General features: G+C 45.6%; 2 protein-coding genes, 3 long non-coding RNA genes and 2 pseudogenes across 18 annotated transcripts; 2 read left to right on the top strand and 5 right to left on the bottom strand.

The window, feature by feature from the left end:
• Positions 1–21,582: 21,582 nt before the first annotated feature.
• LOC141027164 (uncharacterized) lies at positions 21,583–32,891 on the bottom strand. 2 transcript variants are annotated; one of them, XR_012189151.1, is made up of 4 exons: positions 32,093–32,891; positions 24,235–29,704; positions 23,185–23,259; positions 21,583–21,862 (listed from the first exon to the last, which is right to left on the bottom strand). It is a non-coding gene; the product is annotated as an uncharacterized lncRNA (long non-coding RNA). The 2 variants fall into 2 exon arrangements; XR_012189150.1 differs by lacking the exon at positions 23,185–23,259.
• Positions 32,892–62,979: 30,088 nt separating this feature from the next.
• On the bottom strand, positions 62,980–63,769 carry LOC109740870 (peroxidase 2-like; annotated as a pseudogene).
• A 314-nt stretch (positions 63,770–64,083) lies between these two features.
• LOC109740872 (uncharacterized) lies at positions 64,084–68,665 on the top strand. 11 transcript variants are annotated; one of them, XR_012189146.1, is made up of 6 exons: positions 64,084–64,414; positions 64,798–64,873; positions 64,968–66,457; positions 66,545–66,870; positions 66,958–66,996; positions 67,136–67,507. It is a non-coding gene; the product is annotated as an uncharacterized lncRNA (long non-coding RNA). The 11 variants fall into 11 exon arrangements; XR_005764725.3 differs by lacking the exon at positions 64,798–64,873 and having other exon boundaries at positions 64,111–64,414; positions 66,281–66,457; positions 66,545–66,583; positions 66,702–66,870; XR_005764728.3 differs by lacking the exon at positions 64,084–64,414 and having other exon boundaries at positions 64,427–64,873; positions 64,968–65,059; positions 66,281–66,457.
• A 29,868-nt stretch (positions 68,666–98,533) lies between these two features.
• On the bottom strand, positions 98,534–99,826 carry LOC109740864 (peroxidase P7-like). Its single transcript, XM_073504226.1, has 3 exons — positions 99,736–99,826; positions 99,389–99,615; positions 98,534–99,300 (listed from the first exon to the last, which is right to left on the bottom strand). The coding sequence occupies exons 1-3, from the start codon at positions 99,824–99,826 to the stop codon at positions 98,548–98,550; spliced, it is 1,071 nt and encodes a 356-aa protein (XP_073360327.1). The 3' UTR covers positions 98,534–98,547.
• A 13,112-nt stretch (positions 99,827–112,938) lies between these two features.
• LOC109740874 (uncharacterized) lies at positions 112,939–115,361 on the top strand. Of its 3 annotated transcripts, none has more exons than XR_002227444.4 (6): positions 112,939–113,326; positions 114,141–114,302; positions 114,402–114,510; positions 114,714–114,874; positions 114,962–115,019; positions 115,118–115,361. It is a non-coding gene; the product is annotated as an uncharacterized lncRNA (long non-coding RNA). The 3 variants fall into 3 exon arrangements; XR_002227445.4 differs by having other exon boundaries at positions 114,650–114,874; XR_005764721.3 differs by having other exon boundaries at positions 114,402–114,874.
• A 3,938-nt stretch (positions 115,362–119,299) lies between these two features.
• Positions 119,300–120,615, bottom strand: LOC109740876 (peroxidase 22.3-like). The gene has a single exon (XM_073506003.1). It carries the CDS (start codon positions 120,378–120,380, stop codon positions 119,940–119,942), a length of 441 nt encoding a protein of 146 aa, XP_073362104.1. The 5' UTR covers positions 120,381–120,615; the 3' UTR covers positions 119,300–119,939.
• A 7,518-nt stretch (positions 120,616–128,133) lies between these two features.
• LOC109740865 (peroxidase P7-like) lies at positions 128,134–133,651 on the bottom strand (annotated as a pseudogene).
• Between the last annotated feature and the right edge of the window lie 10,528 nt (positions 133,652–144,179).

Genomic DNA, 144,179 nt, shown 5'->3' with positions numbered 1-144,179 from the left:
GGATCAGAAGAAACACTCTTAGTAGCAAATAATTTCATAAGTTCATCCATCTTTCCACTCAAAACATTAATTTCTTCTATCGCATGCACTTTTTTATTAGTAGATCTTTCGGTGTGCCATTGAGAATAATTAACCATAATATTATCTAGGAGTTTAGTAGCTTCTCCTAAAGTGATTTCCATAAAAGTGCCTCCCGCGGCCGAATCTAAAAGATTTCTTGAAGCAAAATTCAATCCGGCATAAATTTTTTGTATAATCATCCACAAATTCAAACCATGCGTAGGGCAATTACGTATCATTAATTTCATCCTCTCCCAAGCTTGTGCAACATGTTCATGATCAAGTTGCTTAAAATTCATAATATCGTTTCTAAGAGAGATGATCTTAGCGGGAGGGAAATACTTAGAGATAAAAGCATCTTCGCACTTATTCCAAGAATCAATACTATTTTTAGGCAAAGACGAAAACCAAGCTTTAGCACGATCTCCAAGCAAAAAAGGAAATAGCTTTAATTTAACAATATCATTGTCCACATCTTTCTTCTTTTGCATATCACACAAATCAATGAAGCTATTTAGACGGGTAGCGGCATCTTCACTAGGAAGGCCAGCGAATTGATCTTTCATGACAAGATTCAACAAAGCAGCATTGATTTCACAATATTCAGTATCGGTAAGAGGACCAATCGGAGTGCTAAGGAAATCATTATTGTTGGTATTGGTAAAGTCACACAATTTAGTATTATCTTGAGCCATCGTGACAAGCAAGCAATCCAACACACGAGCAAACAAGAAGCAAGCGAAAAAGAGGCGAACGGAAAAGAGAGGGCGAATAAAATGGCAAGGGTGAAGTGGGGGAGAGGAAAACGAGAGGAAAATGGCAAATAATGTAATGCGAGAGATAAGGGTTTGTGATGGGCACTTGGTATGTTGACTTCTGCGTAGACTCCCCGGCAACGGCGCCAGAAATCCTTCTTGCTACCTCTTGAGCACCGCGTTGGTTTTCCCTTGAAGAGGAAATGGTGATGCAGCAAAGTAGCGTAAGTATTTCCCTCAGTTTTTGAGAACCAAGGTATCAATCCAGTAGGAGGCCACGCACGAGTCCCTCGCACCTACACAAACAAATAAATCCTCGCAACCAACGCGATAAGGGGTTGTCAATCCCTACACGGTCACTTACAAGAGTGAGATCTGATAGATATGATAAGATAATATTTTTGGTATTTTTATGATAAAGATGCAAAGTAAAGAAGACAAAATAAAAACGGCGCCAGAAATAGCTTGTTGTCGTGAGATTAATATGATGGAAAATAGACCCGGGGGCCATAGGTTTCACTAGTGGCTTCTCTCATGAGCATAAATGTTACGGTGGGTGAACAAATTACTGTTGAGCAATTGACAGAATTGAGCATAGTTATGAGAATATCTAGGTATGATCATGTATATAGGCATCATGTCCGAGACAAGTAGACCGACTCCTGCCTGCATCTACTACTATTACTCCACACATCGACCGCTATCCAGCATGCATCTAGAGTATTAAGTTCATAAGAACAGAGTAACGCTTGAAGTAAGATGACATGATGTAGATGGATAAACTCATGCAATATGATATAAACCCCATCTTGTTATCCTCGATGGCAACAATACAATACGTGCCTTGCTGCCCCTACTGTCACTGGGAAAGGACACCACAAGATTGAACCAAAGCTAAGCAATTCTCCCATTGCAAGAAAGATCAATCTAGTAGGCCAAACCAAACTGATAATTCGAAGAGACTTGCAAAGATAACCAATCATACATAAAAGAATTCGGAGAAGATTCAAATATTGTTCATAGATAAACTTGATCATAAACCCACAATTCATCGGTCTCAACAAACACACCGCAAAAGAAGATTACATCGAATAGATCTCCACGAGAGAGGGGAGAACATTGTATTGAGATCCAAAAAGAGAGAAGAAGCCATCTAGCTAATAAGTATGGACCCGAAGGTCTGAGGTAAACTACTCACACATCATTGGAGAGGCTATGCTGTTGATGTAGAAGCCCTCCATGATCGATGCCCCCTCCGGCGGAGCTCCGGAACAGGCCCCAAGATGGGATCTCACGGGTACAGAAGGTTGCGGCGGTGGAATTAGGTTTTTGGCTCCGTATCTGGTAGTTTGGGGGTACGTAGGTATATATAGGAGGAAGGAGTATGTCGGTGGAGCAACAGGGGGCCCACGAGGGTGGAGGGCGCGCCCTGGGGGGTAGGCGCGCCCCCCTACCTCGTGCCCTCCTGGTTGATGTCTTGACGTAGGGTCCAAGTCCTCTGGATCACATTCGTTTCGAAAATCACGTTCCCGAAGGTTTCATTCCGTTTGGACTCCGTTTGATATTCTTTTTCTGCGAAACTCTGAAATAGGCAAAAAACAGCAATTCTGGGCTGGGCCTCCCGTTAATAGGTTAGTCCCAAAAATAATATAAAAGAGTATAATAAAGCCCAATAATGTCCAAAACAGAATATAATATAGCATTGAACAATAAAAAATTATAGATACGTTGGAGACGTATCAACCATCATCACCGTCCCCTGCAACAAGAAGAACGCGCTGATCTGCGCCGACCTACTCTACCGGCAAGCAGTTGCAGCAGCTGCCGCCAAGGCACTTGCTGCTGAAGCCACGGGAGGGAAGAAGAATACCGGCAGGACCTCCCGCACCCACTCCGGCAAGCGCACCTCTTCGGAGTGTTGCGCTACCGTCGAGGATGTGCCAGAGAGCTCCACCGGCAAGAGCAAGAAATCCAGGGCTGCACCGCCAGAGACCAAGAAGGTGTCCGTCAAGGAGCATGGCACGGGAGGGGCTTTCACCATAAGCTCCACCCTCGACAGCAAATAGGAAGGCGCGCTCGTCACCTTCCTGCGGACGAATGTCGATGTGTTTGCATGGCAAGCATCCGACATCCCCGGCGTTCCCAGGGAGGTGATTGAGCACCACCTTGCTGTCTGTCCTCATGCGCGGCCCGTCAAGAAGAAGGTCAGGAAGAAGGCTTTGGAAAGGCAAGAGTTCATCACAGAGGAGATCAGGAAGTTGGAAGCGGCAGGCTTGGTGAGAGGAGTACTCCATCCGACGTGGTTGGCCAATCTGGTGGTGGTGCGCAAGGCAAATGGGAAGTGGAGGTTGTGTATTGACTACACAGATATCAATAAGGCTTGTCCCAAGGACCCTTTCCCGTTGCCGCGCATCGACCAGATTGTTGACTTCGTGGTCGGGTGTGATCTATTATCGTTCCTTGACGCCTACTCAGGATACCACCAGATCTTCATGACTAGAGAAGACGAAGAGAAGACATCATTCATCACCCCATGTGGTACGTATTGCTTTTTACGGATGCCTTTCGGGTTGAAGAGTGCTGGCTCAACGTTTGCAAGAGCAGTCCAAATTGGTTTTGAGCCCCAGCTACATAGAAATATGGAAGCATATATGGATGACATAGTGGTCAAAACGAAGGACAGGGCAAAACTTGTGCAAGATCTGGAGGAGACGTTTGCAAATTTGCGCAAGATCAACCTCAAGTTGAACCCTGAGAAGTGTGTCTTCGGAGTTCGTCCGGCAAACTTCTCGGGTTCTTTGTGTCACAGCGTGGGATCGAGGCAAACCCAGACAAGATCAAGGCTATCGAGCAGATTGAGGCGCCCAAGCGGATCAAGGATGTGCGTTGGCTCACTGGCTGCATTGCCGCCATGAGCCGATTCATCTCCAAGTCTGCCGAGCGCGCCCTTCCCTTTTTCAAGATTTTGAAAAAGGCGGGCCCAATGGAGTGGACCCTGGAGGCCGAAGCGGCGCTGCAGGATCTGAAGAAATACCTCTCCTCTACACCAGTACTGGTGGCGCCTAAATCACAAGAGCCATTGCTGCTGTATCTGGCGGCGACGAATCAAGTGGTTAGCGGCGCGCTGGTGGCGCAGAGGGAGGTCGACGAAGAGGCAGTGGCAACGGCAGGACCAGCGGATGGCGAGTCAGAGATTCCCCCGGCAGGGCCTGGTGCCGGTAAGGCAAGGCCCTCGACAGAGTCTGACGCCATCGGGACAGGGCCCGCGCAGCCAAATGAAGTGGTGCAGAAGAAGAAGATGATGCAGCACTCGATTTACTTTGTCAGCTCCCTCTTGCAGGGGGCTAGGTCAAGGTACTCCGGTGTGCAGAAATTGCTCTTTGGCCTCCTTATGGCCTCTAGGAAGCTGCGTTATTACTTCCAAGCCCACGAGATCACTGTCGTCACCCGCCTCCCGTTGCAACGGATATTGCATAACCCAGACGCAACCGGAGGATTGTGGAGTGGGCCTTGGAGCTGTCGAGCTTTGGTTTGAAGTTTGAAAGTACTTCGACAATCCAGAGCAGAGTCCTAGCGGAGTTCGTTGCAGAATGGACTTCAACGCCGGACGAAGAGATCCAGGAGACCACTCTCCCCGGCAAGGAAGCAAGTCACGACTGGATCATGTACTTTGACGGGGCTTTCTCCCTGCAAGGCGTCGGTGCTGGTGTGCTGCTTGTCGCACCCACCGGAGAGCACCTCAAGTATGTAATCCAGATGCACTTTCCCAGAGAGATGTCCACAAATAACACTTCCGAGTACGAGGGGTTGCTTGCCGGTCTCAGGATCGTAGCAGACCTCGGGGTTAAGAAGCTCATCGTCAGGGGTGATTCACACCTTGTCGCCAGGCAAGTCAACAAGGATTATCAGAGTTCGTTGATGGAGGCCTACGTAGATGAGGTGAGGAAGCTGGAAGAGCGCTTTGACGGTATACAAGCAGAGCACGTTCCCCGAGCGGAGAACGACATCGCCGATTACCTGTCAAAGCGTGCTGCCTTCAAGCTACCTGTGGAACCAGGTACTTTTGTGCTTCGGCTAACTCAACCATCCGTCGAACCATCAATGGAGCAGAACAAGCGGAGGAAGTCAGGCCCCGGCAAGTACTTTCCCGCTGAGCCCCCTGGGGCCACCGGCAAGGGTAATACCGTGGGTACTGAGCCTGCCGAGGGGCAGCTGGCTCCAGCAGGGCGCCAAGCCCGGGCCGTAGAGACGTCCGCTCCCATGGCAGAAGAAATGCCTTTGGTCCTTGCTGTTGAGCCCCAGGCTCCGGCATGGGCACAGCATACCGTCCGTTTCCTCCAGACAGGGGAACTTCCTGAGGAGCAGGAAGAAGCGGAAAAAGTAGCCTGTCGGTCTGCCTTGTACCAGTTCATGGAGGACGTCCTGTACAGAAAAAGACCGAACGGTGTGAAATTGAAGTGCATCCCCCGGGAGGAAGGACTGGAGCTGTTGACAGAGATACATGGAGGCATATGTGGCTCCCACATAGGGTCGAGGGCCCTTGCCGGCAAGGCTTCTTCTGGCCCACTGCCCTCCAGGATGCGACGACACTAGTAACCAGGTGTGAAGCATGCCAGTTCCATTCAAAGAAGCTTCATCAACCAGCTCAAGCCCTTCAAACAATCCCTCTCTCCTGGCCGTTTTGGGTCTGGGGGCTCGACATACTGGGCCCTTTCCCTCGCGCTGTCGGGGGCTTTGAGTACTTGTATGTTGCGATTGACAAGTTCACAAAGTGGCCGGAGTTGGAGGCAGTGAGGAAGGTTACTGCACAGTCAGCCGTCAAGTTCTTCAAAGGGCTAGTCTGCCGTTTCGGTGTGCCAAACAGGGTCATCACCGAGAATGACACATAGTTCACAAGCCACATCTTCATGCAATACATCGAAGACCTTGGCGACAAGGTCTGTTTCTCTTCCGTGGCACACCCGCGGAGCAACAGCCAGGCGAAGAGGGCAAATGCTGAAGTACTGCGAGGCCTGAGAACAAAGACTTTTGACAAACTGCACAAGAGTGGAAGGCGCTGGATTGATGAGTTGCCGGCAGTTCTTTGGTCGATCAGAACGACACCAAATCGAGCCACCGGCCGGACACCCTTTGCCCTGGTATACGGGGCAGAAGCAGTTCTCCCCACGGAACTCACATACGGGTCACCTCGAGTGCTCACTGATGACCCACAAGTGTAGGGGATCTATCGTAGTCCTTTCGATAAGTAAGAGTGTCGAACCCAACGAGGAGGAGAAGGAAATGATAAGCGGTTTTCAGTAAGGTATTCTCTGCAAGCACTGAAATTATCGGTAACAGATAGTTTTGTGATAAGGTAATTTGTAATGGGTAACAAGTAATGAAAGTAATTAAGGTGCATCAAGGTGGCCCAATCCTTTTTGTAGCAAAGGACAAGCCTGGACAAACTCTTATATAGAGAAAAGCGCTCCCGAGGACACATGGGAATTATCGTCAAGCTAGTTTTCATCACGCTCATATGATTCGCGTTCGTTACTTTGATAATTTGGTATGTGGGTGGACCGGTGCTTGGGTGCTATCCTTACTTAGACAAGCATCCCACTTATGATTAACCTCTATTGCAAGCATCTGTAACTACAAAAGAAGTATTAAGGTAAAACTAACCATAGCATGAAACATATGGATCCAAATCAGCCCCTTACGAAGCAACTCGTAAACTAGGGTTTAAGCTTCTGTCACTCTAGCAACCCATCATCTACTTATTACTTCCCAATGCCTTCTTCTAGGCCCAAACAATGGTGAAGTGTCATGTAGTCGACGTTCACATAACACCACTAGAGGAAAGACAACATACATCTCATCAAAATATCGAACGAATACCAAATTCACATGACTACTTATAGCAAGACTTCTCCCATGTCCTCAGGAACAAACGTAACTACTCACAAATCATATTCATGTTCATAATCAGAGGGGTATTAATATGCATAAAGGATCTGAACATATGATCTTCCACCAAATAAACCAACTAGCATCAACTACAAGGAGTAATCAACACTACTAGCAACCCACAGGTACCAATCTGAGGCTTTGGGAGAAAGATTGGATACAAGAGTTGAACTAGGGTTTGAGAGGAGATGGTGCTGGTGAAGATGTTGATGGAGATTGACTCCCTCCCGATGAGAGGATCATTGGTGATGGCGATGATTTCCCCCTCCCAGAGGGAAGTTTCCCCGGCAGAACAGCTCTGCCGGAGCCCTAGATTGGTTCCACCAAGGTTCCGCCTCGTGGCGGCGGAGTTTCTTCCCGAAAGCTTGCTTATGATTTTTTTCTCGGATGAAAGACTTCATATAGCAGAAGATGGGCACTGGAGGCCTTCCAGGGGGTCCACGAGGCAGGGGGCGCGCCCCCCACCCTCGTGGCCAGGGTGTGGGCCCCCTCTGGTATTTTCTTCGCTCAGTATTTTTTATTAATTCCAAAAATAACTTCCGTGAAGATTCAGGACTTTTGGAGCTGTGCAGAATAGGTCTCTAATATTTGCTCCTTTTCCAGCCCAGAATTCCAGCTGCCGGCATTCTCCCTCTTTATGTAAACCTTGTAAAATAAGAGAGAATAGGCATAAGTATTGTGACATAACGTGTAATAACAGCCCATAATGCAATAAATATCGATATAAAAGCATGATGCAAAATGGACGTATCAACACCCCCTAGCTTAGACCTCGCTTGTCCTCAAGCGGAAGCCGATAATGATAAATATGTCCACATGTTTAGAGATAGAGGTGTTGACAAAATAAAATACGGACATGAGGGCATCATGATCATTCTTATAACAGCAACATGTATATATTGTCATATGATTTCTTATGCTTAAGTAATAATCTATTCACAATGTCAAGTATGAATCAGAAACTTCATTGAAAACCAACAAACTATAATCTCAGTCATTGAAGCAATTGCAAATTATCATAACATTGGAAAAAGTCAATATAAGAGCTTTTCAGCAAGTCCACATACTCAACTATCATTTAGTCTTTCACAATTGCTAACACTCACTCAATACTTATGGCTATGGAGTTTTAATCGGACACAGAGAAAGATAGGGGCTTATAGTGTTGCCTCCCAACCTTTTACCTCAAGGGTAATGTCAACAATAATAATTCATGTTAACTTACATCCAATTGGATATATATATATATATATATATATATATATATATATATATCAGGATCTTTCCAACACAATGTGCTTGCCAAAGGATAAAATGTAAAAAGGAAAGGTGAAGATCACCATGACTCTTGCATAATGAATAAGACAAATGTAAAAGATAGGCCCTTCGCAGAGGGAAGCAGAGGTTGTCATGCGCTTTCATGGTTGGATGCACGAAATCTTAATGTAAAAGAACGTCACTTTATATTGCCACTTGTGATATGGACCTTTATTATGCAGTCCGTCGCTTTTATTTCTTCCACATCACAAGATCGTATAAAGCTTATTTTCTCCACACTAATAAATCATACATATTTAGAGAGAAATTTTTATTGCTTGCACCGATGACAACTTACTTGAAGGATCTTACTCAATCCATAGGTAGATATGGTGGACACTCATGGCAAAACTGGTTTTGAGGGTATTCGGAAGCACAAGTAGTATCTCTACTTGGTGCAAAGAATTTGGCTAGCATGAGAGGGAAAGACAAGCTCAACATTTTTGATGATCCATGACAATATACTTTATTTCAGATATAAGAAAACATAACCCATTACGCTGTATTCCTTGTCCAACATCCACTCTTTAGCATGTCATATTTTAATGAGTGCTCACAATCATAAAAGATGTCCAAGATAGTGTATTTATATGTGAAAATCTCTCTTTCTTTATTACTTCCTATTAATTGCAATGATGACCAAAACTGGGTTTGTCAACTCTCAACAACTTTTATTCATCATACTCTTTGTATGTGAAGTCATTACTCTCAATAAGATTAATATGATCTCTTTTATTTCTTTTTTATTCTTTCTCTTTTCTTTTATTCCCTCGAGATCATAGTACGATAATCAAGCCCTTGACTCAACACTAATCTTTATTTTATATAACTCACGGACTCGATTACATAGAAGGATCATAAAGCAAAACTCAAAACTAAATCACACTAAAACTTTATTCTACTAGATCAAGATATTACTAAAAGGATCGAACTAAGAAAAACGGTAAAAATAGGAGTGTGATGGTGATACGATACCGGGGCACCTCCCCGAAGCTTGGCAGTTGCCAAGGGGAGTGCCCATACCCATGTGATTATGTCTCCTTCTTCGGAGGTGATGAAGGTGGTGATGATGATGGGGATAATTGTGCCTTCAGCTTTTTCATATTGTACTTGAGAAGAGCAATTTCCTCCTTTAGGTCATCGACTTCCGTTTCCATCTTCAAGATCTTGTCACATAAATCTCCTTTGCTTTTCTGCCGAAAACGAGAAGGAATAGATCGGTTGTTAGACAGTTTAGCCCTCTTAGGAAGACTAGACTTCTTGAACTTCACATGCATATCCCCAGGTTGAGGTAGAGGGACATCCTCCTCCTTCGAACTTGAATCATTGATCCTCATCAAATGAGCAGCCTCCATCATCCGTAGTTCGACCACAAGGAGATAGATCCCCATAGATCTTTGGATCACCAACGAGATGTGAGACATAGCTCTCTCCGTCGGAATCCTGAGATGACATCTTGCTCCAAACCTGCGGCAGAAACAGCTCGAAACAAAAACAGAGGATATTTGCGTGATACGGTGGTATAAACCTTCAGGAGATTATATAATGAATTTTTACCGACCAAAAGAAGTATTGTGCAAGAAAACGGAGTCCGGAGGGCACACGAGGTGCCCACGAGGCAGGGGGCGTGCCCAGGGGGGTAGGGCGCGCCTCCCACCCTCGTGGAAACCTCGTGTCCTTCCCGGACTACTTCTTATTTTCCTATTTTCTTAAATATTCCAAAACGGAGAAAAATTGCCATTAGAACTGTTTTGGAATCGGTATACTTACCGTACCACATACCTATTCCTTTTCGGAATCTAAAGCGTGTTGGAAAGTGTCTCTTATGTATTCCTCCGGGGTTACGGTTTCAATAACATTAGTTTCAACATTTATAGGATTACCTGAGATATAATGTTTGATTCTTTGACCGTTCACCACCTTTGGATTTGTGCCTTCGAAGTTGTTGATTTTTATGGCACTGGAACGATGGACCTCCTCGATAACATAGGGACCTTCCCATTTAGAGAGAAGTTTTCATGCAAAAAATCTTAAACGAGAGTTGAATAGCAACACATAATCACCTACATTAAACTCACTCTTTTGTATCCTTTTGTCATGCCATCTTTTAACTTTTTCTTTAAACAACTTGGCATTCTCGTAGGCCTGGGTTCTCCATTCATCAAGTAAGCTAATGTCAAATAGCCTCTTCTCACCAGCAAGTTTGAAATCATAGTTGAGCTCTTTAATGGCCCAATATGCCTTATGTTCTAGTTCAAGTGGTAAGTGACATGCTTTTCCATAAACCATTTTTTATGGAGACATACCCATTGGATTTTTATATGCAGTTCTATAGGCCCATAGTGCATCATCAAGGTTCTTGGACCAATTCTTTCTAGATCTATTAACAGTCTTTTGCAAAATTAATTTGAGCTCTCTATTACTCAATTCTACTTGACCACTAGACTGCGGGTGATATGGAGATGCAATTCTATGATTAACATCATACTTGGCGAGCATTTTACGAAAAGCACCATGAATAAAATGTGAACCACCATCAGTCATTAAATATCTAGGGACTCCAAACCTCGGAAAAATGACTTCTTTAAGCATCTTAATAGAGGTGTTATGATCAGCACTACTAGTTGGAATAGCTTCTACCCACTTAGTAACGTAATCAACAGCAACTAAAATATGTGTATACCCATTGGAGGAAGGAAACAGTCCCATGTAATCAAAGGCCCAAACATCAAATGGTTCAATAACAAGTGAATAATTCATAGGCATTTCTTGACGTCTACTAATATTACCAATTCTTTGACATTCATCACAAGATAAGACAAACTTACGGGCATCTTTGAAGAGAGTAGGCCAATAAAAACCGGATTGCAATACCTTATGTGCAGTTCTATCTCCAGCGTGGTGTCCTCCATAAGCTTCGGAGTGACACTTGCGTAGGATCTGTTCCTGTTCATGCTTAGGTATACAACGTCTAATAACACCATTTACTCCTTCTTTATAAAGGTGTGGGTCTTCCCAGAAGTAATGTCTTAAATCATAGAAAAACTTTTTCTTTTGCTGGTATGTGAAACTAGGTGGTATAAATTTAGCAACAATGTAATTAGCATAATCAGCATACCATGGAGCAGTACGAGAAGCATTTATGACCGCTAATTGTTCATCAGGAAAGCTATCATCAATAGGTAGTGGGTCATCAAGAACATTCTCTAACCTAGACAAATTGTCTGCAACGGGGTTCTCAGCTCCCTTTCTATCAATAATATGCAAATCAAATTCTTGTAGCAAGAGAACCCATCTACTAAGTCTAGGCTTAGCATCTTTCTTTTCCATAAGGTATTTAATAGCAGCATGATCAGTGTGAATAGTTACTTTAGAATCAACAATATAAGGTCTGAACTTATCACAAGCAAAAACAACTGCTAAAAATTCTTTTTCGGTAGTAGCATAATTTCTCTGAGCATTGTCTAGAGTTTTACTAGCATATTGAATAACATTTAATTTCTTATCAACTCTTTTTCCTAGAACAGCACCTACAGCATAATCACTAGCATCACACATAATTTCAAAAGGTAAATTCCAATCAGGTGCCTGAACAATAGGTGCAGAAATCAAAGCTTTCTTAAGTATTTCAAATGCCTCTACACAATCATCATCAAAGACAAAAGGAATATCTTTTTGTAATAGATTAGTCAGAGGCCGAGAAAATTTTGAGAAGTCCTTAATGAACCTCCTATAAAAACCGGCATGACCAAGAAAACTTCTTATACCTTCGATGTCCTTAGGACACGGCATCTTTTCAATAGCATCAACTTTAGCTTTATCAACTTCAATGCCTGTTTCAGAAATTTTGTGCCGCAAGACAACGCCTTCATTAACCATAAAGTGGCATTTCTCCCAATTCAAGACAAGATTAGTTTCTTCACATCTCTGCAAAACTCGATCAAGGTTGCTCAAGCAATCATCAAAAGAGGATCCATAAGCGGAGAAATCATCCATGAAAACCTCACAAATCTTTTCACAAAAGTCAGAGAATATAGCCATCATGCATCTTTGAAAGGTAGCAGATGCATTACATAAACCAAAAGGCATACGTCTATAAGCAAAAGTACCGAAAGGGCAAGTAAAAGTGGTCTTTTCTTGATCCTCAGCTGACACAAGTATTTGAGAAAAACCAGAGTAACCATCTAGAAAGCAAAAATGTGTGTGTTTGGATAATCTTTCTAGCATTTGATCAATAAAAGGCAAAGGGTAATCATCTTTTTAGTAGCTTTATTTAATTTGCGGAAATCAATTACCATCCTATAACCTGTAATAATTCTTTGCGGGATCAATTCATCTTTATCATTAGGAATGACAGTAATACCTCCCTTCTTAGGGACACAATGGACATGACTTACCCACTGACTATCAGCAACGGGATAAATTATACCTGCCTCAAGGAGCTTTAATATTTCCTTTCTTACCACTTCTTTCATCTTAGGGTTTAGCCGCCGTCGATGATCAATAACTGGCTTGGCGTCTTTCTCCAAGTTTATTTTGTGTTGACATAGAGTGGGACTAATGCCCTTAAGATCATCAAGAGTATATCCAATAGCAGCACGGTGCTTCTTCAGAGTTTTCAATAATTTCTCTTCTTCATGCTCTGAAAGGTTAGCACTTATAATAACAAGATATATCTTCTTTTCATCAAGATACGCATATTTGAGAGTATCAGGTAACGATTTAAGCTCAAACACTGGATCACCCTTGGGTGGAGGAGGATCCCCTAGAATTTCAACAGGCAAGTTGTGTTTCAGAATAGGTCCCTATTTAAAGAATACTTCATCTATTTCCCTTCTTTCATTCATAAACGTATCATTTTCATGGTCTAGCAAATATTGTTCTAAAGGATCACTAGGAGTCATGGCAATAGAAGCAAGACCAATAATTTCATCTTTACTAGGAAATTCCTCATCACGGGGTTGTCTACTAAATTTAGCAAAATTAAACTCATGAGACATATCACCCAAACCAATAGTAACGACATCCTTTTCGCAGTCTATCCTAGCATTAACAGTGTTCAAGAAGGGTCTACCAAATATAATGGGACAAAAGCTATCTTGTGGGGAACCAAGAACAAGAAAACCAGCAAGATATTTAACCTTCCCACACAAGACTTCAACATCTCTAACAATCCCAATCGGTGAAATAGTATCTCTATTGGCAAGCTTAATGGTAACATCGATATCTTATATCTCAGCAGGTGCAATATCATGCATAATTTCTTCGTATAAAGAATGAGGTATTGCACTAGCACTAGCACCCATATCACACAAGCCATGATAACAATGATCTCCTATTTTAACAGAAATAACAGGCATGCCTACCACAGGTCTATGTTTATCTTTAGCACCAGGTTTAGCAATTCTAGCAGTCTCATCACAGAAGTAAATAACATGCCCATCGATATTATCAGCCAATAGATCTTTAACCATAGCAATTTTAGGTTCAACTTTAACTTGCTCAGGGGTTTTGTGTGCCCTAATATTACTTTTGTTGACTACAGTTGAAGCTTTAGCATGATCCTTTATTCTAACAGGGAAAGGTGGTTTCTCAACATAAGCAGTAGGAACAATAGGATCATTATAAGTGATAGTCTTTTCTTCAACTTTAATAGGTGCAACTACATTTACTTCAATGGGAGGATTATATTTAAACCACTTCTCCTTAGGGAGATCAACATGAGTAGCAAATGATTCACAGACAGAAGCTACTATCTCAGAGTCAAGTCCATATTTAGTGCTAAATTCACGGAAAGCATCGGTATCCATAAAAGATTTAACACAGTCAAACTTAGGTGTTATACCTGAATCCTTACCTTCGTCGAGGTCCCAGTCGTCAGAGTTACGTTTAATTCTTTCCAATAAATCCCATTTGAATTCAATAGTCTTCATCATAAAAGAGCCAGTACAAGAAGTATCGAGCATGGAGCAATTGTTGAGAGAAAGCCGAGCATAAAATTTTTGAATAATCATTTCTCTCGAGAGCTCATGATTGGGGCATGAATATAACATTGACTTAAGCCTCCCCCAAGCTTGAGCGATGCTTTCTCCTTCGCGAGGCCAAAAATTATATATATAATTACGATCACGATGAACAAGATGCATAGGATAAAACTTCTGATGAAATTCCAATTTCAATCGTTTGTAGTTCCATGATCCCATATCATCACATAGCCTAAACCATGTCAATGCATCTCCCTTCAAAGATAAAGGGAAAACCTTCTTCTTGATAACATCCTTGGGCATACCTGCAATCTTAAATAATGCACAAACTTCATCCACATAGATTAAGTGTAAATCGGGATGCAATGTTCCATCTCCTGCAAAAGGATTAGCTAGCAGTTTCTCTATCATACCCGAAGGAATTTCAAAGTAAACATTTTTAGTAGGTTCAGTAGGTTGAGGGGTAGCTAATTGTGGTTCCGGACGGGGTGAAGATACCCCGAACAAACACCTCAAAGGATTGTTTTCCATAGTAACAAGTGACAGTAAATTTCAGCACACTATATAAATTTTTCCTTACCAAATTCCACCTACCAAAGGCGCTTCACTCCCGGCAACGGTGCCAGAAAAGAGTCTTGATGACCCACAAGTGTAGGGGATCTATCATAGTCCTTTCGATAAGTAAGAGTGTCGAACCCAACAAGGAGTAGAAGGAAATGATAAGCGGTTTTCAGTAAGGTATTCTCTGCAAGCACCGAAATTATTGGTAACAGATAGTTTGTGATAAGGTAATTTGTAATGGGTAACAAGTAATGAAAGTAACTAAGGTGTAGCAAGATGGCCCAATCCTTTTTGTAGCAAAGGAAAAGCCTGGACAAACTCTTATATAGAGAAAAGCGCTCCCGAGGACACATGGGAATTATCGTCAAGCTAGTTTTCATCACGCTCATATGATTCGCGTTCGTTACTTTGATAATTTGGTATGTGGGTGGACCGGTGCTTGGGTGCTGTCCTTACTTAGACAAGCATCCCACTTATGATTAACCTCTATTGCAAGCATCCGCAACTACAAAAGAAGTATTAAGGTAAACCTAACCATAGCATGAAACATATGGATCCAAATCAGCCCCTTATGAAGCAACTCATAAACTAGGGTTTAAGCTTCTGTCACTCTAGCAACCCATCATCTAGTTATTACTTCCCAATGCCTTCCTCTAGGCCCAAACAATGGTGAAGTGTCATGTAGTCGACGTTCACATAACACCACTAGAGGAAAGACAACATACATCTCATCAAAATATCGAACGAATACCAAATTCACATGACTACTTATAGCAAGACTTCTCCCATGTCCTCAGGAACAAACGTAACTACTCACAAATCATATTCATGTTCATAATCAGAGGGGTATTAATATGCATAAAGGATCTGAACATATGATCTTCCACCAAATAAACCAACTAGCATCAACTACAAGGAGTAATCAACACTACTAGCAACCCACAGGTACCAATCTGAGGCTTTGGGACAAAGATTGGATACAAGAGATGAACTAGGGTTTGAGAGGAGATGGTGCTGGTGAAGATGTTGATGGAGATTGACCCCCTCCCGATGAGAGGATCGTTGGTGATGATGATGGCGATGATTTCCCCCTCCCGGAGGGAAGTTTCCCCAGCAGAACAGCTCTGCCGGAGCCCTAGATTGGTTCCGCCAAGGTTCCGCCTCGTGGCGGCGGAGTTTCTTCCCGAAAGCTTTCTTATGATTTTTTTTCTCGGACGAAAGACTTCATATAGCAGAAGATGGGCACCGGAGGCCTGCCAGGGGCCCACGAGGCAGGGGGCGCGCCCAGGGGGGTAGGGCGCGCCCCCCACCCTCGTGGCCAGGGTGTGGGCCCCCTCTGGTATTTTCTTCGCTCAGTATTTTTTATTAATTCCAAAAATAACTTCCGTGATGTTTTAGGACTTTTGGAGCTGTGCAGAATAGGTCTCTAATATTTGCTCCTTTTCCAGCCCAGAATTCCAGCTGCCGGCATTCTCCCTCTTTATGTAAACCTTGTAAAATAAGAGAGAATAGGCATAAGTATTGTGACATAACGTGTAATAACAGCCCATAATGCAATAAATATCGATATAAAAGCATGATGCAAAATGGACGTATCACTCACTTATGATGAGCTTGAGCAAGAGCAATTGCGGCAAGATGACGCAACGCTCCTTGAGGAAGATCGTCTTCGGGCGGCTGTGAGAGCAGCACGCTACCAGCAAGCCTTGCGCACCTACCATAGCCGCAAGGTTCATGCCCGAAGCTTTGAGGAAGGCGACCTTGTTCTTCGGCGCGTTCAATCGGCCAAGAATCCCAACAAGTTGATGCCAAAGTGGGAAGGCCCTTATCGGGTAATACGAGCCACCAGGCCTGGCGCAGTCCGCCTGGAGACCGAAGATGCTATTCCAGTGAGCAAATCCTGGAACATTGAACATCTTCGCAAGTTTTACCCATAAGGCGCGGTTGCCGGGCCCTCCGGCAAACCACCTTTTGTACAAGCCTTGCCGACAAGGCATGTAACCCTCTGTACAAAGCCAGGCGCAGACCCTGAGCATAAATAAATGAAGCGCTGGCACCCTAAGTTATAGCATGCATGCTAGGTTGAGTCTCTCCCTCGGTTAGGGTTGATAGTGCTTAGCGGCGACTAACCCCTAGCATAGAGGTCGAGTTTGCGTTGCTCTGTTCCTTTCCGTCTTCTTGTGTTCACATGGTACACATACGCTCTTGCTGGGCTGTTTGGAAGAAAGAGAACGAGCCGGTGCTCCGGCCTTGGCAAGCCAAGGTTGCTAGGGCTACAGATACAAGAATCCAACCACGGCAAGCCAAGGCTGCCGGGGGATGCAGATTCAGATAAGTCTTTCATCCTCTGTCATGCATTTCCGTATGAAGTTGGGGTGTATGAAGCCTCGTTTTGCTCCTAGGCCATCGTGCTCCCCCTTTTTCCTGTACCCAAGTCCCTGGGTCGGAACCGGGTCATAGTCGCATTGGCAAGGAAATAAACAGGGGGCCTAACTCTACTTCGCCCTTGCCTCCGCCAAGAGCATGAGAATGGTAGGCTGAAGTAAGGGGACGACAAGGCCTGTTGCCGGGTGACAATGTTTATCTTGAAAAATAACAAGGATTCACTCCTTGGCGTGGGCCTCGCCCACGAACAAAGAACCCAGCAAGCACCATTTTTCATTAAAAACATCCCATCCAGGTACAGTTCATGCGGAATGAAAAACATGAGCAAGGGGATTACAAGTTTTAAATCTAACAAGTGCCCACAGGCTTATAAACTAAGAAGAGATAAGATGCCTGTAATCCCTTTCTTGTCCCTCTCCTCAGAAGGTGGAACAAGATAGCGGGAGGGCGAAAAGAGCGCCTAGGCGAGGTGCGAGGAGGAGAAGGCACCAAGAGAGCATCCCGGTGTTGGGAGGGGAGCTGGAAGATGAGGCAGCGGGCCGACAATACGCGACGAAGGCGTCGGTGCCCGCGTACTCCGACTTGACGGCCGCCACCCGCCTTCTTCGCCTTCTCCGGCCCTCCTACGCCAGCCGCCCAAGGAGACGACGGGGAGCGCGCCGATGGAGAGCTTGACGAGGAAGGCCCTCGGTAGGGCGCGTGGCCAAGCTAGGGAGGGGCAACGCGGTCAGTCGGAGTCGGGGTCGGCATCCTGATACGTCTCCAACGTATCTATAATTTTTGATTGCTCCATGTTATATTATGTACTGTTTTGGACATTATTGGGCTTTATTATCCACTTTTATTTTATTTTTGGGACTAACCTAATAACCGGAGGCCCAGCCCAGAATTGCTGTTTTTTGCCTATTTCAGAGTTTCGCAGAAAGGGAATATCAAACGGAGTCCAAACGGAATGAAACCTTAGGGAACGTGATTTTTAGGAAGATTATGATCCGGGAGACTTGGACCCTACGTCAAGAAACAAAAGAGGAGACCACGAGGTAGGGGGCGCGCCCACCCCCCCAGGGCGCGCCCTCCACCCTCCTAGGCCCCATGTTGCTCCACCGACGTACTCCTTCCTCCTATATATACCTACGTACCCCCAAACGATCAGATACGGAGCCAAAATCCTAATTCCACCGCCGCAACCTTCTGTACCCACGAGATCCCATCTTGGGGCCTGTTCCGGAGCTCCGCCGGAGAGGGCATCCATCATGGAGGGCTTCTACATCAACACCATAGCCTCTCCGATGAAGTGTGAGTAGTTTCCTTCAGACCTTTGGGTCCATAGTTAGTAGCTAGATGGCTTCTTCTCTCTTTTTGGATCTCAATATAATGTTCTCCCCCTCTCTCGTGGAGATCTATTCGATGTAACCTTCTTTTTGCGGTGTGTTTGTTGAGACCGATGAATTGTGAGTTTATGATCAAGATTATCTATAAGCAATATTTGAATCTTCTCTGAATTCTTTTATGTATGATTGGTTATCTTTGCAAGTCTCTTCAAATTATCAGTTTGGTTTGGCCTACTAGATTGATCTTTCTTGCAATGGGAGAAGTGCTTAGCTTTGGGTTCAATCTTGCGGTGTCCTTTCCCAGTGACAGTAGGGGCAGCAAGGCACGTATTGTATTGTTGCCATCGAGGATAACAAGATGGGGTTTTTATCATATTGCATGAATTTATCCCTCTACATCATGTCATCTTGCTTAAGGCGTTACTATGTTTTCATGAACTTAATACTCTAGATGCATGCTGGATAGCGGCCGATGAGTGGAGTAATAGTAGTAGATGCACGCAGGAGTTGGTCTACTTGTCTCGGACGTGATGCCTATATACATGATCTTACCTAGTTATTCTCATAACTATGCTCAATTCTGTCAATTGCTCAACAGTAATTCGTTCACCCACCGTAAAATACTTATGCTCTTGAGAGAAGCCACTGGTGAAACCTATGGCCCCCGGGTCTATCTTCATCATATTAATCTTCCAACACTTAGTTATTGCCTTTGCTTTTTACTTTGCTTTTATTTTACTTTGCATCTTTATCATAAAAATACCAAAAATAGTATCATATCATATCTATCAGATCTCACTCTCGTAAGTGAGCGTGAAGGGATTGACAACCCCTTATCGCGTTGGTTGCGAGGATTTATTTGTTTTGTGTAGGTGCGAGGGACTCGCGCGTAGCCTCCTACTGGATTGATACATTGGTTCTCAAAACTGAGGGAAATACTTACGCTACTTTGCTGCATCACCCTTTCCTCTTCAAGGGAAAACCAATGCAGTGCTCAAGAGGTAGCAAGAAGGATTTCTGGCGTCGTTGCCGGGGAGGTCTACGCAAAAGTCAACATACCAAGTACCCATCACAAACCCTTATCTCCTGCATTACATTATTTGCCATTTGCCTCTCGTTTTCCTCTCCCCCACTTCACCCTTGCCATTTTATTCGCCCTCTCTTTTCCGTTGGTCTTTTTGTTTGCCTTGATGTCTTACTTGGCTCGTTTGTACGTTTGGTTGAAATAGTTGAGTATTTATTCCTAAACAGAGAAGCTAATATCTATGGATCCTCATCCGCATGCCAATCTTTTTAAGAGATCCAATTATGTTGAACCAATTCCTAGTGATTTGGATGCACTAGATTATCTTTATAAGGTTTTGCTTGAGATCCGTGAATCTGAAAATTGTGATGAAGTGCTTTATGAAGTGATTCACGATAGATCTTTGAATAAAAAGCATGATTGCAATGATTTTATTATAAATTCTATTGATGTAAATTATGCAAATAATATGCAAAACCCTAAGCTTGGGGATGCTAGTTTTGCTATGTCCACTACCTGTTGCAATAATCATGATTGGGTAGATTCTTCTTATGATCTTGAAAATTTATTTAAGCCCCATGATGAATATAAGATTGATAATAGTGTTTGCAATAATATTTAAAGTGGGTTTGGAAGAGTGTCAACTTTAGATCCCACATATTTGGATAATATTCAATCTTATGAAATTTTTGATAAAAGTGGGCTTGGAGAAATCATGACTTTAGTTAATGATAATCCCACTATTTTGGAAGAGTGTGAACTTCGCATGCATGTGGATTGTGTTGAGAATATGTTATGTGATAGCTATATTGTTGAATTTTCTTATGATCCTACATGTAATTATTATGAGGAAAATATGGTTATAGAAATTTTCATGTTACTAAATTACCTCTCGTTATGTTGAGATTGCTATTGTTCCTTTCCGTTTCCTTGCATATGCTGGTTTTTGCTTGCTATGATAATTTGTTTTTCTATAAGATGCCTATGCATAGGAAGTATGTTAGACTTAGATGTGTTTGTCACGTGTTTTATGATGCTCTCTTTGTGCTTCAATTCTTGTCTTTCATGTGAGCATCATCAAAATTATCAATGCCTAGCTAAAAGGCTTTAAAGAAAAGCGCTTGTTGGGAGACAACCCAATATTTTTCCTTGCTGTTATTCAATAAATATTTGTTCTAGCCTCTGGTTAGATGTGTTTTTATGTTTCAATTAGTTTTTGTGCCAAGTTAAACCTATAGGATCTTCTTGGATGATAGTTATTTGATCTTGCAGAAATTTCCAGAAACTTTCTGTTTACGAAAATAATTGTTAAAAATCACCAGAACGTGATAAAATACTGATTCCAATTGCTGCTGATCAATAAACAAATTTTCTAGGTCGTCTTATTTTGTCTGATTTTTTGGAGTTCCAGAAGTTTGCGTTAGTTACAGATTACTACAGACTGTTCTGTTTTTGACAGATTCTGTTTTTTGTGTGTTGTTTGCTTATTTTGATGAATCTACGGTTAGTAAAATAGTTTATAAACCATAGAAAAGTTGGAATACAGTAGGTTTAACACCAATATAAATAAATAATAAGTTCATTACAGTACCTTGAAGTGGTCTTTCGTTTTCTTTCACTAACGGAGTTCACGAGATTCTCTGTTAAGTTTTGTGTTGTGAAGTTTTCAAGTTTTGGGTGAAAGATTTTGATGGATTATGGAACAAGGAGTGGCAAGAGCCTAAGCTTGGGGATACCCATGGCACCCCCAAGATAATCTAAGGACACCAAAAAGCCAAAGCTTGGGGATGCCCCGGAAGGCATCCCCTCTTTCGTCTACTTCCATCGGTAACTTTACTTGGAGCTATATTTTTATTCACCACATGATATGTGTTTTGCTTGGAGCGTCTTGTATGATTTGAGTGTTTGCTTTTTAGTTTACCATAATCATCCTTGCTGTACACACCTTTTGAGAGAGCCATACATGATTTGGAATTTGTTAGAATACTCTATGTGCTTCGCTTATATCTTTTGAGCTATATAGTTTTGCTCTAGTGCTTCACTTATATGTTTTAGAGCACGGTGGTGGATTTGTTTTATAGAAACTATTGACCTCTCATGCCTCACTTAGATTATTTTGAGAGTCTTAAATAGCATGGTAATTGTGACGCCCCCGTTTTGACCGTACACTAATCATACACGCAAACGTGTACGATCAAGATCAGGGACTCACGGGAAGATATCACAACATAACTCTAAAAAAATAAGTCATACAAGAATCATAATACAAGCCATGGGCCTCGAGGGCTCGAATACAAGTGCTCGATCATAGACGAGTCAGCGGAAGCAACAATATCTTAGTACAGACATAAGTTAAACAAGATTGCCTTAAGAAGGCTAGCACAAAAGTAGCAACTATCGAAAAGGCAAGGCCTCCTGCCTGGGACCTCCTAACTACTCCTCGAAGCCGAACTCCACGTAGAATCATCCTCGGGATCTCTAGCTCCTGGACTCCAGCATCTGGTTGCGACAACCAGGTATAGAAAGGGGAAAAGAGGGACAAAAGCAACCGTGAGTACTCATCCAAAGTACTCGGAAGCAAGGAGCTACACTACATATGCATGGGTATATGTGTAAAGGGCCATATCGATGGACTGAACTGCAGAATGCCAGAATAAGAGGGGGATAGCTAATCCTGTCGAAGACTACGCTTCAGGCCACCTCCATCTTGCAGCATGTAGAAGAGAATAGATGGTAAGTTCACCAAGTAGCATCGCATAGCATAATCCTACCGGGCGATCCCCTCCTCCTTGCCCTGTTAGAGAGCGATCACCGGGTTATATCTGGCACTTGGAAGGGTGTGTTTTATTAAGTATCTAGTTCTAGTTGTCATAAGGTCAAGGTACAACTCCGGGTCGTCCTTTTACCGAGGGACACGACTATTCGAATAGATAGACTTCCCTGCAGGGGTGCACCACATAACCCAACACGCTCGATCCCATTTGGCCGGACACACTTTTCTGGGTCATGCCCTGCCTCGGAAGATCAACACGTCGCAGCCCCACCTAGGCACAACAGAGAGGTCACCACGCCGGTCTAAATCCTATGGCACAGGGGTCTGGGCCCATCGCCCATTGCACACCTGTACGTTGCGAACGCGGCCGAAAGCAGACCTAGCCTAGCAGGCGTTCCAGTCCAATCCGGCGCGCGCCACTCAGTCGCTGACGTCACGAAGGCTTCGGCTGATACCACGACGTCGAGTGCCCATAACTGTTCCCGCGTAGTTGGTTAGTGCGTATAGACCAAATGGCCAAACTCAGATCAAATACCAAGATCTCGTTAAGCGTGTTAAGTATCCGCGAACGCCGACCAGGGCCAGGCCCACCTCTCTCCTAGGTGGTCTCAACCTGCCCTGTCACTCCGCCATAAAGTAACAGTCGGGGGCCGTCAGGAACCCAGGCCCACCTCTACCGGGATGGAGCCACCTGTCCTTTCAGCCCCCTCATCAGAATCACTTGCGGGTACTCAACGAACCGACCCGACTTTAGTCACCACATGTGTCATGTATATAAAGTATATAGTATATACCCGTGATCACCTCCCGAAGTGATCATGGCCCATTAGTATAGCATGGCAGACGGACAAGAGTGTAGGGCCACTGATGGAACACTAGCATCCTATACTAAGCAGTAGGATAGCAGGTAAGGGTAACAACTGTAGCAACAATGATAGGCTATGCAGCAGAATAGGATTAACCGAAAGCAGTAACATGCTACACTCTTCTAATGCAAGCAGTTTAGAGAAGAATAGGCGATATCTGGTGATCAAGGGGGGGGGCTTGCCTGGAAGCTCAGCCGAGAAGGAGGGGTTGTCAACACCGTAGTCATACTGGGTAGCAGCGGCGGCGGTCTCGGTGGCTAACGAGAGAAGAGGGAGAAGAACAATAAATATAATGCAAACATAAGCATGACGGTGCATGACAAGACAATTCGCGGTGCTAGGTGTGCCCTAACGCGGTAGGAGGTGATACCGACAAAGGGGGGTAACATCCGGAAAGTATTCCCGGTGTTTCGCGTTTTCGGACAGATGAACCGGAGGAGGATTGTTGCACGTTTGCTATGCTAGGGATATGTGGCGGACGAACGGGCTGCGTATTCGGATTCGTCTCGTCGTTCTGAGCAACTTTCATGTAGAAAACATTTTCATCCGAGTTACGGATTATTTTACATTAATTTTCTAATATTTAAACATTTTGGAATTTGTTTAATTCGAGAATAAAACAGCAAAACCTTTTGTTACCTAGTGTTACTCTAGCCTATGTGTATGACAATGGGACTCGGGGGGCTGGTCAACCATTTCACTTTGACTGGTAAAAAGGTAAGGTAGGGTCCACATGTCATGGCCTTAGATATTTTAAATCTAAATTTATCTTTTAACTATTAGTGAGGGTCCACATGTTATTTGCATTAAACCTAACCACTAACTAGTCTAACTAGTAGGAGCACTAATTAGCTGACTAAGAAGCCGGCCTCATCCAGAGAGCCGGCGGCCACCATGCACACACTTACACACACACGCTGGATGCACACAACACACACACACATGCATAGAGAACAGGGGCGCTCGACCATGGCAACGGCCACAGCCAAGGCCAGCGCATGAGCAGCCAGCAGCAGAGAGCGGTAGCAGGGAGCATCAGTAGGTAGCAGTAACAGCGGGCAGGGGGCCGTGGGCTCACCCCAGGACCGGGTGGCCGGCAAGGGCGCGGCCATGAGCTAAAGAGCTCGTACGCGGATGCAAAGCTACGGCCATGGCGACTACAGCGAGCACAAGGCGAAGGCTACGGCTACGGATCGAAGGGGAAAACGAGGGGAATCGGTCGAGGAGCTCACCCCGGGGCTTGTGGACACCTCGGTTGCCGCGGGGACGGATCGGAGCAGCGGCAACCGTCGACGATAAGTGGCGGCCGTGGGCGAAGACGACGGCGATGGCGAGCGTACGGAGCGTCCCGACTCGGGTTCCTCGGTGGAGAGGAAGGAGACGACCGCGAGGAGGCTGCTGGATGTCTCCTTAGGTGCCGGGGAGGTCGGTGGCCACCGGATCGACGAGGTGGCGGCGGGCGGCTTCTGTAACGGGAGAGCGAGAGCGGGGAAAGGGGGAGAATAAGCTAGGGTTCGAGGAGGGGAACGGGGCGACGCCTTATCATCCCAGGAAGCCGTGGGATCGCCGACACGTCGCCCAGGGGCGCGGCCATGGCGTGGATGCCCGCCACGATCCCCCCGCCTCTCTGTAGCAGGAGGTTGGGGATGAGTACGGGGGGTTGTGTGGGATGGGCCTTGCCTAGTCCACACTTGGGCCTTCCTTCTTCTGTCTTAACATTTCCTATTGTTTTATTTCCTGTTTTTGTATTTCTCCAATGTTTTGCAATTTATTTGGCCTCACTTGCTTTTTGTTAAAAGTGGAACTAAGCCACATAAATACTATGCAATAAACTGCACTGCCACAAAAAGTTTGAGGATTATTTGAATCCATTTAAAATTTGTTTAATTAAGAATGATTTAATTTGGGAATGTTTTGCTACTGTTTTAAATAGGTTAGAGGCAATTTAATATTTCATATAATGTTGGATTATTCATGAAAATTAGTGAATGTTTGCAACCCAGCGAACATTTTTGTTTTACCGTTTGAACAAATAATATCTTGACTTTATTAATTTGAATTTGAATTCGGTTTGGAACAAAATGAGGTTTAGAAAAATAATTGCGATGACATGGCACCATTAGGGTGTGATTACTGTAGCCTAATTATTCGGGCGTCATAATTCTCCTCCACTACAAGAAATCTCGTCCTGAGATTTAAGGGGTGGAGTAAGGGGGAAAGACTAGGTTATGAAATTCTAATGATTCTCCTTGGTCTTGGTTGCTCCTCTCGAAGAGGTCGATCCACTATGTTGATGTCTTCATTTCTCTGCTTGAAGTCATCATGATGAAGCCGGCATCCTTTCTTCAGGACCATCATCGTACTTACGGAAAAGGTTAAGGGGGAAGACTCGGGAAGGACGAAGCTCAACACATGCTAGGTACCTGGGGGCTATCTCAGTGAACGAGGCATAGATGCATCTCTTGAGTTGAAATTCAAGAAAGTCATCGAGAGCAAGGTAAGAAGGTGCAATAAGAAGTTTCAAGCGGATAGGCAATCGTTCGATGTCCGAAAAAGTGTGTGAAAGGGGTTCAGAGCATCGAGATTAAGTATTGCATCTGATACCAAAACAGATCACTAGGAAGGTGGCTCATGAATTCCATACGAAGCCAAGCGTAAGGGACAACTTTCAAAATAGGGGTGTACAGGAGAGTCAGGTTTCGATCCTGTGGAACTGTGGGTTATGGGCCCACCATGTGGGTTAAAGTAGAAAGGGTGCTGACATCTTGCATGATCATGTAAGCAAGGCATGTCAGAGGATAGCTTGTCAATTATGTTGGCGACAATATCGATACCAAGGGCGAGGGACGAAGAGAACCATTTTCCTGCTCGTTGAAGGAGGCGGACCAATAGGCAAAGTTCTCGTCCATCGGTGGTTACCGGAATGACATCAACAAAAGCAACAGGGTCTTACTGACACAGTTGTACACCAAGTTGTTTACATAAGCGGAAGAATATTACTGATTAGATCATATGGATCACAAGAAAGGTTAAACAAAACAATGCTAAGGAAAAGGTGATCAACAGATTAAATAGAACAACAGAAAGGAAAATGTGTTTAAACACATATTTCAGGGGTATATCCTTCCCAAGGACAAGCAGAGCATGATATCCATGACAGGATATAATGTAGAAAACTCTTTAGGTAAGGGTAGAGAAATTTCATGAAATCACCCATACAGCGGTGTTTGGATAATTGAGCAAGAAAACATTTAGCATTGGGCTTCAAATGTTCTTGTCGAAAATCGGAGTACCACAGACATGCTTCGAGATAGTATTGCCATGGTCTTCAAGCAAAGGTCGGACTTTGGATACTCAATGGATTCATCAGGAATAACTTGTAGAATAAGTCTTACAATTTCCTCATGGAAGAATGGTTAATCTTGCTAAAAAGGAGGTGTGCTAGGCATGACATCACCTTACCGGGTCGTATAAAGACCAACATTATAACTCTTGGGAATATGTTCCAACCATCATATCTGACCGAGATTCAGATCTGATCGGTGTTAGGATAACTCAGATTCAGGATGCCTGAGAAGAAAGGTGTAACACACATTGACGAGATGATAATGTAAGATTCTTGGAAATGAACTATGGAAGCGAGTTCCAAAACAAGAATTCATTATTTAACCAAGGAGAGGACGAGAAGGTGGCTGATGGACTCAGCGACAATTCCTCGAGATTTCCAAAAGGATGGATTTCCACAACTATGCGAATAAGGAGATAACATTTGTCAGATCAGATGACATAATGAGGTATGCTCGAGGAAAACATACACAATTAAACATTGGTTGAAAGGTGCACCCGAAATATGGGGTTAGGTAGCATGATCAATGTTAGAATGGTGGTTCAGCAACCGATAGGCTAAGAATGAATTATCGATCATTAACTTCAAAGCAATAGGGTTGCTAGAAGTGCAGAATCCAAACAACACCGTTCACTTGTGGGTACCCCGGTTGGAATCAACACGAGGACCAAGAAAGAAAGGTGATGGTGAGAAGTATCATTATAGCAAGAATTCATAAGAGGTGGAGCAATCCTCACAACATTCTTGACATCAAAGATGGTAATACTCCGCGGTAGAACATAACATAAGTTGGATAGCAAGGAACTCAAGGTACAACACAAAACAGGAACAAGTTTTGTGTTGGAGGGAATGCAATAATGTTGTCGATGATAACCCAAATCATCGAGGGCAAAGGATGCTATTTCTCATCAAGAATTCAATAGATATCTTGGAAGACCTCAGAATGTTGATGACGATCACGACACATTTGTCGAGAGGTTTCGAGAAGATGTAACTGATCGGCGATGACATCAAGTCAACGGAATGATGAAACAAAAAGTTATTGGAACCATGGGTACGGCACAAACTCGAAATCAAGCTTGCTGTTCAAGGACAAACGATATGACGAGGAAGATCGATTGTAAGATTAGCTCACCGTCGCAATTTGTGCTCCGGGAAGAAGGACCCGGTAGCACAGTTAAAATTTAGCACGATAATGATATAGCCAATCAAGCTAGGAATGACGTGATCGAGTACAAACTCGCAAGTAAAGAAGATTACTAAGAGTTGTTTAATCGCGACGCGGACTCAATTCAGTTATCGATGTCCTTGAGTGTTTAATAACTTGAAGCCCGTGAAAAACTGTAATCAGTGAGAATGTAGTACTTGATGAAGAACTCATAAGAAGTTATGCAGTTCCGTGATAATCTCGAGATACCAGGGGGGTAATACTCGACGACAAACCAAAGTAGAGGTTGGACTGGGGTATTGCTACGCAGAAGACAAGTGCTTAACTTGTACGAGAAATGGTATTTAAAGGAGAACATGGTCGGAACCACGATTGCAAAAGGCCAGATCCCAGATATAAGATGAACTTATACCAAGGGAATAATTAATTTAAGAGAAGCTTTTAATGATAAGATCTACATCGTGTCCATGGGCATGAACACAAAGTTCAAGGTCGACTCCTACTTCTGCAATGCATAACCTTTCATTTACTGCTCTATTAAAAATAATTTGAGTGCGAAGACCTACCTGGTGAATTACCAGAGGAGTATGAACCATGGAAAACTTTCAGGTTCACACAGATTAAGGAAGGCATAGGTTCAACCCATCAGGGCAACTTAGAAACATATGCCACAAGCTTCGAGAGTAATTATCACCAGCTCAAAAGTAGAGTATGGTTATCAAGCAGAGGATACAAATTACCAAAGGCATTATATATCCATGGAAATGATCACAAGGTTATTGAATATGAAGGACATTGTCGGATAATATCCCAACAAGGGGTCTTGTGGTCTACAACGGAGCTGATGCGAGTATCGGTACTCTATCAGAGGAAGAAGGAATGAAAGGGCATCGGACTATAAAAACAACTGAGTAATTCAAAGCTCAAATGCAAAGGAATTATCATTTCCAAATCAAGGGATCAGAAGCCAATGGTCTGATTAAGAATGGATAAGTTGAATAGACTTAGGGGTACAATCGACGGCAATTTGATTAGTCGATAACCAGTTCACGTTTCAAATGACGTCTGAGCCGGAAGGATGAATTCTAGGCTCTGATTGAGGATTGCGAGCATTCGCAACAAATTGAATCAACGGACTCAAAATGATAATGACAAGAGATGCCAATAAGATTACGAGACTTAAGATTAATCATAATGCAAGTAAGCAAGAATTTCAAGAGCAAAAAGGCTCCTGAGGATTTTCGGAAGATCGAATGGTATTTTGAACACTTTTGTGAAAGAATCAACTGGAGATGAGCGGATACTCGGTAAGTGCGAGAATTATCCGTAGGAGTATTCAGGTGACAAAGCACAGCAAGGCAGTAAGCTCAAAGGATTCTCGGAACAACAGAGAGAATTTCGGGGTATCTTGTAATAACAAGATCAACTGGGTAACATTGTATGAATGGCGAGTATACGTGGTTATCCATAGGAGTTTATCAATGAAAGGGAATTGCAAAAGCGATGAACACAAGTTCTCGGGTTATCAGCGGAGAGTATCTTCAGGGTCTTCACGTGCAGCAGACGATCATTTGGACTGAAGGGGCTCTCCGGGACAAAGTGTTTTCAAGAACCTAAAGTTAGATTTTTAGAAAATCATTTAACCCGAATAGAAGATAGATTAGAATCCCAGAGTATAGATGAGGAATAAAAGATCCTAATACCACCCAAATGGCAACGTGGGCCCATGGGCCGCACAGCCATGTTAGCAAAAGTTTTGTAAAGTCTAGACTCGACTTCGGCCAAGGAGTGTGGAAAGGGGATTCCTACAGGCAGTCGGCTCTGATACCAACTTGTCACGCCCCCGTATTGGCCGTACACTAATCACACACGCAAACGTGTACGATCAAGATCAGGGACTCACGGGAAGATAGCACAACACAACTCTAAAAAAAAGTCATACAAGCATCATAATACAAGCCAAGGGCCTCGAGGGCTCGAATACAAGTGCTCGATCATAGACGAGTCAGCGGAAGCAACAATATCTGAGTACAGACATAAGTTAAACAAGATTGCCTTAAGAAGGCTAGCACAAAAGTAGCAATGATCGAAAAGGAAAGGCCTCCTGCCTGGGACCTCCTAACTACTCCTCGAAGCCGAACTCCACGTAGAATCATCCTCGGGATCTCTAGCTCCTGGACTCTAGCATCTGGTTGCGACAACCAGGTATAGAAAGGGGAAAAGAGGGACAAAAGCAACCGTGAGTACTCATCCAAAGTACTCACAAGCAAGGAGCTACACTACATATGCATGGGTATATGTGTAAAGGGCCATATCGATGGACTGAACTGCAGAATGCCAGAATAAGAGGGGGATAGCTAATCCTGTCGAAGACTACGCTTCAGGCCACCTCCATCTTGCAGCATGTAGAAGAGAATAGATGGTAAGTTCACCAAGTAGCATCACATAGCATAATCCTACCCGGCGATCCCCTCCTCGTCACCCTGTTAGAGAGCGATCACCGGGTTATATCTGGCACTTGGAAGGGTGTGTTTTATTAAGTATCCAGTTCTAGTTGTCATAAGGTCAAGGTACAACTCTGGGTCGTCCTTTTACCGAGGGACACGGCTATTCGAATAGATAAACTTCCCTGCAGGGGTGCACCACATAACCCAACACGCTCAATCCCATTTGGCCGGACACACTTTTCTGGGTCATGCCCGGCCTCGGAAGATCAACACGTCGCAGCCCCACCTAGGCACAACAGAGAGGTCAGCACGCCGGTCTAAATCCTATGGCGCAGGGGTCTGGGCCCATCGCCCATTGCACACCTGCACGTTGCGAACGCGGCCGGAAGCAGACCTAGCCTAGCATGCGTTCCAGTCCAATCCGGCGCGCGCCACTCAGTCGCTGACGTCACGAAGACTTCGGCTGATACCACGACGTCGAGTGCCCATAACTGTTCCCGCGTAGTTGGTTAGTGCGTATAGACCAAATGGCCAGACTCGGATCAAATACCAAGATCTCGTTAAGCATGTTAAGTATCCGCGAACGCCGACCAGGGCCAGGCCCACCTCTCTCCTAGGTGGTCTCAACTTGCCCTGTCACTCCGCCATAAAGTAACAGTCGGGGGTCGTCAGGAACCCAGGCCCACCTCTACCGGGATGGAGCCACCTGTCCTTTCAGCCCCCTCATCAGAATCACTTGCGGGTATTCAACGAGCCGACCCGACTTTAGTCACCACATGTGTCATGTATATAAAGTATATAGTATATACCCATGATCACCTCCCGAAGTGATCACGGCCCAGTAGTATAGCATGGCAGACGGACAAGAGTATAGGGCCACTGATGGAACACTAGCATCCTATACTAAGCAGAAGGATAGCAGGTAAGGGTAACAACTGTAGCAACAATGATAGGCTATGCAGCAGAATAGGACTAACCGAAAGAGTAACATGCTACACTCTTCTAATGCAAGAAGTATAGAGAAGAATAGGCGATATCTGGTGATCGGGGGGGGGGGGGGGGCTTGCCTGGAAGCTCAGCCGAGAAGGAGGGGTTGTCAACACCGTAGTCGTACTGGGTAGCAGCGGCGTCGGTCTCGGTGTCTAACGAGAGAAGAGGGAGAAGAACAATAAATATAATGCAAACATAAGCATGACGGTGCATGACAAGACAATGCGCGGTGCTAGGTGTGCCCTAACGCGGTAGGAGGTGATACCGACGAAGGGTGGTAACATCCGGAAAGTATTCCCGGTGTTTCGCGTTTCCGGACAGATGAACCGGAGGGGGATTGTTGCACGTTTGCTATGCTAGGGATATGTGGCGGACGAATGGGCTGCGTATTCGGATTCGACTCGTCGTTCTGAGCAACTTTCATGTAGAAAACATTTTCATCCGAGTTACGGATTATTTTACATTAAGTTTCTAAGATTTAAACATTTTGGAATTTGTTTAATTCGAGAATAAAACAGCAAAACCTTTTGTTACCTAGTGTTACTCTAGCCTATGTGTATGACAATGGGACCCGGGGGGCTGGTCAACCATTTCACTTTGACTGGTAAAAAGGTGAGGTAGGGTCCACATGTCATGGCCTTAGATATTTTAAATCTAAATTTATCTTTTAACTATTAGTGAGGGTCCACATGTTATTTGCATTAAACCTAACCACTAATTAGTCTAACTAGTAGGAGCACTAATTAGCTGACTAAGAAGCCGGCCTCATCCAGAGAGCCGGCGGCCACCACGCACACACTTACACACACACGCTGGATGCACACAACACACACACATGCATAGAGAACAGGGGCGCTCGGCCATGGCAACGGCCACAGCCAAGGTCAGCGCATGAGCAGCCAGCAGCAAAGAGCGGTAGCAGGGACCATCAGCAGGTAGCAGTAACAGCTGGCAGGGGGCCGTGGGCTCACCCCAGGACCAAGGGCGCGGACGCGGGTGGCCGGCAAGGGCGCGGCCATGAGCTAAAGAGCTCGTACGCGGACGCAAAGCTACGGCCATGGCGACTACAGCGAGCACAAGGCGAAGGCTACGGCTACGGATCGAAGGGGAAAACGAGGGGAATCGGTCGAGGAGCTCACCCCGGGGCTTGTGGACACCTCGGTTGCCGCGGGGACGGATCGGAGCAGCGGCAACCGTCGACGAGATGTGGCGGCCGTGGGCGAAGACGACGGCGATGGCGAGCGTACGGAGCGTCCCGACTCGGGTTCCTCGGTGGAGAGGAAGGAGACGACCGCGAGGAGGTTGCTGGATGTCTCCTTAGGTGGCGGGGTGGTCGGTGGCCACCAGATCGACGAGGTGGCGGCGGGCGGCTTCTGTAACGGGAGAGCGAGAGCGGGGAAAGGGGGAGAAGAAGCTAGGGTTCGAGGAGGGGCACGGGGCGACGCCTTATCGTCCCAGGAAGCCGTGAGATTGCCGACACGACGCCCAGGGGCGCGGCCATGGCGTGGATGCCCGCCACGACCCCCCGCCTCTCTGTAGCAGGAGGTTGGGGATGAGTGTGGGGGGTTGTGTGGGATGGGCCTTGCCTAGTCCACACTTGGGCCTTCCTTCTTCTGTCTTAACATTTCCTATTGTTTTATTTCCTGTTTTTGTATTTCTCCAATGTTTTGCAATTTATTTGGCTTCACTTGCTTTTTGTTAAAAGTGGAACTAAGCCACATAAATACTATGCAATAAACTGCACTGCCACAAAAAGTTTGAGGATTATTTGAATCCATTTAAAATTTGTTTAAATAGGAATGATTTAATTTGGGAATGTTTTGCTACTTTTTTAAATAGGTTAGAGGCAATTTAATATTTCATATAATGTTGGATTATTCATGAAAATTAGTTAGTGAATTTTTGCAACCCAGCGAACATTTTTGTTTTACCGTTTGAACAAATAATATCTTGACTTTATTAATTTGAATTTGAATTCGGTTTGGAACAAGATGAGGTTTAGAAAAATAATTGCGATGACATGGCACCATTAGGGTGTGATTACTGTAGCTAATTATCCGGGCGTCATAGTAATTTGCTTAAATAATCCTAATATGCTAAGCATACAAGATTTGTAAGAATTCTTATGAGTGTGTTGAATACTGTGAAAAGTTTGATGCTTGATAATTGTTTTGAGACATGAAGATGGTGATATTAGAGTCATGCTAGTTGAGTAGTTGTGAATTTGAGAAATACTTGTGTTAAAGTTTGTGATTTCCGTAGCATGCACGTATGGTGAACCGTTATGTGATGAAGTCAGAGCATGATTTATTTATTGATTGTCTTCCTTATGAGTGGCGGTCGGGGACGAGCGATGATCTTTTCCTACCAATCTGTCCCCCTAGGAGCATGCGCGTAATACTCTGCTTTGATAACTTGTTGATTTTTGCAATAAGTATATGAGTTCTTTATGACTAATGTTGAGTCCATGGACTATATGCACCCTTCTTCCTTCCACCATTGCTAGCCTCTCTAATACCGCGCACTTTTCGCCGGTATCATACACCCACCATAAACCTTCCTCAAAATAGCCACCATACCTACCTATCATGGCATTTAGCCATTCCGAGATATATTGCCATGCAACTTTCCACCGTTCCGTTTATTATGACACGCTCCATCATTGTCATATTGCTTTGCATGATCATGTAGTTGACATCGTATTTGTGGCAAAGTCACCATTCATAATTCTTTCATATATGTCACTCTTGATTCATTGCATATCCCGGTACACCGCCGGAGGCATTCATATAGAGTCATATTTTGTTTTAAGTATCGAGTTGTAATTTTTGAGTTGTAAGAAAATAAAAGTGTGATGATCATCATTTTTAGAGCATTGTCCCAAGTGAGGAAAAGGATGATGGAGACTATGATTCCCCCACAAGTCGGGATGAGACTCCGGACGAAAAAAAAGGCCATAAAAAAGAGAAAAGGCCCAAATAAAAAAAATGAGAGAAAAAGAGAGAAGGGACAATGTTACTATCCTTTTACCACACTTGTGCTTCAAAGTAGCACCATGATCTTCATGATAGAGAGTCTCTCATTTTGTCACTTTCATATCCTAGTGGGAATTTTTCATTATAGAACTTGGCTTGTATATTCCAATGATGGGCTTCCTCAAAATGCCCTAGGTCTTCGTGAGCAAGCGAGTTGGATGCACACCCACTTAGTTTCCTTTGTTGAGCTTTCATATACTTATAGCACTAGTGCATCCGTTGCATGGCAATCCCTAGTCACTCACATTGATATCTATTGATGGGCATCTCCATAACCCGTTGATACGCCTAGTTGATGTGAGACTATCTTCTCCCTTTTTGTCTTCTCCACAACCACCATTCTATTCCACATATAGTGTTATGTCCATGGCTCACGCTCATGTATTGCGTGAAGATTGAAAAAAGTTTGAAAATTTCAAAAGTATGAAACAATTGCTTGGCTTGTCATCGGGGTTGTGCATGATTTAAATAATTTGTGTGGTGAAGATAGAGCATAGCCAGACTATATGATTGCTTTGTTAGTATGCTTGAAGTATTATTATTTTTATGTCAATATTAAACTTTTGTCTTGAACCTTTCGGATCTGAATATTCATACCACAATTAAGAAGAATTACATTGAAATTATGCCAAGTATCACTCCACACCAAAAATTCTGTTTTTATCATTTACCTACTCGAGGACGAGCAGGAATTAAGCTTGGGGATGCTTGATACGTCTCCAACGTATCTATAATTTTTTATTGCTCCATGCTATATTATCTATTGTTTTGGACATTATTGGGCTTTATTATCCACTTTTATATTATTTTTGGGACTAACCTATTAACCGGAGGCCCAGCCCAGAATTGTTGTTTTTTGCCTATTTTAGAGTTACGCAGAAAAGGAATATCAAATGGAGTCCAAACGGAATGAAACCTTCGGGAACGTGATTTTTAGGAAGATTATGATCCGGGAGACTTGGACCCTACGTCAAGAAACAAAAGAGGAGGCCACGAGGTAGGGGGGGGCGCCCACCCCCCAGGGCGCGCCCTCCACCCTCGTGGGCCCCCTGTTGCTCCACCGACGTACTCCTTCCTCCTATATATACCTACGTACCCCCAAACGATCAGATACGGAGCCAAAAACCTAATTCCACCGCTGCAACCTTCTATACCCACGAGATGCCATCTTGGGGCCTGTTCTGGAGCTCCGCCGGAGAGGGCATCCATCACGGAGGGCTTCTACATCAACACCATAGCCTCTCCGATGAAGTGTGAGTAGTTTCCTTTAGACCGTTGGGTCCATAGTTAGTAGCTAGATGGCTTCTTCTCCCTTTTTGGATCTCAATATAATGTTCTCCCCCTCTCTCGTGGAGATCTATTCGATGTAACCTTCTTTTTGCGGTGTGTTTGTTGAGACCGATGAATTGTGGGTTTATGATCAAGATTATCTATGAGCAATATTTGAATCTTCTCTGAATTCTTTTATGTATGATTGGTTATCTTTGCAAGTCTCTTCGAATTATCAGTTTGGTTTGGCCTACTAGATTGATCTTTCTTGCAATGGGAGAAGTGCTTAGCTTTGGGTTCAATCGTGCGGTGTCCTTTCCTAGTGATAGTAGGGGCAGCAAGGCACGTATTGTATTGTCGCCATCGAGGATAACAAGATGGGGTTTTTATCATATTGCATGAATTTATCCCTCTACATCATGTCATCTTGCTTAAGGCGTTACTCTGTTTTCATGAACTTAATACTCTAGATGCATGCTGGATAGCGGTCGATGAGTGGAGTAATAGTAGTAGATGCAGGTAGGAGTCGGTCTACTTGTCTCGGACGTGATGCCTATATACATGATCATACATAGATATTCTCATAACTATGCTCAATTCGGTCAATTGCTCAACAGTAATTCGTTCACCCACCTAAAATACTTATGCTCTCGAGAGAAGCCACTAGTGAAACCTATGCCCCCGGGTCTATCTTCATCATATTAATCTTCCAACACTTAGTTATTGCCTTTGCTTTTTTTACTTTGCTTTTATTTTACTTTGCATGTTTATCATAAAAATACCAAAAATATTATCCTATCATATCTATCAGATCTCACTCTCGTAAGTGACCGTGAAGGGATTGACAACCCCTTATCGCATTGGTTGCGAGGATTTATTTGTTTTGTGTAGGTGCGAGGGACTCGCGCGTAGCCTTTACTGGATTGATACCTTGGTTCTCAAAACTGAGGGAAATACTTACGCTACTTTGCTGCATCACCCTTTCCTCTTCAAGGGAAAACCAACGCAGTGCTCAAGAGGTAGCACATCCCGCCGCTCGACTCCCTCGTCGTCGCTGTCGCTGTCCTCCTCGTCACTCCCGCTTGAGGAGGAATCTTCATTGTCGGAGGAGCTCTCCATGCAGCACTTTAGGCGAGTTCCAAGATCTCCAAAGACCTTGACGGAGAGCAGGCCTCCCTCCATTAACTTCAAGTAGAGGATGAGCCCCGCCGCCAGGCTATGGACGCGAGCAAACGTCTTCCATGCGCGACAGAGGTACATGACGTGAGGAGCGGGGAAGTCGACGTCGACCCGCGTGCCGCCATTCCCGCAGGCCCTCATGTGCAACCTGAGGGTCTGGGGCGGATCGAGCTCCATCTCCCAAGCAAATGGGGTAGGGAGACGAAGACGACGACACGGTGGCCGGCGCATTGTGACTCCCCTGATTTGACCGTACACTAATCATGCACGCAAATGTGTACGATCAAGATCAGGGACTCACGGGAAGATATCACAACACAACTCTACAACATAAATAAGTCATTCAAGCATCATAATACAAGCCAGGGGCCACGAGGGCTCGAATACAATTGCTTGATCATAGACGAGTCAGTGGAAGCAACAATATCTGAGTACAGACACAAGTTAAACAAGTTTGCCTTAAGAAGGCTAGCACAAAAGTAGCAACGATCGAAAAGGCAAGGCCTCCTGCCTGGGACCTCCTAACTACTCCTCGAAGCCGAACTCCACGTAGAATCATCCTCGGGATCTCTAGCTCCTGGACTCCAGCATCTGGTTGCGACAATCAGGTATAGAAAGGGGAAAAGAGGGACAAAAGCAACCGTGAGTACTCATCCAAAGTACTCGCAAGCAAGGAGCTACACTACATATGCATGTGTATAAGTGTAAAGGGGCCATATCAGTGGGCTGAACTGCAGAATGCCAGAATAAGAGGGGGATAGCTAATCCTGTCGAAGACTACGCTTCTGGCAGCCTCCATCTTGCAGCATGTAGAAGAGAGTAGATTGAAGTCCTCCAAGTAGCATCGTATAGCATAATCCTACCCGGCGATCCCCTCCTCGTCGCCCTGTTAGAGAGCGATCACCGGGTTGTATCTGGCACTTGGAAGGGTGTATTTTATTCAGTATCCGGTTCTAGTTGTCATAAGGTCAAGGTACAACTCCGGGTCGTCCTTTTACCGAGGGACACGGCTATTCGAATAGATAAACTTCCCTGCAGGGGTGCACCACATAACCCAACACGCTCGATCCCATTTGGCCGGACACACTTTCCTGGGTCATGCCCGGCCTTGGAAGATCAACACGTCGCAGCCCCACCTAAGCACAACAGAGCGGTCAGCACGCCGGTCTAACCCTATGCGCGCAGGGGTCTGGGCCCATCGCCCTATGCACACCTGCACGTTGCGTACGCGGCCGGAAGCAGACCTAGCCTAGTGGCGTTCCAGTCCAATCCGGCGCGCGCCACTCAGTCGCTGACGTCACGAAGGCTTCGGCTGATACCACGACGCCGGGATACCCATAACTACTCCCGCGTAGATGGTTAGTGCGTATGGACCAAATGGCCAGACTCAGATCAAATACCCAGAACTCGTTAAGCGTGTTAAGTATCCGCGAACGCCGACCAGGGCCAGGCCCACCTCTCTCCTGGGTGGTCTCAACCTGCCCTGTCGCTCCGCCACAAAGCAACAGTCGGGGGCCGTCAGGAACCCAGGCCCACCTCTACCGGGGTGGAGCCACCTGTCCTTTCAGCCCCCTCATCAGAATCACTTGCGGATACTCAACGAGCCGACCCGACTTTAGTCACCACATGTGTCATGTATATAATGCATATAGTATATACCCGTGATCACCTCCCAAAGTGATCACGGCCCAGTAGTATAGCATGGCAGACGGACAAGAGTGTAGGGCCACTGATGGAACACTAGCATCCTATACTAAGCAGTAGGATAGCAGGTAAGGGTAATAACTGTAGCAACAATGACAGGCTATGCATCAGGATAGGATTAATGGAAAGCAGTAACATGCTACACTACTCTAATGCAAGCAGTATAGAGAAGAATAGGCGATATCTGGTGATCAAGGGGGGGGGCTTGCCTGGTTGCTCTGGCAAGTAGGGGTCGTCAAATCCGTAGTCGAACTGGGGGTCGCCGGTAGTCTCGGGGTCTACCGGAAAGAAGTAACGGAGGGGGAACACAATAAATAACAGAGCAATCAAAACAACACGAAGCATAACATGACAATACGCGGTGCTAGGTATGCCCTAACGTGGTAGGAGGTGATACCGACGAAGGGGGGAAACATCCGGGAAAGTGTCCCCGGTGTTTCGCGTTTTCGGGCAGAGGTGCCGGAGGTGAAATGTTGCAGGTTCACTATGCTAGGGACGTGTGTTGGATACACGGGCTACGTATTCGGATTCTTCTCATCGTTCTGAGCAACTTTCATGTACAAAGTATTTTCATCCGTGCTACAGATTATTATTTTTTAATTTTCAAAGTTTTAAAACATTTTCTGAATTTCTGGAGTTAATTTAATTTGCAATATATTAAATACTAAATGCTACGGGTACAGATAAGTGTACCCAGAGATGTGACTATTTGACTGACAGGTGGGCCCTGTTGACGGCCTAGTCAGCAGTCAACAGTCAACTTGTTGACTAGTTTGACTGGTCCAACTGACATGTGGGGGCCCACATGTCATAGACTTCTAGTTAAACTATTTAACTAACTAGATTTATTTAGCAGTGGACCCATATGTCAGTGGGACATTTTGTTAAACAGAGTTTTAAACGGTTTTAGTTAATCAAATTGAGTAGTGGGGACTACTGCCAGTGCCTAATTAGTGTTAGGATTAGGGGGCATTAACACGTAAACTATCAGCGGCAGCCGGCCTGTATGCAGAAGTAGCAGCAACCAAAAGCAGAAAGCAGGGGGCGGCAGCCGGCCGCGCGGGGAGTGGAGGCCGGCGGTGGGTGCGGGGTGTGGCACGGGGCGCCTGAGGGCGCAGCGCCGCAGCGCAGCGGCAAGCAGGGGCAGGGGCGGAGCCGAGGCCAGGGGCTCCAGCGGGAGCGCGCACGGGAGGCGATGGCGGGCGCGACGGAGCGCGTGGCCGAGGAAGTGCGGCGACTGCGGGCGAGGCTCACGGGCGCGCGAGCGTGTGTGCGGGACCGATGCAGCCCGAGCGGCCGGGGAGGCAAGCCGGAGCGAGGGGGAAACGGGCACCGTGGGCAAACAGCAGCAGCGGTGGTAGAGAACGGCGGCGTCGGGCGTGCTTGGCCATCGGCGATGCAGGGCACGGGGAGAGGAGGTAGGCATCGCGTTGGAAGACGGAGAAGGCGAGGAGCACAACACCGTGCTCGGACGCGAGCGGTAGTGGCTGTGGCCACGGCTGCGCCATGCCCAGCGGCGAGGAGCTTCGGCTCCGATGGCGTCGGTGGCTACGGGCACGGAATCGAACGGGGCAGAGAGGGGTTTCGAGAGGGAGCTCACAGTGGATGCGTAGAGCAGCTCAGCGGCCTCGGGGATGGCTCGGCCTTGCCGGAATCGCTGGCGACGATTGACAGGGCTGAGGACGACGGAGATGATGCAGGGCTCAATGCAGGGGGGTCCTAGCTCCAATGGGCGGCTTCAAGCAACGTAGAGGATGACGGTGGAGCAGAGGGACTCGAAACCAGGAGTCGGGGAGGAGGGTAGCCACGCCGGCGAGCTTCGCCGTGGCGACGGGTGGTGCGGTGTGGCGGATCTGACGACAGAGAAAGCAAGGGGGAAAGGCAGGAGGGCTCTAGGATTTCATCCGGGGTCGAGGGGGCCTTTTATGCAGCGCGGGCAACAGCGGGATGGCCGGCACGTGGCGGATCCCCTCCATGGACGATGCTCGAGCGGCCACCACGCTCGGGTGAACAGGGGAAGAAGGAGAGGGCGCTAGTGGACTGGGCCATGAACTTTGCTAGATGGTCCGAGTGTGCCAGTAGGTTAGGTTTGTTTTCCATTTTTCTATTTCTCTTTCTTTCTTTCTTTTTGGTTTCTGTCTTTTTTTGTTAAGCTTTGTACTTATTTTAAATAGCAAATAGGTTTAGTAAAATAGAGAACTTGTCCCATAATTCACATTGCAAAATTAGACAATGCCATAAAAAGCTTGGGATTTATTTAAAATAGTTTGGGAATTTTTATAAATTAAAAAGCAATAAAAATATTGTTTTGCCCATGTTTTAATTGTTTAAAGGCACTTAAATATTTTATAAAAAGATGATTTCTCCACAATAATTATCTACGAATTATTTGCCACATTTTGTACATTTTAGTTTTGTCATTTGAAATCTTTAATTATTTGACTTTATTTTAAAGTTGAATTTGAATCGGTTTTGGATCAACGCGGGTTAGCAATAGTAACTGAGGTGACGTGGCGACATTAACGTGGGATTACTGTAGCCTAATTATCCGGGCGTCACACGCATCCTGATGAAGAACTCGCAGGGCTAGTCCCCGACGTGGCTCTCCATCGTGAGAGGCATCGCTGGCGGAGGCAAGGCCATTGCGCCGCCTCGTCCCCCTCTTCCCCGAGCACCACGGCGACCTCGGCCTCGCCCCTCCCCCTTCCTCTCGTGGCTAGCTCCGCCGCCGCGAGCTCTTGGGAAGGAGGAATGCGCTGTCGAGCGGCGACCCTCGCTGCCACCATTGAAGGGTCTGCGCCCCCTCTTGCCATGGCGGGTGGAAGAAAGGGGCGGAGATGGAAGAGGATGGATGCTGGGAGAATGTGGGATGGCATTCCCCTTCCCCTCCTTATCAAGGGGCGAGGTCGAGGCTCGGCCGCCCCACTCAACCAATCCGACCGTCGGGGGCGCAGGGAATCGGGACTGACCCGCTGCCCCAATCAGCGACGGCCCGGTTTCCCACCTCCACCGCCTGCCACCTGCATGGGGCACGTGTGGCGAGCGAGCAGGATCGAGGGGACGGGAGAAGCGACCGTTCCCCACCCCGTGATCATGGGGCGCGAGCGCCTTGAAGACCGCGACCCGAGCCTCTGCGCCTCTCTCTTTTTATGGGGAAGGCGCGAGCCGCCTCTTTACCATGATGTGACGCATGCATGTGGAAACCGTCCCACGCATGACCCCCACGTCACGCACGACCCTCCACGTCGCGTGTTCAACACGGGTCGTGGAGAAGCGCATCGAACGAGAAGTTACCACGGTAAAAATCCGCCCCACCTGCCCGCGCACCGTTCTAGGCCTGGCCCAACAACGCGTCGCGCTTATGTGTGGCCCAGACCCGGGGGCTCCTGTCGGTGTACAAAAGTAGGGGCTCTCCTTTTGACCCCTTTACTTGTGCACGGGCAGTCAGAGCCGCGCGTCGCGGCCGCACTTAGCAGGGCAGAGAAGGGAAGCTGGAGAGAAGCCAAAGCACAAGACAACCAAGGCAACGCCAAGACCAGAAACACAAAGAGCAAGAGGGCGAGGTGGACCCCCTCCGGCAAGACCCCTGCCGGGGCGGCCTCCGCAGCCCCGGCAAGAGCCTTGCTGGGGCAACTTGCCTAACGCCAGTGGAGCGCGCTTTCCTTGAGCCCAAGGGTTCCACCACCAACCAACTACATTGGAACCAAGGCTCGAGAGGCGCCTCTATGGTGGCATGTAGATCTTCGTCAAGATCATGAACACACAAGATCAGATGAGGATCAGAAGACGACGACCCTCGGCGAGATCCTAGCCGAGGAAATCCACGAGACCCCCCGACAAGATGCTTGCCGGGGAAGACCATGGAGCCGCGGCTAGACCCTTGCCGGGGCCCCGGCAAGGCCCTTGCCGAGGGCATTAGCAGGACCACAGCCAGGCCCGCACCAGCCAAGACTCCACCGCCGTCCCCAAGCAGCTGCTAGCTCGACCAGCTGGGCAGGCACCTGCGTGGCGACGGGCGGCCTCTACACTGACTCAGCAAGCACCTGCGTGGTGGCATGCGACCCTTCATGAAGGCTCCACCACCGCGCCAGCCCAGCAGCCAGCCAACGTGGCGCCGCAAGGCCTCGTCAGCTCGGGCGCGTGTCAAAGCCAGACGAGGCGGCGACAGCTGGGACGTGCTCCCTTGCCGTCCCCGATAAAGCAAGGGGGCACGTCGGTAGTGCATTAAATGAGTTTTTCCGATGGTCCCAGAGGATAGGCTTATCGACTGTAGACCTTTCGACCTCCTGTGTGCCACTGTGGCAACCCCTTCTGCCTATAAAAGGAGGCCCGAGGCGACCAGGAGAGGGATTCGGATCTTTTGGGCAAGTTGCACCCCGTAGCTAGCTCAAGAACACAAGAACACTCAAATACATCCACCAAAGCAGGACTAGGGTATTACGCATCTTTGCGGCCCGAACCTGGGTAAACGATCCATGTGCTTCCTGTCAGACCCGCTCTTTGCACAACCACGCGGCCGCCAACCGTAGAAGGGATCCCAGTGATTCCATAGGTGTCGTTCCCACCGAAACACAGTACCCCGAGCCAGGATGGAACGAGCGAGGCCAGGTGGGCCATGCCGCCACCGTGCGAGGCGGACTCCGTTGCCGCTGTCGCTCGCAGGCCGACAGGCCATGCTGCTCGTGGGCCCAGCCTGTGGGCCACGCCGCCACCGCAGCAGGCGGCATCCCTCTGTTGCTGCACGCGCAACAACGATGCAGACGGCGCTGATTCCCGTGCTGACGGCGCTGATTTTCACGGGCGGGAATCTGTGCATATTCGACCGCTTGTGCCAACACTCAGCGGTGCTGGTTGGTTTTGCTTTAGCGGATGCGACCGCATCAGTCACTCATGTCTGCTTTTCCTTTAGAGGGTGTGACAGCATCAATCAGTCAGCAATGTTTTGGATCACGCGTATTTCCCACCTAAAAATTCGTCTGTTCGCGCCTATTTTCTCGCCATCATTTGTCGTCTGAGCCTATAAGAGGAGACATCGAGGCTCTCGTCATCCTCGTCCAGCCATCCTTGAAATCGCCACTGCGCAAAGCGTGTAAGACATTTTTTCAGTCGGTATGAGTTTGCCTTGCTCGGATCAAAGCATTAGGCCGAGGAAAATGAAGAATGCAAGTTTGCCTCCGGGGGTGGCAGTCCTGCGGTGTTGGTGTGGCGATCTTTGCAAGGTGAATGAGGTGACGAATTTTTCAAATTGGTTGGGCATGAAGTTTTTCATGTGCGCCAATTATGAGGAAGATCCACCCGTATATAGTTTTAGAATAAATTAGTGGCATTTTCTTTCCCTCCACTAATTATCGAACATCGTGCAACAACTACAAAATGAAATTAAGATAGAACATAATGTCGTACAATAAGAGAGTACAAACTAATAATGCAAGTATATCTGAATTAAACGGTAGAACTGGAATACAGCTTAAAAACTACATGAAGGCATCATCGTCATCCTCCGTCGATGCAGAACTCTTGCCCTTCGAGGATGCAGAACTCTTACGCTTGGGCGATGCAGAACTCTTGCCCTTCAAGGATGCAGTACTCTTGCCCTTGGACGATGCAGAACTCTTGCCCTTTGACGATGCAGAACCCAGAAGCGGCGGCATGAAGATATCATCTTCGTCCGCGCTCTCCTCAGTCCATAAAAATGGATGCTTTTCTGTAGTCCTTCTGAAAGTTTCACTCTTCGGCTCCACTACCTTCTTCCACCTTGCATGCAACCTAAGAAGTTCTTTACGTACCTCCTCATAGGTCCTTTCAGGCCGCCCAAACCTACGTAATTCGTGAGCCAACTCATTCATTATGGTGTCACTACCGGTGAGTTCGTCCTATGGAACTATCCTATTGTCCATCCTGAAATCGGTAGCTAGCCTCAGAAGAGTCCTGCTCATCCCAGGGTGAAAACTACGATCGAAAGGATAATGGGACATCTCGACTACACTACACTCGAATTCTTATCCACCTCCGGCTGAAGGGGGTTTTATAGGTAGAGAGGAGAAAATGGCGGGAAAGAACGACTGCGGTATGGCGGGAAAGGGTTGGCGGGAACATATGGCAGGAAGGGGTTGGCGGGAAACGGGTGGCGGGAAGATATGGCGGGAAACGGGTGGCGGGAACATATGGAGGGAAAGCGTTGGCGGGAAAATATTGAGGGGAAAGGGTTGCGCGAAAATATATTTTTTCAATGTCTAAGATGGGCAATGGTTGCACAGTATTCATCAGCCAAAATTTAAAAAAAAAATCATTTCGGCCTAACATAAGCCGAAGAGTGAAGTGGGATAGTATGGCGGGAGATATAGGTAGGAAAAATTGTACCTGACTGGTGCATTTTTATTTTAGCATACATAGATGTTAAATCGGAAAGTCTGATACTGACATATGTAGATACAGTGGGTCGCGCACGTGGATAGATGAATCACCCTAGTTTACGACGACCACCTGGCCTTTCCTTACGACCGGAAAGTGACAAGCGATTAGGTGGCCGAGTTACACGAAGACCGCAACCATACTCCAATTCGGCTTCATGTGTCTGCGACTCCTGCGTAGGTGGTGGAGTCGGGAATCCTTGTTGCGAACCTGAAGCGTAATTGTACGCGTATGGTTGTGAGTCCGCGGGGATAAAAGATGGGCCAATAACGTCCCCTCCGAAGAACTCTGTAACTAATGATGTAACCGTGTCGCCATGATCATGTGATGCTCCCCGGACGCGTGTGTTGAGGCCATGTTGGGTGTACTCATCGTCTCAATTAACATCAGGTATGTCCTGCACATAAAAACATTGTAAACAAACTGTTAGAGGATAATATATGATATCATTGTAAATGCATTAAAATGTAAACATGACTACCTGATCAGATCCCTCGCCTGTACTGTCTGGCCATTGTACGTGGTACTGGTTTAAATCCGGTACACGAGTCTCCTCGGGCATGGAGATCCCTCGCGTGGAGAGATACGACTGAGATCCCTCACGTTGGGTGTATGCGTCATATCCTGTGTACACATATGAGTTAGGGGAAAGAGTCTGCTTGAGCATCAAATCCAAGCCCGTGCCATGGTCCTGAGATGTCTGCCCTTGACGAAGCTGCACCTAAGAGGAGCGATGCAGTGGCAGAGATGAGTCATGTCGTGGCAATGTCGTTCTAGTACTCGGACCCTCCCCCCACTGCCCATGGCTCGTGCGCGCCTCGCTCGGTCTGGACGACGGCGCCGCACTCGGTTTGGCTGACCTCGGTACCGGCATGTTGTACGCTCCAGTGACAACGTCGTCGCCTCTACCGCATCTGAACTTTGTTGCCATGTATTCTTGAAAACGTTTCTGGAATGACTTGCGAGTTGGGCCCTGGGCCGACATGCTTTCCGCAGCCATCTGCCCTACTTCGTTGCAACTTTCAAGCCGGACAATATTTGGATGTTATTTGGTTCAAATGATTATGAAATGATGGACCTAATACCATCTGGTCACGATAGTAAGCTGCATGCGGCTCACTATGTCTCTGCGCCTGCTCCTTCTGTGTGAGATGTGTTGGTATAGTAGCTGGCTGACTAGCCAGGCTAGTACGTGTGTTGATGCAATACCACTGCTTGTACGCTTGATCTGTACTTTCATCGTACGGTCTGCAAAATTAAATAATTACATAAACCGTTGTGCTGAAAGCAAAGCATCTTCACACATCGTATGATCATCGTAATAAAATAATGTAAATAAAATATACCTAAGTGGATGCACTATATCTACTAGCGCTTCATTTTCCCACTTGTGTACCCATTGAATGTTGTGTTCCCTCCAATCGTATAAACTCCAACCCCTGCCCATATTGGTTAGCCTGCAAATTATGTAACAAAGTGTGAGTTTAGTAAATTAAAAAAGACACTAACTATTTATGGAGATCACATCTTACTTATGGATTTCCTCATCGATACGTCTTGGAGAAGGTGGTGGAATCTCTTGATAGAGACCGAACTGTCTCATTACACGCTCTGGGTTGTAAGGCTCAACACACCACAGGAACAATAAGTTGCAGCGAGTTAGCCAGAATGCACTATCGCTCCAGATGTCTGCTGTGATGGGTTGAATATCAAAGACCATTTGTATCTGGTCCTGAGTCCACGGGTTCCATGTGATTTCTGCCTCATCAAGTATCTCAAACTGCTGGTGGTACAGGGTAACAATTTTTCGCAATATATGGAGACCAACGTTTCCGTGCCTTTGTCCACCTGGTGGCCATAGTTGCACTGCTGCCCTCGCTAAAGTCGTATGGGTGTACAGGAGTTACTATACGAGGTCGTCCTACAAGGAGGTATTCCCAGGACCACAACTGCAGAAACTCGTAGGCGACATAAAGTAATGGAGCTTTTTGTGCGAAAGAGGTTTTTTGTGTGGCATCACACAAGCCTCTATATGTATGAGATAGCATGGCAGAACCGAAGTTGTATTTTGGCTGCTCGGGTAAAGGTTCATCTACCATATTCTCTGCAATGTAGATGAGACCAGGGAGAACTACGTCCCCGTGTGAATTTGGAAACAGAGTCGCGAGGAGCCACAACAAATACGCAAACAGATGTCTTTTTCTCGTCTCCTCATCGGCGAAGCTAGATAAAATACGAAAGTTATCACGAAGCCAGACGAGTGGGATGGCTCGAGGGCCACCAGAACGTTGTGATTCTGGCATTGCCATCCCAAGACGGGCTGCTATATCTAATGCCCAAGATGGAGACACTCATGGAGAGACTAACGGCTCACCTCTAATTGGTAGAGCAGTGATCATAGAAACATCTTTCAGTGTAGGTGCAACTTCCCCAAAACGAAAGTGAAAGGTGTGGGTTTCAGGTCTCCACCGGTCAATGAGGGATGTCAAAAGGGATGGGTCCGAACGTAATTGGTCGTCGCATGATGTGAGCCTAGCAAAACTTTGTAGTCCATAAGCGTCAAGGTGAGCAAGGAAAGAATTGTGTATTGGCCATGTTTTCTTTATGGTTTGAAGTCTGAAAGGCCGATAATCATGCTTAGTATTTGGGTTCAAAAATAGGTGGCAACGGTGGCCGGCGTCATGGGCCCCTGCAAAAGCACTCGCACTTCAGCCATAACCTGCACACAAACATACACATATAAATTATGAGGAAGACACAAATACAAATGCAAATCAAAATTAACTTGAAAATACAAAGAGATACAATTTACATTAATTATCTAAAGTTAACATCACGAGTACAATAATATAAAGAGATTCAATTTAAATTTAATATAAGTACACATAACGAGTAGAAATATAAATAGACATAGCGAGTACAGATATATCAACATCATGCGGTGTTGTTGGCTCGATACGGGCATTCTCTGCGTGGATGTCCAGGACACCTGCAAACGCGGCATCGCCTTGGTTCTCCCATCTGGCTATGGTCCATGTCATTGCGATGACGCCTAGACTGACGTCGTCCCTTTGCGGTTCTCATCAAGTCGGCGTTCGGAACCCATTTCGGCCCATCTGGCCACGACATTTTGTAGTTCATATCAATGCCCCAAGCCTAGAACTCACCGTTCCAAGTGTTGTACAGATTGTACATGTTGAAGTATGGCGATATGTATGGCTCGACACTGATTTTTTGATCAGCAGCCACCCGAAGAACATGACTGCAAGGGTAGCCCTCAAGCTTGGGCTTGTTACAAGTGCACTCACAGGACGTTGGGCCGAGGGTGACAGCTTGCTTTTTTGATCCTCTGTGGTGATCCTTAACGTACTTGGCTCGCACATTGACCTCCCACTTATTTCTAAGTGCGTCCACTTTCTTGCAGCCATGACTTTGGGACTTCTTTGCTTTCTCGTCCAGATCTCTTTGCATCTTCTCGGACCATGGCTTGTTCAATTCAACTTGTGATTTGGCGACGGTGACCCTGTCTGCAAAGTATGACAGGGTCCTGTTCCAAGTTTCTTCAATTAGGGTTGTGATAGGCAGTGCTCGCACCCCTTTAAGAACACCATTGTACACCCCTGACATGTTGCTGGTCATTATTCCATACCGAGCCGCGGTGTCGTGAGCCTGCGCCCACTTGTCCAAATGAGGGCAATTCTCGCCAATCCACTTGCTCAAATTTATGGGCATCCTACGACCCCTCCGGTCTTCTCTCTGCGGCAAGGCTGTGCGGTCGATCTCACCATTGATACCTGCCCAGATCGCATTCATTTTGGCTTCAATTTTTTGCATGCACATCCTCTTGACTAACTTGAACCAATCCTTGTTTTTGAATTTGGAGTAAAAGTTTGCTGCCAAATGCCTCATGCACCACCTTCCCTCTAGATCGGGCCAGCCCCTCTCTTCTTCCGACGCCTTAATTATGTCAAGAGCGCTTAATAATCCAGTGTTGCGATCAGAGATGATGCAAACACCTTCACACTCTTTCACGACACCCATCTTCACGTAGCTCAGGAACCACAACCAGCTATCTTTGTTCTCGCTCTCGACCAGTGCATATGCAATAGGAAGAAGCTGATTATTTGCATCCGCTGCAATCTCCACCAATAGTGTGCCCTTGTACTTTCAGTGAGAAAGGTACCATCAACTGATAATACCGGGCGACAGTGCCTGAAGGCTTGTATAGTCTGGGCGAATGCCCAGAATAAGCGGTCCAGGATTAGCTCACCCGGGTTCATTGGGTTTGGACGTTCTCTCCGCCAAACTTGAGTCCCCCTATTAGCACTTGCTATCTGATGAAGCATTCTGGGGCATAAGAATAGGTCTCCTCATAGGTACCATACAAGTTCTTGAATATATTTTCCTTCGCACGCCTAGCCTTGTTGTAGCTGACAGAGAAGCCAATTTGATCTTCGGCATCTTTTTGCAGAGCCCTAACACTAATGTTGAGACTTCCCTACACAATCATTTCCATCGTCTGTGCCACATATCTTGCTATCACATTGCAGTGATTTGAAAGAGTCCCAGTTTGCTCACAGGTATGCTCCACTATTTTTGTGATATGCCATGACTGACATACCCCAGGCTTCAGTCTAGCGAGAACTCTTCCGCGGCAACCTTTCGCGGTGTGGATGCATATGACCTTCAACTCTGTTTTATCAGACTGCTTCACTCTATGCTGGCGGTGGATGCCGATTGCATAGCTACCCATTGCCTGGTAAGCAGACTTCTTGTCTGGGAATACTTGCCCAACCTCCAGGCTCCCCGCTCCTAGGCCAGAAGTAGAGTGAAATTCATTGGTGATGCTCATATCCTGTAAAAACCCAGGTTGCAGTGCCGCCGCGACCGCCCTCTGAGGAGGAACATCTTCTTCTTCGCTTGACTCTGAAGAAGCAGAAGAATGATCATCATCATCTAGCGCCTCCAGCAATCTCTCCACGTGTTCGCTCATGTCAACAGCCGTAGACCAATATCCTGTGTCATACACAGGCTGGCCGCCCGTCGGTTCCGATGGGCCGATGCTAGGGACTGATGTGATGGCCAACTCGACCTCACCACCCCTGCCACTGCATCCGGCAACATCAGTGACTGAAATGAACTCCACATACACCATCGGCCGACCATACATTGAGTTATTGGGATTGCTTGCAAACCTCATGTACGACCCCCACGACTGATCACCTGTGACAGGCCGCAAACCCCAACGGGCAACTGTCCCATCATTTCCTCCTTCAACGACGAAGGCCTTCATTGTCATTTTTTCCCTGCATCCCTGGGCCAAAACACCGCTCGGATGCACCTTCTAACTGCTGCGTAACCCACGTTGACCATGTCTCTCACTACAACTGTAGTCGACTCGCAGAAGGACACATCGACCCCGAAAGGACCGTCACGTAAGATGTTCCCATAGTACACTACTAATTTTTCCATAGTACCTAACCAACATACATGTTTACATTTCAAATAATTAGTAACTGAACATTTAGTAACGATGACAATATTTACATATCATACGACTAAAATAATAACCGTATTTTCGTTACAAATATTTGGTTTATTTTTAGAATCATTTTCTTAGACTTTAAGGGGTTGTTTGGTTAACGGGTATTTAAAGATCTATTTTTTCTCAAACTCGTCTACGAGCGTAACAAACTAAAACTCTGTTTGCTTTTCTCTAACTACCCCAAAAATATCCTAAATTGGTTCTCGTAACATGCAAAAACTGAGCTTTTGAAAAAACGACTATTAGTAAAAAATGATTTTCTACAAAATTTTCTTACAACAGGTTATGACAAAACCGAGGGTAATTACTCGCTATCCAAACAACCACTAAACATAATAGTACGATAATAACATTTTAATATCATATGAGTAAAACATTTAATTTCTTCCGGCTTTATATAATGTTTTTCATACCATATGATAAAAATCATTTATTTACAATTAATAATATTTGCGGCGGCATGCACATTATTCACAACAGTACATCAATATAAGAAATATTAACAAAATTACGGCGTCATTTTATACCTTAGCTCCAATATGGATGTGCTTGCGAATGCAATTAAGCGTCTAAATAGTTCAAATAAATATCCGTCACCAGTAATATATGAACGGAGTCAACCTATTATCACATGAACATCAATATTACACACGGATTTTTCTTTCTGCTATCAAAAGTATGAAAATAGCACTTGCATGTATGTGGTCATCACCTCAAAAGGGACAGCGAAGATGGAAACAGAATTTCTCCAATCACGTCATCTCCTCCTTGTTTGCTACTAAGATGAATTATTTTACCTAATTACATACATCATTAAGTACATTAGCACCTAATCTTAACATATAAAATTTAGATTATTGCGGCATAACAAAGTAGACCTACAGTTTCCTAACCATAAACTTATTAATAAACATACCACATGAAATAACATACCACATGCAACGAACAATTACAGTGCAATTTTTTCTTAATTACCGTATTAAGAGCTTTTCGCATGTCAATACTAATGGACGCAGCTAACATTGATACAACATCTTCAACCTACTCTCCTCAAAAAATAGTATAAATGTTGTATCTGTCGTCTGAAATTTTTCCTAACCTCTAAGCACTAACATCGCATAGCTAATGATGAGCTAAATGACTAACTAATTACCACCGTGCATGCAAAAAAAAAATCCATGTATTGCAAAGCTCATACCTCGATTTTCAACTTCGTAGTTCACTTCGCTACGCAAATCCTACCCTGAAGCTCTAAATGACTCCAAATAACTCCTCCAAGTGCTGAAATAATACCTAAAACAACAGACAATACACACTTAGGAACTAATCAAACAGAAAAAAAACATCATGCATGCGAACGAAACCAACAAAAATGGATAGATCTTACCTTAATCTATCTTTTCTTCAACTTCACCATCTTCGAAATCCAACTCTAAATCGGCCAAAATCAAGAGTGAAAGTGGCTACCAAGTTTTTCTTTCTGTGTATTTTTGTAGACTTAGAGAGAGCAGAGAGGCAGAGAAGGCAACCAAAGATATTTGAGAGAGAGTGTATGCGCACGGAGCCACGAATGTGCCTTTAAAAAGAAGAGGAGCATTGTATTGTCGGCAGAACGAGCCAGAACTCACCTACCGCGGCCTCAGATTCCAGCATCGTGGTGTCTCATCACACGCAGCAACAACAACAACACTCTCGAGTGTGCGGCAAGAAAACACGCATAGAAATCAACACGCCTGAGTGCTGCCGCTTCGGCTGCAGCAATAGACGGAAGCGGGAGTCACACACTGCTTTAATCAGTGTCGTCTACGTAGGAATTAGTACTACAAAGTTTAGGCGGGAATCCGATTCCAGATCATCAAAACTTGTGGCAGAAAGAAAAACAACGAATCGTGGGAATCGACGCGTGGGAATCAGCGCCTTCTAGTAACTGTGGCGCGTGGGAAAAAGAGTAGCCGCCTGGTGGGTGGCGGCATGGCCCACCTGCTGGGCCCGCGCGCAGCAGGCCGTGTCGGCCAGGGAGCGGCAGGGCCAGCTCCGGCCGCCTCGCCCGGTGGTGGCAGGGCCCACAGCGCCTCGACCGTTCCGTCCCAACCACGCACTGTGGGGGACGTTATACCCTCGCCGGGCGCTTCCTGTCGTGGCGGCAGGTGCCACGTGTCGCCTGCCGCGCCTGCCGCCACCGCTGAGGTTTTTTTTTTTGTCAAATTGATGCACATGTAGTTCTTTTTGTCGATTCATCTGGTCAGGTGGTCCGTGTGGACAAAAAATCCAGGCCAGAAGGCACGTACCCCCGTCACAAGCATGACCCCCCTCCTCCTCGCTGGCAGGCTCAGCAACGGCTCCGTCGCTATCTGGAACCCGCCGCCGCCATCGCCGCCGTGGCTGCCGCGGCCACCATCACGTCCGAGAGGAGCGGCACGCCAGCTCGCAGCAGGTCTTCCTCGTCTCCATCTCCAAGCCACGCGAGCGCCGGCAGTGGCACAGAGCTGGCAGAGAAGGTGCCGGTGGTGGGATCTGCCGCGCGGGAGACGGCGGCGCGATGCGGCCTTGCCATACTCTTCGGCATCAGTGAAATCTGGTAGAAGCATGTTTTTACTCTACTTTTGGGGCAATTTCTTACTTCCCCTTGTCGCTGGGTCTCTCTACGTCTCTGATAAGAGATGATTGACACTTTGTTTTATCATAATAGTTCTGCAATCTAGGAGCAAGGCCAACTTCAGGAGCTGGTTGAAGTTGCACTAAGTTTAGCCACAAAGTAACATCAGAACAATCCACAAAGTAATATCAGAACAATTGTCGTGGGCAACCTCTTACCGGAAGAAAATTACAGTTTGGATGAGGATTTGTAGTCCATAGGATGATCAGATCCTGATGGATTGAGAAGGTAAAGAAACCTTTATTTCTATTTTGCATCTAGGATTGAGAAAGTAAATGATTTTACAGATGCTAATTTATTTGTGTAAGCTAATTGTGCCTGCTGAAGATAACTAGTATCAGGTCTTTGATTCTTTTGTAGACCAGGTTATACCATCCATGACTACATTCGGTTTGGATCCCAAGAGGAGCACAGTTTCAGAGGAGTGTTTCTTTATTGGAAGAGGTTTTGAATTTTTTTCCCCTGTTAGTATCTCTGTATGATTACCAACTCACTGATCAAATCAAGAATCTGCCCCGCCTAATCGCCCAAGAAAAAGAACAAGAAACAGATAGGAGAAGCACCCGCCTCTGTTCTTGAGTTAAATTCTATTTAGACGAGGAACCATTTTACTTGCTGCTCATGAAAAATAAGTTAGTACTACTACAAGACAACGTACGAACTTTGAGTGTATTTGTCGATAGTTAAATTCAGTTCAAATGAGGAACCTGTAGTGCCACCTTTGTTCTTCAGTTAAATTCAGTATAAAATGAGGAACATGTAGTGCCGCCTCTGTTCTTCAGTTCAATTCAGTTGAGATGAGGAACCATTTTTACATGCTCATGAAAATTAAGTTCGTACTACTATGAGACCGCGTACGAATTTTGAGTGTATCGTCTCTACTGCAGCTCCTCTATAATCATCTCTTAAATGCTAAGTTGACCTTGTTAACTGCCATGATCTGGCCCCCCTTCTCTTCGATCCACATTTTTTTGTCTCAGTTAGTCTCAGAAGTTATGCATTGAAATAGGAAGTTCCAAATTGGTTTCTGTAACAGTTAATATTATATTTTGCAGAAGTTAAAAACCTGAAAAAGTGTGCTAAAAACCGACTGTTACCTAAGAATTTGGAGCAGTTAAACCCTGAATTTGCAGCGGTTAAAACCTGAAGCTATTTTCCTTTTTCCTATGAAGGATCACAAGTTCACAACTACACTGAATACAGCAAACCTTTTCTCATATCGTGTGAAAAACTACTTCATTCTTCTTTATGTGTTTTCTGATGCATGTTTGGTAGTGGGAGTGGGATGTGGAGAGGAAGAGAGAGCAAATTCCAAATGGAATGGTAGGGAACATGATATTTGCATATCTGAGAAAGAAGAGATAGGACCAAGAAAATTAGGTTTCTCCATCCTGTTAAGTTGCCTCGCTTGTTTAGTATTTGCTGAAACATCTATGGGCCAATGCATTTGTGCGGCCAGCCTGCCTGTGTCCAGAATCTATGCTTAAATTTTGTAAAAAATAATCTTTCTTGCTCACGGTTCTTGTGGTGATTTGTGCTGAAAAATCTACGACCTGATGCATTAATGCGATCAGCCTGCCTGTGTGCAGAATCTTTGTTCAGATTTGTCAAAAAAAAGAGTGCAGCGATTCGGTGCCCGGGCTCATCTGCACCCGGCCAGATTTTTTTTTTTACAAAAAATACTAGAAAAATTCAAAAAATTCCACATTTTTTCCGCATGGTAGACAATTTATTGCGTGAGGTTCGCTCCAAATTTTAGCTCATTTGAACATCTGAGTAGCTCTCAGCAAAAAAGACAAATTGGGTCAAAACAGTACGTGAACAGTAAACTGTTTTACATACCCCGAATTTGTCTTTTTTGCCGAGAGTTTCTCAGTTGCTCAAGTGATTTGAAAATTGGGGCGGACCTCACGCATCAAATTGTCTACCATGGGAAAAAAATTGGAATTTTTTGAATGTTTTTAGTAGTTGTTTTGATTTTTTTATTCAACACAGGTGCAGATGAGCTCGGGCTCAGAAAAGGATTTCCGCAAAAAAATTTGCTTTTCTGCTTTTTGTTCTCATGGTGGTTTAATCCCATAGATAAACCGTGTGGGTGTCTATGATTGTTGTGTCAGGTGTCTATCTATGTGGTTATCCGATGCATGTCTATGTAGTTATCTGTATGAGTGGTTTTAAGCAGAGTTTTACAAGTTCTAGCCATTATTCTATGGGCACCACTACCTATTCGTAATCTCTGTCTGGTGCCTTCGGTTATCTCATATGTGCAATAATAAAATTTGCTCGCTTTGTTTTTAGGACAATTTTGGAGGAGCTGGTCATGACTTAGAAACAAAACTCCCCTGAGAAGGCATCGCTAGGTATAGACCTTACAGAATATGCAAGCAAGCAATGACATTACCTTTGCATGCATGTTGTCCTTCTACTGTTAATCTAACGAGCAACAATAATGTGTATAGTAGGATCTATGGACAAGCCACTACCAAGCGAGCATTGTTTGGTGAGGCGCGTAACAACAACCAGGCCAACGACCAGTAGAACTGCGGATCAATAGCTGCAGTGACATAAGACTTTAGAAGTCACTGAAGAATCTTGCTTCCCCTTTTTGTTATGATGGAGTTACTCTAATATAATTCTGTTGAATCCATCACTTATGTCAACTTTCCCCATACTATGTTTCTTTGTACTGATGTGTTTGTTGCTGCAGCAAACTTGTTACAATATCCAGTTCCATTTAAGTTTATTCCGTTTGGGAATGGTAGTCAGAATCCAAGCTATCCAGAGCTTATCAACAATATTCTCATGAATGTAAGTTTACTATCTTAAATCTACACCATTCATAGTTAATGTATCTGTACAAGTGGAATACTAATGATCTTTTATCTCTAGGACTTTGATGTCGTGGTAGGTGTGGCTCTATTTGATATCACACATGCATGCATAGCTTAGAATTTTTTGAATGAATGACAGCCAAATCCATTAGAGCTGAATGTAGATTAAACCAAGAGGAATAGCAGCGAGCTATCTACCTGCTTACACATAGATTTTTGTGACTTGTTTAGTTCATTTCTTGAATTTGTATGTCAAAATTATGCTCTTATTGGATGCATTACCCTCTAAGCTTAGCTACAGGCACTTGTGTCTCTTGAATTTAACCACCTAAATGACCATAACAATAGGAAATTAATAAAGGTAATGAGCTCTTATATGGATCCTAAATGGATAATTCAGTCAAGTATGAGACAAGTTTTTAGCATGGCACGAGCAACAGGTGCAGCATATCACTGAAATTTTCAGAGCATACTATTAGAGCACCTTTTCGTTTGCAAAAGAAATTTTGGCATACAAAATTGTCAGTTTTATGCATGTCAAACAACAAACATTTTTGCAAGGACAACCAAATAGTGAATGTAGTTTGTTTACCAGATTGCGTGCACTTCTATTTGCAAGATGATTGAAGATGCAGAGAAGGGTTTGATCTCCACTACTAGGAAAAGGGCTATAGATAATATGGACACTAATGGCGCACCACACATGTGGGTGCGCCACTACTATATACTAATGGCGCACCATGTGTTGGTACGCCACTACTAACAAATTTTTTTTTATTTTTTTTTTCAAAACTAGTAATGGCGCATCAGGGGATAGTGCGCCATTACTAGTTTAACTAGTAATAGCGCACCACACCCTCGGTGCGCCACTACTAACAATTTTTTTTTCAAAACTAGTAATGGCGCACCGAGGGGACAGTGCGCCATTACTAGTTTTAACTAGTGTGCCATTACTAGTTTTAACTAGTAATGGCGCACCACACCCTCGATGCGCCACTACTAACAATTTTTTTAAAGTTAGTAATGGCGCACCGTGGGTGTGGTGCGCCATTACTAGTTAGGTGCGCCATTAACTAGTAATGGCGCACCACACCCACGGTGCGCCATTACTAACTTTGCCCAAAAATTCCAGCAAATGCACCCCCTGGACCGCCTTTTCAGTTTTAGAAAAAATAAAAGAAAATGATGGAAATGTCAAAAAAATAAAATAAAATAAGTTTCCCATGTGATATGTGGTCTAGTTGTTGGGAAAATTTACAAATATGAATTTTGACTTTATTTGCAAAATCTCTCTGGAATTTGTAAAATGGGCATAACTTTTGCATACGAACTCGGATTAAAAAGTTTTTTATATGAAAAATCATCTACTCGAAAAGTTACATACGATTTGAACAGGGGGATCCCCGTTCAACATCTTCAAAATCCCAAAAAACCTAATAGAACGAAAGATACGGGGCTTTTAAGATCTACTAGAGGGGGGGGGGAATGAAAAAAAATTCAAACTTACTAGTGGCGCACCATTTGCTAGGTGCGCCACTAGTAACAGAAAAAAAAATTGGTTTCAAAAAAACTTTTTTTTTGGATTTTTTTTCAAAATATGATACGTAATATGACCGGGAAGTTTGAAATATTATTTCAAAATTTCATCACACTCATGAACATGAACAAAGTCCTAGACATCAACAAGGTTTAATAGGATTGATATGATAGATATATCAACAAGTGCCTGTGAAGTGAGCTGGTGCTGGGGTTGGATAGAACTGCGAAGTTAAGCGTGCTCGGGCTGGAGTAGTGTGAGGATGGGTGACCTTCCGGAAAGTTTGACCACGGAGTGCGATTTGACTTGAGATTAAGCCATAGTGACCTGAGATTAAGAAAAAAAATGAAAAAAAATTGTGAATTTAAAAAAAAATTGAAAAAAAATTTCTGAATTTTTTTTAAAAAAAAATTGTTAGTAATGGCGCACTTCTATGTGGTGCGCCATTACTAAGTCAGATAGTAATGGCGCACCATGGGATATACTAATGGCGCACTCCCTGGTGCGCCATTAGTATACCAGATACTAATGGCGCACCTGTGGTGCGCCATTAGTAAAAAATTCTAATGGCGTGATGCTAGTGGCGCACCTGTAGTGCGCCATTAGTAGCCAAAACAGGTGCGCCACTAGCAGGCCTTTTCCTAGTAGTGCTCACCTGGTGTAACGACACTAATCAAGATCTAGAAGGACAAGGGCGTCAAGCCCTCTGAATTCGAGGATACTGTCGCGCAGGTGAGTGTCTATCTTGCGTCCCTCACGTCGCTGGCTTTGTGCCATTCATGTGTTTCATTTCTATATCTAGAACTGCTCTTTTGTATGGGTTTGTCAAGGTATGACATGCCTGTGGTGCTTAATATCTCTGTAGGCTTTACTTGACCTGGAAAAAGCAATCAGGAGCTCAAGAGTGACCTCGAGGAATTGTACATCAACACTGCAATGTATGTCGCCTTTCGTTACACCCAGATCCTCTTGATCTATTGTGCCTGCCGATCTATTTGGCATCGGTGTACGAGATAAACCAGATGGATGTTGTTGGAACATGAAGGCCATGGTGATCCATGTGTCGTACCGTCTGCACAAGGCCTCTAAGAAGATCCACGACGGATTCTTTTGCTCTTTTCATTCTCCACTCTTCCTGTTTTAGATCAAATAGATCGGATTCATTGGTAGATTAGTTTTTAGGCATCCGCAGTGTTGTGACATTGATTGATTTCAGTCTACAGTAACCAGTTCCTGCCTCTTGTTAGGTTTTTTGGCATGCAATTTGATATGCCTGTACTAACTACAGGAAAGGCTATGCCTTAGTTTTACCATTATGAATATTCCTGTATGTTAACTTTTAATTCATCAGAATATTGTCATTTTTTTAATTCATTGCAACCCCCTTTTTCGGTTCATGTTAGTCATTTGATGCTTTTGGTTTATGGACAAAACAGGTATGTGTACAAAGTGGCGAATTGCATTTCACAAGGCAAGATAACAAAGAGTAAAATAGAAAACATGGTATTCTCTAACACAACAGCATGATACATTTGGTCTACTGGTGCAGATCAAGAACAAAATACTACTCCCTCCGTCCCATAATATAAGAGCGTTTTTGACACTACACTAGTGTAAAAAACGCTCTTATATTATGGGACGGAGGGAGTACTTATTTGTAATAGTCTCAGTGGAAGTATAGTCAGGTATGTTATGCTGGTTTTTTTACTCTGTTAGCTAATTGGCTTGATATGTACTCTCTTTTGTACCTCTAAATATGGTATTCCTGCAGAAGCTCAACAAAAACTACTTATGTTGTAATAGTTTCAACGTAATATGCATGAACTTCAGTGGCGAAGAGATATACATACCCCTTCAATTTTAAGTGAGCTTCTGTGGGAAGCACCCCTCCCCCCATTGTTTTCTCATTGTGAAGGAAAGGGAGGTGGAAATAAGTTAAGCCCTTAGCCAAAAAAGAGTTCTTTTGGGCTTCTGACTTATTTTCACTATAAGCTGCTAGAAGCCTCAAAAGAACTGGCCCTTAATTATATGTGATATCTGTAAATTGATGTGTCTAACCGTGGTGTTCAACTTGTTTACACAATAGCTTGCTAGGCTGGGACTTGGACCACCATGGCATCTCAAGGAAAACTAGCATTTGGAAAAACCACTTATTGGTGTTAGTTTCACTACTTTCTTCTATTCAAGTCTAGCAGTAGCTTGATTTTTTTAAATTGTTCCAACTCGTATTTATCTATTTTAAAAGAAAATTTAAGCTGACTTGTGTTCTGTCAAGCACTAATAACGTCATTTCTTCCACTGAATCAATCCGCACTTCATTCGGTTTACACATGTTTCCATCTTGCATACAACGTGGACTTAACAAGTGAAGTATTGGCATTTGTTATTACTAAACATTCACTCATCTCCTAACCAAGCTAAGAGGTTCATAATGTAAAAGTCACCAAGACAGAGCTGGACTCCTTGTAGAATTTTTTCCTTGGCAATTCAAGTATTTGCCCTATTTGCCTGGCAAGAATAGTAGGATTATTCCAGGTTTGTTTTATTTCACTTGTCATCCCATGCTTTATCCCACTGTTAAGTGTACTAACGATGTCCTTAGAGATTCTCTTGCTTAGAGCATCTCCAACCGGCCCCCAGAAAAGCCACCCCACGTGATTTTTTCGCGCCGGCGCCGAGAAAACGGCCTAGTCGCGCCCCAGGAGCCCGATTTTCGCCGGCCTGGGCCGAAATCAGCGCCGGCGGACCCAGGCCGAACCCGACGCGCTGGGGAACCCGACGCGCTGGGGGCGCCGGGGCGAGCGGTTTTGGCGCGAAAGAGCCGCGGGCCAGCCGCGTCAACGACACCGCGCCTCGTCTCCCCCCAACGCCTCGGTTTCTCGCGGGGAATCAATGGCAAGGCTGCCGCCGGTCAGCCTTGCCATTGATTCCTCACGGGCGGCGCGTCACGGGACGGCGCGCCGACGCCTCCCCTCCCCCTCCCTCGCACGCGTACACACGGGCGCGGCGCGGCTATACAAGCCGGTGGCCTTGCTCGCCTCTGGCCACACCAGCCCTGCCCTAGCCGCCGAGCTCTACCTCTCCCGAGCGCCGCTGCCGAGCCCTCCCTCTCCCTCTCCCGTGAGCCGCCGCCGAGCCCTCCCTCTCCCTCCCCCTCTCCTCCCGATGGCCGAGCGTTTCCCCGGAGACGAGGCGGCCAACGGCTTCGGCCGTCGCACGCTCCGCAAACAGGAGTCGTGGCTCCTGTTCCAGGCGAACATCCCGGCGCCGCCGGACATGCGCGCCGGGCCGACGGGGTGGAGGCTCAGCAACGGGGGAGTTCCCATTCCCCGTTGCCCGACGCCGTGGCGCGCCCCTCCTACTTCGCCGACGAGGTCGAGGTCGTGCGCGCCTCCCTCACCGACGCCCAGCTCGCCCTCCCCCAGTACGCCGCCGACAACCAGGCGGCTTGGGCGGCGTACTTCGAGTGCCGTTAGCAGCAGTGGCTGGCGTCCACCAACGGCGCGCCGGTGGTCGGCGGCCTGAAGAACAGCGAGGGGCGCCACCTGTGGTGGGGCGTCCCCGGCCGCACACTTGAGGGCGTGCTGACGCACCTCGAGGGTGGCAACAACCCGCCGTTGGCGTACCCCCCGGCGAGGGCGGCCGCCCGGCACACCGCCGACGCGACGGGCAGTGGATGCCAAGGAGGTTCGGCTCCTCCTCTTCTTCCTCCTCGCGCTCTTCCTCCCACTCCTCCGGCTCTCCGGCGCTGCTCGGCGTCAAGGCCGAGCCCGCGGCGGAGACGCTGCTCGGCCGGCGCACTCGCAGTGCCGGCATCGTTATCAACGAGGGTGACCGGCGCTCCTCCTCGTCGGCTCCTCCTCCACGCTTTGTCAAGCCAAAGACGGAGCCAGGGCTCGCGCCGGTGAAGACGGAGCCGGGTCTCCCCGCCGTGAAGACGAAGCACGACGACGTGGAGCTCGACGACGACGCGGCCCTGGAATGGGCACGCCAGGACTCCCTGAAGATGGCGAGGGAGCGCCAGTGCGCCGCCCTGCGGCGCTTCGCGCCGCGCCGCCGGGGCCGCGACGAAGGAGGAGGAGGAGTCATCGACGACAACGATGACGACGACGACGCGCTACCGCCGCCACCAGTCCGCCATGGCGACGCCGGGTCCAGCAGGGGCGCCCGCGTCAAGGAGGAGAAGGCCGACGATGACGACGGCGGCGACGACGGCGACTACTCGGCGTTCAGCCAGTTTCTTTTTTAGATTAGTTATATATTTGCTATGTAATGAAAATCCGCGAACTGTATAATATATGCCCAAGTTTGCCGAAATTTAGTCGTGTTTAGCCGAACTTCGCCGAAATTTGCTATATATTTTTCTTTTTTGAACGCACCTGGGGGCGGCCCTGGGGCCGGCGGCTGGGGACCAACTCGCCCCCAGGCCGATATTTTGCGCCGGCTCACCCCCAGGCGGCGATTTTAGGCGCCCCCTGGGGGGCCAATGGCTGGAGATGCTCTTAGGGGTTTCCTACATGAGTTGCTACTGTTGTTTGTTTCAGATATTTAGTTTAAGATCTAAATTTCACCAATATATGTGTTTTGTTTATGTTCTCTGACGTGTTTAGATGAACCCAATCACTTATGTTTATATGGATGCTATGTTCTTTTACTTATGATATTTTTGAAAGCATTTCTGCGTAAGCAAAATGTGTAAGGGTCAGTATGCTGGAATAAACTCATATAGCTGGTTCATTTTTACCCTCTCTTTGCACATATGATTGGGACTAGCAAATTCACATATACAAATATGTTTCTAGAGCAAGGATGAGAAACACTATACACAACCACAAGGATGATTATTCAAGCGTTTCTAGGATGGTGGAACTTGAGCTCAAACTGCATTTCTGGCATATACTTGCTGAAACATACATAAGTATGTGTTATTTCTTATAGGTTTGCACCAGAATCAAGCATTAGTACAATTGGAATTGGAATGACGAAAACACTTGTCTGAGCACATCTGATCCTCATAATAGCAAGTTTGTAATAAATTCTGGAACTCTTCAGGAGGTTGAAGTCAACAAAGATAGCATGTTCGCATGTGTCAAATCACTTTTGTTGTACATAACTACCTTCAAAGATGAGCCTAGATGCACCGAGGTGCATAAGCTAGATATGTGCGCACATGAACGCTTAGGAGGTTTCCCAATGGCACGCCCCAGCCACTAGTGCCTGGTGAATGGGTCGTGCAATGCTACCAGGCAATTATTCTATTTCCAATGCATACAATCAATGCTCTCAAGCATCTTGGGTCATCCTCTTTGCTTCACTGATTGCTAAAAGCCTATGTCATCGGCATTGGTGCTCAGAAATACCAAGCTTCATGAACTCTAACCACAACATTTGTGAACATTTTGGGCACTTTATGGTTGTATCTTCGAATCATCTGCAATATTTGTAGGAGTGCCATATGCAGTCACCCTAAGTATGTCACAGTTACCTTCCGGAAAAAAACTACCACACCGGTGACATTAATCCTCCAGCTAAAAGAATGATTCATTAGATTTGTTCCATGTTATTGGCAATTCACAGAATAACCGTTTGGACATGCGGAGGCATCGCTGATAATCCCCAAGTATAGAGAACATAACAATCGAAAGCAAGCTCATTATATATTTACCGTTAAAACAAACTTGAGAAACACCATTTATTACACACACATGTATGGGAACATTTGTGTCAAACATTCTGTTGAGACGATATTATATGACCAAAAAATTGAACACAAGCACTGTTACAATTTGTACATTTAAAAACAATCTGTACATTTAAAAATTGAATACGATACAGTCAGGCCGGGTTGCATGAAAGCAATCAATAGTTGGCCATGGAGCACTTGAGCCTCACCTCCACGGGCATTCCCATGGGCGGAGGAACGTTTCCCATTTTCACCATGGCCTTGGCGAAGTCCCTCGTGAACGCCTCACCGTTGGCGCCGTACATCTCCACGAGATTGTCATGCAGGCCTCCACCGCCGTAGAGAGTCTGGTCAGAGGTGAGGAGACCGCGCCGCGCGATAAGGTTGCGGTAGTAAGCGTTGTCGAACCTCATCGGAGTCCGCACGTCAAACAGCGCCTTACCAGAAGGACCCTGGCACGACTGCTGCATGGTTTGTGCAAAGTATCGATCTCCTCATCGCGATCGGCGCCGTAGACGCGGTCGCTGTAGTGCATGCAGTTGGCCATCCCGACGGTGTGGGCACCGGAGAGCGCGGTCATGTCACGCGCGTCGAGGTTGAGCCTTGAAAACATGGTGATGAGCTCGCCGAGGTTGTTGTGCGGGCTCGGGAGGCCCTTCTTGGTGGACTCCGGGTTGGCGGCGAAGCGTGAGTCCTTGCGGCCGAAGGGCACACTCCAGGTGGGACCTCTGAGCAGGGCGACGGCGTCGCGGGACGCCAGGGCGATAACATCAGCGCAAGAGACGGTTGCCGGGCAGTCGTGCTCGAGCGCGGACTTGATGTCGTCGATGACGGTATAGCCGGTGAGGGAGGCGTTCGGCTCCACATCCTTCTCGCTGGGGGAGAAAGGAGTTGCGTCCAGGAGAACAGAAGCATCACATCCCTGTCACGCCATATATGGTTCGTAGCATTAGCAAATGGAACCATAGTCTCTACTCCTAATGTCTCAGTTGGTAGTCCGCGTTCCGGGTTTATTTTCGTCCCACCTATCACGGTTTATTTTCGTCCTCCCTCCCACCTCCCACGTAGTTCCCTCCACGCCAAAAAAATCGAACCAACCAATGTTACGAGGGAGCGATGCCTCCAGGTACTCCCCTCCACGCCAAAAAAACGGACGAAAATAAACCGACGAAAGAAAACCAGCGAAAAAAAACCCGTCTTGGACTGGCAACGTGCGAACGAGCGAGCGACGGGCGAAGCCTCCAGGTGCCCTCGAGCGACACCACACCAGATCCCCTCGCCGTTGCCCTCGCCCTCGCAGCCGCCGCCGATCCCCTCCCCCATCTTCCTCCCTCAAATGCTAACCCGTCTCCGCACCGCGACCGCCACCGCCCGTCATGGCTGCCCCCGCCACCTCCCGCCGCGGCCGCCGCCCCAGCTCTAGCCGTGGCCATCACGCCCAGATCCAGCCGCGGCCGCCGCCCCCACGTCCCACCGCGGCCGCTGCCCTGCGCGCCAACGACCCCTTCCCCCGCCGCCGCGCCACAGGTCCACTTCGCCATGAGCTCCAGCGCCGACCATCCCGCCGCTGCTCGTGATCCCCTCTTCCGTCAGCTCCACTTCACCGGAACCGTAAGTCCATATGAGTATGCGTAGCAGGTTCATCAGATCCTCCTGACATGTTCTTCCTTCTCCAAAAATATTTTCTTTTATGTTTAATTCTTCGTCATATGATCATTTCCTATTACCCCGGTGCCTTTCGCTTGAATTCTTGCTGATGTTGGCTGTAGCTTCAAACGGCTTCGCCTGCGTGCCTACGTAAATTTGTACTGAGCGATGCCATTTTGAAAGAAAAAAAAACTGAATAAACTACAACCCATCAGATGAGAAAAGGCTGATTCTGCCAATTCAAGTTGGATGTCTGGCTAGGTGTCTTGTGCAGACTTGACATAGGCTATGTTGGACACTAGCAAGTGTTCCCAATCACATCTTAAAGAAATTCAAGTTCGATGCAGGAAATGTTTGCTCTTTCAAAATCAATGTATTTGTGAGTACCAAGCTGAATAAGGTTTATTATGCATGCTGAATAAGGTACTGAAATGATCTGAATTTCAAACTCTGTTTTCTTTGCTTGCTTGGTAGTACAGTCTGCAGTACATAACACATCTCATTTCTTCTGTTATAGTTACATTTTTCAGAAGCTTGAGGTTCTAAGGGCTGCTTTATAAAAGCTTTGTACCAAATTTACTGAATTAGAAATAACAGTTGATAGAGCTGGTATGTTAATCTCATAGCCCTGACGTTGAACATTTTCTGCTTTTGTCCTGTATATGCACACTTACCTTCCTGCAACTGTATGTACATCCTCTGTAAGGAAATATAGGAGCGTTTAGAATACTAAAGTAGTGATCTAAATGCTCTTATATTTCTTTACAGAGGGATTATTAACTAGCCAATTGCTTTCATTTAATTATCATTATTCTGGAACATGTTGCTCACTTGATATTAAACATTTTAATTAGAATAAGCTATCCAAGGAGGTTTTATTAGGAAAATTTAGTTTATGTGACTTTTTTTATTTGAACAAGCATACGCATCTCCATTTTTCATTTTTAGTTTTTTATTTGTATAGTTGGAACATTAGTTTGATGTGAGTTTCAGCTACCTGCTTGTTATTGAAACTGCAAGAACTCGCTAGCTTTTGTCAAAAAAAAATTGGAATGTGATGGAAGTAAAAGAAGATAAGGTGTTTTTGTTGATCCTTGTGTTTGATTTTAGGGTGTGTGTGTGTGTGCCTAATCACTGTAAATAGTAAATACTCTACAGTTATGACAGCGAAATCCTTGTGAATATGGACAGATGGAGATGTATGAACGGGAAATTCTTGCAGTTAATTATTGTCAGTTTGCGATTTCAAAATACAATGACCCAGATGTCATCAGAAGATAGCAATTGAATACGGAGACTATTCTGATGAAGTTTTTTTTAATATATTTTTATAGTGTCTTGACTTTTGTTAACTACCGCATTTTAGGCTGTATGTGTATAGGAATACATACATGGCAAGAAGGGATTATACAATACCTAGGACCTGAGCAGGAATGCTTGATGAGATGCTTTATAATATTTTAGCACTATTTTTGGGCAGTCCTTGTGGTAGGAAAGTGATCCATTCTTCAAAAACTCATCTACTACTACTCACCTTGTATAATTTTTTATTCTGCTGCATATTTGGTTTTATCATAAAATGAATGGATTATTCTGAAATACAGTGTAACGCCCCCCCCCCCTATCAAAGATTATTATTTGAGCATTTATTTATTATTATTCTTTTGCCTCTTGCTATTGCTTGCTAAAGGCACATGCATACACGAATCTTTCCTCGTGTCATTGTTTCTTCTGCAAGCACCTAGCAGTGTAATTTCATGAATCAAGTAAGATTCTGCTATTTGGCCCAAAGAATTATCTGATGATACATTTCCCCTTTCCTTGCTATAGTTCCTTTCAGTCAGCTAAACGTCAATATGTTGGATGATGTTGTGGAGAGGGCCACCGAGAGGGGGTTTGCATTGCCAAAGTCGAAGGTGGCCATTGCCTTGACCTGCCTGGACCTCTTGACCTTTAACAACGCTCAAACAGGATACACATGTTGGAGGAGGAGACCACAAGCTAATTGTAAGCATCAACTATTTGTTAGGTATCAATCTTGTCCTTTGAGCATATATACTTTATTTCTTAAACCATTATGCATGAGCTTTTTAGGATGATTTGGATGAGTGGATCAGAGGACGACATAAGCAGGTATTTCCATTTGATCATACCCAAAATGATAATGTATACACTAACTTAAGATGATGGCTCTTCTACTCTGCTAACATAACATGCATGTGCTTGTGTGGAGTGCCTACAAAATTAATAGCTCAAGTCTCTCAACACGCGGATGGATGATGTTGTGGAGAGGGCCACCGAGAGGGGGTTTGCATTGCCAAAGTTGAAGGTGGCCATCGCCTTGACCTGCCTGGACCTCCTGACCTTTCACAACGCTCAAACAGGAAACACATGTTGGAGGAGGAGACCACAAGCTAATTGTAAGCATAAACTATTTGTTAGCTATCAATCTCGTCCTTTGAGCATATATACTTTATTTCTTAAACCATTATGCATGAGCTTTGTAGGATGATTTGGATGAGTGGATCAGAGGACGACATGAGCAGGTATTTCCATTTGATCATACCCAAAATGATAATGTATACCCTAACTTAAGATGATGGCTCTTCTACTCTGCTAACATAACATGCATGTGCTTGTGTGGAGTGCCTGCAAAATTAATATCTCAAGTCTCTCAACACGCAGATGTGGAGAGGGTTCTCCTAGCGGTCATTGCAACTGTGATATGCATTTCCTTGCTCTCGGCTCTGATCAAGTTTGTAGCGTCTGGGATGCATATGAAAATCCACATGTGCGATTTGGTTGTTATATTTTTTCCACACTGGTTTCTAGAGATGTTCAAGTTATCTCATATACTATATCGAATTATAATGGATAAGTTAGTGTACATACTGATTTGAAGATCCTTTTGCTGTCATACACATATTACTGCAGGACCATAGCGGACCATTGCAATGCGGCAAATCAAATTTCAATACTCAACACTCTTCTATGTGGATTAGTAAGTTGTTTATCTACTTTCACTTTTAAATTGCTTGTTGAAGACACTTGATTCACTTTGTGAGTAACAGAAATAAATCATTTCCTGGAATCATACGCTATATTTTCTATGGGAATTCGTTGACACAGTTCCTTACAACACTGAGAATCTTCGAAATGGGCAAACCGCTCTATGTAATTCTATCGTCCATTCTGATTTTGAGACAAGTATATCATTTATCTTTTTCCTTCTAGCAAGGTACCATATACATGTTTTGAAATTCTCCTTTGCCTTCCAGATCAACCAAATAGGCATCTTTTTAACAAATGGAGGGAATTCATTTGTCAATATAAATAGATTTGTCACAGGGGATCTTATCTTATTTCTTCAGTATAAGCAAATGAACAGTGCGATGAAGTTAACAGCTCTCTATCCTTATTCCTCTTATTCATTGTGTATTTCCCCGTTTTATACATGTAACAATGATGAACTTAGACTTGGTGTAAGGAGAGTCATTCTGTTTCCTTGAACAAAACAGCCCTCTATCCTTATTTATCCTAAAGGCTTTCAGACGATACTCACACCATATGATTCGTTGAAGCATAGAAGTATTTTTTTCACATCTGTTACAATCCAATATTTGTTAGTTAATCATATTCTTTATATCCGCAAGTAGTATAAAGTTGCCTCAAAATTGGTAATATGATTTTGGATTATACATTATATGCCGACAAGGAGATTAATGCTGCCCAATAAACTAGCAGTATGAAATAACCCTGCATATATTTGTTGATTTTTAATTTGAGCCTTTCAATTCAACTAAAAAATTTATTTGTACAATATTTACTGACTTTTACCTCTTGTTTTGCAGGCTATCTGGAATGATTGCATGTATTAATGAAGTAGTCCACGTTAGGTGGATTGGCTCAAAATGGAGAAGCATGATTGTATTAAGCATTTAAGATCTAAGCAATTTAGAATGTCAATGTCTTGGGGCTCCCTTGCAATATTTCAGAGAACTATATTTTTTCAGACATTTTATATTGCATCACGATGTTTGGGGGATCTGATTAGGTATTGTTTCTCTATATATCTATCCATCTCTCTATTTTAGTTGCTAATAGAATAATGAACAATTGATAGGACTAATCTTATAGACTTGTTTTCTCCTCAATCCGACTGTATTTTCCAAGTTTTGTGCTAAAACGGGAAAAAACATATGTTTTAAACTTGCGACAACATATTCTCTGTGCAAATTTTAGCCTTGTTGTTCACAATTGATACTGCCTGTGATTCACACTTATATTTGAGCTTAAAGTCTGAGTGTATACCGAATTAGGCTTTCCCTTCGATCGGTTTATGTCAGAGTTCACACTACAACACACATTTCCTTTTGAGTCTTCTGTGAGTTACTTTTGAACCGATACACCAAATCAGGCGTTACACCGCTCAAACAAACTAGAAGAAATTTGTCAATGGATTTATCACAATATTATAAAAATACAAATAAATGTATACACAATTTTTTAACAATAAATGTTATCAAAGATTGATGTATTTACCTCTCCCAAGATAGTAACATGTTCTAGAAGATGTGTTTTGTTGCAGTAGTACCTAAATGGTGAATTGCATGTTCTAGAATATAGGCTTTTGCATATTGCAATCAAGTTCTTTTTTTATGGAATTGAGTTTCTGGTTGTAACTTGTTCGAACATTTGTTTAAAGGGAACAAAATACTCCATGTGTTTGTCTTCAATTAATGGATAATAATAATACACTTGCTTTTGTGAGATGGTATCTTAAGCATAAATAATAAAGGCATTCAAGTGTTATTATCATTTGTAATGCAGAGCACAATAAAGAGTTCAATGTTTTTGTAGCCCCTTCTTTATTTTGTGAATCAGATATGATAGGTTTTTCTATTATACGGTCGATTTTTTATCGAAATACATTGCAAGTGAAGGGGATTTTAAATCATTTTTGTGTGTTATTGGCTATCTTTTCTGTCCATATTAAATTTGACATGCAACCACTACAAATTTTACGAAGCCCGTGGCAACGCACGGGCTGTCAACTAGTGTAGGTAAGAATATACATAGCAGTAGTAGAGATGCTTATATACGTTGATGAAGCAGTCGTGGAAGAAGAGGCGGAGGACGGCGGGCGCCATCCTTGGCTGGGCGGCGACGCTGCTCGCCATCACTGACCGCACGACGTGCTGCACGTTGGGGCACGTCTTCTCATAGTAACTCGCGGAGAGCTCGTCGCCATTGGCGGTGGCAGCCAGAGTGATGAAGAGGAGCCGCGCAAGTATAACCCAAGAAGCGCTCCCGGAGGACGCCATGCCTATAGGTTGGCTGGTGTTGAGAGCGATCGGTGCACAGCGCAGAAGCAAGCAAGAAGAGAGTGTGCGGAAGATGAATGGAAGCATAATCTTATATAGACTTCGACTTGTGTCGCCTTCTTCCTGCGCGCGTACAGTTGCATCCATGCTTCTAATTTACCCGCGTGTGCATGTGCGAACGCTCTGCAATGTTAATTAGCTCGAGTGACAAGGTCTCCGGTCTGTCTGCCTCCTCGTGCATCTTGGCGAGGTCAGGAGGACCGGAAGAAGAGAAAACAAAAGCCAAGGGAATTGACAGGCTAACTAATACACCTACCTAGCTTGAATTTACATAAAATTCAGATGCTCCCGTCGACATGGTTGCTTGCTTGGATGGTGCTGGATCCAATCACTCACTGGAATGAAAGGGTACGGTGTTAGAAAACGGGCTGGGACAAGCCGTTGAAATGCTATGGAATCAAAAACACGCTTGTTGTCCACTTGGACGAATTAGTAGTCGATTTTTGCGGTAAATTTGACAATTTTGACCTATAATCGAAAGCAAATCACAGAATGAACTGGTTGCGAAACTATTTCACACCCCTGACCCTTTTGTGTAGCGCCCGCCACGCCGGCGCCACACCCTACGGTGCAGCGCCTAGCTCCGGGGCGTTGCACCACTGTCCACCGTGGCAGCCCACGGGCCCGCACCCAGCAGTGCAACGCCTCCGAGCTAGGCGCTGCACCTGTAATGTGCAGCGCCTAGCCGCTAGGCGTTGCACGTGTAATGTGCAGCGCTAGCGGCTAGGCGCTGCACTGTGACTTATATGCAAACGCGCCAGCCCTCTCCTCCCCCACCCTCCCCATTGGCAGTTACAGAAAAAAGGGCGGCGGCCATCTGCACTCCCCCTCTCAATCCCCTCTCCCAAATCCTTCCGATCCAACGATTTTGTCCGTGCATTTGTTCACCAATCCATCGTAGAAGGTACTCTCCTCCGATCCCCTTCTTTCTATCCATAGAAAATATTATATTTTGAAGATTTGGGGAACCCTTGTTTGAATCTTGCATGTATTAGATTTGGGCAACTTTTGTTTGAATCTTGCGTATATTAGATTTGGGGAACCCTTGTTAGATTAGAATGTGGTTTGGATAGATAGGTTGACATGTTATTTATATAGTTTGGATACATAGATTGACATGTTATTTGTATGGAGAAGTAGATTGACATGTTATAGTTTGGATACATAGATTGACATGTTATTTGTATGAAGTAGGCCCAAGTAGGGGGAAGCACCATATGCTTTGGATCTTGCATGTAGTAGGCCTACTTTAGTTTTTTTGAATTGAAAAGATAATCGTGTTGACAAGAATGCTTTGTTGAAATTGTTAGGATGGTTTGGCTTCTCGATGATCACTGGGACCATCAACACCGGTCGTACGCTATGTCGGTGCAGCAGCGGGTAATACTGAAAGTGGCCGGTGTTATGAATTTCGTATGTTTGTTCAAACACAAATGCCCCATATGTAATGTTATGATTTGTTTGTTTGTAGGAGCTTGCACCTCTGAAGCTTCGGTCTCACGGGATCAGCCTTGGAGGGATGAGCTATGATGAGCGGTACACACCTTATGTTAGGGAGGCAGGACTTCTCCCTTTCATTGAGTTGGTCCGCCGGTCGACGCCACCCAACAATACTGCAACACTCACCGCGCTTATTGATCATTGGAGGCCGGAGACACACACTTTCCATCTTCGGACCGGGGAGATGACCGTGACGCTGCAGGATATCGCTATGATCACCGGTCTTCCTATCGATGGCAATCCTTTATGTATGAACACCGATTCTGAAGGGTGGCGCGCGCAGATGCAAGCCCTTATCGGTATGGTTCCTCCGGAGCCTCGGGAGCCAGAAAGGGAAGATCATCCACCACCACCTCCGGACCATCACCAAGGCCGAGACCATCACCACGGCCATTACCACCATGACGAGCTCTTCCACCACCACGGCCGAGACCACCACCACCACCTCTACCACCACCACGGCCTCTTGTAAGTCCAAGTTGCCGACCTCTTGGTTGGCTAGGCACTTGTTGGCTACTACTTGGTTGCCTTGGCACTTGTTGGCTACCACTAGGTTGGCTAACACTTGGTTGGCTAGGCACTTGTCGGGTACCACTTGGTTGCCTTGGCACTTGTTGGCTACCACTAGGTTGGCTACCACTTGGTTGGCTTCGCACTTGTTGGCTACCATTTGGTTGGCTACCACTAGGTTGGCGACCACTAGGTTGGCTACCACTTGGTTGGCTCCCTTGTGTAGCTCCATGTTGGCTTGTGCTTGCATCATTTTTCTTGGACCTTTTCCTTGGTTTCGTACATTTTCTTTTGTTGTGGCCATGACCTTTGCACTCCCCACAACGGGAGCTCTCACGAGGCTCTTGGAATTGGTTGTTGCCCGCTTCGCGGCGCCCACCATGGCCCCATCCGTCCATGTCGCCCTTGGTAAAACATCATTTAAAGTTTTAAACACACCCTTGCTGGAACTGGAAAGCCCGCACAGTATATATGCAAGAGATAGGATTTTCAGCACCCGCGGCCCCTACACCCTCTATGAACAGTAAATTCAAAACAAATCAAAAAATCTGAAACTTTGGGACATCGAACATCATGAAACTTTTGATGATCTTGCAAAGTTTTAGCTAAAAATAACATTCGAAGAGCACTCAAATAAAAAAACAAAATCATTGTTCAAAGTTTATGTACATTTTTTAGCAGTGATTTTGTTTTTTTGGATGAGGGCTCCACGAAGGTTATTTGTTTCTGAAACTTTGCATGAACATCAAACCTTTGATAATCTTTGATCCCTGAAAGTTTCAGATTTTTTTTTCAATTTAATATGAATTTACTGTTCATGAGGGTGTAGGGGCACCCGGGAGCTGTTAGACATTTCTCTTACAGCTGTGGCTTTTTATAACTGAAAGATTTAGGACATTGCTCGAGAACCAAAGAATTTGCAACTGATTGTATTTCTTTGCACTGATTCAAAATTTGAGTTCAGCTACAGAAAAAGAACTACAAGTCCATCCCATATTTGTTGAGAACTCTGTTTGACTTTGTCATAATTCCATTTTATGTCTAACTCATGTTTTCATATGCATGCATGACCCTCAAGTCTCAACTTAGCGTGTTGAACGGCATTGGTTGGAGCTGATTCACGCACTTCATAATCAAGTTGATGTATATTATCATTGATGGCTCTAGCGATAATACTATATATATATATAGTAATGTACAGGGTCAGGCTTGTCACCCAGCACTACTGGAATCTGATTTTCTGCTGAGTTGGTTTTATCGGCAACTCAGCAAAGTTAGCATCTGCTGAGTTTGATTCAAAATTGGATTTGGCAGTGATAAGAAATTTGACAAACTTCACATTTTGCTGCTAGTTCCAACGAAAAAGGACTCGGCGAACACAATAAACTTGGAAGAATCTCAAGTTCGCCGACTTGCCGACAGAAACAACCCGACAAAGTCTGGCAGGTGGGCCCTGCGTTTAAGCAGGTGACGGAGCCGTGAAGGGAGTCTATATTTTCCGAGTTTCGGCTAATGGAAACCCTGAAGAATTGTTATTCTTCACCCCTTCTATTTTTATATCACTACATCATATTTTTTACGCCTCGTAATTTTTTTATAATGTCAGAAGTAAAATGAGAACACAAGAAACATATAACAGTCGTAGAAAATATTTTACGTTATGTAAGATTACGAACATAAAATTATAGCATGAAATTTACATAAAAACCTAATTTTATTGTATTATGACTTATATATTTGTTTTCTTACGATAGATTTTGCACAATGAATCAATATGAACGTAACTGTTTGTATACCAAATACAAATTCTTGATGAAATAATGTAAGAAACCTTAGATGCAAAATAATTATGCTGCACCCTGGGCGATGAATAGCATTGCTAAATGTACTTATTGATATATTGTAACTAGTTGGGTTGGTCGCACATTTCCACGCATGCCACCCACGCATTATAGCAAACTTGCATAGTTTTAACACAAAAAACGATAATCCAAAAATGCCAAATGTAATGCATATGCGCAACGTAGTAGAGGTCAAACTACACTTTTACATCTGGACACAGTTGCCACATCCGCCGGCTCCAAACGCATTTGGAGCACACCATAATTTTTGAAAGGTTGTGTAGGCGGCGTTATAAACAGAGTCACCAAAACAACGGGCTCCATAATTTTATTCATGTTTTTTCTATCTACTCTACTAGTTCGATTTGGCGTCGACACTAAACAATTCAGCAATATTATTTGAATCCACTTATCCGAATACATAAATAATCAGAATGCAACAAATATTTCAACGAATCAAATTGTCCAAATAAGAAACAATGAATTAAAGACATGTAAACACACTATCGCCCACGTAGTTGTCATTGATGCTCAAAGATCTTCATGCAACTAATCAAAACTAATCATGGGAGGCCGGGTCTTCATTCTTTTGTCACGCCTTGAAGCATGTTTGAATGTTTTTGTGTGTCTATGAGGCTTGATAGGTATGCTAACATTGTCATACTCTTTGGCCATCTGTGCATCTCTCTCATCTGCGATGACCATGTCATGTAGGAAGACACAACAAGTCATGATCTTTGCCAATGCATCTTTGTCTGAGGAATGAGCAGGACACCATACAATTGCAAATCTAGCTTGCAACATTCCAAATGCCCTATCAATGTCCTCCCTTGCTGCTTCTTACATCTTTGCAAAATGTTTATTTCTGGGGATTTGTCTTCATAATATTGATTAGATGGATAGGTGCCATTGGTTAGATAGTATCCTTGGTCATAATCATGGTCATTCACCTTATACTTGTGTTGGAGATATGCCCTAGAGGCAATCATGTATGATGATATTTCCTATGTGTTTATGAATAAAGATAGTCCTTGGACATTATCAATGATGTGTATCAGCAAGTACGTGACTTGTTTGTGGGACTATGCATTGTATGATGACTGTCCTAAAAAGTCCCTAGTCGAAAGGGTTGTGTGGACGCGCAGCCAACTAGACTAGCATATGACTCGGTCGATGGCTTGGTCTCACTAGCCATGGGGCATTGGATGCTAACCGGATAATATGGACTTGGAAGGATCTGGTCGGGTTCGACGTAGTCGTATCCGAGTCGAGATAAGGTCCGAGTCGGACAGACCCAACTATGAGACGTAGCGATATGTCATCTGTGAGTCTCTAGTACAACATACGTTATATGTCCTAAGACCTGAGCAGGCACATGTACTCGGGATGGTGACAGACTTGCTTTGGGCCGACTAAACGCTACTCCGTGACTGGGTAGTTACAAAGGTAGGTTTCAGACTTGTCCAGACCCATGCTGCGAGACATGGTCGAGCAAGATGGGATTTGCCCCTCCGATCAGGAGAGATATACTCTGGGCCCCTCGTGTGATCCGACCAGGATAAGCATGGCCATGCGACAAGGATTATGAAATAATCTGGTTTGTGGTCGGCATCACTGGAACAAGAAAAAGGTCGGGCTAGCACAAGGATGACAGACTCGCCTTGAGCGCGACAACATATATCGTGTGGCAAAAGGAATGGAAGTATGATGTACAGGTTCGCCTAACCAGCTTCATAGTCTGCTTGGTGTTCGGCATGCCTTGCTAGGGGCCGCTACCAACCGTGCAGTTCGGAGGTGATCCGAACTGCGACCAAGCCGGCTTGAACCTAAGGGATCGCGCGCTTAAGGGAAGGAACCTACGAGGTCGGATCTGGAGACACTGGTCGGATGTGATCCGAGCTGTATTCGGATTGTGGCCGAGTAGACTTATGGGCTTTAGGGTCCGTGCGAGGCCCAAGTGTTGAGCCCGCGACGGACGCCTATATAAAGTGGGGTGCGGCACACTCATGCCGTTGATCGCTTCGGCGCTGTCACTAGGGTTTGCATGTGTTGCGAATAGAAGCTTCCACTCGCCGCCCGTTATGTGATCGGACCTAGCAGTCCGCCGCACGACGTTCCTCCTGTACGCGCGGATATCGTTAGAGGCGGTGCACTTGCGCCGCTCCGGCGAACCTGTACGTGGACCAGCTGATCGAGGGAGATCGGACGAGGAGGAGACGATCCACGCAGACACGCTGCCCCAACTCTTCTTCCGCTTCACGGCACTGCGCGTCTAGTGGTAACGAACTGTGATCCATCTCCCGTAGCATGTTCTTGGTTGTTCTGCGCGTAGGAAATTTTAATTTGCATTCGACGCACCCTACAATAGTACCACATGCTATCCTGATAAAAAATGATATCTCTTTACTTAGAGAAAAGGCTCAAGCCGAGCCCTACTTTGAATAACAAAATCAACCGGCCAGAATCAAGGGCGTCGACCACCATTGGCACCACCAGGGACCCTTCCCAACTACATCCGGAGAGTGGTGAAGAACTGAAAACCAAGATGCGAACCATCGACACTAGAGCCATCACCGCTCACCCAACTCAACTACTATCCTGGCTGGGACGATGCCTCCAAGAAGGAACACGACACTGCAGCGCCGCCATCGCCCAAGAGAGGGGACCAAGGTTTTCAACACTAAGCAGAGGGAAGCTTCAAGGCGAGGGGAACCTCACTGAAGCCTCCATGGAGGATCAATGCCAAGGGCATCGACATCAGTGTGACTGCCATGCCGACCAAGGAATAACTTCAGTTCTCCCTCACACCTACGAGCTCCACCCCATCTGAGCCCAAGGCCATCCATTGAAGACTGGCGACCACTGGAAACAGAAGGGGGGCCAGAAGATCTAGTGATCTAAAACGAATGTTCTCGACAGCGCACTGACAAAGCCCGTGGAAGACTTCCGCACCGCCCCCTGCTACCCTCGTAGCCATGGGAGACGTCCAGCCAACACCCACTGGTAAGGCTTGCCGCATATGGCCATGCTGAGCACACCAACGAGGACGCTGCCCTGACGAGCAAGGTCCTCCACACGACTGGAGCGGCTATATCCCCGCTACCACCTTCATAGGTGTCACACGCATGAGTCGAGGAGCACCTCAGATGGCGGCGGAGGGTAGGTGTAAAGGCATATTTATCCCTAAGATGTTTTGGTGATTGATGACAATGCTTTTGCGGACTAATCGTGTGCATTGAGTTTTTCAGAGATTCACCCTTTGGCACGAGACGATTCCCTCCCCTCGGAGTTTGAAACAAAGACGGTGTAGTACTTTCGAATTAGTTTGGTGGATTAGTTTCGTAGGGATCACCGTACTATCAAGAGGAGGTCCGCTTTGGAAAGGCTAGGGTGGAATCATCACGTACACTTCCTTTGCACACCCTCCGAGCCTTTCCGCTTCGTTGATGAGCTCGTTCCCCTCTCTCAGTGTGCCCTCTCTGGTCCCAGCGGTAGTACCGCGGGCCGGAGCGGTAGTACTGCTTGGGTGCTACAAGCGGCAGTACCGCTCCATAGCGGTAGTACCGCTGTAGCCCCCAGCCGTAGTACCGCTGCGGCTTCGTGCTAATACCGCCTCGATTTGAGGGGTCTTTTTCCGTGTCGGGTTTTACGGTACTTGCCGCGGCAGTGGGGGGGGGGGGGGGTAGTACCGCTCGTGTGCGGTAGTACTGCCCTGACCACCGCGGTAGTACCGCTCTGGGCCCAGCGGCAGTACCGCGAGAGGGAACGGTAGTACCGCTGGCCAAGCGGTAGTACCGCTCTCTGCGGGGCTAAAGTGGGGGGTAATGGTTGGATTGCTTCCCCCACTATAAAAGGGGGTCTTCTTCCCCAAAGTTGACCTACCTCTTCCCCCAAAAGCTCCATTGTTGCTCCAAGCTCCATTTTCGCCCGATCTCTCTCCCTAGCCAATCAAACTTGTTGATTTGCTCGGGATTGGTTGAGAAGGCCCCGATCTACACTTCCACCAAGAGAAATTTCATCCCCCCCACTTATCCCTAGCGGATCTTGTTACTCTTGGGTGTTTGAGCACCCTAGACGGTTGAGGTCACCGCGGAGCCATAGTCCATTGTGGTGAAGCTTTGTGGTGTCGTTGGGAGCCTCCAATTAAGTTGTGGAGATTGCCCCAACCTTGTTTGTAAAGGTCCGGTCGCCGCCTTCAAGGGCACCAATAGTGGAATCACGGCATCTCGCATTGTGTGAGGGCGTGAGGAGAATACGCTGGCCCTAGTGGCTTCTTGGGGAGCATTGTGCCTCCACACCGCTCCAACGGAGACGTACTTCCCCTCAAAAGGAAGGAACTTCGGTAACACATCCTCGTCTTCACCGGCTCCACTCTTGGTTATCTCGTCCCTTTACTTTCGCAAGCTTACTCGTGTTATATCTCTTATTTGCTTCCGTGCTTGTTGTCATTGCATCATATAGGTTGCTCACTTAGTTGCATATCTAGACAACCTATTTTGATGCAAAGTTTAATTTGGTAAAGAAAAGCTAAAAATTGTTAGTTGACTATTCATCCCCCCTCTAGTCAACTATATCGATCATTTCAATTGGTATCAGAGCCTCGTCTCTTTATTAAGGACTTTACCGTCCAAAGAGTATGGTTGACGTCGTAGACGGTGTGGAGGAGCACTCCGGTGTGAATCCGGTCTCGTCTACGGGAGATGGGGCAACCGCGGTCTCTCATGAGGAATTCAATGTGGCGATGGACACATTGAAAACCTCCATGACGACCGAGGTCGAAAGCATGTTTAATAAATTCTTAGAAGGGCTTAAACTTTCCACCGCACCGTTGAAAGTGGGTGATCCCGCTAACAAGGTGACGGATGCTACCTCCGAAAGGGGGAAGCTACTAGCGAGAAAGCTCCTTCTTCTAGTGGTAAAAATGGGACCGACATCTTTGCCCATGTGGAACCTCCACTTGTCTATGGTGGACCGCTCCCTTCCACTCATTTGAATCATGCCGGCCCGGCCCCTAAGATTGAGAAGAATGTAGATTTTGATTCTTGGGTCTATCGTTTTAAGCGTCATTTAAATCATGTGAACACTAACCTTTGGAGAATCATTGAAGAAGGTTTTTATCCGCATGACCGAAGTAACTTCACTCCTAGAGAAGTTGTGGATCATCAATTCAATGAGAATGTTCTCTTCATCATCCAAGAAGCAATCCCACCCGAAGATCTTCCTCATCTCCGGCCTTACACCGTGGCCAAAGATGCTTGGCTCCAAGTTGTTTCCCTCTATCGGGGAAGCGCAAGCATTCAACGCTCCAACTATGAAGTGGTGCAAGATGAAGCTGACGAGTTTGCAATGAAAGAAGATGAAGAACCTCGTGAGCTTTTTCGGAGAGTAACCAAACTCGCGGTCTCTCTCCGAGATCATGGAAGTAAGGACACGGATGACAATTGGATCAAGCGCAAATTCCTCAAGGCAATGATGCCCTACCACAAAGCCATGTCCTCCGTAATTCGTCAAAGGCCGGACTTCCACACCTTGTCATCAAGTGAAGTGTTGGATGAGTTTGTTGCTATGAGCATCTTGGACAAGACCGCCGACAATGCGGTTCTTCGCTCTCAAAGAGTAAAGAAGCCCAACATTGCTCTAAAGGCCAAGGTTAGTATGGAGGAAGAGGATGAAGAGGAAGAAGAGGAGGGCAACCTCGAAGATACGAAGTATGCCTATCATGAACACATGGCTCTTGCTTCAAGGCAATTTTGGAGCAAGAAGAACACAAGGCCAAACTTCAACAAGAGCAATTCAAGTGGCGCAAAGGGCAAGCAACGAGTGAGGACTTGCTTCAATTGTGGCAATGTGAGCCACTTTGTTGCGGAGTGCCCTTACGAGAAGAGGGAAGACAATGGTGGCAAGCTCATTAGAAAGGACAAGGCCAAGTCGTTCCCCAACAAGAGCAACTTCACCAAGAAGACTCCTCCCAAGGCATTGGTGGTACAAGAAGAGTACAATGAGGATGATGACGATGATGAAGATGGTGAGTCGGTTGCCATGGCCTCCGTTGCCATTGCGAAGACTCCACGGGTGTCTCTCTTCGACTCACCCAATGAGAACATCACCGCCAAGTGCCTCATGGCTAAAGCCACCAACAAGGTAACCCCCAACATCAAAACTACCATCATTAATCATCCTTCTTCGACGGATAGCATTGATGGACATGAGGGGACAAATGTGGAGGAAAATGAGTTTGAGACCTTTATGGGTAAACTCAAGGGTAAATCCAAGAAGCACTTCGTTGCTCTCTTGGAACAACTTGGTGAAGCCAATGAAATGATCGAGGCTCACGAAGATACCATCTCTAAGATGGAGGGGCATAGTCGTGACTATGCTGATGAGATTTTGGATCTTTCCAATGCTCTTGATGAAGAGCGTGGTCTTCGTTTAGCTCTTGAGGAGTCATACAATGATGATCATGCTAAGTTAAAGAAAGATCTTGATCATGCTTTTGTTGTGTCTCATGTGCTAAACTCCGAGAAGGCAAAACTTGGGGTTGATCTTGCTAGACTTAAAGAGGAGTTTGACATTCTCGACAAGGCTCACAAAGTCTTGAAGGGTGTTCATGCTAGCCTCAAGGAGTCTCATGATCAACTCCAAGTAAAGCTAACTAAGGAGAAAGCCACCTTTCCTCATATGGTGTTAATTGATAATGCAAATGCTACTAACCCTTGTTGTGAGCATGTGCACCTTGTTGAGGAGAATGCTAAGTTGAAGGAGCAACTTGAGAAAGGCCTTGTGTCATGCATACAAGGTGAGAAGAACCTCAACGACCTTTTGAGAAACCAAAAGGAAGTTGTGGCCAAGGAGGGGATTGGGTTCGCACCCAAGCCCAAGAACAAGAAGAAGAATGACAAGACCAAACGACCTCCTCCTCTCAAGCAAACTTTTGTGAAGGAGGGAGAGGGTGATTCCAAGGAGAAGAAGAACAATGCGAAGGGTGACGGTGTCAAGAAGGGCAATACCACCCCATCCAACAAAGCCGGCGACTTTAATCCTTCTTATGTGTTATGTCGTGCTAGTGATGGGCATGTTTATGCCAAATTTGTTGGTTCTCCTCATGAGTATATTGAATGGTCCATTTGGGTTCCTAAGACCCTTGTTACTAACATCAAAGGACCCATTACAAAATGGGTACCTAAAATCAAGCATTGATCTCTTGTAGGTGTTTGCTTCCGGTGGGGGATCATGGTTGCTCGATAGTGGAGCTACAAATCATATGACCGGAAGCAAGGACCTGGTGGTGGACGTGCACAAGATTCCATCTATGCCCACCAATGTCGAGTGGGTGATGCCTCGTCTTCTAAGGTATTGGGACTCGGCAAAGTTGTCATTTCTCATGATCTCACGATCGAGAAGGTCATGCTAGTTGAGTCCCTTGCATACAATTTACTTTCCGTTCGTCAACTTTCTATCATGGGCTTTGCCACTTTCTTTGATATTGATACCGTGGCCCTCTTGTGGAGCAAGACTCTTAAAGTAGCCTTTGTTGGGCATGTCGAGAACGGTCTCTATGTGATTAACTTTTCGGAGCGACCCACTAAGACCGCGACATGCCTAATGGCTAAAGTTGACGTGGGATGGCTTTGGCATCGCCGTTTAGCCCATGTCAATATGAGATCTTTGCAAAGTCTTCTCAAGGGGGACCATGTCCGTGGACTAACGAACGTTAGTTTTGCTAAAGATCGTGCTTGCAGTGCTTGTATCGAAGGAAAGCTTCATGAGAAGGCTCACCCTCCCACGACTCTCATTTACTCGAAGAGGCCGTTGGAGCTCCTTCATTTGGATCTCTTTGGACCTCCATCCTTTGATAGTCTTGGGGGTAGAAAGTATTGCTTGGTAATTGTGGATGACTAATCAAGATACACTTGGGTGTATTTCTTCAAGAGGAAGGGTGAGACCCAACAAACCGTCATTGACTTTGCAAATGAAGCCCAACGTCAACACAATGCAAAGATCTTGACAATAAGAAGTGACAACGGCACCGAGTTCAAGAACTACACCTTGGATGAGTTTCTTAGTGATGAGGGGATCAAGCATCAATATTCCGCACCTTACACCCCTCAACAAAACGGTGTTGCGGAGAGGAAGAACCGGACGTTGATGGATGCCGCAAGGACCATGATGGCGGAGTTCAAGTCTCCATACAACTTTTGGGCCGAAGCCATCAACACCGCGTGTCATGCATCCAATTGGCTCTACCTCCGCAAAGGCTTGAACAAGACTCCATATGAGATACTCACCGGTAACAAGCCCAACCTCAAGTACTTTCGGGTGTTCGGGTGTAAGTGTTTCATTCTCAAGAAAGGTGTTCGATTGTCTAAATTTGAGGCTAGAGCATATGAGGGCATATTTGTTGGTTATGCTACAAACTCTCATGCTTACCGTGTCCTCAATAAATCCACGGGACTTATTGAGGAGACGTGTAATGTGGAGTTTGATGAGAATAACGGCTCCCAAGTGGAGCAAAGTGGCACTTGTGATGTAGGTGATGAAATTCCTCCTCAAGCCATAAGAAGAATGGGTGTTGGTTTTATCCTACCCATTGAGGAACCCCTTGTGGCCGAAGGAGAAGGACAATGCTCCACTCAAGTGGAGCCATCACCAACCCAAGGCCCACACGCTTTCGAAGAACAAAGTGAAGGCCCTCAACCTCAAGAACAAGACCAAGGGCAAAATCATGATCAAGACGGTGGAGCCACACCAAGTGATGACCAAGGTCAAGTTCTCTCCTCCGAGCAAGTTCAAGATCAAGAACAAGCTCAAGACGGCGCTCAAGATGATCAAGTGACCGCTCCTCAACTCACCTCTGAGGAGGAATTGGAGCGTCGTGCCGCCAAGATTGCTTCCAAGCTCTCCACCAAGGGTCATCTCATGAAGAATTTACTTGGAAGCATTCAAAAGGGGGTAAGCACTCGTAGACAATTGGCAAACTATTGTGAACATCACGCGTTTGTCTCTTGTGTGGAACCCCAAAAGGTATATGAAGCTCTCGAAGATCCGGATTGGCTCAATGCCATGCATGAAGAACTCAACAACTTCGAGTACAACAAGGTGTGGATATTAGTGCCAAGGCCAACGCGGAACCACAATGTCATTGGAACGAAGTGGATATTCAAGAACAAGCAAGATGCTCATGGGACCATCATCCGCAACAAGGCACGATTGGTGGCACAAGGCTACTCCCAAGTCGAGGGTATCGACTACGGTGAAACCTTTGCTCCCGTTGCTCGCCTTGAATCTATTCGTTTGTTGATTGCTTATGCTTCTCATCACAACTTTAAGTTGCAACAAATGGATGTGAAGAGCGCTTTTCTTAATGGACCTATTAATGAGTTGGTGTATGTCAAACAACCCCCCGGGTTCGAGGATCCCTACTTTCCCGATCATGTGTATCAACTCGATAAGGCACTCTATGGCCTTAAACAAGCCCCACGTGCGTGGTATGACCACCTTACCGAGTTGTTACAAGATCGTGGGTTTGAAGTTGGGCTAATCGACCCCACTCTTTTTACTAAGAAGGTCAAAGGGGAGTTGTTTGTGTGCCAACTATATGTTGATGACATTATCTTTGGTTCCCCTAACAAAGCTTTCAATGAGGAATTTGCCGCACTCATGACCTCAAAGTTCAAGATGTCTTCCATGGGAGAGTTGAAGTTCTTTCTCGGTATCGAAGTAAAGCAAAGAAGAGAAGGAACCTTCATCAACCAAGCCAAATACACTCAACACATGCTCAAGAGATTCAAGCTAAGTGATGTCAAGCTGGCGTCCACTCCAATGCCCACCAAGTGCCAACTTGACATCGATCCCAATGGTAAAGCAGTGGATCAAAAGGTATATCGCTCCATGATTGGTTCATTACTTTACCTTTGTGCATCTAGACCAGATATCATGTTGAGTGTGGGAATTTGTGCACGGTTTCAAGCCGCACCTAAGGAAAGCCACTTTGTGGCGGTCAAGCGAATCTTTCGATATTTGGCTCATACCCCAAACTTTGGCTTATGGTACCCAAGAGGAGCAAACTTCAAGCTTGTAGGTTATTCGGACTCCGATTGGGCGGGAGACAAAGTGGATAGGAAGTCCACTTCCGGAGGGTGTCAATTTCTTGGTTGCTCGTTGGTAAGTTGGTCTTCTAAAAAGCAAAGTTGTGTGTCTCTCTCATCCACCGAAGCGGAGTATGTGGCGGCCGGGAGTTGTTGTGCACAACTCTTATGGATGAGGCAAACTTTAAAGGATTATGGTGTCATTTGTGACAAAGTGCCTCTTTGGTGTGACAATGAAAGTGCCATCAAGATTTCTCTCAACCCGGTGCAACACTTCAAGACGAAGCATATTGAGATTCGGTATCACTTCATCCGGGATCATATTAGGCGAGGGGAGATCGAGCTCAACTATGTCAACACTCATGATAACCTTGCAGATATTTTCACGAAGCCATTGGATGAAGCAAGATTTCGCGAGTTAAGGCATGAGCTAAATATCACTGATTCGAGCAATGTTGCTTGAGCACTTGCACTCCCCACCATACTCGACTTGTTATCTTGTTTAGGTGTAGGCATAGACATAGGGGGGAGTGTTGTTCTCTTAATGAACTCTCCCTCCCCTTATTATGCATAAATTGATCAACTCTTTCACATTAGCCATTTTTGATGGTACTTGTGCTTCAAAGACGAGTTTTGGTCATGGGCCCAAGGATAATTCTTCGCGGTGCCATACCAATTGACTCAAACATAGGTGGCCTGGGCCACCGCCCTCTCTTGTAGAGGTGTGTGGTTCTTGTCCTCGTGCTGATGCTTTTGTTGCTGTGTGTTTTGCTCTCTTTTCTTGCCGTTTATTTCTCTCTTCTTTTGAGATAAGCCTCTGTGTCTAGTCTTTGGAGTATTGGCTGGGCGGTACTACCGCTGGTGGTGCGCGGTACTACCGCTTATATGGACAAGCGGTACTACCGCCCACCCGAGCGGTACTACCGCTAGGGGGCGGGATCAGGGGGTTATTTCGGGGCAGGGGGAGGTTTCTCCTCCCCCATACCCATTCACACCACCCCTTCGTCCCTCTCCCTCTCTCCAGCGACTCCTCGCCGCGGGAGGGCTCCGGTGGGCCACCGTCTTCGGGCCATCCCTCTCCATTCCCTTCGGTGGAGTCGATCCCCACCTCGTCCTCTTGCCATGGATGCCGGTATTTCCCTCGTTCTTTCTCTCTTTTTGTCTAGTTCTCAGATCTAGTGTTTTTGGGGCAATAGTGGTTGCATATCTAGATTTTTGGCTAAATCTCGGCTTGAGTAGTTTGGAGAAGGCGTCTAGACTATGTGGATTAAGTTTTGGTAGGATTATTTTTGAATTTGGCAGTCCGGTAGTGCCGGATCTGACCACGGCAGTAGGAACCGCCGGTTCCCCATCTTGCGCGGTACTACCGCTCCCGCTGGGGCGGTACTACCGCTTGGGCGGTACTGCCGCCTATGGCCAGCGGTACTACCGCTGTCTGCCAAATTCCTGTTGGGAATCGTAGCATAATTTAAAATTTTCCTACGCTCACCAAGATGCATCTATGGAGTCTACTAGCAACGAGGGGAAAGGAGTGCATCTACATACCCTTGTAGATCACGAGCGGAAGCGTTCCAATGAACGTGGATGACGGAGTCGTACTCGCCGTGATCCAAATCACCGATGACCGAGTGCCGAACGGACGGCACCTCCGCGTTCAACACACGTACGGTGCAGCGACGTCTCCTCCTTCTTGATCCAGCAAGGGGGAAGGAGAGGTTGATGGAGATCCAACAGCACGACGGCGTGGTGGTGGATGTAGCGGGTCTCCGGCAGGGCTTCACCGAGCTTCTGCGAGAGAGAGGTGTTGCAGGGGAGGAGGGAGGCGCCCAAGGCTGTGTGTTGCTGCCCTCCCTCCCCCCCTTTATATAGGCCCCCTGGGGGGGGCGCCGGCCCAGGGAGATGGGATATCCAAGGGGGGGCGGCGGCCAAAGGGGGGAAGGGGTGCCTTGCCCCCCAAGGCAAGGGGGAAGCTCCCTCCCCTAGGGTTCCCAACCCTAGGCGCATGGGGGGAGGCCCAAGGGGGGCGCCCCAGCCCACTAAGGGCTGGTTCCCTTCCATTTTCAGCCCACGGGGCCCTCCGGGATAGGTGGCCCCACCCGGTGGACCCCCGGTACCCTTCCGGTGGTCCCGGTACAATACCGGTAACCCCCGAAACTTTCCCGGTGGCCGAAACTTGACTTCCTATATATAATTCTTCACCTCCGGACCATTCCGGAACCTCTCGTGACGTCCGGGATCTCATCCGGGACTCCGAACAACTTTCGGGTTTCCGCATACATATATCTCTACAACCCTAGCATCACCGAACCTTAAGTGTGTAGACCCTACGGGTTCGGGAGACATGCAGACATGACCAAGACGCCTCTCCGGTCAATAACCAACAGTGGGATCTGGATACCCATATTGGCTCCCACATGTTCCACGATGATCTCATCGGATGAACCGCAGTGTCGAGGATTCAATCAATCCGTATGCAATTCCCTTTGTCAATCGGTATGTTACTTGCCCGAGATTCGATCGTCGGTATCCCAATACCTTGTTCAATCTCGTTACCGGCAAGTCTCTTTACTCGTACCGCAATGCATGATCCCGTGACTAACGCCTTAGTCACATTGAGCTCATTATGATGATGCATTACCGAGTGGGCCCAGAGATACCTCTCCGTCACACGGAGTGACAAATCCCAGTCTCGATCCGTGCCAACCCAACAGACACTTTCGGAGATACCCGTAGTGCACCTTTATAGTCACCCAGTTACGTTGTGACGTTTGGCACACCCAAAGCACTCCTACGGTATCCGGGAGTTGCACGATCTCATGGTCTAAGGAAAAGATACTTGACATTGGAAAAGCTCTAGCAAACGAAACTACACGATCTTTTATGCTATGCTTAGGATTGGGTCTTGTCCATCACATCATTCTCCTAATGATGTGATCCCGTTATCAATGACATCCAATGTCCATAGTCAGGAAACCATGACTATCTGTTGATCAACGAGCTAGTCAACTAGAGGCTTACTAGGGACACGTTGTGGTCTATGCATTCACACCTGTATTACGATTTCCGGACAATACAATTATAGCATGAATAATAGACGATTACCATGAACAAAGAAATATAATAATAACCATTTATTATTGCCTCTAGGGCATATTTCCAACAGTCTCCCACTTGCACTAGAGTCAATAATCTAGTTACATTGTGATGAATCGAACACCCATTGCGTCCTGGTGTTGATCATGTTTTGCCCTAGGGAGAGGTTTAGTCAACGGATCTGCTACATTCAGGTCCGTATGTACTTTACAAATATATATGTCTCCATTTTGAACACTTTCACGAATGGAGTTGAAGCGATGCTTGATATGCCTGGTCTTCCTGTGAAACCTGGGCTCCTTTGCAAGGGCAATGGCTCCAGTGTTGTCACAGAAGAGAGTCATCGGGCCCGACACATTGGGAATCACCCCTAGGTCGGTAATGAACTCCTTCATCCAGACTGCTTCCTGTGCTGCCTCCGAGGCTGCCATGTACTCCGCTTCACATGTAGATCCCGCCATGACGCTTTGCTTGCAACTGCACCAGCTTACTGCTCCTCCATTCAAAATATACACGTATCCGGTTTGTGACTTCGAGTCATCCAGATCTGTGTCGAAGCTAGCGTCGACGTAACCCTTTACGACGAGCTCTTCGTCACCTCCATAAACGAGAAACATATCCTTAGTCCTCTTCAGGTACTTCAGGATATTCTTGACCGCTGTCCAGTGTTCCATGCCGGGATTACTTTGGTACCTTCCTACCAAACTTACGGCAAGGTTTACATCAGGTCTGGTACACAGCATGGCATACATAATAGACCCTATGGCCGAGGCATAGGGGATGACACTCATCTTTTCTATATCTTCTGCCGTGGTCGGGCATTGAGCCTTGCTCAATTGCACACCTTGCAATACAGGCAAAAACCCCTTCTTGGACTGATCCATACTGAACTTCTTCAATATCTTGTCAAGGTATGTACTCTGTGAAAGACCAATGAGGCGTCTTGATCTATCTCTATAGATCTTGATGCCTAATATATAAGCAGCTTCTCCAAGGTCCTTCATTGAAAAACACTTATTCAAATAGGCCTTTATAATTTCCAAGAATTCTATATCATTTCCCATCAATAGTATGTCATCCACATATAATATGAGAAATGCTACAGAGCTCCCACTCACTTTCTTGTAAACACGGGCTTCTCCATAAGTCTGTGTAAACCCAAACGCTTTGATCATCTCATCAAAGCGAATGTTCCAACTCCGAGATGCTTGCACCAGCCCATAGATTGAGCGCTGGAGCTTGCATACTTTGTTAGCATTCTTAGGATCGACAAAACCTTCCGGCTGCATCATATACAACTCTTCCTTAAGGAAGCCATTAAGGAATGCCGTTTTCATGTCCATCTGCCATATCTCATAATCATAGTATGCGACAATTGCTAACATGATTCGGACGGACTTCAGCTTCGCTACGGGTGAGAAAGTCTCATCGTAGTCAACCCCTTGAACTTGTCGATAACCCTTAGCGACAAGTCGAGCTTTGTAGATGGTCACATTACCATCTGCGTCCGTCTTCTTCTTAAAGATCCATTTGTTTTCTATGGCTCGCCGCTCATCGGGCAAGTCAGTCAAAGTCCATACTTTGTTTTCATACATGGATTCTATCTCGGATTTCATGGCTTCTAGCCATTTGTCGGAATCCGGGCCCGCCATCGCTTCTTCATAGTTCGAAGGTTCACCGTTGTCTAACAACATGATTTCCAGGACAGGGTTGCCGTACCACTCTGGTGCGGAACGTGTCCTTGTGGACCTACGAAGTTCAGTAACTTGATCCGAAGCTTCATGATCATCATCATTAACTTCCTCCCCAATCGGTGTAGGCACCACAGGAACATTTTCCCGCGCTGCGCTACTTTCCGGTTCGGAAGGGGTGACTATCACCTCATCAAGTTCCACTTTCCTCCCACTCAATTCTTTCGAGAGAAACTCCTTCTCCAGAAAGGACCCGTTCCTGGATCTTGCCTTCGGATCTGAGGTAGAAGGTATACCCAATAGTTTCCTTAGGGTATCCTATGAAGACGCATTTTTCCGATTTGGGTTCGAGCTTTTCAGGTTGAAGTTTCTTGACATAAGCATCGCATCCCCAAACTTTTAGAAACGACAGCTTAGGTTTCTTCCCAAACCATAATTCATACGGTGTCGTCTCAACGGATTTCGACGGAGCCCTATTTAAAGTGAATGCGGCAGTCTCTAAAGCATAGCCCCAAAATGAGAGCGGTAAATCGGTAAGAGACATCATAGATCGCACCATATCCAATAGAGTGCGATTACGACGTTCGGACACACCATTTCTCTGAGGTGTTCCAGGCGGCGTGAGTTGTGAAACTATTCCACATTTCCTTAAGTGTGTACCAAATTCGTGACTTAAATATTCTCCACCACGATCTGATCGTAAGAATTTTATTTTTCTGTCACGTTGATTCTCAACTTCACTCTGAAATTCCTTGAACTTTTCAAAGGTTTCAGACTTGTGTTTCATTAGGTAGACATACCCATATCTACTTAAATCATCAGTGAGAGTGAGAACATAACGATATCCTCCGCGAGCCTCAACACTCATTGGACCACACACATCGGTATGTATGATTTCCAATAAGTTGGTTGCTCGCTCCATTGTTTCGGAGAACGGAGTCTTGGTCATCTTACCCATGAGGCATGGTTCGCACGTGTCAAATGATTCGTAATCAAGAGACTCCAAAAGTCCATCTGCATGGAGCTTCTTCATGCGCTTGACACCAATGTGACCAAGGCGGCAGTGCCACAAGTATGTGGGACTATCGTTATCAACTTTACATCTTTTGGTATTCACACTATGAACATGTGTAACATCACGTTCGAGATTCATCAAAAATAAACCATTGACCAGCGGGGCATGACCATAAAACATATCTCTCAAATAAATAGAACAACCATTATTCTCGGATTTAAATGAGTAGCCATCTCGAATTAAACGAGATCCAGATACAATGTTCATACTCAAAGCTGGCACTAAATAACAATTATTGAGGTTTAAAACTAATCCCGTGGGTAGATGCAGAGGTAGCGTGCCGACGGCGATCACATCGACCTTGGAACCATTCCCGACGCGCATCGTCACCTCATCGTTCGCCAGTCTCCGTTTATTCCGTAGTCCCTGTTTTGAGTTACAAATATGAGCAACCGCACCGGTATCAAATACCCAGGAGCTACTACGAGTACTGGTAAGGTACACATCAATTACATGTATATCACATATACCTTTGGTGTTGCCGGCCTTCTTCTTGTCCGCTAAGTATTTGGGGCAGTTCCGCTTCCAGTGACCACTTCCCTTGCAATAAAAGCACTCAGTCTCGAGCTTGGGTCCATTCTTTGACTTCTTCCCGGTAACTGGTTTACCGGGCGCGGCAACTCCCTTGCCGTCCTTCTTGAAGTTCTTCTTACCCTTGCCCTTCTTGAACTTAGTGGTTTTATTCACCATCAACACTTGATGTTCTTTTCTGATCTCCCCTTCCGCTGATTTCAGCATTGAATATACCTCGGGAATGGTCTTTTCCATCCCCTGCATATTGTAGTTCATCACAAAGCTCTTGTAGCTTGGTGGAAGCGACTGGAGGATTCTGTCAATGACCGCGTCATCCGGGAGATTAACTCCCAGCTGAGACAAGCGGTTGTGCAACCCAGACATTCTGAGTATGTGCTCACTAACAGAACTGTTCTCCTCCATTTTACAGCTGAAGAACTTGTCGGAGACATCATACCTCTCGACCCGGGCATGAGCTTGAAAAACCAGTTTCAGCTCCTCGAACATCTCATATGCTCCATGTTTCTCAAAACGCTTTTGGAGACCCGGTTCTAAGCTGTAAAGCATGCCGCACTGAATGAGGGAGTAATCATCAGCACGTGATTGCCAAGCGTTCATAACGTCTTGGTTCTCTGGGATTGGTGCTTCACCTAGCGGTGCTTCTAAGACATAATCTTTCTTGGCTACTATGAGGATGATCCTCAGGTTCCGGACCCAGTCCGTATAGTTGCTGCCATTATCTTTCAGCTTGGTTTTCTCTAGGAACGCGTTGAAATTGAGGACAACGTTGGCCATTAGATCTACAAGACATAGTGTAAAGATTTTAGACTAAGTTCATGATAATTAAGTTCATCTAATCAAATTATTTAATGAACTCCCACTCAGATAGACATCCCTCTCGTCATCTAAGTGAAACATGATCCGAGTTTAACCAGGCCGTGTCCGATCATCACGTGAGACGGACTAGTCAAGATCGGTGAACATCTCCATGTTGATCGTATCTTCTATACGACTCATGCTCGACCTTTCGGTCCTCCGTGTTCCGAGGCCATGTCTGTACATGCTAGGCTCGTCAAGTCAACCTAAGTGTACTGCGTGTGTTCCGAGGCCATGTCTGTACATGCTAGGCTCGTCAACATCCGTTGTATTCGAACGTTAGAATCTATCACACCCGATCATCACGTGGTGCTTCGAAACAACGAACCTTCGCAACGGTGCACAGTTAGGGTGAACACTTTCTTGAAATTATTATAAGGGATCATCTTACTTACTACCGTCGTTCTAAGCAAATAAGATGCAAAAACATGATAAACATCACATGCAATCAAATAGTGACATGATATGGCCAATATCATCATGCTCCTTTGATCTCCATCTTCGGGGCACCATGATCATCTTCGTCACCGGCATGACACCATGATCTCCATCATTGTGTCTTCATGAAGTCGTCACGCCAACGATTACTTCTACTTGTATGGCTAACGCGTTTAGCAACAAAGTAAAGTAAATTACATGGCGTTATTCAATGACACGCAGGTCATGCAAAATAATAAAGACAACTCCTATGGCTCCTGCCGGTTGTCATACTCATCGACATGCAAGTCGTGATTCCTATTACAAGAATATGATCAATCTCATACATCACATATATCATTCATCACATCTTCTGGCCATATCACATCACATAGCACTTGCTGCAAAAACAAGTTAGACGTCCTCTAATTGTTGTTGCAAGTTTTTACGTGGTTTGTAGGTTTCTAGCAAGAACGTTTTCTTACCTACGTATGACCACAACGTGATTTGCCAATTTCTATTTACCCTTCATAAGGACCCTTTTCATCGAATCCGTTCCGACTAAAGTAGGAGAGACAGACACCCGCTAGCCACCTTATGCAACTAGTGCATGTCAGTCGGTGGAACCAGTCTCACGTAAGCGTACGTGTAAGGTCGGTCCGGGCCGCTTCATCCTACAATGCCGCCGAAACAAGAAACGACTAGTAGCGGCAAGAAGCATTGGCAAACTCAACGCCCACAACTGCTTTGTGTTCTACTCGTGCATAGTAACTACACATAGGCCTGGCTCATGATGCCACTGTTGGGAATCGTAGCATAATTTAAAATTTTCCTACGCTCACCAAGATGCATCTATGGAGTCTACTAGCAACGAGGGGAAAGGAGTGCATCTACATACCCTTGTAGATCACGAGCGGAAGCGTTCCAATGAACGTGGATGACGGAGTCGTACTCGCCGTGATCCAAATCACCGATGACCGAGTGCCGAACGGACGGCACCTCCGCGTTCAACACACGTACGGTGCAACGACGTCTCCTCCTTCTTGATCCAGCAAGGGGGAAGGAGAGGTTGATGGAGATCCAACAGCACGACGGCGTGGTGGTGGATGTAGCGGGTCTCCGGCAGGGCTTCACCGAGCTTCTGCGAGAGAGAGAGAGAGAGAGAGAGAGAGAGAGAGAGAGAGAGAGAGAGAGAGAGGTGTTGCAGGGGAGGAGGGAGGCGCCCAAGGCTGTGTGTTGCTGCCCTCCCTCCCCCCTTTATATAGGCCCCCTGGGGGGGCGCCGGCCCAGGGAGATGGGATCTCCAAGGGGGGCGGCGGCCAAAGGGGGGAAGGGGTGCCTTGCCCCCCAAGGCAAGGGGGAAGCTCCCCCCTAGGGTTCTCAACCCTAGGCGCATGGGGGGAGGCCCAAGGGGGGCGCCCCAGCCCACTAAGGGCTGGTTCCCTTCCACTTTCAGCCCACGGGGCCCTCCGGGATAGGTGGCCCCACCCGGTGGACCCCCGGGACCCTTCCGGTGGTCCCGGTACAATACCGGTAACCCCCGAAACTTTCCCGGTGGCCGAAACTTGACTTCCTATATATAATTCTTCACCTCCGGACCATTTCGGAACCTCTCGTGACGTCCGGGATCTCATCCGGGACTCCGAACAACTTTCGGGTTTCCGCATACATATATCTCTACAACCCTAGCGTCACCGAACCTTAAGTGTGTAGACCCTACGGGTTCGGGAGACATGCAGACATGACCGGGACGCCTCTCCGGTCAATAACCAACAGCGGGATCTGGATACCCATATTGGCTCCCACATGTTCCACGATGATCTCATCGGATGAACCACGGTGTCGAGGATTCAATCAATCCGTATGCAATTCCCTTTGTCAATCGGTATGTTACTTGCCCGAGATTCGATCGTCGGTATCCCAATACCTTGTTCAATCTCGTTACCGGCAAGTCTCTTTACTCGTACCGCAATGCATGATCCCGTGACTAACGCCTTAGTCACATTGAGCTCATTATGATGATGCATTACCGAGTGGGCCCAGAGATACCTCTCCGTCACACGGAGTGACAAATCCCAGTCTCGATCCGTGCCAACCCAACAGACACTTTCGAAGATACCCGTAGTGCACCTTTATGGTCACCCAGTTACGTTGTGATGTTTGGCACACCCAAAGCACTCCTACGGTATCCGGGAGTTGCACGATCTCATGGTCTAAGGAAAAGATACTTGACATTGGAAAAGCTCTAGCAAACGAAACTACACGATCTTTTATGCTATGCTTAGGATTGGGTCTTGTCCATCACATCATTCTCCTAATGATGTGATCCCGTTATCAATGACATCCAATGTCCATAGTCAGGAAACCATGACTATCTGTTGATCAACGAGCTAGTCAACTAGAGGCTTACTAGGGACACGTTGTGGTCTATGCATTCACACATGTATTATGATTTCCGGACAATACAATTATAGCATGAATAATAGACGATTATCATGAACAAAGAAATATAATAATAACCATTTATTATTGCCTCTAGGGCATATTTCCAACAATTCCATCATTCCCTACCTTTGTTTGATCCATGTTGTTTTGTTTGTAGGCTTACGCTTTTTCCTTTCGTGTTGGTTTTCTGTTCGTGTGTTTGGTTCCAGGTGATGAACATCCTAAGCAGCAAGTCCGCCGTGTCAACCCCGGGCGTTCAATGTCAAAGCGGTACCGCACATCTGAGTCTGCTGGTGGTTCCTCCAGTGCTCCACCGCCGCCAGTGGGTGCTTCCTCAAGTGCTAATCCTCAACGTCAAAAGAAACTTGCCAACAGGCCGAAGCCAAGGGCCAAGACTGTGACTGAGATGTCTGCAAAGGAGTTCTGGGCAAAGCGTCGCCGCAACCCCTATGCGGAAGACCAAGAACCCAGTTTGGTCAACCGCCCGTTCTGGAACCGCTTTCAGTTTGCCATCTACTTTGATGTGATCAAGGCCAAGAAGAATCTCTGTGTTAATGTTCACTCCATCGACACGGATGCCATGGATAAGGATCCCGTATACTTTGGTGAAGCTCTTCAGATGTGTACTCAGCTCAACATCTCAGCTCATGCAGTTCAACAAGGACTTTGATGCAGAATTGGTGGCTCAGTTCTTTGCTACTGTCCATCTTGGAACTGATGAAGAAAGGACTCTAGCCTGGATGACAAATGGCAAGTTACTGTCTGTCAAGTGGAAGGCCTTCATGGAGTTACTTCATGTGAAGATCGCGGGCTTGAGACTCCTGTTGGCTTTCGCCCTCACCACAGCGTCAACTCCACTCACAAGCAAGCCCTCTGGCCCTACTGCACTGTGAAGGTTCACCCTGTGACTAAGAAGGAGACCTATGAGTTTTCCGCCTACCTGGACATCCTTCATCGTGTCTTTCGAGAGACCCTCTTTCCTCGCATCGGGAATCTGGATATGGTTCACTCCTATCTCGTGGATATGCTTCTCTTCTGCCAGCGTGAGAAGGAAGCAAACACTGGCGAGTCCCTGGACATCTCTCATGTTATGTGGTCTGAACTTCTCACTGCCATTTCTGAGCGCAAGTGCCCGATCTATGGTCCATTCATCATGTTGCTCATTGAGAAGGCCTGGAGACGTTCCTTTCCCGCGGAGCAGCTGGAAACTGGAGAGTTGGTTTCTCATGAGATCAAGCGTCTGAGGAAGAAGGATAATCTGGGCACCTCCGTTCCTACATCTGGGGTTCCGTCTTCTGCTGCTGCCATGGAGACCGAGGGCGAGGATGAGGCCGATGATGACGATGAGGATGAGGATTATGTGCCTTCTGGGACAGAGCCTTCTGCGGCAGAGCCCTCTTGGGCAAAGAAGCTCAAACACAAGATGAAGAAACTGTTCTGCATGGAGTCTCACGGTCAGTACATGACTCATGTGGCTGAGAAGAAGGCAAGGGGACGTCACAAGGAGCTTATGCGTCAGTTGGGTGCGACAGTCACCAGCGGCTCTGAGGGTCAGATCACTGAGGAGGAGGAGTGGATCCAGCAGCACTGTCCGTGGACCGATTCAGATGCCGAGCAGTTTCCGGCCGAGGATGGTGGTGCAGATGATCACGCAGAGTCCTGATGTTCGAGATCCTCAGCATGCTCTCACCTGGAGCCGTAGGTTAGCTCTTTGCCCCTTTTGGTGTCTCGATGCCAAAAGGGGAGAGAGTTTAGGGATTTGCGTCGTTGTGTTGCGAGTGTGTCTTTGTCTTTGTGCTTTCGTTGTGTTTGCTACCTTGTGCTTTGTTTGGTTTTGTGTTCCGTGAGACCTAAGTTCCAGTCATATGGTGTGAGACATATGCTACCTTATCCTTATCATATCTTTATCTATGTCTCTAGTCTTTTGGTATCTCATGAGTTGCATGCTTATTATGTTATATATCCAGCTCTCTTGAATCACGCTTAGGTTGTTGGTCTCTAAAATACAAGGGGAGTGTTGATCCTAGTATGTGTGTCGTGCAGTCCAAAGCACTTATCTTGATGGCACACATCTAGGGGGAGCCCGTCTATATTTTAGAGACTTGGGGGTTTGCTTATGTCCTTTGTCTTGTCCCGTTTGTGCAAATCCCGTATTTTCATCAATCCACCAAAAAGGGGGAGATTGTAAGGGCATATTTATCCCTAAGATGTTTTGGTGATTGATGACAATGCTTTTGCGGACTAATCGTGTGCATTGAGTTTTTCAGAGATTCATCCTTTGGCACGACACGATTCCCTCCCCTCGGAGTTTGAAGCGAAGACGGTGTAGTACTTTCGAATTAGTTTGGTGGATTAGTTTCGTAGGGATCACCGTACTATCAAGAGGAGGTCCGCTTTGGAAAGGCTAGGGTGGAATCATCACGTACACTTCCTTTGCACACCCTGCGAGCCTTCCCGCTTCGTTGATGGGCTCGTTCCCCTCTCTCAGTGTGCCCTCTCTGGTCCCAGCGGTAGTACCGCGGGCCGGAGCGGTAGTACCGCTTGGGTGCTACAAGCGGCAGTACCGCTCCACAGCGGTAGTACCGCTGTAGCCCCCAGCCGTAGTACCGCTGCGGCTTCGTGCTAGTACCGCCTCGATTCGAGGGGTCTTTTTCCGTGTCGGGTTTTACGGTACTTGCCGCGGCAGTGGGGGGGGGGTAGTACCGCTCGTGTGCGGTAGTACCACCCTGACCACCGCGGTAGTACCGCTCTGGGCCCAGCGGCAGTACCGCGAGAGGGAACGGTAGTACCGCTGGCCAAGCGGTACTACCGCTCTCTGCGGGGCTGAAGTGGGGGGTAACGGTTGGATTGCTTCCCCCACTATAAAAGGGGGTCTTCTTCCCCAAAGTTGACCTACCTCTTCCCCCAAAAGCTCCATTGTTGCTCCAAGCTCCATTTTCGCCCGATCTCTCTCCCTAGCCAATCAAACTTGTTGATTTGCTCGGGATTGGTTGAGAAGGCCCCGATCTACACTTCCACCAAGAGAAATTTGATTCCCCCCACTTATCCCTAGCGGATCTTGTTACTCTTGGGTGTTTGAGCACCCTAGACGGTTGAGGTCACCGCGGAGCCATAGTCCATTGTGGTGAAGCTTTGTGGTGTCGTTGGGAGCCTCCAATTAAGTTGTGGAGATTGCCCCAACCTTGTTTGTAAAGGTCCGATCGCCGCCTTCAAGGGCACCAATAGTGGAATCACGGCATCTCGCATTGTGTGAGGGCGTGAGGAGAATACGGTGGCCCTAGTGGCTTCCGGGGGAGCATTGTGCCTCCACACCGCTCCAACGGAGACGTACTTCCCCTCAAAAGGAAGGAACTTCGGTAACACATCCTCGTCTTCACCGGCTCCACTCTTGGTTATCTCGTCCCTTTACTTTCGCAAGCTTACTCGTGTTATATCTCTTATTTGCTTGCGTGCTTGTTGTCATTGCATCATATAGGTTGCTCACTTAGTTGCATATCTAGACAACCTATTTTGATGCAAAGTTTAATTTGGTAAAGAAAAGCTAAAATTGTTAGTTGCCTATTCACGCCCCCTCTAGTCAACTATATCGATCCTTTCAGCAGGGAGGAGGGAGAAGGGGGTGGCGGTACTAGGGTTGGGCACCCCTGTGTAGCCTCAGAGAGAAGATGCGAGATTCGCATGGCGGGGTCTTGAATGTTAAGAATATACGGGATCTCTGCAAGACATTGATGTCATTGTGGGATTCACGCGATGCCAAATCCATAAATCCTCGAAGGACCGCTTATAAGATAATACTCCCTCCGTCTCGGTTTAGAGGGCGTGCGCGTAGTTCTAGGTCATCCATTTTTGGACTAACTAAATATGAGTTATTTGTCACCAAAAGTATATCGTTGGATTCTTAAGCAGATGTAGTTTCTAAATATATATTTTTCATTACATATAATACATATATAGGTAGTTAAATTCTCAACCTAGAATGACGTGCATGCCCTGTAAACTGATATAGAGGAAGTAGTTGGATCATGGTAATGCCCGGTGAATTGGTCGTGCAATGCTACTGGGCAATTATTCTATTTCCAATCCATACAATCAATGCTCCCAAGCATCCTGGGTCACCCTCTTACTTCATTGATTGCTAAATCCCAATCTCATCGGCATTGGTGCTCAGAAATACCGAACTCCATGAACCCTAACCACAACATTGGTGAACATTTTTGGGCACTTTATGGTTGTATCTTTGGCCATTCGAAGATACCCATCTGCAATATTTGCAGGAGTGCCATATGCAGACACCCTAACTATGTCACAATTACCTTCCAAAAAAAAAAAACTAGCACACAGGTGGCATTAATCCTCCAGCTAAAAGAATGGTTCATTAGATTTGTTCCATGTTATTGGCAATTCACAGAATAGCCGTTTGGACATGCGGAGGCATTGCTGATAATAAGTGTAGAGAACATAACAATGAAGTGCGAGCTCATTATATATTTCCCGTTAAAACAAACTTGAGAAACACCATTTATTACACACACATGTATGTAAACATTTGTGTCAAACATTTTGTTGAGACGACATTACATGGGCAAAAAATTGAACACGAGCACTATTACAATTTGTACATTTAAAATTTGAATCCGATACGGTCAGGCCGGGTTGCATGAAGGCAATCAATAGTTGTTTGCCATGGAGCACTTGAGCCTCACCTCCACGGGCATTCCCATGGGCGGAGGTACGTTTCCCATCTTCACCATGGCCTTGGCGAAGTCCCTCGCGAACGCCTCACCGTCGGCGCTGTACATCTCCACGAGATTGTCTTGCAGACCTCCACCGCCGTAGAGAGTCTGGTCTGAGGAAAGGAGACCGCGCCGCGCGATAAGGTTCTTGTAGTAAGCGTTGTCGAACCCCATTGGAGTCTGCACGTCAAACGACGCCTTACCAGAAGGACCCTGGCACGTCTGCTGCATGGTCTGTGTGAACGATGGGTCGATCTCCTCATCGCGGTCGGTGCCGTAGACGCGGTCGCTGTAGTGCATGCAGTTGGCCATCCCGACGGTGTGGGCACCGGAGAGCGCGGTCATGTCACGGGCGTTGAGGTTGAGCTTTGAAAACATGGTGACGAGCTCGCCGAGGTCGTCGTGCGGGCTGGGGAGGCCATTCTCGGTGGATTCCGGGCTGGCGGCGAGGCGCGAGTCCTTGCGGCCGAGGGGGACGCTCCAGGTGGGACCTCCGAGCAGGGCGACGGCATCGTGGGACGCCAGGGCGATAACATCAGCGCAGGAGACGGTTGCCGGGCAGTCGTGCTCGAGCGCGGACTTGATGTCGTCGATGACGGTGTAGCCGATGAGGGAGGCGTTCGGCTCCACATCCTTCTCGCTGCAGGAGAAGGGAGTTGCGTCCAGGAGAATAGAAGCATCACATCCCTGTCACACCATATATGCATCGTAGCATTAGCAAATGGAACCATAGTAGGTAAGAATATACGTAGAAGTAGTAGAGATGCGTATATACGTTGATGAAGCAGTCGTGGAAGAAGAGGCGGAGGACGGCCGGTGCCATCCTCGGCTGGGCGGCGACGCTGCTCGCCATCACTGACCGCACGACGCGCTGCACGTTGGGGCATGTCTTCTCGTAGTAACCCGGGGAGAGCTCGTCGCCATTGGCGGTGGCAGCCAGAGCAACGAACGACAGGAGCAGCTCAAGTGCCACCCAAGAATGGCCCCTGGAGGACGAGATGCCTATTGACTGGTGCGTGTTGATTAGAAGGATCAAGCAGGGAGGGGAGAGTGAGATGCTTAGCTTATGAATTTGCTAAGTTGCAGTACACGAGTGTGTGGAACATGAATGGAAGCACGTACTTATATAGAGTTCGATTAGTGCTGCCTTCTCCCTGCGCGTGTAAAGCTGGATGCTTTTAGGCGGGTGCGCACGTGCGACGCCCTGTAACATTGTAGCTCCACTGGCAAGCTGCAGCCTCGTGCTTCTTGGCCGGAAGGCTGACGAGGTCAGGACCGGACCGAAGAAGAGAAAACAAAAGCGCAGGGAATTGACAGGCTAACTAATGCACGAACCTAGCTTGAAATGCACAAAATTAAGGACGCGTCGACATGGTTGCTGGCTTGGATGGTGCAGTTGTCGAGGCCGAGCTGGAATCAAAGGGTGTCAGAACGGTCTGAGAAAACACACTCTAAACACACGCTTTCTCGACGCCTGGATGTATGCACACCTTACAGTCGGTTTTATATAATTGAAAATTTTACGAAGGAATTTGCAAATCCGATTACAAAACCGTTTTTTAGGAATTACAAAACCGACTGTTGTCTATCTCTTTGCACTGATTCAAAATTGAAGTTCAGCTCCAGAAACATTGTACACGTACATCCCATATTTGTTAAGTACTTCCTCCATCCTATTTTTCTTGTCGCGGAGGGAGAACTACAGTAGTACAAATTTGGTATACAAATGGCGACAACAAAAACGAAACAGAGGAAGTATTTTGTTTGACTTCTTCATGTTCCATTTTATTTCTGGATCATGCTTTCGTATGCATGCATGATTCTCAATGTTAGCGCGTTGAGTGCAATGACTAGAAGAAGATTCATGCAATTAATTAACCAAGTTGATGTATGTCATTGTTGATGGCTCTGCCAATAAGAATGATCTTCAAAAGCTCGAGTTGACTATTGTATCGTGATGAAGAAAAGAATGCATGGTCCACGACCAGCTTCTCTTCACTTTTGGTGTGTGTGTGTTTGTGAGAGAGAGAGAGAGAGAGAGAGCAAGCTTCTGCCGGCTGCCACTCCCACACCGGCGATCTCTCTCCCCTCCCCCGCAGGCCCAGACACAACATGTGTCCGCTCAGCCGTGTGGCCCTTTTGGCCTCGTCGTCGCCTGGCCTCTTCAGACTCACCCCCACCCCGCCGCTTGGGATCCGTTACTGGTTCCTCAGATATGCGCTAGTGTGGGTGGGGGCGAAGTGCTTCCGGCCCTAGTCCACCTGCGGCACCATCGTTGGCGAAGCATTGGCGAAGAAATATCCACCGCCCTATTTTTCGGAGTTATGAATCTCCTTAGGGAGATAAAACGGTGACGGGAGGCAAAAAACTACTCTCGAAACTGACATCAAATCTCGGGGAAGGTGCTCTCCACCATAGCCCTGAAAAATAGAGGGGAAACAACTATCCATGCCGGGGAGACAACCAAGGAAGAAAAAGGAGGGGCCTCTCCCTCCGGCGATGCCTGAATGACGATGGGGACATCTACGCCATCTCCGTCAGTATCACCAACAATTGTTTCTTTGTAATCCTCTCATGGTGATGTGTGTAGACTCCTTTGGGGTTGAGGGTTTGTATGTAATAGCTATGTGTCATCTCTTTTTCCCTCTTGTCCATATGATGCCAAAATTTGATTGTGATATTGGGCTTTATTAATGTAGTTAACTATATGATGTGCTTCCGGATATGAGTTCCTTTTATGTTGGATTGAATTGTGTTCATGTTGTGTATTTAACTTTGGGAATCATGAAGATCATATGGTTTTAGTATAATTTTGGGAGACACCTAAGGTGACATATCAGTGCTCATTAGATCATGATTAGAAAGATGACCATTGGGTGTGACGCTTTACCGCACTTACGAGTCTCATCCTATTTAATAAAATTGGAACATTGTGAGGTTAGATCATATATCTTAATCAAATTATTAATGTTGAGAGTTTCCTTTAGTGAACCTATAAACCATAGGCCTTGTTTTTTATCACTAAAATCTCATTTCAGTCACGTTTACACACTTTCACTTTGATGTTTTTATTCATTCCAAAAATATAAAAACAAGTATACCATCTATATTGTCAATCTCTTCGCCGAACTAGGGCACTACAGAATACCATCTATGAGCAGGGGAAGACTTGTAGCATGAATGTTGTGTTGTGAAGCTCATCTCTCTGTGCACTTACATTTCGGTTATGAGTGGCAAGCTGGGTGTAGTGGTAATCTTTATCCCATGCAAGATAATGACCCACAACTTGAACACATTTGTTTTGCGAACTGTATGTGGTTAGGAATCATGATTAGGTGCAACCCCTTCACATATTAGCACAATGTTGCATGAGTTTTAAATATGAATGCTAGATCTCCTCCATTTTGCATCTTTTTTTCTTGAAGATATTGCATTTGATTATGTTGCGCTCTCACCGGTTTTTGCTCCCAGTCTGTCAAAATCGGAGAAAACTTGGTGGTTGACTTTGATCACATTACTTTAGGTATTTTAAGGAAAGTGATAACCCACAAGTATAGGGGATCCATTGTAAGCTTTCTTATTAAGTAAGAGTGTCGAACCCAATGAGGAGCTAAAGGTAGAATTAAAATTCCCTTCAAGTTCTATCGACCACAGATACAACTCTACGCACACTTAACGTTCGCTTTACCTAAAATAGGTATGAAACTATTTTATAGGATAGGATAGCTTTGCTAGAATAAAACTAGAGGTACTTAGAGGAAATAAAACAAGGAGTAATTTGCAAGATAATAAAAATTAGTTGTTTAGTAGAAAGAATTTTTGTAACGCAAGTTTGTCCCTAGGCAATCGATAACTAGACCGGTAATCATTATTGCAATTTTATATGAGGGAGAGGCATGAGCTAACATACTTTCCGTACTTGGATCATATGCACTTATGATTGGAACTATAGCAAGCATCCGCAACTACCAAAGATCATTAAGGTAAAAACCCAACCATATAATTAAGTATCAAGTCCTCTTTACTCCCATACGCAACAACCCCCTTACTCGGGTATGTGTTTCTGTCACTCACGCCACCCACCATAAGCGAATCATGAACGTATTGCAACACCCTACAACGGGAATCCCTCATGCTTGCGCGACACGGAGGGCACCATAGGACATCACCAAAATAAAACATACAACTCAAACCAATCACGATCATCAATCAACCCATAGGACAAAACGAATCTACTCAAACATCATAGGATGACAACACATCATTGGATAATAATATGAAGCATGAAGCACCATGTTTAAGTAGATATTACAGTGAGTAGAAGAGAGGTTACACTGCTGCATAGAGGGGGGGAGCGTTGGTGATGACAGCGGCGAAGTTGTTGGTGTAGATCACCATCAGGATGGTTGCCCCGGCGGCATTCCGGCGCCACCGGGAGAGAGGGGGAGAGAGTCATCCTCCTTCTTCTTCCTTGCCCCTCCCCTAGATGGGAGGACAGTTCTCCCTCTAGTCCATGGCCGCCATGGCGGCAGAGGGGCAAGAGCCCCTCCGAGATTGGATCCCTCTATCTCTCTTTGTTCTCTTCTGTTTCGCCTTCCCGTTTTCTGGCCTTCCACCGTTTCTTCAATTCTCGGAGATCCATAACTCTGAATTGGCTGAAATTTTAAGGGAATATTCTTCAGGATATTACCTTTCTTGCGGCGAAATAAGGGTACCAACCGCCTTACTGGGGCGCCACAAGCCTGCAGGGCGCGGCTGGGGTAGGGGGCGTGCCCCTCTAGCTTGTGGCCTCCTCGGGCATCGTCTACCGTTGATTCCTTTTTTCCAAAAATCACATATATTCCAAAATAAATCTCCATAAATTTTTATCGCGTTTGGAATTTGTTTGATATGGGTATTCTGCGGAAAAAATATGCAACAAACAGGAACTGACACTGGGCACTGGATCAATATGTTAGTCCCCGAAGTAATATAAAATATTACGAAAAGTATATAAAAGTTGTAGAATATTTGCATGAAACAATAAAAAATTATAGATACAATGGAGACGTATCAGAAACCAACACCAAGATTGAGAAGAATAAGGGGCGACGAACAACTTCCTACAGAAGACAAAGCAAGAGGGGGCATCCAGGAGCGTACCCGAGCTCTGGTATGAGAGAGGGCTCTCATACCGTTGCTTGTACCATGTAGCGCTGCCACCATGTCTTCAAACCCCACCACACTTCTAAGTAGAATGAAAACATCCGGATAATAGAGAAGGGAGAAAACACACAACCACTAGAAGTATAAGGGAAGAGAGGAGAACTAGAGGGAATATCTTCATTTAGATTCATCCTAGATCCCTCCATTGAGGAGATCCACCACTTCACCACCAATAACTCCACGAGAGAGAAAGAGAATGAAAACTCCAACATTGTGTGGGTTTGTATGCTTGTTTCATACTTTGATGCAGAGATTGAGGCTTGGATAATCATTCATGTTGTTGTGATGATTACGGTATTATCGATACGATTTCCCTTTATTTGATATAATTCTTTGATTGTGACCACCCTTGCATGTGCGAGCAGTCCCTCTCAAGTGTGAGAGAGGGAGGGCTGGTATAAGACGAGATCATGCCTATTACTTCTATTACTAATGTGTGATTACTTGGAATATTGGTTGGGAGATTTTTTATGCATGGTATACACATTGCTTGTTGTCTAATTTAATGGCCTAGATAACTAGATCTGAAGATCCCCAAGACTATGCAGGTCTTGTTTAGCGAATTCGCGACATCCACATGCCAGGTGTTAGTATCAACGAGGAGCAAAGATGATATGGGGAGCATGGGAAGTCATATCACCTAAATCACTAGTCCGGTCTACCAATCTTAATTGTTGAGCTGGCCATCGATGATGGCAACAGAAGGTAGGACCATAGGTAATCAAACTAGCCCGACAAGAGGAGTTTGGATTTTCATTGGTGACCCGCCTACCAAACTGAAGGACCAGAGATGCGCGATATGTCGACTAGAGAGGGGCGGGGGTGTGAATAGAGGATTACCAAATTTAATATTTTCTTTGTTGATTTTAGAGACAAGTGCGGAAATGTAGGTTCTCTAGAAATGCAACTAGGTGATGCATCATATATGTTATGTTACAACAAGAGAGAAAGCTACAGAACGCAAATAAGCAAGCAAGTAATAGTTAATAACAAGTAAAGCTAGGGTTAGAGATGACCAGAAGTGATGGAGACAAAGATGTAATGCAAAGTTCACACTCTTGGGAGGGTGTAAATCTCCGTTGGAGTGGCCGGGAACAATGAATGCTTCCATGATAATGAATGTCTCATCCAATTCTTCGAGAACCTTGGACAAAGAATGGCCAAGTACTCTCACACTATCGTGAATTGACAAGTAAATAATACACGAACCTAGCTTGAATTGCACAAATTAAGGATGTGTCGATATTGTTGCTTGGTTGGATGGTGCAATTGTCCATGCCGAGAATCTTGATTGATCCAATCATTCTTCGCTTGAATCAAAGGGTTTTCGAGAATGGGCTGGACCAGGCCTTTGAACCACAAACACGCATGTTGTCCACTTGGGCTATTTTCCTAGTTCAAGAAATGGGTAGTTCGAATTAGGAGTTGATTTTGCGTGGTTTGACAAGTAAAATCTGGTAAACACACTATTGCTGGAACCAGAAGCTTGGAATGTATGCAATCCTTATAAGTATGGCATCTTATAATTGAAAGATTTAGATTATCTTTCTAGAACCAAGGAATTTGCAAAACTGATTGTTGAGTATTTCTTTGCTCTGATTCAAAATTTCAGTTTAGCTCTGAAAAAATTGCAATACATGTACTTCCCATATGTGTTAAGAACTTTGTCTGACTTCTTCTTAATTTCATTTTATGTCCTACTCATGGTTTCATATGAATGTATGATCCCTCAAGTCTCAACTTAGCGCGTTCAGCACCACCGGTTGGAGCATATTCACACACTTCATGATCAAGTTGATGGCTCTAGCGATAATACTATATATAGAAATGTATTTATTGGCATACTGTAACTAGTTGGGTTGTTCGCACATTTTCATGTGCGCCAAGTAGTAGAGTCATACCACCATGCATCATTAACACACTTGCATAGTTTTAAGGCAAAAGAAATGATAATCCAAAATATCAAATATATTACATATGTGTTTCGTGTGTCTCAGTGCAGTAGATGCCAAACTACATATTTACATCAGGATGCAGTTGCCATATCCGCAACCTTCAAGACGCTTCTGGAGCGCACTCCATAAAATTTTGAAGGTTGCACAGGCAACCTTAAATAGAGAGTCGCCAAAATAGCAGTCTCCATAGTTTTCTTCTTTTCTATTCTCTCTACTCTACTAGTTCAATTTGACATCAAAATCAAACTATTCAGCAATGTTATTGCAAACCATTCACCTAAATACAATAAACAATCTGAATGCAATAAATAATCCAATGAATGCTTTTTTTCCAAGTAAAATTTAACAAATTAAAGAAATGTAAATACACTATCACCAATGAAGTTGTCATTAATGCTCCATGAGATCTTGGCGCGGCTGATCATGGGAGGCCAGTCTTTATTCTTTTGGCACATCTCAAGACATGTTTGAATGCAGTTTGTGTGTCTACAAGGTTTGATGGTTATGCCAACATTGTACTACTCTTTGGCCACCTATGTGTCCCTTTCATGCACGATGACCTGTCATGTAGGGATGCGTTTGGTTGCCCACAAAAGTTCAACCAGACCCAGTGTATGCAACATATTTTCGGTGTTGGGCTGTTTGGTTACATGCAAGTACTGTTGGGCCTGCATGACATGGTTTTAAAAGCACCTCTGGGCCTGGCTCGCTAGAAATCGGTCGTTTCCAGTGAGCCAGGTGAAAGATCGTGGATGTCGCCTAGGGGGGGTGAATAGGCGCTTTAAAATAATTACGGTTTAGGCTTGAACAAATGCGGAATAAACCTAGCGGTTAATTTGTCAACCACAAAACCTACAACAACTAGGCTCACCTATGTGCACAAACAATTATGCTAAGCAAGATAAACAACTAAGTGATAGCAAGATATATGACAAAAAACAATATTGCTATCACAAAATAAAGTGCATAAGTAAAGGGATCGGGTAAGAGATAACCGAGGCACGCAGAGACGACGATGTATCCCGAAGTTCACACCCTTGCGGATGCTAATCTCCGTTTGGAGCGGTGTGGAGGCACAATGCTCCCAAGAAGCCACTAGGGCCGCCGTAATCTCCTCACGCCCTCGCACAATGCAAGATGCCGTGATTCCACTAAGGGACCCTTGAGGGCGGTCACCGAACCCGTACAAATGGCAACCCTTGGGGCGGTCACCGAACCTGTACACTTTGGCAATCCTTGTGGGCGGTCACCGGAACCCGTTAAATTGCTCGGGGCGATCTCCACAACCTAATTGGAGACCCCGACACTTGCCCGGAGCTTTACACCATAATGATTGAGCTCCGAACACCACCAACCGTCTAGGGCGCTCAAGCACCCAAGAGGAACACGCTCAAGGGCACCAAGCACCCAAGAGTACTAAGCTTCTCTACTTGTAACTTCCACGTATCACCGTGGAGAACTCAAACCGATGCACCAAATGCAATGGCAAGGGCACACTGAGTGCCCAAGTCCTTCTCTCTCAAATCCCACCGAAGCAACTAATGCTAGGGAGGAAAATGAGAGGAAGAACAAGAAGGAGAACACCAAGAACTCCAAGATCTAGATCCAAATGGTTTCCCTCACATAGAGGAGAAAGTGATGGGTGGAAATATGGATCTAGATCTCCTCTCTCTTTTCCCTCAAAAACTAGCAAGAATCCATGGAGGGATTAAGAGTTAGCAAGCTCGAAGAAGGTCAATAATGGGGGAAGAATACAAGCTCAAAGGATAAGGTTCAATGGGGAAGAAGACCCCCTTTTATAGGACCTCCCGAATCCAACCGTTATGTGCTCAGGTCGTGCACAAGCGGTACTACCGCTTGGACGAGCGGTACTACCGCTTAGCACGGTCAAAGCAGCCCAACGAGAGAGAAAACACGAGTTGAAGTTCTGCCAGAGAGGTAGTACCGCTCTGGGGAGAGGTAGTACCGCTTACCACTTATAAGAGGTACTACCGCTCGGGAGGAGAGGTAGTACCACTTACCACTAAAAGAGGTACTACCGCTTGGGTGGAGAGGTAGTACCGCTTACCACTAATAAGAGGTACTACCGCTCGGGTGGAGAGGTAGTACCGCTTACCGCTTATAAGAGGTACTACCGCTCTACTACCGCAAAACCCGATACGAAAAGACGCATCCCTAGATGCAGCAGTACTATGCGCGGCACAGGGCTGCGGTACTGCCGCTTACAAGCGGTACTACCGCTCTAGAGAGCAGTACTACCGCTTGAGGCTTTCAGGAACACAACAGAGAAAACAGAGGATGCAATAAAGCGTAAACTGCCACAACTTCTGCATATGAGCTCCGAATTGACCAAACTCAAGCTTGATAGATAGAAGACGACGAGTAGCATCCAACGGCTGATTATAGTAAGAAGTGGCAGGGGAGGTATGCCTAACAAATAGAGGAGAGAAACCTCCAATAGAGAAGAACCGACATAACCTCCAACATCGAAAACATCATAGAAGATGCACATGAACTCCATTTTCGATGAACTCGAGCTTGTCAAGAAGAAGACCACAAGCTCGAAAACTCACAAAGAGAAACACCAAACACGAACCAAGAAAGATGATGCAAGGATGCAATGGTTTGAGCTCTCTACGAACGATACGATCAAGCTACTCATCCAGAGCCCCCCTTGATAGTACGGCAATCGATCCTATAACCCAGTCTCCCAACTACCACCATGAGACCGGTAAAATAGAAAACCTATCAAGGGCAAACTTTTGCCTTGCACGAAGTCCACTTGAGCTAGATGATGATGATCTTGACTCCCTCAAGTTGGACCACCTTTCGTGATTGTGTTGGCTCGATGAAGGCTAGTTGATTGCTCCCCTATACTTCACTATGGGTGAGCCACTTTTTGGCACACACTACAACAAAAACACCGTGTATGGTCGCTTTTTTATTCGTCTCTATGCCCTTGAACACTGGTAACCTAAAGACGCTTCTTAAGACGTTTACATAGCGCCACAGAGTTCTTACTATAATTAGCCTTCAAAAAATAAGTATTTAATTTTAGTTAACTTAGAGACATTTTGTGAGACGCTTTAATGTGCAACTCTGTTCTTACAAACGATTTACGAGACGTTTTAATGTGCGACTTTATTCTTAGGGACAACTTAAGAAAACTGTAAATACTCATATTTTTGTAACTCGGATAGATATTAAAATTAGCCGTACTGTACGAGTGAGGCGTTTTGGTACCCAGGATCATCTGCACCTGCGCTCAGGAAAAAAAATCAAAACAAATACTAGGAAAATTCAAAAAAATTCCAATTTTTTGGCATGGTAGATAATTTGATGCGTGATGTACGTTCCAAATTTTAAATCATTTGGACATCTGAGTAGCTCTCGGCAATAAAGACAAATTTAGGGTCTGTTAAATAGTGTACTGTTCATATACTGTTCTGATCCAATTTGTCTTCTTTTCTGAGAGCTACTCAAATGTCCAAATGCTCTGAAATTTGGAGCGTACCTCGCGCACCAAATTATCTACCTTGCACAAAAAAATTGAATTTTTTTGAATTTTTTATAAATTGTTTCTTGAGCGGGTGCAGATGAGCCAGAGCTCAGAATTGGATATTCGGTACTATACTTTGAATAAAAATTTGTTATTTGATTGTCATGATATTTTTGTAACTTGGATAGATATTAAAATTAGCTGTACTAAACTTTGCATAATACTTTGTTATTTGATTGTCACGTTAATCATCCCCTCTGTAATGTTCATCTGTGCATATTGCGAATTGCTCTACGTACAATGAAAGCACGTACGATTTTCAAATGATGCCATCCCAATCATCCAGCAGATGGAATGTACAGCTACGTATGCCAGGTCGTATGCAATTCGTGAAAAAACTGTCGTCGTATAGCAGGGCTGATGTAAACTCCCTCCGCTTCTAAATATACGTATTTTTAAGAGATTTCAATACGAACTACATATGGATGTTTATAGACATGGTTTAGATTTTAAATCCATTCATTTTACTCCGTATATAATCTATATTTGAATCTCTAAAAATACGTATATTTAAGAATGGAGGGAGCCTTTGTGACACATAGCTTGCTAAAAAAAATAAAAATAAACGAGCTGTTAGCGCTGCCACTCGGAGCCTCAGTACCCGCGGCCGGCCTCTCGCCACCGTTTGGCCCTGCCAGAGCTCTCAAGCCGCCATTGCTCGCCCCCTCCCATAGATCTCACGACACCGCGCTCCCTCAGACAAAGATCTATTTTTCTAAAACGCCCAGGAGTACGAGAAATTTTCTTTTTTTTAGAAAATTGCTCACAATTTGAAAAAATGTTCAGAATTTCCAAAAGTTGTTCAGATTAAAAATCATAAATACCGTTCGAGAGTGCGGCCCCAATGGGCCGGCCCAGCGTGCGCTTCTGTGCGAACCTCCTGTAATTTGATGCAGTAAGCGTCAAATAGGAGGTCCCCAGAGCTATATATCACCCAATGCGAGACGGAGTCCTGTCTCGCCTCCGGCTTGTGCCCTGCTGGATCTGCCCTTTTTCGGTTACATAGTTTTCCTGTTTACCTGTTTTGCAGGGTTTTCTTCACTTTTCCTTTGTTTTATTCCTTTTTCTATTTTCCTTTTTATTCTTAGTTTTCCTTGATTTTCCTTCGTATACATTTTTTTGGATTTCTTTTTTCTTTTTCGATTTTCTATTAGTTACCTTGGTTATTTTATCGATTTTCTACGATATACTTTGTTTCTTTCATCGGTTTTTTTAGCTTTTGTATTACATGTGTAGTTTTATTTCATACCTACTGTATATTTTTCGTATAAATCATAAACATTTTTCATACATGTTTAACATTTTCAAATACATGACTAATAAATTTTTAAATATATGTGTTAATGTTTACGTATTTTCGTGCATATGAAACATTTTTCTTATAGCTAAGGAACATTTTTTATACATGTGTAAGCATTCTAAAATATATATATTCTAATTTTTCATACATATTATACATTTTTATACATATGAAAAATATCTTACACACTTTTAACACTTTCAAATACATGACTTCCATTGTTTAAAATATATTTTTGATGTCTATTTAATTTTCATGCACATTGTAATTTTCTTATACACCATAAGCATTTTTTAACACATTTAATATTTTTAAGTACATGAGTAACATTTTTCAAACACATGTTTTACCTTATGTATACATACATATTGTAAATTTTTTGTCTACTTTAGTAACACTTATTTTGTATACATCAGGAACAACTTTTTCTAAACTTTAATATTTTTAAATATATCATTAGCATTTTTCAAATATATGTTTTGATGTCTACTTATTTCGTACACACTAGAAACACTTTTTATACACATTTAACATTGTTTATACACTGCTACAATTTGCTTTTGATACATAATGAACACTATTAAAAAGTAAAAACTAAAACTAAAACAGGAAAATCAGGAGAAAAAAAGGTCAAGAAACAAAAAAAAAACACATGAAAACTGGTCTAAAAAACAAAATGTGTGTGCGTGTGTTAGATGCGCCGGGATTGGCACATCTAACGGGGCATTGTAGGCGACGTGTTATAGGGAGCGCATGAGCAATAGATAGACGCTCCCCACACAAAGGGCCAACACAACGAGAGCGCTTGTGTGACGTGCGCCAAAATGTTGACACTCGCAAATGGCACTTCCTCCGATTGGGCCAACCCATTCCCCTCAAGCAAATCGGGTGTCGTAGCACTTGACACTCTAGCAAATCGGGCGTCGTAGCAACCTCTGCGAAGTATCTGGAGTGTCCTTCACCTTGCCCTGCCACCAAGAGAAAGGAGGGGGCCTGGATCTAGGGGTTTTCACCGCCACCAGAAATGGGAGAAGCATTTTCTAGGTCAAGCACGGGGTGGTGTGTGGTTTTATATCACCAGGGTAGTTTTCTACGCCGGTGGACGAACCGCAGCGCAACCAACCGCGTTCTCCGGGCGCTTCCTCTCCTCCACCGCCGCGATGAACAAGGAGGAGATCGTACTCTCCCTGGCGATGAGAAGGAGCACCACCAGTCGTCCCTCCTACCAGAGGCTACGACAAATGGACGAGGAGTTCCAGCAACACCTGGAGCTCCTCCTCAAGCGGTCGCCCGCGATCGTGGCCCGGCGCCTCCGTCACTACTTGGCCACCGCATCGAGGAGGAGTTGGCGTCGCCGTCTCGCAACCGCGTGAAGCAGGAGTCGTGCTCCTCTCCGGTGATGAGGAGGAGCCTTCCTGCCCGCCGCGCAGCATGTTCGGATGTTTTGATTGACCGGTGTCACCGCCACGCCACAACTAGCGTGACAAGGCCTTGAAGGGGGAGGATCCCTCCCAGGCGGCTCATTCATTACCTCAGGCACCATGGCGGCTCCTCGTCACGCCGCACCCTAATGGCGGCCGAGAGGCTCGCAGGAGGAGCGGTGCAACGCGCAACGCCGGGCCATGCTCCTCGCGTCGGATGTCACGCTGGAGTGGGTCCGCAATGACCACGACCATGCGGCGGCCTAGGACCGTGACCGGTCTAGGACCACCGCGGATACGTTGGCGCCCTATTAGCGACAAGTTGGTCATGAGCCCAGTAGGGCGTCCACGCGTAGGAGGTTATCGTCCAGTACCTAGCATAGTTTTTTTTTAAATTTCAGTTGAATGGATGAAATATCGCCTGATTTATGTATATATATATATATATATATATATATATATATATATATATATATCATACTTTTATTCGGTTTGCATGAAACTCTTTTCGTTTGCATGAAATTTCTTCATTTGGTTCAATTTCGGTTCGATATGTGCACGGACATTTAGGGTATAGTGTTGGATGGACAGCTCCTGTATCCATGCCATATAAGTTCGAAATGTACACGGACATTTAAGTTCGATCCTTTTGGCGAAAATTACAATGGGTATGGATTTATCCAATAAAATAAACACCTCAAACACATATTTATCCATATATGTGGTTACCTAGCACTCCCAAACTATTTTCACTTAATCGAATAACCAAATTTGATGTTCCCCGACTAATTTCGCTCTAAAAAATTGGCGCTACAAATTATTTTATTTACCTCGCAAACTTCCCACGTCTCTCTTTTTTATCTCCTTATATCACGGGATATTCTCGTTAGTGCCATCTCCCCCACCTCCCCACTTATCCAACCTCCTGATTCCCATCTGTGCCGCCATCACCATCCCTCGCACCGCCGATTCCCGCACCCCGCGCGGTGACAGCCTCACCCTCAAACGCCGCCCTCCGCCGCTAGCTCCGCCCGCCGCCGAATCCCAGTTGCCTCCATCGACAAGCACGCTACTTGGAGCCCGGCCCATCAGCGTCCGCCGTCCTCACCGTCACGAAGTCGTGCTCCTCCCGACCTCATCCTCACCGTCATGAAGCTGCATCCATGCCGGACTCACCCCTCGCCCAAGGCTCCGCTGTGTGTTCCGTCGTTACACCGGCCGCAAGCAGCTCTCGCCTCCATCCAGCATCTTCAGCCTCCACCATGTCAAGCAGGTGATCCCTTGATTCCCGTAGCCCCTACAGTTTTATCATTAGATCAACCAAAGTGGCCTCCTTCATTTATGCATCTCAAGTCTCAGTCCTATTGTCCTTTGTGTCCTTACTTACTTCCTGTAGGCAATGCACTGTAAGTGTTTGTTGAATTGTTTGCTTGCCTATAATTCAATTCTAATAGATTTTCTTGACAATATGTGAGCAACTGTTTGGTCCAATCAAATTTTACATGGCAAAACTCAACAATTGTACAAGTGGTGTCAGATATACTGGCCAAATAACCTCACAGTCCATACACCCTGAATCATAAAACATGATATTGTTTGGTTATACAGGCTGCAAACGTACTCTATTATTTTGTAGTAATTTTATTCTGTCCTATTTCGTATCTCATCTTAGTGCAGTACCACTATTTCGTTAGTTTTGATTCACCTAGATTTTCTTCAGATATCTTGTATTTTATAGCTTCATCACTGTCTACCCGATGCAGATATTCCTGGTACTACAATAGCTCTGTTGGAATCTCCTAGCATTCCCTTTTTCAATTACATGGCTTGTGTAAGCCATTTTTGCTAGAAGATCACCTTATTCATTGCTGGAATCCAATCTGTACCATTTGCTAGAAGTAGATTCTCTCTAAAAATATGTACCAATATGTTTCTATCCAATCTGCACCATTTGCTAGTAGTAGATTCTTTGTATCATCACATGGTTTCTTAAGTGTGCCTGTTGTGCATAAATTTCTACTATGTTGTCACACCATGTCTATGTTTTGTATATGATTACTTACAAACGAACTGAACCTCAATTGTAGAAAGCACGCGTTGAAAAAATTGATAGGGTCAATCAAGGCTGTGCAGAATCAACTTTAGCAGACAAACAATTCTCTATCCAGGAATTGCATCCTAGCAATTGCGCGAGAACAAAAGAGGGTCGCACCAGTTTATCTTCACCACATGAACACACGGTTGCTAAGGTGTGTGTGTGCATGCGCGCATAAATTTTAGCTTTGTTATCAAACAATGTCTATGTTTTGTATAAGTTTACTTACAACTAAACTGAACCTTAATTGTAGAAAGCATATGATGGTCCTGAATCAAAGAATGGTCATGCTGAAAATCGCAATGCGACCAAACAAGGTGGTCCTGAAACCAAGTGTACAGCTAAATCGTGTCACTAAGAAGGTATGTATGTATGTATATGCTGAATGACAATGGTTAGAATAGTTAGTTGGTCTAATTCCATGTGCAATCGTCCGTTTTTGCATAAAGTGAAATCTTCCATGGCTTGTGATAATGAATGTTTCATTTCTTCAAAACATAGGATAAAATGGAAGTCTTGTTGTTTTTGTTGAACCTGACAAGCAAAAATAAATGTGTGGCTGAAGGAACTTTAGCGAGTAGATATGTTGGTGGAGGAAACATGCTTGGAGAGCAATATCTAGCAATTTTTTCAAGACTTGGAAATTAGAGACTAGTTAGACCATATGAAAAATTCCAAACAATAGGGGATGCCATTGGTCATGTTATTGCATGGCCTCTATCACATGTAAGTACACTTCCATACAATCATCAATTATGCTCCAATGTACATACTTAAGGTTTATTATTTAAGAAGAATCTCTGTGATTTTTAGGTTAAAAAACCAATCCCAACCACTCCTACATAGCCTCAAAACAAGCCACCAAACACTGGTATGGTACCTCTCTTACAATTTCATCAAAGTACATTTCTTCTCACACTACTCTTAAATCCTACATTCTATTTTTTCTCTGTTATCTTTCTTTTTCAGGGTAGCTCAAGGCTTAGAAAAGGAGTGCCTTGCAGGAGCCAGGAGCAACTACAGAAGAATTAGTTTTTAAATGGACAAATATTATGTAGTATGTAAATGATCTTTTCTTAATTATTTGCATCTTTCATATGATTGTCTAATTTGATTCAGATCTGAACTCAAGGTGTTTGTTTCTACTGATTGAATTGTGCGAATAAGATGCTGGTGAATACAAGTGGTGATATGGGTGGATCCCTTTATATAATGATATTCGTTGCCTATGAATATGACCGGTGATATGGGTGGATGCCTTTACATAGCGGTATTTGTTCGTCATTCTTCATAGGCATGTGCCGTGATAAAGTAACCAGATTGAAATGATGAAATACAAATTCAAAAGAATTCAAATCATGTTTAAAGTTATATACTACGTATTAGATGAATATACCGTCTCTACATAGGTCTGCAAGTAGAAACGTGATAAGGGCATCTAACACAACAACTCTACATATATACATACGCTTTTGAACGTCCCAATATAGTGTCTTATATCGAGAGGTGCTTTAAACGCCCCAATATAGCGTCTCATACCGAGAGACGTTTTTAAACGTCTCAATATAGCGTCTCTTATTTAGAGGTGCTTTTGAACGTCCTAATATAGCGTCCCATACCATGTACACACGCTTAGCCAGCGTGTCTACATGTTTTGAGACGGTCCATGGGGAGACGCTCCAAGGACGGTTTACTAAGTCGACTCTATGGTTGCCTAGAGATAAATAACACGTCACCAGCGGTGGAATATGATGTCTCTACAGGCAGATTTTCTTGTAGTGACATCTTCACAAGTCCATTGACACCACAATGGACGGCAAGCTTCAAGGATGATCTCTTCGTGATGCTCCACTTGAACTTGCACACCGCAAACTTGATGACGATCACCACTTGATGTCATCCTCCATGGGCTGTATGAGATCTTTCTCTTGATGCAAACCCGTGGAAACAAACCTAACCCCACATAGAACTCACACGTAGATCATGGGTTAGTACACAAAGCATAATGGACAATGCTTACCATACCATGGGATCACTTGATCCCTCTCGGTACATCTTCTATGCTTTGTGAGTTGATCAACTTGATTCACTCTTGACTTAGTCTTGATCAAACTTGAACCTTTCCAACTCTCTTCATTTGGATGACGCCTTGAAGGTAAGCACAATCTTCTCCTTCAAGACATGCTCGCAATAAGCTCAACTCTCACATGACCAATCTTTGGATAATTCCTTAATAGCACCTTGGTCAACTCATAAACTCCTTGAAACCAATACATGAACTACAAGAAATGCCTATGGAAAAATCCTTCAAATATAACTCAATGCAACCATTAGTCCATAGAGAATGTCATAAATTACCAAAACCACACATGGGGGCACCGCATGTCCTTTCACCAGGCCCGAGCGATGCGAGGCAGCGTATGTGGGTGGCTCGCTGGGAACGTGTCAACAGCTAATCACCTTCTTATCCATGTTCCCCACGTCCCCTTCCTTGTTCCATGGCCGCACCCTACCGTCGCAGCCGCCACGTTCACCTGCCCGCTTGTCCCATGCCACCCGCCGCACCCTGCCGCCCACCTCCCCCGCTGCACTCGCCGCCCGCCTCCCCCACTGCTCGCCTCCCCCTGCCGACCGTCTTACCCTGCCGCCCGCCGCGTCCTGCCGCACGCCTCCCTCGCTGCCTGACGCGCCCTGCCGCGCTCGCCGTCTACACGACAGCTGCAGCAGCCCGGCGTGCTTTCTTGTCGCGACAAGGTGTTCTAGCTGGAGCCAAGCGTGGCCGACGCCTTCTTCGCGCTCGCGGCGTGCACCGTGGCGCTTGCTGGCCATGTCGTGCACGCGCCCGCAAGATCTCGTTCGGCCTCGACCAGGGCTGCCTCGAGCTGTTCAGGACGGTATTGGCATCCGTGGACGTGTTCGACACGGCGTCCATGCTCTCTGCGAGGCATGTAACTACGCCGTTGCAGATCATATGGCGCTTGAAGCGGTTCTTCAACAACGGGTATGAGAGGAAGCTCCGGGAATCCGTGCGCCTCGACGGGTTTGCCGTGGTGGTCACCCGACAATGACATAAGCTCGACGGCACTGCGTCCGGCAACGACCTCCTATCGCGGTTCATGGGCTCCAGCCCCCCGTGCTTTCCGTGCTCGCGAAGGAGGACCCCCGGCACTCACCCACGCTCCGTGTTGCCGTCACGGAGGAGGAGGCCGGTGAGGAGACTTTGTTCCGGTCGTAGTGAGAGTGAGCATTCTACTTTAACCTCTCTGTTTAGTGTAGTTGTCAACTCCTTTTTTCTCCGACAAAGGGTGAATTTATTGACTCAAAATGAAGCATCAAGAGGATAAAAACACAATGATCACACACGCGGCCTCTACATAACTAGGATGCACACATCCAATACCAACGTACACACACAAAAACACACTCCAGCAAATAGCAAAGTCATATAAGACCAAAGCTATGCCGAGCGAGGAAAAATAAAAATAAAACCGATGCGATCCGATCCACTGTCGACAAACTACAACAATGGCCTTATCGGCACCAACTATCTCATGACACCACAAAGACGATCCGATTCTTCAATAGAAATGCCTTCAGGAAGGGAGCAACTCTCAAGCACCATCGTCACCGGATTGATCCATAAAAGGCCAAAATCCTAGGTTTTCACCCTGAAGAACAAGTCAGAGCCTATCTGAGCAATGCCCTCAACAAGGTAACGAAGCAAAAATATCGCCATTGCAAGGTATAACCATCCAGTCAAGACCTAGGTTTTCACCTCGGAGCTCGAGACCAGGTGCTCAAGTAGCACCACCATCGAAGTCAATCATGAGTTGTCTCCACCCCTTTTCTCGATGCCAGCAGCTACATACTATGTGCGACCATCGTTGCTGCACAATCATACCCTTTGCGTCAAGTCGTTGTTCATAGATTGCATCTCACCACCAATCAAGCCATCAGGTCTAGAGAGGGAACCCTCGCAAAGACCTTTCAATGGCCATTGCATCATACCGTCATGAAGACCTCCAATGTCCACTGCACCGAAGCTGTTGTCGCAGGCAGGCCGGAGTGGTCACCGTGCGAAACATGCAGACCATAGTGTTGGAGGGCACTGGAATTGCAGTGATCCACTGGATCCATGCTGGGGCACCAGATCCGGGCAGCCCACGGCCGAATGCGCCACTAGGAAACACTGATGGAAGATTAGGATCAGATCGAGAACACCGTAGCCCTGCCGGCAACCGCACCCGAGGGCCCAAGCCATGGCAATCAACGGCCCAGGTTGAGGAGTCCCGTGGCGGACTGGCTGAAGGCCGACCCGCCGGCAGCACACACATGGCCAGCGTGGCGAGATTCATGGGGGGGGGGCATAACTAAGCAGGAGTACAGGCGTGCAGAAGGACCCGCCGCCACCTACCACCGACCGGGGCTTTGCCCCGGCGGCAGCGAGGGGAGAGGAGGCGGGGTGAGGGCCTAGAGCGGCGGGGATGGCGGAGCCACCCCGTGGAGACGATGCGGGGGCGATCCCTTTTTTAATTCCTAATCACGATGCATGTATGCAACCAAACACCGGGTAGAGGAATCTTCCACTATGCACGCAACCTATATGCAGGTGACGAATCACATGCAAACGTCGTATTTTGGCCTGTATCTCCTCACCATGCTCTACTCAGCCTGGCCCGTTTTTCCATGCAACCTTGAAAAAATGGTGCAAGTAATCAAACGTGTCCTAAGATCACACAAAAAGTCATGATATTTGTTCCAGAAATGAGCCGAACAATTGCAAACCTAGCTTGCAACATTCCAAATGCCCTATCAATGTCCTTCCCTGCTACTTCTTACATCTTTGCAAAAATGATTATGTTTGGGGATTAGAAATTTTCTTCATAAATATTGACCAAGATGAATAGATGTCATCCGCTAGATAGTATCCTTGGTCAAAATCATAGCCATTCACCTTGTAGTTGTATCCTGGTGTAGTACCACATGTTGCCTAACAAACATATGAGATCTTTGCAAGCATTGATGCCATTGTGAGATTCAGGCAAGCCAAAGTAGCGATGCAAAATCCACAAATCCTCAGAGGTAACAACTTACAAGATAATAGTTGAATCATGTAAACCCGATGAATTGCTCGTGTCATGCTACCAGGCAATTATTCCACCTCCAATGCATAAAGTCAACGCTCCCAAGCATCCAAGGTAAACCTCTTACTTCACCCATTAATTGCTAAAAGCCTCTTCCATCGGCATTAATTGGGTGCTCACAAATACTGAGCTCCATGAACCCTAACCGCAGCATCGACGAACACTTTTGTGCACTTTATGGTTGTATCTTTCGAAAATATCCATGTGTCATATCTGCAAGAGTGCCGTATGCAATCATCCAAAGTGTCACGACCACCTTCTGGGAAAAAAACCCAACATACACGCGTCATTCTTCGGTTGTTTGAAGAACGGTTCATTAGATTTCATGTTATTGACAATTAAACATAATAGCCGTTTGGACATGTCGAAGCGTCGCTGCTAATCCCCAAGTGCAGAAATATAACAATCAAATGCGAGCTCATTATATAACAACTAAATGCGAGCTTATTATATATTTCCCACCGAAACAAACTTGTAAAACGCCATTTATTACACACACATGTAAGGGAACATTTTTATCAAACATTCTGTTGAGACGACATTATATGGGCAAAAAATTGAACACGAGTACTCTTACAATTTGTACATTTAATAATTGAATCCAATATAAACTTGCCCGCTTGCATGATGCACTTGGGATCAAGCAATCAATAATTGGCCGGAGAGCACTTGAGCCTCACCTCCACTGGCATTCCCATGGGCGGAGGTACGTTTCCCATCTTCACCATGGCCTTGGCGAAGTCCCTCGCGAACGCCTCACCGTCGGCGCTGTACATCTCCACGAGATTGTCATGCAGACCTCCATCGCCGTAGAGAGTCTGGTCGGAGGTGAGGAGACCGCGCCGTGCGATAAGGTTGCGGTAGTAAGCGTTGTCGAACCTCATCGGAGTCTGCACGTCAAACGGCGCCTTACCAGAAGGACCCTGGCACGTCTGCTGCATGGTCTGTGCGAAGGATGGGTTGATCTCCTCATCGCGGTCGGTGCCGTAGACGCGGTCGCTGTAGTGCATGCAGTTGGCCATCCCGATGGTGTGGGCACCAGAGAGCGCTGTCATGTCACGCGCGTCGAGGTTGAGTCTTGAAAACATGGTGAGGAGCTCGCCGAGGTTGTCGTGCGGGCTCGGGAGGCCCTTCTTGGTGGATTCCGGGTCGGCGGCGAAGCGTGAGTCCTTGCGGCCGAGGGGGACACTCCAGGTGGGACCTCCGAGCAAGGCGACGGTGTCGCGGGACGCCAGGGCGATAACATCAGCGCAGGAGACGGTTGCCGGGTAGTCGTGCTCGAGCGCGGACTTGATGTCGTCGATGACGGTGTAGCCGGTGAGGGAGGCGTTCGGCTCTACATCCTTCTCGCTGGGGAGAAGGGAGTTGCGTCCAGGAGAACAGAAGCATCACATCCCTGTCACGCCATATATGGATCGTAGCATTAGCAAATGGAACCATAGTGTAGGTAAGAATATACGTAGAAGTATTAGAGATGCTTATATACGTTGATGAAAGCAGTCATGGAAGAAGGGGCGGAGGACGGCGGGCGCCATCCTTGGCTGGGCGGCGACGCTGCTCGCCATCACTGACCGCCACGACGTGCTGCACGTTGGGGCACATCTTCTCATAGTAACTCGCGGAGAGCTCGTCGCCATTGGCGGTGGCAGGCAGAGTGATGAAGAGGAGCAGCGCAAGTGTAACCCAAGAAGCGCTCCCGGAGGACGCCATGCCTATAGGTTGGCTGGTGTTGAGAGCGATCGGTGCACAGCGCAGAAGCAAGCAAGAAGAGAGTGTGTGGAAGATGAATGGAAGCATAAGCTTATATAGACTTCGACTTGTGTCGCCTTCTTCCTGCGCGCGTACAGTTGCATCCATGCTTCTAATTTACCCGCGTGTGCATGTGCGAACGCTCTGCAATGTTAATTAGCTCGAGTGACAAGGTCTCCGGTCTGTCTGCCTCCTCGTGCATCTTGGCGAGGTCAGGAGGACCGGAAGAAGAGAAAACAAAAGCCAAGGGAATTGACAGGCTAACTAATACACCTACCTAGCTTGAATTTACATAAAATTAAGATGCTCCCGTCGACATGGTTGCTTGCTTGGATGGTGCTGGATCCAATCGCTCACTGGAATGAAAGGGTACGGTGTTAGAGAACGGGCTGGGACAAACCGTTGAAATGCTATGGAATCGCAAACACGCTTGTTGTCCACTTGGACGAATCATTTAAAGTTTTAAACACACCCTTGCTGGAACTGGAAAGCCTGCAAAGTATATATGCAATCCTTACATCTGTGGCCTTTCATAATTGAAAGTTTTAGGATATCGCTCGAGAACCAAAGAATTTGCAAAACTGATCGTCCATCCCATATTTGTTGAGAACTCTGTTTGACTTTGTCATAATTCCATTTTATGTCTAACTCATGGTTTCATATGCATGCATGACCCTCAAGTCTCATTAGCGTGTTGAACGGCATCGGTTGGAGCAGATTCACGCACTTCATAATCAAGTTGATGTATATTATCATTGATGACCCTAGCGATAATACTATATATGGTAATGTACAGGGTCAGGCTTGTCACCCAGCACTACTGGAATCTGATTTTCTGCTGAGTTAATTTTATCGGAAACTCAGCAAAGTTTGCATCTGCTGAGTTTGATTCAAAACTGGATTTGGCAGTGATAAGAAACTTGACACACTTCATATTTTGCTGCTAGTTCCAACGAAAAAGGACTCGGCGAACACAATAAACTTTGAAGAATCTCAAGTTCGCGGTGTTGCCACAGAAACAACCCGATAAAGTCTGGCAGGTGGGCCCCGCGGTTAAGCAGGCGACGGAGCCGTGACGCGAGTCTATATTTGCTGAGTTTTGGCTAATGGAAACCCTGAAGAATTGTTATTCATCACCCCCTCTATTTTTATATCACTGCATCATATATTTTACGCCTCGTAATTTTTTTATAATGTCAGAAGTCAAATGAGAACGCAAGAAACATATATCAGCTGTAGAAAATATTTTACGTTATGTAAGATTACGAACATAAAATTGTAGCATGAAATTTACATAAAAATCTAATTTTATTGTATTATGACTTATATTTTCGTTTTCTTACGACAGATTTTGCACAATGAATCAATATGAACATAACCGTTTGTATACCAAATATAAATTCTTGATGAAATGATGTAAGAAACCTTATATGCAAAATAATTTATGCTGCACCCTGGGCAATGAATAGCATTGTTAAATGTACTTATCGATATATTGTAACTAGTTGGGTTGGTCGAACATTTCCACGCACACCACCCATGCATTATAACAAACTTGCATAGTTTTAACACAAAAAATGATAATCCAAAATGCTAAATGTAACACATATGTGTTTCATCTGTTGCAACGTAGTAGAAGTCAAACTATATTTTTATATCTGGACGCAGTTGCCATACTCGCAGGCTCCAAACGCATTTGGAGCACACCATAAATTTTCAAAGGTTGTGTAGGCGGCGTTATAAACAGAGTCACCAAAACAGCAGACTCCACAATTTTATTCATGTTTTTTTATCTACTCTACTAGTTCAATTTGGCGTCGACATTAATCAATTCAGCAGTATTATTGTAAACCACTTATCCGAATACATAAATAATTAGAATGCAACAAATATTCCGATGAATCAAATTGTCCAAATAAAAAACAATGAATTAGAGAATGTAAACACACTATCACCCATGCAGCTGTCATTGATGCTCAAAGATTTTCACGCAACTAATCATGGGATGCTCAGTCTTCATTCTTCTGTCACGCCCCGAAGCATGTTTGAATGTGTTTTGTGTGTCTATGAGGCTTGATAGGTATGCTAACATTGTCACACTCTTTGGCCATCTGTGTATCTCTCTCATCAGTGATGACAATGTCATGTAGGATAACACAACAAGTCATGATCTTTGCCAATGTATCTTTGTCTAAGGAATGAGCAGGACACCAGACAATTGCAAATCTAGCTTGCAACATTCCAAATGCCCTATGAGTGTCCTCCCTTTCTGCTTCTTACATCTTTGCAAAATGTTTATGTTTGGGGATTTTTCTTCATAAATATTGATTAGATGTATAAATGCCATTGGTTAGATAGTATCGTTGGTCATAATCATGGTCATTCACCTTATACTTGTATCCTGGAGTAGTACCACATGCTATCTTAATAAACAAATGATATCTCTTTTATTTACAGAAAGGGCTCAAGCCGAGCCCTACTTTGAATTGACAAAACCATCAACCGGCCAGGAGCAATAAATCTCATAACAACACAAATAAGTCACAAAATAAGAAAAAAACAGCAGAACACCAGGCTAAACATGACTGCTTAAAGGAAATGGTAGATGCAAGGAAAAATTACCACTGCCGAGGATATCTCCCTACACTACAACCTACACAAGAGGAAAAGCTAATGTCTTGAGGGAATGTGCCCCCAAGGATGCATTGTTCCCTTGTCCGAACTCGCGAGAACAACCTAGCTTGAAACTATGTGTCTTGGCCGTCACAGAGGGCCACAACCCTCTCGTCCTGGCTCAAAGGATGTTGTAGCATCGACAGGCAAAGCCAATCACCATAGATCCCACATGTACCAGGAAACAGGGCTGCCAAGGATAGGAGCAAACTCATACCAGCAACAAGCTCACTAACCCTGCCATTGGCTCAACCACAATGCAGATCGAAAGTAGCCAGACATAGGAACGAGTTAACAAGATACAACCCACATAGAAGATATCACCAACCCTAGGCATGGGCAAAATTCGTTGGAGCACAAGGGTCACACCAAATAGATTACCGCCACTGTCTTAGAGGGAACCTCGATCCCCTCTCGGCCAGGTTCAAGGGCGACCACCACTAGCGGCACCACCAGGGACCCTTCGCTACTACATCCAGAGAGTGGTGAAGAATTGAAACCCAGGATGCCAACCGTCGATATCAGAGCCATCACCGCTCACCCAACTCAACTACTATCCCGGCTAGGACGACGCCTCCAAGAAGGAACACGACACCGCAGTGCCGCCACCGCCCAAGAGAGGGGACCAAGATTTTCAACACTAAGCAAAGGGAAGCTTGAAGGCGAGGGGAGTCTCACTGAAGCCTCCATCGAGGGTCAATGCCAAAGGCATCGACATTAGTGTGACTGCCATGCTGACGAAGGAATAACTTCGGTTCTCACTCACACCTATGAGATCCACCCCATCCGAGCCCAAGGTCATCCATCGAAGACCGCCGACCACTGGAAACAGAAGGGGAGCGATCAGGTCTAGTGATCTAAAACGGATGTTCTCGACATGGCACTGACAAAGCATGTGGAATACTCCCGCGCCGCCCCATGCTACCCGCGTAGCCATGGGAGACGGCCAACCAGCACCCACTAGTAAGGCTTGCCGCATATGGCCATGCCGAGCACACCAACGGGGACGCCGCCCCGACAACCGAGGTCCTCCACACGACTGGAGCGGCTATATCCCCGCTGCCACCTTCATAGGTGTCACACACATGAGTCGGGGAGCACCTCGGATGGTGGCAAAGGGTAGGGATGAGGGAGAAGGGGGTGGCGGTGCTAGGGTTGGGCACCCCTGAGTAGTCTCAGAGAGAAGGTGCGAGATTCACATGGTGGGGCTTGAATGTTAAGAACATACAAGATTTCTACAAGGCATTGATGTCATTGTGGGATTCACGCAATGCCAAATCCATAAATTCTCGAAGGACCGCTTACAAGATAATAGTTTGATCATGATAATGCCCGGTGAATTGGTCGTGCCATGCTACCGGGCAATTATTCTATTTTCAATGCATACAATCAATGCTCCCAAGCATCCCGGGTCATCCTCTTACTTCACTGATTGCCAAAAGCCTATGTCATCGGCATTGGTGCTCAGAAATACTGAGCTCCATGAACCCTAACCGCAACATTGGTGAACTTTTTTGGGCACTTTATGGTTGTATCTTCGGCCATTCGAAGATACCCATCTAAAATATTTGCAGGAGTGCCATATGCAGTCACCCTAAATATGTCACAGTTACCTTCCGGAAAAAACCTAGCACACCGGTGACATTAATCCTCCAGCTAAAAGAATGGTTCATTAGATTTGTTCCATGTTATTGGCAATTCAGAGAATAGCCGTTTGGACAAGCGGAGGCATCGCTGATAATCCCCAAGTGTAGAGAATATAACAATCGAATGCTAGCTCATTATATATTTCCCGTTAAAATAAACTTGAGAAACACCATTTATTACACACACTTGTATGGGAACATTCCGCTGAGACGACATTATATGGGCAAAAAATTTAACACGAGTAATGTTACAATTTGTACATTTAATAAGTCCCGCTTTGGTACAACCCACCATAAAACGTATAAAGGGGCAGTATAGACTTTTCACATGGCATTCCTACTTTGTATGTATGATGCCCTACATACCCCGAACTGGGCCGGCCCATGAAGGTTTCCGCAGTAGAGACCGCACGCATACAGTACGTCAGCGATCTAATGTGTAGACTGGAATAAAAAGCGACCTCACAATGAATCGAACTCTGCACCTCTAGCCACAAAGGATAGTAGCGAACCAGTCACCCTGAGAAGCTTTGCTGACAAAAACTGAGCGCGCCCATTAAATACTATACAGAATGTGGGCAGTTTTTGGATCTCTTTCTCTTTTCTTGGAAATTGTGAAAAATTCTTTACAACGCAAGTAATGTCTGAAAATCTGACAGTTGTTTGAACCACTCTAATAAACTTTCAAAACTCCATTTTTTTTTACAAAAACGTGCCTTTTTGACATATTTTTTTAGATCCTGAATATTTCCTGATAAATTCAAATTTTTTGGAATTTAGAGAGCAAAACCTGTTAAAAGGAAGGGTGTTCGGGTTCATTTGAAAGCACGTTTTTTTCAACGACCGTCAAATGGTCCAAATGATTTCCACCAACTTCTATGACCAACAATGCATCATGCCAAGTTGTTTGGATTTTTGACAAGTTTTGCATTTTCCGGAGTTTTCTTGGTGACAAGGGCTGATAAATGGCCAGAAGTGTCCCAACATGTAAACGCGTCGGAACTTATTAATACTTGAGATGAATGGCTCATATGTCTGTGGTAGGCTGCTTCAAGAAGTTGGGGGCATTTATCCATAATCCAAAAACACACCATTTGAAAAGAGTGTGCCACACAAGGCCTCCCTGAGCATGTTATTTTTCCTAATTGATTGCTTCTGTTGATCCTCAAAAAATATTGATTGCTTCTGTTAATTGTAATTTTGTCATTATCAATCAATATGAAGATTTCTTATGTCCTAACCATTTATTGAAATTTCTCAAAAATTTTGAAATTTCAAATTGTATATGAAAAAATTACGGACTTGAACCTTTTTTTCCAAAATTGTAACAAAATCCCAACAATTGATGAAAATTGTAAACCATGTAATTTTTTAAAATTTCATCATTTTTAATTAAATGCAAACATTTCTAAAATTTGTAAACTAAAAATTCAAAACGGGACATGTTGTGAAATTCCATAGCATATTTTCTAAATGTAAACCATATTTTGAAAAAAGGATCTGGTATTCTAAAAAAATTCAAATGTTTGAACAGGTTCCAAAAAGAAGAATAAAGTTCAAGAAGGAGAAAAATGAATTAACGAAAAAGAGAAGTAGAACCAAAAAATAGAGAACAAAAAATAGCTTATGCCCTAGAAAATAAAAACATGTATTCAGAAAATGTTCCTAATTTGGAAAAAAGTTTGTGATTCCAATGCTCGAAAATTTGAAAAACAATGTTTGTGTTTGTCAGTACGCGACACATCTTCCACGGACTTGCTGGGATCGAGTCCTTGCGGTCGCCCATTTCTTTTTTGCTTTGATTTAAACGCGAATAGCCCACAGGACGGAAAAAATCTACTAAAAATTAAAGTGCAATAGTAGGAGCTAGGATCCTTACCCCTCGTGGCATTTACTGGCACAACAGCAAGTACGCCAAATCATCTGAACAGTAATAGTTTGCATAAGTATCTTATATGATCATTTGGACATATCAAATTCAAATATTTTAAAAACAAAATTGTCAGGTAGCGTATTTTCTCGGGGGTAATGGAAAATCCGGTTTCCGAAAAATTCGCCCGAGAAAAAACAACCCAGTACGTCAATTCTATTTGATGCAATATGGCGCAGCATATGTGTCACCAAATTTAGTTTGTCCCAGTGGCTAGCGTCGTGTTCACCAACGCTCGAGGTTGTGGGTTCGGTACCTCGTAGCCTGCGTTGTTTTTTGATTCTCGGTACCCGCTACATGATACACTCACTAATGGGCCGGCCCATGGCGGACTTTCTCAGGGCTGTCTTTAATTTTATAGCGCGAGGGACGTATTTCTAAGAAAGACCATCCTACCTTTTATTATGAAGGGGTATCAACAGATCTTCATCATTGATGTGTTTAGGGGGTTGTACCGAAGCGGAAGTGATTTAATAATTGAATCCAATATAAACATGCCCGGTTTTTAGTTAGCCGTGGAGCACTTGAGCCTCATATCCACGGGCATTGCCATGGGCGGAGGTACGTTTCCCATCTTCACCATGGGTTCGGTACCTCGTAGCCTGCGTTGTTCTTTGATTCTCGGTACCCGCTACAGGATACACTCACTAATGGGCCGGCCCATGGCGGACTTTCTCAGGGCTGTCTTTAATTTTATAGCGCGAGGGACGTATTTCTAAGAAAGACCATCCTACTTTTTATTATGAAGGGGTATCAACAGATCTTCATCATTGATGTGTTTAGGGGGTTGTACCGAAGCGGAAGTGATTTAATAATTGAATCCAATATAAACATGCCCGGTTTTTAGTTAGCCGTGGAGCACATGAGCCTCATCTCCACGGGCATTGTCATGGGCGGAGGTACGTTTCCCATCTTCACCATGGCTTTGGCGAAGTCCCTCGCGAACGCCTCACCGTCGGCGCTGTACATCTCCATGAGATTGTCCTGCAGGCCTCCACCGCAGTAGAGAGTCTGGTCGGAGATGAGGAGACCACGCCGCGCGATAAGGTTGCGGTAGTAAGCGTTGTCGAACCTCATCGGAGTCTGCACGTCAAACGGCGCCTTACCAGAAGGACCCTGGCACGTCTGCTGCATGGTCTGTGCGAAGGATGGGTCGATCTCCTCATCGCGGTCGGTGCCGTAGACGCGGTCACTGTAGTGCACGCAGTTGGCCATCCCCACGGTGTGGGCACCGGAGAGCGCGGTCATGTCACGCGCGTGACGAGGTTGCCGAGGTTGTCGTGCGGGCTCGGGAGGCCCTTCTCGGTGGACTCCGGGTTGGCGGCGAAGCGTGAGTCCTTGCGGCCGAGGGGCACGCTCCAAGTAGGACCTCCGAGCAGGGTGACGGCGTTGCGGGACGCCAGGGCGATAACATCAGCACATGAGATGGTTGCCGGGCAGTCGTGCTCGAGCACGGACTTGATGTCGTCGATGACGGTGTAGCCGGTGAGGGAGGTGTTCGGCTCCACATCCTTCTCGCTGGGGGAGAAGGGAGTTGCGTCCAGGAGAATAGAAGCATCACATCCCTGTCACGCCATATAGATCGTAGCATTAGCAAATGGAACCATAGTGTAGGTAAGAATATACGTTTACTGAAAAAGAGGTTCTTCAGGCAATAACACAAATGAAACCGAATAAAGCACCGGGACCAGATGGGTTTCTTGCTGAATTCTATAAGAAATGTTGGCATATTATTAAAGATGATCGTATGCCTATGTTTCATGATTTTTTCAACGGTCACTTAGAGTTGTTTCATCTCAACTTCGGTACGATAACGTTACTACCAAAGAAAGAAGAGGCAATTCGGATAGAACAATTCAGGCCCATATGTCTGTTGAATGTGAGTTTTAAAATCTTCACAAAGGTTGGAACCAATAGATTGACGCAGATTGCTCAACATGTGGTCCAACCAAGACAGACGGCGTTCATGCCAGGGCGACACATACTAGAAGGGGTGGTCGTCTTGCATGAAACGGTCCACGAGATCCACTCGAAGAAACTAGATGGGGTTATCTTCAAAGTGGATTTTGAAAAGGTGTATGATAAAGTCAAGTGGCCTTTTCTTCAGCAGGCAATGCGCATGAAGGGATTTAGTGAAGCCTGGAGGAACCAAGTAGATACCCAAGTCCAGAAAGGTAGTGTCGGAGTCAAGGTGAATGATGACATCGGTCATTATTTCCAGACTCATAAGGGGTTGAGACAAGGGGATTCCATGTCTCCTCTTCTGTTTAATATTGTGGCTGACATGCTAGCTGTCCTTATTGGCAGGGCCAAGCAATGTGGCCAGGGCGATAACATCAGCACATGAGATGGTTGCCGGGCAGTCGTGCTCGAGCACGGACTTGATGTCGTCGATGACGGTGTAGCCGGTGAGGGAGGTGTTCGGCTCCACATCCTTCTCGCTGGGGGAGAAGGGAGTTGCGTCCAGGAGAATAGAAGCATCACATCCTTGTCACGCCATATAGATCGTAGCATTAGCAAATGGAACCATAGTGTAGGTAAGAATGTACGTTTACTGAAAAAGAGGTTCTTCAGGCAATTACACAAATGAAACCGAATAAAGCACCGGGACCAGATGGGTTTCTTGCTGAATTCTATAAGAAATGTTGGCATATTATTAAAGATGATCGTATGCCTATGTTTCATGATTTTTTCAACGGTCACTTAGAGTTGTTTCATCTCAACTTCGGTACGATAACGTTACTACCAAAGAAAGAAGAGGAAATTCGGATAGAACAATTCAGGCCCATATGTCTGTTGAATGTGAGTTTTAAAATCTTCAATAAGGTTGGAACCAATAGATTGACGCAGATTGCTCAACATGTGGTCCAACCAAGACAGACGGCGTTCATGCCAGGGCGACACATACTAGAAGGGGTGGTTGTCTTGCATGAAACGGTCCACGAGATCCACTCGAAGAAACTAGATGGGGTTATCTTCAAAGTGGATTTTGAAAAGGTGTATGATAAAGTCAAGTGGCCTTTTCTTCAGCAGGCAATGCGCATGAAGGGATTTAGTGAAGCCTGGAGGAACCAAGTAGATACCCAAGTCCAGAAAGGTAGTGTCGGAGTCAAGGTGAATGATGACATCGGTCATTATTTCCAGACTCATAAGGGGTTGAGACAAGGGGATTCCATGTCTCCTCTTCTGTTTAATATTGTGGCTGACATGCTAGCTGTCCTTATTGGCAGGGCCAAGCAATGTGGCCAGGGCGATAACATCAGCACATGAGATGGTTGCCGGGCAGTCGTGCTCGAGCACGGACTTGATGTCGTCGATGACGGTGTAGCCGGTGAGGGAGGTGTTCGGCTCCACATCCTTCTCGCTGGGGGAGAAGGGAGTTGCGTCCAGGAGAATAGAAGCATCACATCCCTGTCACGCCATATAGATCGTAGCATTAGCAAATGGAACCATAGTGTAGGTAAGAATATACGTTTACTGAAAAAGAGGTTCTTCAGGCAATTACACAAATGAAACCGAATAAAGCATCGGGACCAGATGGGTTTCTTGCTGAATTCTATAAGAAATGTTGGCATATTATTAAAGATGATCGTATGCCTATGTTTCATGATTTTTTCAACGGTCACTTAGAGTTGTTTCATCTCAACTTCGGTACGATAACGTTACTACCAAAGAAAGAAGAGGCAATTCGGATAGAACAATTCAGGCCCATATGTCTGTTGAATGTGAGTTTTAAAATCTTCACAAAGGTTGGAACCAATAGATTGACGCAGATTGCTCAACATGTGGTCCAACCAAGACAGACGGCGTTCATGCCAGGGCGACACATACTAGAAGGGGTGGTCGTCTTGCATGAAACGATCCACGAGATCCACTCGAAGAAACTAGATGGGGTTATCTTCAAAGTGGATTTTGAAAAGGTGTATGATAAAGTCAAGTGGCCTTTTCTTCAGCAGGCAATGCGCATGAAGGGATTTAGTGAAGCCTGGAGGAACCAAGTAGATACCCAAGTCCAGAAAGGTAGTGTCGGAGTCAAGGTGAATGATGACATCGGTCATTATTTCCAGACTCATAAGGGGTTGAGACAAGGGGATTCCATGTCTCCTCTTCTGTTTAATATTGTGGCTGACATGCTAGCTGTCCTTATTGGCAGGGCCAAGCAATGTGGCCATGTAGAATGTTTAGTTCCTCATCTAGTCGATGGAGGGGTATCCATTCTACAATATGCGGATGACACTATTCTATTCATGGAACATGACATGGCTAAGGCACGTAATATGAAACTCATCTTATGTCTCTTTGAACAATTGTCTGAATTACAAAATAGTTTTCATAAGAGCGAGTTGTTCTGCTTTGGGGAGGCCAAAGATGAGGAACACACTTATAGACAATTGTTTGGATGTGAATTAGGTGCTTTGCCATTCAATTACTTGGGCATACCGATTCATCACCGTAAATTATCCAATAAAGAATGGAAGTGTATTGAAGAACGAATTGAAAAAAAAACTCAGCTGCTGGAAGGGCAAGATTATGTCATATGGAGGTAGACTAGTCCTGATTAACTCGGTATTGACTAGTATGCCGATGTTTTTACTCTCGTTCTTCGAAATTCCGAAAGGAGTTCGGAAGCGTCTTGATTTCTTTAGATCTCGTTTCTTTTGGCAGTCTGATGAGGCCAAGAGGAATACCGTCTTGCACGATGGGATATTCTTTGCCGACCTAAAGACCAAGGGGGTCTCGGTATTGAGAACTTAGAGATTAAGAATAAATGCCTTATGAGCAAATGACTTTACCGGCTCGAGACAGAGCCGGAGGGTATGTGGTCACATATCCTGCGCAATAAGTATCTTCAATCCAAAACATTAGCCCAGGTTACCATGAGACCGACTGACTCGCCATTCTGGAAGGGACTTATGCGAACGAAGAACTTGTTCTTTCATAGGGTCAAATTATTGGTTGGCAATGGGATGTCAACAAGATTTTGGGAGGATACGTGGTTAGGAGAGGCACCTCTGGCCGTCCAATATCCCACCCTTTATAATATTGTGCAACGTAAGGAAGATTATGTAGGCACAGTTCTTCAAGCTATTCCCCTGAATATCCAGTTCCGACGTGCATTAGTTGGTGAGCGATGGAATGCCTGGATGCATTTGGTTCGGAGATTGATAGAAGTTCAACTCTCGGACCAGCCGGATTCGATACAATGGAAGTTAGCTAAGAATGGGATTTTTACGGTGAACTCTTTCTATTTGGATTTGATTAATTCTGGCCCAATCTCAAGGTCATTACACATCTGGAGGGTTAAGGTTCCTTTGCGGATTAAAATCTTTATGTGGTTTGTCCACAAGCAAGTGATACTCACAAAGGACAACTTAATTAAAAGGCGATGGGTAGGGAGTTCACGATGCTGTTTTTGTGATCATGATGAAACAATACAACACTTATTTCTTGAATGCCCACTTGCCAAACTACTTTGGAGAACGATTCATATAGCTTTCAATATTAATCCTCCAGTTGATATTGCGTCATTGTTTGGGACGTGGTTAGCTGGGTTGAACAGATTATAGCGGCTCGTATTCGGATTGGAATATGTGTGCTATTATGGGCTATATGGAACTGCAGGAATGATATGATTTTTGTCAGACAACACTATTTAACTTTCTTGCAGGTTAACTTCAAAGCTACAGCTTGGATCCGTACGTGGTCCTTACTCACTCCTATGGACTCCAGGGAGCCTTTGGTTACTGGGTGCAACCAATGGGAGATGGTAGCTCGGGTTATATTCAACCGGTTCGGATGGCGCTCGCACAACCGGATAGGAGTCTAGGGAGCTTATCCTACATATCACCGTATCGGCTGCTTGTGTCAGCATGTAATTTTCTTATTTGTTTTGCTCCGTTTGCGAGCTGTTAGATCTTTTTTGTTGATACTGAGTGAATTTCTAATAAAATGGCTGTATGCATGTTCATGATGCAGTGGCCGGGGGCTCGCCTCCATTTCCAAAAAAGGTAAGAATATACGTAGAAGTAGTAGAGATGCGTATGTACGTTGATGAAGCAATCGTAGAAGAAGAGGCGGAGGACGGCGGGTGCCATCCTCGGCTGGGCGACGACGCTAGTCGCCATCACTGACCGCACAACGCGCTGCAGGGCATGTCTTCTCGTAGTAACCCGCGGAGAGCGAGCCCTGCTCCGGTGCTCCCCCCTAACCTAATTTCGAAGGGGTAATTTTGTCCCCGCAAGTTTGTTTTTTTCTGGCCCGCCGTAGCCCAGATCCAAGCCCTGTCTAGCCCTATATAACCCAGACCGTATACATACAGTACCCTGGTCCGAAAAAAAACATCAGACGACCCCACGTCCATGTAAGACCTGCCGAGTCCAATCATTCACGCAGCTCCATCAATCTCGCGAGCATTGACGCAGCTCCATAAGTCACGTAGTAGATCTCCAGCGGCGGCTATCTCATCGCCGGCGATCTCGTCGGACAGCGGGCGCGGCAACGTCGTGAATCTCCAACGAGCGTGCACAGGTACCACATCCTACGTCCCCCCTCTAGTCTCTCTCGCGGCAACATCGAATGAACTGCCGCCGCCAGTGGTAGTGGTTAACCTAGCGTGGCAGGTAACCTAGCTACTCGGCGGCGCATGCGATCATGGATCTTGTTCCAGTAGTGCTGCTCCTCGTGATCTGAGTTCACGTAGCGTCGGTTGTCGTCGGCTGTGCGCACCACCAGTATTGTTATTTGATGTGGCGGCTAACCTAGGTATCCGGCGGCAGAGGTAATCACAGATCTAGCTAGGTTTTGAGATTGTGCAGTTCCTCGCGATTGAAAGTGATCACGACGGGTGCCGTGGCCATCTTCCTTACTAAGTTTGGCAGATCTGAACGGCCTCGGTTGGGGTTGTTTACATAACATCCGTGATTGTGTGCTATGTGTTGTATATTTCATCATTGATAATCTTTGCACATGTGATGATACATATTATTTGTTGTAGGAAATGGCGGACGAGGAGTTAACTGATATCATGGTAGACATGGAGTTTGGAGAACTGATGAAAGACTGGATAGAAGATTGGTCAGATGATGAAAATTCAGATCGTGGAGATCGGTCAGAGAATGGGAACGAATGGGACGATCTTAATGTGAGTGGCATTGTCATGTTGTAATTTTTTGGTGGCATCCGATAACATTAAATCTTTGTGTTGAAAATTTATAGATGGATGAGCTTTATGATGATCAGGAAAACAACTCGGAGCTCTCGAATGAAGATTACATTAGTCAGGTACGGAAGTGAAATTTTTTGTTGGCATGCAAATTGAAATTTCTTCTGGAATATTATATGATAAGTAATTATGTATTTGTGTTGTATTTTTCAGCTCATTTCCGAATGTGATAATGCGTATGACTATTACGGTGAATCCGACGCGGAGACAGGCCTTAACGACGAATCATTAGATGCACCTGATTCTGGGGAGTCGCAGTCGTCGGTCATGATGAGTGAGGTATGTGTGTAATCAATGGTCTATGGAAGTAATATTAAACCATAGAAAACTGTTTTCATGGCTATGTTTTGATTGTGTAGGTGACACAAGATGCTGGGGCAAAGAATGTCCAAGATGCTGCCAGTGCAAATGATAAGAGGGATATGTTCATGCAGATAATGGAAATGACTTTTATGTCTCACGATGCTGCGTATGATTTCTACAACAGCTATGCTAGAGATAATGGTTTCAGCATTAGAAAGAATAAGGTCAGGTATAGCAAAACCAAGTCACATCATATGCGTTATAGACGGTTTGTTTGTTCCAGACAAGGGAAACGTGACAGCAAGTTGCTAACCGAGGAAGGACACAGCCGTAGGCTCAGAGCCGAGACACGCTGCTTTTGCGAAGCGCACCTGACCGTCAAGCTTGACCAAAAGCGTGGGGTTTGATGTGTTGCAAGTTTTGAGGACAAGCATAGCCATATGTTGGCAGGACAGGACGACGTACCTTTTCTTTGGTCCCACGGAAAAATCAAAGAGTACCAGAAGCATGAGATAATGTCCATGGGAGCTACAGGGATTAGAATTCACGACATGATGGATTCCTTCATCAGCAAACACGTATGGTACAGCGGTGTTGGTTTTACCAGGCGTGAAATATACAACCTTTGCGCCAGGGAGAAGAGGAAGCTGCTTTCAAAAGGTGATGCTGCCACAACCATAGGCATCATGGCCAGTAGGAAACAGAGGGATCCTAGCTTCTTTTTAGAGTACAAGCTAGAAAAGGAAGGACATTTGAATAGGATGTTCCGGTGCGACTCCCAGTCTCGTCATGACTATGAGGACTTCGACGACGTGCTTGTATTTGACAGCACGTACAAGATGAACCGCCATGGTATGCCATTCATACCTTTTGTTGGTCTTAACAATCACCGGAAGACCACTGTTTTTTGTTGTGCCATAGTTTCGGACGAGACCGAAGAGACATACGTGTGGCTGCTGCAGACTTTTTTGAGGTCCATGTGTCAAAAGATGCCGAAGAGTGTTATCACGGACGCCGACGCTGCGATGATCAAGGCAATTCGCGAAGTCTTGCCAGACGTGTGGCACCGTATATGTAAGTGGCATATAGAAAAATATATGAAGATTCACCTCAGTCACAAGTCGTTGAAGGAGTTCTGAACTCTTCTGTACTACAGCATGTCCACGGCCACGTTTGAGGAGAGATGGCATGCATTTTCCAAAAGATGGCAGTCGGAAAAAACTGTAACATGGTTGAGACGGATGTATAAGAAGAGGAGACTGTGGGCCGCGGCTGATCTAACAGAGGGGTTTTGGCTTGGCATGAAAAGCAACCAGCGGAGTGAAAGCCTGAACTCATGCCTTCACCTCCACCTAGACGATGAAATGACCCTGGTGGATATGATTTTGCACTATGAGAACGCCGTTGTGCGTATTCGTGAAAACGAGGCGCGAGATGACTGCACGGCCTCACAGAGTTTACCGGTGCCAGTTACTAGCTTGAGGGAACTTGAGATAGTTGCTTCTCACGTCTTCACTCCAGCAAACTTCTATATGTTGCAAGATGATCTTAGAGTAATTGGTGGCATGGAGATTATAGAAATTAAGCTGGGAGACGGATCACAACAGTACATCATGGCCTGGAAGAATAACCGCAAGCGTCGTTTTTGGGTGGAGTATACACCAGTAAATTCCGCAGAAACTATAAGGTGCAGCTACAGAAGAATGATTCCAAAGGGTCTACCTTGCAAGCACATATTCCATGTACTGAAGCACTTGAACATATCTGAAATACCAAAGTGTTTAGTTCTTGTTCGGTTCACGAAAGAAGCAAGGTTGGGACTTCCCGCGAGGCGCACAAGCGATCTGTTGGGATTTGGTTGGACTGGGGCCGGGGAAAGAATGAAATATAGCCAGGTCAGTGTGTTAGCGTCAGAAGCTATGCATGCGGCATGCAAACACCCTGCTTTGTGGGATCAGTTACATGAGAGTTTGAAGGCTGTGATAGCTAAGAATCATGAGTATGATCTGCTACAGGAAAATTTGATCAAGCAAACAAATGACATCAGTAAGTGTGCAGTTGAATATGTGGACGATGGTGAAGGCAACATGATTGCGGTTAAAGATCCTATGAAAGTGTCAAGCAAAGGTGCAACAAAGATAGATGAGAGCCGCCCTGTCTCGAAAAATGGTAGACCACTCTCTTTTGATGAGTTGAAAACCCGGTGCGGCGCTTGCAAATTGCTAGGACACACTAGACGTAGCAAGAAATGCAAACTAAATCAGAAGTAAGTGTTTGTATGCATTGTGGATTATTAATTTTTTTATCATTCATTAACTTATCTTGTCTTTTATCATGTGCAGAAAAGTGGAGAAGGAAGAAGAGTAGAACACTTGCTTCAATTATTTACTGTGTTAATCGGGCGGCTCATACTTTGGCTAAGGTAGCTGTAGGCGATTGTGTTTCTTTGGTTTGGAGGCTTTCGCCCCCTGATTGTATCCTTAGTGTATTAGCAGACGAGATCCCAGACTTTGTTTAAATAAAGTAAGATGTTTCCCTCAAAACAAAAAACAAAAAATAATTATTTATTGTGTTATGACTGGGGCGGGAGGTAGAAAGAATATTGTACATTCCCCCTCCCCACATCCATAATGCCATTAAATAAGTAACTGTACCACTCTCCTCCCCACCACGCACTCACCCACCTCCCACGGGCGCCGGTTCAAACTCCCCTCTTATCCCCACCTACAGTAGATCGAGAAACGCTCGCCGGCGACCGCTGCAGCCGACTCTATGGAGAGAAGCCTCGGCTGGCAGCAAGCGATGATTGAGCTCGCCGGCGATGACGAGGCGTGGCGTGCGCAGTTGATGGAGGTGTGCGGCTGGTTCCCCAGCATGGAGATGTTGGTCAACCACGCGCGTGGCCTCGTCAAAGTCCTCACCGACGGCGAGAAGAAGCGCACCTTCCCCGATGGCCGCGGCATCCCGCCGGCTCTCCTCCTCGTCTGGGCAATGTGAGAGGCCACGCTGAGCGACTCCCCTGTTCAGCGCGCAAGGTGGTGGATGTACCGCTCCACCACCATGCTGCAGCGGCCAGATCCAGCACGCGTCGTGTCGAGGGCGGAGCGCGTCGACGTCGAGCTCGCTCTCCCAGCACCCGTCAGCTTGGAGTACCAGGTCCGCCACGTGCCGGCGCCAGTCCAGCCGTTGGGCTCTGACGTCGTGGAGGACGACATGGACGAGGTACTTGTTGGGGAACGTAGCAGAAATTCAAAATTTTCCTATGTGTCACCAAGATCAATATAGGAGATGCTAGCAACGAGAGGGGAGGAGTGCATCTACATACCCTTGTAGATCGCGAGCGGAAGCGTTCAAGAGAACGGGGTTGATGGAGTCGTACTCGTCGTGATCCAAATCACCGATGATCCTAGCGCCGAACGGACGCACCTCCGCGTTCAACACACGTACGGAGCGGGGACGTCTCCTCCTTCTTGATCCAGCAAGGGGGAAGGAGAAGTTGATGGAGATCCAGCAGCACAACGGCGTGGTGGTGGAAGTAGCGGGATCCCGGCAGGGCTTCGCCAAGCGCAAGCGGGGAGGAAGAGGTGTCACGGGAGGGAGGGAGGCGCCAGGGCTTGGGGTCCTGCTCCCATGCGCCTCCCCACTATATATAGGGGTGGAGGGGGCTGGTTTCTTGCCCTCCAAGTCCATTGGGGCGTTGGCAAAGGTGGGGGAAAGATATCCCATCATTTCCCTTCCCCACCGATTGTTATCCCCTTTTTTAGGGATCTTGATCTTATCCCTTCGGGATATGATCTTATTCCTTCTAAGGTGGGATCTAGGTGCGCCTTGACCAGGGGTGTGGGGCCTTGCCCCCACTACCCACGTTCATGTGGGTCCCCCCATGCAGGTGGGCCCCACTTCGGAACCTTCTAGAACCTTCCCGGTACAATACCGAAAAATCCCGAACATTTTCCGGTGGCCAAAATAGGACTTCCCATATATAAATCTTTACCTCCGGACCATTCCGGAACTCCTCGTGACGTCCGGGATCTCATCCGGGACTCCGAACGACTTTCGGATTTCCGCATACTAATATCTCTACAACCCTAGCGTCACCGAACCTTAAGTGTGTAGACCCTACGGGTTCGGGAGACATGCAGACATGACCGAGACGACTCTCCGGTCAATAACCAACAGCGGGATCTGGATACCCATGTTGGCTCCCACATGTTCCACGATGATCTCATCGGATGAACCACGATGTCGAGGATTCAATCAATCCCGTATACAATTCCCTTTGTCAATCGGTACGTTACTTGCCCGAGATTCGATCGTCGGTATCCCAATACCTTGTTCAATCTCGTTACCGGCAAGTCACTTTACTCGTACCGTAATGCATGATCCCGTGACCAAACACTTGGTCACATTGAGCTCATTATGATGATGCATTACCGAGTAGGCCCAGAGATACCTCTCCGTCATACGGAGTGACAAATCCCAGTCTCGATTCGTGCCAACCCAACAGACACTTTCGGAGATACCTGTAGTGCACCTTTATAGCCACCCAGTTACGTTGTGACGTTTGGTACACCCAAAGCATTCCTAGGGTATCCGGCAGTTGCACAATCTCATGGTCTAAGGAAATGATAATTGACATTAGAAAAGCTCTAGCAAACGAACTACACGATCTTATGCTATGCTTAGGATTGGGTCTTGTCCATCACATCATTCTCCTAATGATGTGATCCCGTTATCAATGACATCCAATGTCCATGGTCAGGAAACCATAACCATATATTGATCAACGAGCTAGTCAACTAGAGGCTTACTAGGGACATGTTGTGGTCTATGTATTCACACATGTATTACGGTTTCCAGTTAATACAATTATAGCATGAACAACAGACAATTATCATGAACAAGGAAATACAATAATAACCATTTTATTATTGCCTCTAGGGCATATTTCCAACAGTCTCCCACTTGCACTAGAGTCAATAATCTAGTTCACATCACCATGTGATTAACACTCAAAGTTCACTAGAGTCAATAATCTAGTCCACATCACCATGTGATTAACACTCAATGAGTTCTAGGGTTTGATCATGTTATGCTTACGAGAGAGGTTTTAGTCAACGGGTCTGCAACATTCAGATCCGTGTGTGCTTTACAAATCTCTATGTCATCTTGTAGATGTAGCTACCACGCGCTACTTGGAGCTATTCCAAATAACTGCTCTACTATACGAACCCGGTTTACTACTCAGAGTCATCCGGATTAGTGTCAAAGTTTGCATCGACGTAACCCTTTATGACAAACTGTTTTACCACCTCCATAATCGAGAAAATTCCTTACTCCACTAGATACTAAGGATAAGTTCGACCGCTGTCATGTGATCCATTCCCGGATCACTATTGTACCCCTTGACTAACTCATGGCAAGGCACACTTCAGGTGCGGTACATAGCATAGCATACTGTAGAGCCTACGTCTAAAGCATAGGGGACGACCTTCGTCCTTTCTCTCTCTTCTGCCGTGGTCAGGTCTTGAGTCTTACTCAATACTCACACCTTGTAACACAGCCAAGAACTCCTTCTTTGCTGATCTATTTTGAACTCCTTCAAAATATTGTCACGGTATGTATTCATTTGAAAGTACTATTAAGCGTTTTTGATCTATCCTTATAGATCTTGATGCTCAATGTTCAAGTAGCTTAATCCAGGTTTTCCATTAAAAAAAACTTTTCAAGTAACCCTGGATGCTTTCCAGAAATTCTACATCATTTCTGATCAACAATATGTTAACAACATATACTCATCAAAAATTCTATAGTGCTCCCACTTACTTCTTTGGAAATACAAGTTTCTCATGAACCTTGTATAAACCCAAAATCTTTGATCATCTCATCAAAGCGTTCATTCCAACTCCGAGATGCTTACTCCAATCCTTAGAAGGATTGCTGGAGCTTTGCATACTTGTTAGCATCTTTCAGGATTGACAAAACCTTCTGGTTGTATCACATACAACCTTTCCTCAAGAAAATCGTCGAGGAAACAATGTTTTGACATCCTATCTGCAAGATTTCATAAATAATGCAGTAACTACTAATATAATTCTAACAGACTCTTAGCATCGCTACGAGTGAGAAAGTCTCATCGCAGTCAACTCCTTGAACTTGCCGGAAAACATCTTAACGACAAGTCGAGCTTTCTTAATGGTGACACTTACCATCATTGTCTGTCTTCCCTTTAAAATCCATCTGTACCCAACAGCCTTACGACCATCAAGTAGTTCTTTCAAAGTCTATACTTTGTTTTCATACATGGATCCTCTCGGATTTTATGGCCTCAAGCCATTCGTCGGAATCCGGGCCCACCATTGCTTCTCCATAGCTCGTAGGTTCATTGTTGTCTAGCAACATGACTTCCAAGACAGGATTACGTACCACTCTGAAGTAGTACGCATCCTTGTCATCCTATGAGGTTTGGTAGTGACTTGATCTGAAGTTTCATGATCATTATCATAAGCTTCCACTTCAATTGGTGTAGGTGCCACAGGAACAACTTCCTGTGCCCTGCTACACATTAGTTGAAGTGACGGTTCAATGACCTCATCAAGTCTCCACCATCCTCCCACTCAATTCTTTCGAGAGAAACTTTTCCTCGAGAAAGGACCCGTTTCTAAAAACAATCACTTTTGCTTCCAGATCTGAAATAGGAGGTATACCCAACTGTTTTGGGTATTCTATGAAGATGCATTTATCCGCTTTGGGTTCGAGCTTATCAGCCTGAAACTTTTTCACATAAGCGTCCCAGCCCCAAACTTTTAAGAGACGACAGCTTTGGTTTCTCTAAACCATAGTCCATACGGTGTCGTCTCAACGGAATTGCGTGGTACCCTATTTAAAGTGAATGCGGTTGTCTCTAATGCCTAACCCATAAACGATAGTTGTAATTCGATAAGAGACATCATGGTATGCACCATATCCAATAGGGTGCAGTTATGATGTTCGGACACACCATCACAATATGGTGTTCCAGGCGGTATTAGTCGTGAAACAATTTCCACAATTTCTTAATTGTGTGCCAAACTCGTAACTCAGATATTCATCTCTATGATCATATCACAGACATTTTATCCTCTTGTCACGACGATCTTCAACTTCACTCTGAAATTACTTGAACCTTTCAATAATTCAGACTTGTGTTTCATCAAGTAAATATTCTCAGCATCTACTCAAATCATCTGTGAAGTAAGAACATAACGATATCCACTGCGTGCCTCAGCACTCATTGGACTGCACACATCAAATGTATTACTTCCAACAAGTTCCTCTCTTGTTCCATCTTACTGAAAACGAGGCCTTTCAGTCATCTTGCCCATGTGGTATGATTTTCATGTCTCAAGTGATTCAAAATCAAGTGAGTCCAAATGATCCATCTGTATGGACTTTCTTCATGCATATATACTAATAGACATGGTTCGCATGTCTCAATCTTTTCAAAAACGAGTGAGTCCAAAGATCCATCAACATGGAGCTTCTTCATGCGTTTTATACCAATATGACTCAAGTGGCAGTGCCACAAGTATGTGGTACTATCATTACTATCTTATATCTTTTGGCATGAACATGTGTATCACTACGATCGAGATTCAATAAACCATTCATTTTAGGTGCAAGACCATTGAAGGTATTATTCAAATAGACAGAGTAACCATTATTCTCCTTTAATGAATAGCCGTATTGCAATAAACATAATCCAATCATGTCTATGCTCAACGCAAACACCAAATAACAATTATTCAGGTTTAACCCCAATCTTGATGGTAGAGGGAGCATGCGATGCTTGATCACATCAACCTTGGAAACACTTCCAACACATATCGTCATCTCACCTTTAGCTAGTCTCCGTTTATTCCGCAGCTTTTATTTCGAGTTACTAACACTTAGCAACCGAACCGGTATCTAATACCCTGGTGCTACTAGGAGTACTAGTAAAGTACACATTAATATAATGTATATCCAATATACTTCTGTCGACCTTGCCAGCCTTCTCATCTACGAAGTATCTAGGGTAGTTCTGCTTCAGTGACCGTTCCCCTCATTTCAGAAGCACTTAGTCTTGGGTTTGGGTTCAACCTTGGGTTTCTTCACTAGAGCAGCAACTGATTTGCCGTTTCATGAAGTATCCCTTCTTGCCCTTGCCCTTCTAGAAACTAGTGGTTTTACTAACCATCAATAATTGATGCTCCTACTTGATTTCTACTTTCGCGGTGTTAAACATCGCGAGTTGCTCAAGGATCATCATGTCTATCCCTGATATGTTATAGTTCATCACGAAGCTCTAATAGCTTGGTGGCAGTGACTATGGAGAACCATCACTATCTCATCTGGAAGATTAACTCCCACTCGATTCAAGTGATTGTAGTACTCAGACAATCTGAGCACATGCTCAACGATTGAGCTTTTCTCCCTTAGTTTGCAGGCTTAAGAAACTTGTCAGAGGTCTCATACCTCTTGACGTGGGCACTAGTCTGAAATCCCAATTTCAGTCTTTGGAACATCTCATATGTTCTGCGACGTTTCAAAACCATCTTTGGTGCCATAATTTTAAACCGTTCAACATTACGCACTGAACTATCACGTAGTCATCAAAACGTGTATGTCAGATGTTCGCAACATCCACAAACGACGCTCGAGGTTCAGCACACCGAGCGGTGCATTAAGGACATAAGCCTTCTGTGCAGCAATGAGGACAATCCTCAGTTTACGGACCCAGTCCGCATAATTGCTACTATCAACTTTCAACTAAATTTTCTCTAGGAACATATCTTAGTAGAACTAAAGCGTAAGCTACGACATTATTTGCAAAGACCTTTTGACTATGTTCATGATAATTAAGTTCATCTGATTATTTAATGAACTCCCACTTAGATAGACATCCCTCTAGTCATCTAAGTGATACATGATCCGAATCGACTAGGCCGTGTCCGATCATCACGTGAGACGGACTAGTCATCATCGGTGAACATCTCCATGTTGATCGTATCTACTATACGACTCATGTTCGACCTTTCGGTCTCTTGTGTTCCGAGGCCATGTCTGTACATGCTAGGCTGGTCAAGTCAACCTAAGTGTTTTGCTTGTGTTCCGAGGCCATGTCTGTACATGCTAGGCTCGTCAACACCCGTTGTATGCGAACGTTAGAATCTATCACACCCGATCATCACGTGGTGCTTCGAAACAACGAACCTTCGCAACGGTGCACAGTTAGGGGGAACACATCTCTTGAAATTTTAGTGAGGGATCATCTTATTTATGCTACCGTCGTTCTAAGCAAATAAGATGTAAACGTGACAAACATCACATGCAAATCATAAAG

The sequence above is a fragment of the Aegilops tauschii genome, chromosome 7, assembly GCF_002575655.3.
Source record: "Aegilops tauschii subsp. strangulata cultivar AL8/78 chromosome 7, Aet v6.0, whole genome shotgun sequence".
Lineage (NCBI taxonomy): Eukaryota > Viridiplantae > Streptophyta > Magnoliopsida > Poales > Poaceae > Aegilops > Aegilops tauschii.
Note: the sequence above shows the minus strand (reverse complement) of the source record. Positions and strands in the feature narration are given on the sequence as shown.

Excerpts from the sequence above, each read along its gene's own strand:
- LOC109740864 (XM_073504226.1), bottom strand. The coding sequence starts at position 99,826 with ATGTTACAGGGCGTCGCACGTGCGCACCCGCCTAAAAGCATCCAGCTT. Across the intron at positions 99,616-99,735 it reads ACTAATCGAACTCTATATAA|GCATCTCGTCCTCCAGGGGC; the intron begins GTACGTGCTTCC and ends ACCAGTCAATAG. Across the intron at positions 99,301-99,388 it reads TCCACGACTGCTTCATCAAC|GGATGTGATGCTTCTATTCT; the intron begins GTATATACGCAT and ends ATGGTGTGACAG.
- LOC109740876 (XM_073506003.1), bottom strand. The coding sequence starts at position 120,380 with ATGTTTTCAAGACTCAACCTCGACGCGCGTGACATGACAGCGCTCTCT.